Consider the following 144,179-nt stretch of genomic DNA (forward strand, 5'->3'; position numbering starts at 1 on the left):
AGCTAAACCGAGATATTTTAAATTTGGAATGAAGTATTGCGTGTATGATTATACGGTGTCATATGTACCTCCTAACAATTAACAGGAGCGTGGCAGTCAGACATTATTCTGGGTTGTGAAATACTGTAACAAACAACTGGGAAGATCCAGGGATGTTTTCCTAGCTGTTCCGTCAAATTTAGACGAACACGAATTTACAGCAGGTAAAGAAAGTTTCAAACATCGCAAATCGCAATAAAAACATTATATTCTACATTATGTACAAAACATAGTTAAGTGAAGTAGTCAGAGGGTTGTAGAGGTCTTTAAATTAGCGTGTCACATAGTATTCTTTGTGGTTTACAAAACCATGTTATCAGAATGTGGTTAACTATTTACATGCATTTTATGTCTTACTCTTATTGGTTGAAACGTGCCGTTTAAAAAAGAGTTGCTCAGTATTTTCCACTTCCTAAAAAAAGAAACGAGATTGTGATCAGACAAAAAAGGAAACGTGTCTAACTTCAGCTTTATTCTAGAAAATTGTCTAATAGTGGAAACAAGTGGAGCGGAGATTTAGTTCCTGAAATAATGTAACTTGAAACCTTTTTTAAAAGGATAAATGGACTGACTTAGTAACAGACTGAAAAAATCCAAATTTATGTTAGGTGAATGTAGGGCTTTGGAAAAAGAGAATCATTGTAACGGTATGTTGTACTAAAGTAGAATTTTATTTATTTATTATAATACAGAAGATGGTTTATATTTACACTGTTTCAGTAATAGTAGTCCTAAACAAAAAACGTAGTTTTTTCTAAAGGTTACGTTTGTTGACATATTAAAATATTCCTGCAAAACAACTTAATTGTTTATCTAAATGGGGAAGTAAACAACCCAATTTACTTAGCCGACTTAAATATCTGCTGTGCTTATTTCAAGTTTTAGTCACTTTAAAATGTTTATTTTTTCTCCTTTTAAAAATGGAGTAACTTTCTCTTAAGTAAAATGCTTTGAATATCAGCTGCCGTGTAAATTGAATATTGTATAACAATAATTATGTATCACGATGGCTAGACTGACGCTGTGTCTAGTAATAAAGTTGATTAGTAGACGCTGTTTTAATTAGATAAGGAGGGAAGTAAAGGAGGAGAATCGGGAACATGCTTGCTCATCCTTTGCCAGCAGAAGTGCGTGAGTCAGCACCCTACTACTTAACCACAGCAACGGTGTCGACCCACTATTTTGTTTTGTCGCATAGAATCCTGTGTTTTTTAAATAATGTGTGTATGATATATACACACACACAGTGGCTTGCAAAGTATTCAGACCCCTGACTAATTCTCTCATAGTACTGAATTACAAATGGTACATTGAAATTTCGTTCTGTTTGATATTTTATTTTTAAACACAAACTTCAATTATCAGTTATTGTAAGGTGACATTGGTTTTATGTTGGGAAAGATTTTTAAGAAAAATAAAAAACTGAAATATCTTGCGTGCATAAGTATTCAACCCCTGTGCTGTGGAAGCTCCCAGTTTGCACCGATGAAAAAAATTGCCCTAACGAGGACATAATTACCTTACCATTGGCCTCCACCTGTGAACCATTAAAGATGCTGTCACATTTTCTGGATGAAAACCCCACTGTTGAAGGATCATTGGTAAGGCTGTGAATCTGAAGGAAAATGAAGACCAAAGAGCATTCTACAGAAGTTAGAGATAAAGTAATACAAATGCATAGATTAGGGAAAGGGTACAAAATAATATCCAAGTGTTTGGATATCTCAGTGAGCACAGTTGGATCAATAATCAGGAAGTGGAAGCTGCATCACAACACCTAGGCATTGCCAAGAAAAGGCCGTCCCTCAAAACTCAGCGCTCAAACAAGGAGGAGACTTGTGAGAGAAGCCACAGAGAGGCCAGCAATCACTTTGAAGGAGCTACAGAGTTCAGTGGCTGGGAGTGGAGTAATGGTGCACCAGTCAACCATCTCAAGAGCTCTGCATAACACTGGCCTATATGGGAAGGTGGCAAGAAAGAAGCCATTACTCAAAAAGTACCATCTGAAAGCACGTCTGGAGTTTGCCAAAAAGCATGCGAGTGACCCAGCTGCGATGTGGGAAAAGGTTTTGTGGTCAGATGAGACCAAGATGGAGCTTTTTGGCCAAAACTCAAAGCGCTATGTGTGGCGCAAACCTAACACTGCCCATGCCTCAAGACACACCATCCCTACAGTGAAGTATGGTGGTGGCAGCATCATGCTGTGGGGATGCTTCTCATCAGCAGGGACTGGGTATCTTGTTGCAGTTGAAGGAAGAATGGATGGAGCAAAATACAGGGAAATACTACAAGAGAATCTGCTCCAGTCCGCTCTGAAGCTTGGGAGGAAATTCACCTTTCAGCAGGACAATGATCCCAAGCACAAGGCCAAAGCAAAAATTTAAATTTAAATTTAAATGTAAACGTATAACTGGTGACTGTCTTGTTTTATAAAACATCATCATTTCACATTTGTATCCCATTGTTACTGGGATGATAACTACCAAGCTTGGAGTTTGTTGGTTTGTTGGCAGCCATTTCGACATTAAAATTTATGGCAGAAACTTCTGCTTCGCAAACCTGATGTGGGTTTGGATGCTGATGATATATGCCAAGTGTCAGATCAATCGCTTCACCGGCTCCCAAGAAGAAAATTTCAAAAAGTTTTATCGAAACATGCGTCATGGCTCCAATTGCAAGGATGCAGCAGCAACATTTTTTCATCACCTGACAGCCAATGTATCCAGCTTGTTACCTGCCAAGTCAGAACCTGATCAGTCACACAGCTTTGAAGCAGCAGCAGCAGTTGAAAGTTTTGGGAAGAAAAAAAATTATAATTTAAAAAAAAAAAAAAACTTAACAATAACAATAGGCTTCGCTTCGCAGCATTTGGCTTGGAAGCCAAGTAATCATCCAAAAAAGGGTTAGCACTGTTTAGGTATTAGGTGGGTTGTTCAGTCTGTCTCTATCTGTGGAAAATATTAAAATTACAAATATTGCTTCCTGTAACAGACTGTTTGATTACTTGTCAGTTTAGTCAGAAAAACAGGTTTGTTCTGGATAACAAGGTATCCATGTAACTGGAAAAATGCTTATTTAACATAACATAAACACAACAAATAATGTGCTTCATTCATCATTTCAGTACATGTAAAACACAGAGGAGTTCCCATACAGCATGGTAACAATACACCATTCATACGGGACAGCTGCCAGTTACTATGTTGTGGTGTTATACTGTAGTTCAGATTTCAATGAGAGAGAAATTACTTTTAGGTAACAAATGAAATACTTCCAACTGGCACGTTCTTTTTGTATAAATTCATTTTGTTACTTGCAGTAAATCGTTTTAACAGATCATTCTGACTGTGTGCTGTCGGATTACTTTGAAATGCGTAGCCCCCGGTCCCATGTCGTTTTTTTCTTTTATTGGGTGGACCTGATGAGTATAGATTTTCCAATTCCGGTTGACTGACGTTGAATTAATCTCTTCTGCATATAATACATTTTGGGGTACTTTCAAATGTTTGCTTGATGGTTTCCATCAATTTAGATAATTAATAGAAATAGTAACAGAGGTTTATGTTTGGTAATCATTTTTTTGTAAAACAATGTGTTAAAGTGCAGATTATAGTTTTCTGAAATGTGTTTAATGTTATGCATGCATTTTATATGTATTCAACTCCATAAAAAAAAATCTTCACTCTTAGAATTAAATATCTTGCTTTTTTCTGTGCAGGTATCATAAGATTGATTTTTATAGGAAAACAAATATTTGACTTTTTTTCATTGCCAAAATGTAATACCTAATGCAAATGTTAATGGATCTGGAATTTAATTGTTCTAGCAGTCTTTTTTTTTTTTTTTTTTAAATGATTAAACAGCTTGACATTGTTTTGTGTTTTACACTTTTTGTTTCCTTAGGTGTTAAACAGAATGTCTTTAAATAATACCAGGGGTTCAGTTTACACCTACCAGTCTTCAGTCCACAGTTCACACATTCTTCTTTGCCTGAATGATCAAAGACAGCGTGATGTACTTTGTGACGTGACTATTGTGGTAGAAGACCGGAGGTTTCGTGCACACCGTTCTTTGGTTGCTGCCTGCAGTGATTATTTTCATTCAAGAGTTATAGGTCAATTGGAAGCTGGCCTTGTTATTACACTTCCTACAGAGGTAAGTCAAATCACTGGTTTCATTATTCATTGGTATAGGTTAAAAACAAACAGGGTTGGTACTTTTTCATTCCTAAGTTACATGTAGTCTTAGGCTGTGTTCACACTGGGTCCGATTAGAGGGTTTAATTTGCACTCGGTACAGTTCAGTATGTTTGGTATGAAGTGTGACAACAAATTCCACTTGGGTGATCTCGGTCCGTTTGGCAAACGCAGAGTCTGCTTTGCTTGCTAAATGTCAATGTAAGGATAGCCTACATGTTTTCAGGGTATTGGTGCAGCAAAAGTAAATCAGAACCAAGAAGCACCATTTCACTTTTAATTTGTAGTTAGGTGAAATGTAGGAAGAAAAAAGGCAATACCTGTCATACAGTAAGAGAACAAGTTGCCAAAGTAAGGTAAAAATGCCCTTTTTCTCCCAATGTATTTTCTTGCCCAGGCACTTTTATCCACACGCATGTATATTACAGGACAGCTGAGTTTAATGACAGTTGACTTGTTTTGCCAACATAAAGATATACTATGGAATGCTCTTATTGTGACCTCTGTCATTTATATTTAATGATTTATTTGTTTTAAGGTAAGGATAACGAAAGGTCGTGTGACGATTCATTATTGTTTTGCTAATTTGCATACATTTTGCATCATGTTCTGTATCATTTACGGCACTTTTGACAGAGCATGTGAAGATGTCAGTGCACAGACCGAAAGGAAAGTTTACTTCTAAATGTTTTTTTAAACCTCATTCGGTTTAGAAAAATGTCCTCGATCACACATGTGCTAGCAGGAGGAAGTTGAAGTGATCACATCAAGCGATCACGTACCATATTTGCAAAAAAGACACCACTGGGGGGGAAAAATAACACCACTCTATAGAAGGCAGTTCTCAAACCCTGCTACAATGTCAACACGAAATGTGCTGCATATGTGTAAAAAGTAGTTAAAAATTGGCTGAATGGCTCACTGCTTTTAAAACACAGTAACTGTGAGGTACACAGACATAAGAGAACATTATTGAATTTCTAAAATCTGATTTCTTGTAGGAAATCTGTGTGCTGACTGACCCTTACAAGTGCTTTTTACTGCATATTTTATTTTATCTTAATTTTTATCCAGAAAACACACGCTATTTTTTTTTTCTGAACAGATTTATAGAAATGTTTTAAAACTAGAAAATTTAAAGGTCACCAAAAAAGGACATTATTTTTTGACAACTGTTTGTTTTTCTTGGATGTGTATGCAAAAACAAATGAGGTGCGTCTCCAGAAGTCCACAAAATATAAGTCAATGTACAGTCGTATTTTTCAGACCACAAATACTGGTTAAGAACATGTATTTTAATATGTATTGCTCTTAAAATGCATTTCCCTGAATTTTTACCTTTTTTTGGTTCCAGAGTGCATATAAAATGACCAATTTTAACCCTTTGTAGTAAATTTATTCAGTGCTTGTCAGACGCGTCAGGTCCAACTTATTTTCACACATGCTGTTTGCTTATTTTTCCAGAGTAAAACAAGTTTAAAAGGCATTGAATCGCAAAAGGACACTGGTACTGTATCTCCAGCCAAGCCCCACCCCTTGTTCACTGTATTTTTTACATACCTCTTTATAGACGTGCATACTGATAAATCATCTCCTAATCACTTGTTTTATCACTAAACTCCTCAGTAATGTGATCCAAGCCATTATTTTATTACTAAAACAACTCAAAAAGCTCTTCGAATGTCAGTGATATTCTTTGAGCGCTGGATGCAGAAGCAGCTACCTCCTTTGTTTACGTCCGTGTTATCTCTGTAGTGCATGGGGCTATGACAGACGCCCCTTTTTTCCGGCTCCTATCGGTCTCACTCTGGTCAAACGGTTTTCTAAGCTTTTTCCGGAGAAAAAGCAACTAGAGACTTGTGCTGACAAGGTCCGACATCGTATTTAAAAGGGCAAATTGTAATTTCGGACCTAGTCCGATATAGGACCGCAAAGGGTTAAGGAATTGCTACTAATTTACTGTAGATATTTTAAATGATTGGTGAGAAAATGGAAAAATTCTATTTAATTATTTTGAAAGCCTTTCCTTAGCCCTACCTTAATTGAACATTTGCCTGCAAAAAATATCTGGTGTATGTGGCATTTGAAACTAGAACCTTCAGTTTGCAAGCGTGTTGTGTTACTGTCAGTGCAACACAATTGGATGAGAAAACAGGCAGTATTTTGAAAGATGAAGTCAGCCAGCTGAGATTAGCAGGACTGTTATATTGGATATTTTTGGACATTTTTTCGAGTCATCTTAATCATTCTGAGATTCTGATCTTTTTGAAAAATGTTGGTTTCCTGTCAGTGTAATGCTCATTGTGGTTCCTATTGGTGCAATAGCGTAACGCTATTTGTGGTCCCCACTAGTCAGAAAGGAATGTTAATTTCTGAGAATTAGCTAATGCTGAAGTATAGCCTATATATTTGGTGAAACATAAGTAAATGATTATTTATTTTTCACTATCAGATAAACACTGCAATTTAATACTGTATGAAATGAAAATATACACACACACACCACCAGGACTTGTTCAGTTTTATATTAGTAAAGATCTTTTTACATAAACGTCGTCATGCTTTCATATATTTTTACTTTCAAATTCAGGATATATTGGAATGACCCGGACAATTGCTTTGTTGCAGGACTGTTGTCTGTTCAGTTTCAGGAATTCTATGTAGTTTCAAATAAAACACCCTTATCAAACCCTTTAAGCCCTGATCACCTGCACTCCCACTGCCTATTGTTTTCGTTGTAGCATACGTTCAGATGCCGACATTTGTGCTTCAGCTTAACGTCTTTGCACAGCGCTGCTAAGATCGTATCAATTACAGATAAGTATTACAGATCACCACTTCAGCAGACCTGTGCTCTCTACAGCAGGTCACTGCACACTATTGACGGCATTCCATCATTTACTTCCATAGATTTCTGCTCTGTTCAGCAGGTCCCACCCTCTGTTAATCGCTCCTCACTACAGCAGATCTTAGCTCCCTGTTCAGATCTGCTCACTATTGCAGCATGCAAACGTTACTTTAATTTACTGTTTAAATCTGCAACGGTCCTCCTCCAGAGCTTCCAACGCTCCAGCTTTCCTTCAATACTCGGATCATGGCAGCCATTTCTGCAGTCAAGGCTAACGCTACTCTCAATCTAATCAATTATATATATATATATATATATATCTATATATATATATATATATATATATATATATATATATATATATATATATATATATAATATGACAATTATCCAAGGTGCTTGGCTTCCTCATCGATCTACACTGAACAAAACATATAAAGTGCTGGTCCCATGTTTCATGAGCTGAAATGAAAGATCCCACAAATTTTACATATGCACAAAAAGCTTATTTCTCTCAAATTTTGTGCACAAATTTGTTTACATCCCTGTTAGTGAGCATTTCTACTTTGCCAAGATAATCCATCCACCTGAAAGGTGTGGCATATCAAGAAGCTGATTTAAACAGCATGATCATTACATAGATGCATCTTGTGCTGGGAACAATATAAGGCCACTCTAAAATGTGCAGTTTTGTCACAATGTCTCAAGTTTTGAGGGAGCATGCAATTGGTATGCACACTCGGACCTCGCAAGTTTGCTGTCACAATGTCCGGAACGAGGCGACGGCGATATTCTTTGATTCATTTTCGCATGTGTGTGGTCAAATTTAAATGGCTGGGCACTTTTGACTGGGCACATGTTTTTTCACATTTTCAATGTCTTTTTGTTTGAGATACAACTAACATGATTCAGAAGTAAACATTTCGCTGGTAGTTTAATTCATATTCTCATGAAACAGGTACAGCAAAAAATAAAACATATCTTTGTGAACTACATTAGGGTTAAAAACATAAGAAGAACATAAGAAAGTTTACAAACGAGAGGAGGCCATTCGGCCCATCTTGCTCGTTTGGTTGTTAGTAGCTTATTGATCCCAAAATCTCATCAAGCAGCTTCTTGAAGGATCCCAGGGTGTCAGCTTCAACAACATTACTGGGGAGTTGATTCCAGACCCTCACAATTCTCTGTGTAAAAAAGTGTCTCCTATTTTCTGTTCTGAATGCCCCTTTTTCTAAACTCCATTTGTGACCCCTGGTCCTTGTTTCTTTTTTCAGGCTGAAAAAGTCCCTTGCGTCGACACTGTCAATACCTTTTAGAATTTTGAATGCTTGAATTAGGTCGCCACGTAGTCTTCTTTGTTCAAGACTGAACAGATTCAATTCTTTTAGCCTGTCTGCATATGACATGCCTTTTAAGCCCGGAATAATTCTGGTCGCTCTTCTTTGCACTCTTTCTAGAGCAGCAATATCTTTTTTATAGCGAGGTGACCAGAACTGCACACAATATTCAAGATGAGGTCTTACAAGTTCATTGTACAGTTTTAACATTACTTCCCTTGATTTAAATTCAACACTTTTCACAATGTATCCGAGTATCTTGTTAGCCTTTTTTATAGCTTCCCCACATTGCCTAGATGAAGACATTTCTGAGTCAACAAAAACTCCTAGGTCTTTTTCATAGATTCCTTCTCCAATTTCAATATCTCCCATATGATATTTATAATGTACATTTTTATTTCCTGCGTGCAGTACCTTACACTTTTCTCTATTAAATGTCATTTGCCATGTGTCTGCCCAGTTCTGAATCTTGTCTAGATCATTTTGAATGACCTTTGCTGCTGCAACAGTGTTTGCCACTCCTCCTACTTTTGTGTCGTCTGCAAATTTAACAAGTTTGCTTACTATACCAGAATCTAAATCATTAATGTAGATTAGGAATAGCAGAGGACCTAATACTGATCCCTGTGGTACACCGCTGGTTACCACACTCCATTCTGAGGTTTTTCCTCTAATCAGTACTTTCTGTTTTCTACATGTTAACCACTCCCTAATCCATGTACATGCATTTCCTTGAATCCCTACTGCGTTCAGTTTGAGAATTAATCTTTTGTGCGGGACTTTGTCAAAAGCTTTCTGGAAATCTAAATAAACCATGTCATATGCTTTGCAATTATCCATTATCGATGTTGCATCCTCAAAAAAATCAAGCAAGTTAGTTAGACACGATCTCCCTTTCCTAAAACCATGTTGACTGTCTCCCAGGACCCTGTTACCATATAGGTAATTTTCCATTTTGGATCTTATTATAGTTTCCATAAGTTTGCATATAATAGAAGTCAGGCTTACTGGTCTGTAGTTACCTGGTTCAGTTTTGTTTCCCTTTTTGTGGATTTTCCAGTCTGTTTGCGGTACCACCCCTGTGTCAAGAGACTGCTGCATGATCTTGGTTAGCGGTTTGTAAATTACTTCTTTCATTTCTTTGAGTACTACTGGGAGGATCTCATCCGGCCCAGGGGATTTGTTTATTTTAAGAGCTCCTAGTCCCTTTAACACTTCTGCCTCAGTTATGCTAAAGTTATTTAAAACTGGATAGGAACTGGATGACATGTGGGGCATGTTGTCAGTATCTTCCTTTGTAAAAACTTGTGAAAAGTAATCATTTAACATATTTGCTATTTTTTTTTCTTCCTCTACGATTTTGCCATTTGTATCTCTTAAACATTTAATCTCCTCTTTGAATGTTCTCTTGCTGTTGTAATATTGGAAAAACATTTTGGAATTGGTTTTAGCTCCCTTAGCAATGTTCATTTCTATTTCTCTCTTGGCCTTTCTAACTTCCTTTTTGACTTGCATTTGCAGTTCTGTGTACTCTTTCTGTGTACTTTCTTTTTGGTCCTTTTTTAATGCTCTGTAAAGTGCCTTTTTTCGCTGAATATTTTTTTTTAATTGATCTATTAAACCATTTTGGCAATTTAGTTTTACATTTAGATTTGTCTACTTTAGGGATATAATTGTTTTGCGCCTCTAGTACTACGTTTTTGAAGAACAACCATCCTTCTTCTGTGGGTGTTTTCTCTATTTTACTCCAATCTACTTCTGTTAGTCTCTGTTTCATACCTTCATAGTTTGCTTTTCTAAAATTGTAAACCTTAGCTTTAGTCTTTACTTTTGAGGATTTAAAAAACACTTCAAATGAGACCATGTTGTGGTCTGAGTTTGCCAGTGGTTCTCTGACCTCTGTTTTAGTTATTCTATCTTCGTTATTTGAAAAGACTAAATCAAGGCATGCCTCCCCTCTAGTGGGTGCCTTCACAAATTGTGTTAGGAAGCAGTCATTTGTCATTTCCACCATTTCTATTTCATCCTTCGTGCTACCCACCGGGTTTTCCCATTTTATTTGGGGGAAGTTGAAATCCCCCATTAGTATGGCTTCTCCTTTGCTACACACATTTCTAATGTCATTGTATAACAGATTATTGTGCTCACCGTCTGAATCTGGCGGTCTATAGCATGCTCCTATTATTATGCCTTTTGAATTTTTGTCTGTTATTCTGACCCATATTGATTCGGTTTTATTTTCTTTGTCCAGGTTTAACACCTGGGCTTCAAGACTGTTTCTTATGTATAGCGCTACCCCTCCTCCTCTTCTGTCCTGCCTGTCTTTCCTATACAGTGTATACCCACAAATATTATATTCGTCCCCATCACTCTCAGATAACCACGTTTCTGTAACACCTATCACATCATAGTTACCTGTTAGTGCAGTAGCTTCAAGTTCTAGAATTTTGTTTCTGATACTTCTAGCATTTAGATAAATACATTTAATGGTTGTCTTACCTGAGTTGTTGTTCTTGTTTTGATGCGGTCTCCCTTCTGTTTTTTTGTTGATTTCTCCCCCCTTCCTTTCTAGTTTAAATGCTTCCGAACCTGCTCGAGGATCTTTTCTCCAAGTAGACTAGTTCCCTTGTTATTTAAATGCAGTCCATCCCGTCTATACAGATAGTCCTCGTTGTAGAAAGTGGTCCAATGATCAAGATAGGTGAAGCCTTCCCGTGTGCACCACGTCTTCAGCCATTGGTTTTGATTTATTATTTCCAGCTGTCCATATGGTCCTTTGCAAGGTGCGGGTAGTATACCAGAAAATACCACAGTTTTGGTTTTCTCTTTTAATTTCCTTCCTAGCTCTCTGAATTTGTTTTGCAGGGATTTTGGTCTGTCTCTTCCAATGTTGTTTGTACCGATGTGGACGACTACTACCGGGTCGTCTCCTGTTCGTTCTAGGAGCCTGTCCACGTTCTCAGTGATGTGCTTGACCGAGGCTCCCGGAAGGCAGCACACTGTTGTAGTAAGGGGGTCCAAACTGCGAACTGAACTTGCTGTGTTTCTCAATATGGAGTCCCCAACAATCATGACCTCCCTTCTTTTTACTGTCTTGTCACCACTGTCAATAGGGTCCTGGATGTTGTTCCTTTCATTCTCTTGTTGTTGGTTCTGCTCATCAAAATTCTGAAGTGACTCAAATCTGTTGGTTGTTTTGATTTCTGGTGGTGTTTGACGAAGTTTCTTTTTTTCCCTGCTTCTGCCCACCTGAACCCAGCTGTTCTGACCTTCTATCTCCCTGGTGGCTTTCAGTCTGTTAGGGGTGATGCAGACTTCCATGAATTGTGGGTGTGCCAGTTCCTCAAGATCTTGTTGCTGTCTCACTTCTTCCAGCTCCATTTCTAGCATGCTTACTAGTTTATGCAAATCCGTGATCGCGCGGCACTTTACGCACACTTGGTTTAGCTCCGCTGGGTTTTCTTGGATTTCCCACATCAAGCAGGTGTCACAGATTACTGGCTTGAAGACCATGTTGAGGGTTTTTTTTTTTTTTTAAGTTTAGTTTCTTCTGCAGCCGTCAACCTGCTTTCAAACTGCTTCGAAACTGCTCTGTACTTTTCCACGCTGTACTTCTCCCACTCGCTGTCGCTGGGGCAACCAGACATCCCCTGATGTCCAGGTGTCATTTTAAAATTTTAAAAAGTGAGACGCGTTTCAAGTATGACTACCCCCCCCCCCCCCCCCCCCCCCCACCCACACACACACACACAAAAGGGGTGTATCATGCAGGATATTGTAAACATCTGGTTCACGCACCATATAATCAAACAGAGTTTACTTGAAAACTGCATTGTGAACACAAACAGACCAGGTCCTGAAAAAAATGGAAAAGGACCAAAAAAAGACAACTTTAGTTTGCATTCCAACGAGCCCTGTCCATTTGTTCGCAGATAAGTGTGAACAGCAAGCACATTGATTCAAACTAAACGAACCAGACTGAGTCCATTTGAAACGGATCCAGTGTGAATGCAGCCTTGCAGTAAATTACATAAATGCTACAGTGTATGGTAGAACCCAGTTATCTAAAGTGAAGGCAGTTTCTAAAGTTTGGGCTTTTAACAGGAAAAACTAAATATAAATATTGTTTGTTGTACTGCATGTGAAAACCATGTATGCAAAAATGTGAATACATGGATTCAAGCCTATAGTGTACTTTTTATTCAGCAAATAAAATATGATGCCCACTCTTAACACATGTGATACAGTTTGATTGTGGCTGCTTAGAGTAGGAGGAAAACACCTGTGAATGCTTTGGCTCATTATTTGTCTAATTGTGAGGGATCATTTATAAATTAAGACATTTTGTTTGGGTTAAGTCACTTGAAAATAGACACAGTCTTAGGTTTGGTGTTTCAGCAGGGGCATGCTAGGGTTTACTGATAGTGAAATATAGCTGGGTTGCAGAGGTAGGCATCTTTGCAGGACAAACCTTTATGGACACGTGGTCCTGTGAAGGCATATTGACAGACCCTAAATATGTTATATTAAATGATGTCATTTTCTGTAATCTACATTATTTGTAGTGGAATAAAAAGCAAAGTAATAGACTAAGCAGCATCACAGTTAGGTATTATGAATTAAAATGTATAGCCTACGAATCAAATGTAACTTTAAAATACCTATTAAACACTTCAGTTGAACAGAAATCTGCATGAAGGGGTCACAATAGCCAGTACGGTGTTCTCATTCATTCTTGTTGTGTTTTGATGTCCCTGGGTGGCACCTGAACTTGAGGCAGTACATTTGTAATGCAGTAAGGAATGTTCTCACAATTACGTTTTTTTTGTTTGTTTTTTTTTCCTCCATAGGTAACAGTAAAAGGATTCGAACCATTGCTTGAGTTTGCATATACTGCCAAACTTTTATTAATCAAAGAAAATGTTCTAGAGGTCTGTAGTTGTGCAGATATTTTGGGTTTCCACAACTTGGAAAAAACATGCTTTAATTTTATTATAGCAAAGTTGTTTGAAAGTAGGACAGACCCACAGGATAGTCCCAGAAAACTGTGCTGCAAAACAAAATGCTGGAAGTCAAAGTCCCAAGCCATCCAGGAAGATTCTTTAAGTTTAAACATAGATGATGTTGGAGTTGAATTCTTGGACAGTGTATCTCAAAGGAGCTTTGTTTCTGGACTGCTAGAATCGGAGAAAGATACAGTAATATACTCGAAATTAGCAGAAGTATCAGCAAGTTGCAGCCCAAACTGTTCTGAGAGAGACGCACAGGCAGGTTATTCATCTTTATGCCCCAAATACAGGAAATTTCAGCTTGCTTGTGGGAAAGATGGGTGCAACCCCTCGCTAGAGGATATTCAGACTCCGCAGTTTCTCCAAACAACACAATATGAAATCTGCAGCCTTACAGATGGAAACACTGATGAAGGAAAGGGAAATACCACCGGCAATATTGACACCGAATCAAAAATGGGAGAACATTGCGAGAGTGAAACTTGCCACCCTTTTGTCCCACATGTTTTGGAGGATCCTAGTGGTGTTTGTGCCTTGCAGCCCAGCTTAATTTGTAGTCAACCTCATGGGTCAACACCTAACACATCAGATCACTGCAGTTTAAATACACTTGAAATGTATGGTGTCACAGATTCTGTAGAAGGTAGTGCTCCAGAGAATGATGGTAATGAAAAAACTATAGAAACAGTCCTACCTGAGCCTTCATTCTCAAATTGTGGTGTCGAAGTTCAGGATGTTAACCAAACTGCCTGTACTGGAAGAAGTAGTGTCGAGAGAGAGGTCGCTGAACATCTAGCAAAGGGATTTTGGAGAGAACTTAACACCAGACAAGAAGGTTCTTTTGACACAGTGCCACGTCCTCTGCAGCAGTCATCCGAGAAAACTCCTGAGTGTCCTTGGTTATCAATAAGTATAAGTGAAATGTATGAACCTCAGTCTGATTTTGCTGCAGGCGCTACAGATTGCCCCTTCTTGAGCAAGCTTAATAGTGATGGTTGCTGTGAAAGGTTTGAGGAGCAGAGAACTGAATGCGACCAAGGATCGCAGCAGGAGAAAAGCCCTTGCATCTCTTCAGTCAACTCGGGAGACGAATCTGACTTTGACACAGAGGGAGACAGTGAGTCGTACACCAGAGAGCGAGCACGTGAGGTTAGTAACTTTGATATAAGCAAACTGTTTTGTATTATAATCTGCTATTCAATGGGAGTCTCCATCTCTGATAAGCATAATTATTTTTGTTTTACTTACTCAATGTGAAACTTGTTGCTGGTGCTGAGCAACAATTCTGTCAAGACATGGAGGTATCTTTGTTTTCATCAATGGCTGAAAATCCTGTTTTGCATAAGTAGGTTTTACTGAATGGGACTAACACTGTCAGTGCTGTAGAAGAAGCAGTGATGTATTCATTGGTACACTCGCATCAAAATGTCTCCAGCAGCTTTTCACTGTACTTGGTTCTGAGGGAGCTGTCTGATGAAATGTCAGTGAGCTCTTCTAACTGCTTTGATGGGACAGAGGGTGGCAGTTTAGCTTCAAAATAACACGTTCTCCAGGTTTATTTTTGGAGGACCCCTTGAAACCTCCTCAAGGCCCCCTAGGGGACTGTGGACCCCCAGTTGAGAACCCCCAAATTTTTGTACAGAATCAGAGCCTGTCCCATAGTGGCAGTGAGTTCCAAAGAGTAGGACCATATGAATAGAATCTTCGACCTCCCAGTGTAACACATGCAGTTCATGGAACAGCCAGCAGCCCAGCTCCTGAGGAGCGTAGCTGATGCCCATGCAATAAATCTCTCAAATCTGGACAGCCTTAAAGGGTCAGCAAGAGGAGCTTAACCCTTAGCAGTCCATTTCTTCAGCACCTGTCAGGCACGTCTGGTCCAATTTATTTTCATGTGTGCTATTTATTTTACACGTGCTGTTTTTAAAATAATTTTTTCAACAGTAAAACAGGTTTAAAAGGCACTGCATATGAAAAGGACACTCAGTACTGCATCTACAGCCAAGCCTCACCCCTTGTTCACTGTAGTTTTCACATACCTCTTCATAGTCGTGCATACTGATAAATCCTCTCCTGATCACTCGTTTTATCACCAAACTCCTCAATAATGTGATCCAAGTCTATTTTATTACTATAACATCTCAAAAAGCTCTGCAAATATCAGTGATATTCTCTGAGCGCTGGATGCGGAAGCAGCTATCTTCTTTGTTTATGTCTGTTGTCTTTTGTGGTGCAGGGGCTGTGTGTATTGCTCAGATACCCCCCCCCCCCCCCTTTTTTTTTTTTTTTTTTTTTTTTTTTTGCTTATTGTCTCCTATTGGTCTCACTCGGCCTTTCTCTGCCCTTTCCAGAGAAAAAACGACTAGAGACCTGTTCTTGGTGTCTTTGATGTCGGACATCGGACTGGAAAGGGAAAATTCTAATATTGGACCTGGTCCGACATAGGACCGCAAAGGGTGAAAATGACCTAATAAAAAAACGGAAGCCAGTGTAGTGATTTTAGGACAGGGGTAGTGTGTTGCATTTTATTTTTGCCTGTTAATATTCTTGCAGCAGCATTATGGACTAATTGTAACCTATGTACCAGTTTAGAAGATGACCCACACCACAGTGCTTTGCAATCATCAATTCAAGATGACCCACACCACAGTGCTTTGCAATCATCAATTCAAGATGACCCACACCACAGTGCTTTGCAATCATCAATTCAAGATGACCCACACCACAGTGCTTTGCAATCATCAATTCAAGATGACCCACACCACAGTGTTTTGAAATCATCAATTCAAGATGACCCACACCACAGTGCTTTGCAATCATCAATTCAAGATGACCCACACCACAGTGCTTTGCAATCATCAATTCAAGATGACCCACACCACAGTGCTTTGCAATCATCAATTCAAGATGACCCACACCACAGTGCTTTGCAATCATCAATTCAAGATGACCCACACCACAGTGTTTTGAAATCATCAATTCAAGATGACCCACACCACAGTGCTTTGCAATCATCAATTCAAGATGACCCACACCACAGTGTTTTGAAATCATCAATTCAAGATGACCCACACCACAGTGCTTTGCAATCATCAATTCAAGATAACCCACACCACAGTTCATTGCAATGATCAATTTCAGATGTTAGATAGGCATGAATCAGAATCTCAGTCTTTTTGTGAAAGGTAAAAATGGATTTTTGTAATATTATATAGGTGGTAAAAAGATGATTTAACCATGATGAGAGTTGAGCCTCAAAACTAAGTCTAAAATGACTCCCAAGTTTCCTACTGAGGTTGATACAACAATATAACGGCCACAGGACATCAAAGATCGTGATGTAGTCTGGTGTTGTTTAAGTGCCTACCAAAAGAAACTCTGTCTTTTTGGAGTGTAGCTTGAGGAAGTTGTTAGTCATCCAATCAGGCCAATAACCTAGATAGACAATTCCTTGGCCTGTGCACAAATGAATATTTGGAACGATTTATGGCAGTTGTAGATATAGAGAACCATGTAGAGAAAGTGAAGGGACCATCAGTACAACAGTCTTTGGAGGCAAATACTCCATTATGGGCCGTCAATTATCAGCATTTTCTGAAAGTGTACAAAGCGTGTGGGGAGGGGGGATGTCGTCGTGGTTAACACGGAAAATTATTAAATATTATATATATAATATGAATATCATTTATGAGTCAGTGTGGTGTTTTTTTTTTTTTTTTTTTTTTTTTAAATTGTGTGGTACTGAAGAAGGTTTTGTACTGATGTTTATTGTCAGCGATGTCACTTTCATCAAGTATAAAAAACAATATAAAAAAAAAAACCAACTCTTTTCCCGAGGACAACCTTGTGTAAAGTAAGTGTGTCGCGTGTCTCTCATTGATTAAATTTTCCGTTACCTCTCAGTTGTTCGAGTGATTACGAAGAACCACAAGACACATACAAAATTTTAAAATAAAATTACTTTATTTTTTTTTTTATTTATTTTTTTTTTACTGTGTGTAATCATCTGTTTTGTACTTAATTCAGTTTGCTGACTGTCAGGATGTAAGTGGTTGTCAGGCTGTGAGTGGTGCAGGAATGACGGGAAGTTCAGACAGAGGACTATGTACAACACTGTGACAACACACACACACACACACACACACACACACACACACATAATACAGTGACAAGGAAAACGGCAAATGCTCCCAGTGAAAAAGTGTTCCATGAAGTGTCCAGTGAAGTCTTCAGTGCTGTTTGCTGCTTGGTGTGATATCCAGGGTTTCAGCTGGCTTAGTTGGCTTCAGCTCCTGAGTATTCGCAGTCTACAAAAACACAACAATCCCAGCCTGATTATATTTTCAGCACATGGGCCATACTCTGTAGCTGCGTCCCCTTTGTATTGCCAAACTCCTCCCAACGGTCAGCACAGAGCCGTGCTTTATCCACTCACCATGCATGCCTCAGCTTATTCCAATACAGCTACGCCCTTTCACCAAGATCGCCGACTTCTGGCTCCGTCCTACCATCAAGTCAGCCCATCACTGTGAAGGCATACCCACCAACCTTATTTAGCACCGGTCCTAGTTGGGATTCATTATCTCCTGTTCACAGTATCCTAAGGTCTTTACAACCTTTTATTACTTGTGTGACATTTAACGTTAATATGTGTTGCATGTAATGGCATTGGTAATGGTTTTGCAGATTTAACAAATATTCAAATACTTGTCTGAATCTTGAGTGGATAACCAAACTTTGCAAATTCCATGTGCGTATTTTATTAAATCCTGTTACTAAGCACGTTTTTCCTCAAACGGCTTTCAGGTTGCTTTTGGGTCTGCTGCCCATGCCCGTTGCATCCCTTTCACTTGTTCTGTAGCTTCCCCCGGTTCACTCTTGTTTGAGACCTCAACTAACATTTTATTTTCTTTAGGTGCTGCTTAAATTTAGGTCTACACACTTAACTAACGGGCATGCCAGACTCAAACACTTTTGGACAAGCCCTTGCATTCAGAAGAGAGCTGCTGTCAGTGTCAGCGAATTCCTACACACATCCACTTTTTGATGTTTAAGGATATATTTTCCAAAAACTCACTATTTTTCACATTGTTTATTTGGGGATTTTACACTTAAGTTATTCATTATGTCTGTGTGCACGTCTGTGAAACTAATGTTGTTCTATTTTGTCAAAGAACAAAGCGGGAATACTTTTTTAAAAGGTAATTTTGTGGTGGTGTTTCAGTGTTTATTTTATTATTATTTATTTAATCTTCCTTGCTGGTTTATTTAATATCCGGTGCATTGTTTAATGTTGTACAGTAGTACACACGGACAACACCCAATAAGCTATGTTTGTAAAATAACTAACTCCCACTTTAAATTTTACTTTGCACACTCAAGCTATTGTATGTTTTGTTGAATTAAATTGTATGTGTTGTTTTTTTGGACTTTAGAAATTCTAAAAATCCTTGTTAAATGTACATTAAACCCCAGTCTGCTCACTTTCTGGATGGCAATCAGAGCCAGAAGCATTTTAATAGCACTTCCAGTTTTAGCCCCGCCTCTTAGTGATGTCGTTGGAGTGTGAGTAGTGTTTTCTGAGTACGATTACGAGGGCTGTGTTTTCTGCCCACCCCTAATCCCCTAATATTTCCTTGACTTTGTGTGTGTTTTATTCTTTCGAACTGTGTTTATTATTTGCGACTGTAAACCCATCGTTCGGAACAGTGCCGTACACATTGTGTATTATCTGGGATTATTATTTGCGGTTGCCAGATGGGATTAGAAAATAAACATTGTTTGGATCGTGAATTTTGTTTGTCTTCTGTTTTGTAATCACATCACCACTACACCTGCGTACTGCAAACCATTTTGCCACAAGTCCACATTAGCTAATCTTGAGTGCTGCATTCTGTTGTCTAAGATAACTTATTTTTGTATACAGATGTTTTTGACAAATAATGCTTTTTCAATAAATATTATTGGGACTAAAGTATGTATAGCATCAAAAAGTGAAATGAAGAAACACTTTAGAAAGTGACACGAAGCTAGCTTGAGAGCTGATTATTTAACCAGAAGCTTTTTTTTTTTTTTTTGTATAGTTGTTCAAAACAAGTTTTATCTGCTTTAATTCCCAGGTGAAACTGCCATTTTCAGTGGAAAAAATTGCATCATTGACAAGAAATGATTTCCAACAAATGGTAAAAAACCACAACCTAACTCAAGAACAACTGGACTTTATACATGATGTCCGACGGCGAAGCAAAAATCGAATCGCAGCCCAGCGATGTCGCAAAAGAAAACTGGACTGCATTCAGAATTTGGAGTATGAAATTGATAAACTGGTAAGTAATGAGGGACAGACCTGTTTCTTTACAAACATCACAAAATGTTGATGTGCTTCTGTTCTGTAATGTTGGTGCTGTTATGCATTGATTTTTATGACAAGAAGTTTGCCTAAAGTTATACTGTAATCTGTGTTTTTGAGGGTTTGCATCCACCACATTTAACAAATGAAAAACAAATATTCCCTTTTTTAAATCCATTTTTATTTGATGTTGTTTTTTTGCAAAAAGCTGTTTGCAAAAATGGAAATGCTGAATTTCCCCAAAACTGAAAAGGTGAAACAAATGCATCTCGCCCATTTATTATACAAGTATTAACTAAAAACAAATATTAAGCTCTGTGTGTTGTGTTAGCGCACTCTTGTTCACTCTGTACTCCAAAATTTAGTTCATACACTAGTGAAAACCTGCTGTACAGATGAAATACTTAATGTATCACAGGATCCACTTGATACAAGTTATGGATGGCTGTTATTATATTCCAATTATGTGTGTTTTTCAAGTTGCCTGTAATACATAGTTATACATTATTTAGTAGGAAATAATTTAAACATAAGCCAATATACTACGAATAATTAATTTAAAACTGGAAGGCTTTAAAAATGAACAACCCCTATCTGGTTGTAATAACTTTCTTATTACATTCTGCTTGCCAAGTGGTAGATATATTGTATATTGTTTTAATAAATAACTTTTAAACTGTTTTTGCAGAGAAATGAAAAGGACAAGTTAATGCATGAAAAAAACAATTTAAAGATGAGCAAGGTTGAGACATGGCAGAATCTCTCCAGTCTGTATCAGAAGGTATGTAGTGAGGCTGCACTTAGGCCTGAGCAACTCCAGGTACTTGTGAAGTATTCCTCCCTCGACTGTCCTCTTTCATTACTAATGGGCCAGAAAGAAAACACAAACAACCCAGAGCCTGGAGCTCAGACCTCACCTTCTACAGGCTTCTCAGCGGAGACTTCTATCATAGGACCTGCAGAAGAGACTGAAGTCTGTCAGTCAAGTCAAGAGTACACAGAAGGGAATTAACAAGAGCAAGTGGAAACTTTTCAGGTATTCCCAAGGACCGTAGAGAACACACCTTGTACTGAACATTGTTGCCAGAGTGTTACAACAGGTTTTTTTGTCAGGAAATGACAAGTAAGTGATCTGCTTCCATTTCTAGAAAAACACTGGCTCTAATTCCATGTATTTTATTTGATGTCTTACACTCTATCACTACTTTTCAACCATACCATATTGTATTTATTTCACATTATCCAACACAACAAGAAGGTGGTATTTACTAAAAAGTTAAATACTATAGCAATTTCTATAGAAATTACTGTTTATTCTAATAAGCAGTATATTTGAGTAAGTGATTATAACGTAGGACAATGAATCCATTCAAATAGTTAGTGCTTTTAGTGCTAATATTTATATATCTATATATATATATATATATATATATAGTATCTATATATATATATAATATATATATCTTTGGGATATATTTTTTTAAAAATATAAACCCGTGGTACAATCCATGGCAGCAGCAACCAAAATGGTTTTAGGTGTGTTTTTTTTTTTTTTTTAAATTTTTTTTTTTTTTTTTAAAATCCAAATGTCTTATATCTTTTTGTCAGGAAAAATTTAAAAAAATAAATATTAAACGTGCAACTTACGATGCATACAAAATGTTTTCGTACCCTTAAACAAATTAACCACGGTGCTTGAGAACAACGTAGGATCCCCTTAATATATTGGAAGGCGCTATGCGCTTTCACGGGTTAATCAAAGTTTTCAAACAGACACTAGTTCAGGAGGCCACAGCTGGATTTTTTTTTTAAGGCTTTCACAACACTTGTGAATCATCTTGGATTGCTTCTCTTTCCGGGGTTAATCCTGGGAACACATAGGTGGTGAATGCAATCCTGGGTGATTCTCCAGCATAAAGTGATCTAATAAAAGCCAGCTGTGACTTTGGCGGGGTAGAGGTTGATCACATTGACACCTTGGTATCTTAAGCAGTGTTTTTACCTCAGAATTGGTGCTTGTGGTGATTATTGTAGTGACACATACAGTTATGGGAAGCAAAAAAAGAGATCTGTGATTTTGTATAGTTTTTCATCATGATACTCTCCCGTGCTTTAACTGTAATTCTTAAGCTACTGATACTTGTACTCATTCTGTTACCCTCAGTTCTGCACCTCCTTAAGACTGCTGGCAGACCTATCATTAGAGATGCTCTTTTTGGTCTGCGCATGAGGACCATTTGATTTTAAACAAAAAGGAATATGTGTGGGGCGAGTGTTATGAGTCCGCTCATTTTGGTATTTCTCTGTACAGAGTATCAGTTCCTGTATCTTCTGTCTGTGGTGTACCGTTCTATTACTGTCTTAATACGTTTATGTATTAAAGTAGAACTTTAAAGTAGTACGTGATCTGACGTTGTAGGGAAACTGTCTTATTACTGTCTACTTAAACATTGGTGGACTTCTACTTATTGCCATGTATGATGCAGAATACTAAGAACCGAGTCACATAAACATGCAATTACTTATCAAATACAAAAAGGTTTTCTGGACACTTCTTGAAGACCTCTCATATAATTTCATATGATTACATACCTACCTCATTTAATTACATTTATAGGATGCATTTACTAATTTAGTTAGGAAAACTACTAAATAAGCAACAATTTTTTCAATAAATGTATGTGTCTGCTGCACCCGCTACAGGATATTGCCATTTGGAGTCTCTGGCCTTATCAAACTTATCTCTGCTAAGCACCGTAAAATGTAAGTGGTAAACAAACTGGGCAAATAAGTTAGAAACAACATAACCAGAGACATTTTTAAACATGAAAACCAGGGGAATAAAAACTACTGTATATAATAACGTCATGTCTGCTCATGTCGTGAAACAGTACTACACAGGGTGTTCTTTTATATTTACACCAGTAGATGGCAGATTGTTACCATGAAATAAAAGCATTTGTATCCCAGAAGAAAAAACTGCAAGCATGAATAAAATATTAAAAAATGTTGCCAATAAAACCATGAATTCAATAATAATCCAATCTAACGAAAGGAACAGAATTCTATTTAAATGTACCTTTAATTTTGAAAAAAATTATTCTACTTTATGAAAAAGACAGACAGTTTATATGAAAAAAAGTTTTCAAAAGGATGAAACACTTCTGATTACAGTACAAAGTTAAGTACCTGGACTAACAGGGTTAAGCTGTGCGATTAGCTTATTTTCATATTTACATATTCCCCCAAAGGAACAAGGCCGCAAGACCAAATTACGAATGTATGCGCCCAGCTCTGCCTACTTTTTGAAGCACAACACTGCCAGTTATGAATCTTTGTAGCTGGATCTTTCCATGCTAGTGGGGTACATTCTGCGCTAATGATATAACAGATAACGTATGTTTCGAATGTATAGATGTTCCTGTATAAGTCAGTGTATACATAGAATTGTTACCTTTTTTATGGATTTACTAAACTTACTATTACAGAAAAATATAATCTAAAAATATAGTTATGTATACAAATTGTCCAGCATTTTTTACAGTAGTAAATGGGACATTCTGGTGGAGTGATTTTCAGTTTAACATACAAAATCTTGTTTCTTTTGATGAATAATGGTTTATATGCAATAAAGTGGATAACTTTTTGTGTCTTTATTTTGATGTTTGTCGTCCACTTGTCAGTAAATAATCTGTCCTAAAAATGTAATTTAGTAGGTAACCATGTCTGTCAATGTTACATATGTTACCAGACAATTAATCATTTGCAGATATTAATGAATTTGGTATTAGTATCATGTAAAAGTCTGTCTTTAGACTCACGTTTTATAGTGCCGAGTTACATTGTGTATCCCTGTGTATTTTTATTACTAGTCAAACTTTTCAATTGCATTGTCTGTCCAAAACAAATAACGTATGTAACAATATTTAGATCCTGTCCATTTATTGAACAAATAGTTGAGATTCAAAAAGCCTCATGTATTACTTATACAGTAGGATGTGTGACATCATAAAACAAGGACTTAGTTTATCACATGGCACTAAGAAGCTGGAAGGTGTGTTGTCTAAGAATTTACATACATTATAAATGTTGTGTATGGGTCATAAACTCTAATTATGTTTTGATTCATAACTTGCCTGAAAATATGTGACATTTTCACCCCTTGCGGTTCCTATGTCGGAAAAAGATGAGAAAAGCTTTCAATGTCCGAGAAGCCAAAAAAAAAAAAAAAAAAAAAAACTGAGGCGGATCTAAGAAATACGCATAATCCCTTCACCACAGACATAAACAAACAAGATAGCTACTTCTGCACCCAGCGCTCAGAGAATATTGTGGACATTTGCCAAGCTTTTTGAGATGTAGTAAAATAGTGACTTGCGTAGCATTATTGAGCAGTTTAGTGATAAAACCAAGGAGTAGGTGATTTATCAGTATGCAGTAATAAGAAGAGATATGTGATCAATACAATGAACAGGGAGTAAGGCGGAGCTGGAGCTGCAGTACTGAGTGTCCTGTTGATATGCAGTGCCTTTTGAACCTTTTTTTGCTGTGAATAAAATTACTTTTAAACAGCGTGTGTAAAATAAACAGCTTGCATGAAAATAAATTAGACCTGATGTGCCTCACAGGCACTGAATAAATGGACCACAAAGGGTTAAGAGACATATTCATATTATTTTTTAGACCATTCTAATTCCCATGCTTGAGCTGTCATGGCTTCACTGATCACTTTGACAGACTTGCTGAAGTCTTGTATGTAACTAAGACAAACGCTATGTCTGTCCAAAGTTAGGAACGCAGTTTATTTATTTATAGCCATTTGGTGTTGTTTCAGAAGTGGGGGGCACCTCCCTAGTTAATCCAGCCAATCTATCAATTAACCTCCCAGCTGTGCTTTCTCGCCCTGCCATGTCAGATTTCTCTGACTTGCGTCTACAAATATTCAATGACGTTAAACATTTAATTCAACCCCTCGATGCTTCTGTTTCCACAGGCTCTGACTGCCTGGAAACAATTGATAACAGGATTACGTGTCTGGAACAAGCAGCCGCCCCTTCCCTGCGTCAGACCCTGCTGTGTCTGCAGCGACCTTCCCCACTGTCCAGCTGCCAATTTTCACGCTTATGACTGCCTCTGCATCTGGCTCCTCCTGCTTCAATGGGTCACTGACACACACTTATAATTAAACAAAATATTATTGAAGGTAAAGACTTTGGTCTGGTCTCAATCCTCATTTCTGCCTTTTGGATCATATGATAGTTGACTGCGGAGATGTATCTGTTACTCTTAAATCCCTGGGATCCCAGATTATTGTTCTCTTGCTAAATTCGTTCCTACGTTTTCTGTTCTCCGTCACGTTCTTCGCAAAGTTTACCTCCACCGCAGACAGGAGATGGACTCTTATTTAATATCATTGAGCTCTCTGCCAGATATGGGGCAACATATTTTTGGAATACCACAAAGCGTTTTCTGCCAAAGCAGCGTCCCGGTGGCTTTCATGTCAACGCTTGTGGTGTATATGCTTTCATCGCCCCGCCTGTCTCTCCCCCAAAGCAGCCTCCTCATTGGCTTCATCTCACTCCGCCCCTGCTCTCAACTCTCCTCACTTCAGGAACTGCCTTCCCTCCTGACTGTTCCTCCATTCAGCAATCAGATACTGAACTAAAGTCTTCCTTTTGCAATCTCCTCACATCCACACAAAGTTATATGGCCGCTGCCCTATATCATCCACCTGCTCCTCCTATGCAACTGTCTGGTCCATCATGAAGACGTTCTGCAAGCCAAATCGAACACCCCCACCCTTCAATTTACTTTTTTTTTTTTTCTGATTCACGCAAAAGACAAGTTGCACCTCTCCCTGGGAACTTTCAAATCTTATCGAGCTGGCATTCAATAACACTGTCGCGTCTCATATCTTGTCCCCATGCCTTAAGGGGATGGCGAAGAGTGACTCTCCTTCCCGTCTCCCCATAACTACTGATATTCTCTTGCATCTAATCTCGGTGATCCTAATTCACTGGCCCCTCCTTTCAGTTTTTCATCCCTGGGCCTTTGTTCCATCGCCTCTCCCTTCTCCCCGATTCACACAATCTCCTTTTTCTTCGTATTTCCAAAACAGACCAGCTTCTCCAGGGTGAATTTGTGTTCCTCTGTAAACTGAACTCGCTGCTTTGTCCTTATTCCTTCCTATCCCACTATCTTTCCTGCAGCAACCCCTCAAACCCTTCTGATTCTCTCTTTATCAATGCTAACAGTGACATAACACAAAACTATTTTTCTTCTACTCATTTCTAGAGCTGGTCTGCCCCCTCAATTCCATTACCCTCATTCCTTTCAAATAGTTGTGGCAACCTTGGCACCTAAAGTTATTGTTAAGCAGTTCCTTATCAAAAAAAAATGGGTTGCTTGTCTTCCACCGTCGTTGAATCTTACATTTATTTTTCACTTCCTGATATTTAATCAGCCCAACAGAATATTGATAGTATGCCCGGACTGGGGTTTTTACTCTCTGGTGAGATTGGCCCTTTTGATAATAATAAAAAAAGGTAATATTGATTGTCAACAATTGACTTATTTTCTTATTAACCTTTCTGTTTTGCATTGGTGGTGCAGATGCAGGGAGCTGGGGGTCCTATTTTGGGGGCAAGTGATGTTCATTTCCCAACCCCTAGAGAGGACCCCCAGCCATATCTATTTTAAAAATCTCTGTGTCATTCCAGGTTCCCTCTGGGGGCAGCACGCATGATCCCCAGACTTGAAGGCCGATCGGTTCGGTCTCACCTAAGAGAGGGCGATCCTGAGCCAGGAGGAAACCCTGTATTCTTTCCTAAACTTGCTTTTATCTATGCCTGTGTTCCTCTCTGGTCCCTTCTTCGCATGCTCATTTCCTTCTCTCTGTCAGAATTCCTGTTGCCCCATGCAGCTCTGTCTCAGCGGTCTGACCATACCAATCTCCCGAAGCATAGGCGTTCCTTGTTAATCGAGGTGACGACTTCTAGTCTTCTTAAATGTAGGGAAGTAACACTTGATTCCCAGCCTTGATTTGGTCTCACCTCTGTGAAGGCAGCTCTCCATGAGCCATGGGGAAAGCATGTCTTCTTCCTAAAGTCACACTCTCGTAATTCCTATTTCAAGTCGCAGGGCTTACTCTTCGAAGCCCTTGCTGGATAAATGCATTTATTAATATTAGGCTTAATGATACACATCTTGGTTTGTATTTTTTTATGGAGGGTTATATTTGTAACTGGGGAAAACTTAACTGTCTCTGTCTCCTGTTACATAAGTTGTAAGAACTGCAATAACTACCATCTCAAAATAACAATCATGCGTTATAACTAGACTTTAAACAAACAAACAATCAAGATTTTAGTTTATCAATTTTATCAATCAATCAATCAGTCAGACTTTATTTTAGATAGCAGCTTTCATAGTGGACCACCGTCACAAAGCGCTTTACAAGATAATGAGGAACAATGCATAATAAATTACAGTGAAATACAGGGCATATTACATTAAATACAAACAGTAAAAAACTATGGAAATACATTAAATACAGGCATGTTACATTAAATAAAAGTCTAGGATGTGAATTCTAAACATTGTGGATGCGTGTGGAATACAGAATCCTACAAGTAAGATATCAGGCTTTAAAGAGCATTAAAAGCAAGAGAGAACAAGTGGGTCTTGAGAGTTGATTTGAAGCGAGTGACTAGGGAGCTGCAAATATTGCGTGTAATTTCATATTATGTATTGTAATGTAGCTGATACCTTTATTTCCTGCCCTTGATCAAAATTAAAATAATTAGTTTAACCCATATTTATTATAAAACAGTAGACGCTTAAAACAATAAAATAATATTTCTAGTTCAGATTTGGGATTTTTTTCTGTCCATGTTACATACGTTTTTATAAAGTCATCATGGTGTTCCATCAGCACTGATGATGAAGTGCAGAAAACTGTTAAATACCGAAACAGACACTATATAGATTACTATGATTTGTTTTATTTTCCCTGTTTTTGATTTTTTTTTAATTTATTTTTTTAGTTTGTCTTTCTTTCTTTTTGTGCCACATTACCATGGAATGACCCAGCTAGTGTTCTGATAGATAGCCATCTGGACATTTTGACTGTGCTGAATAATTATAAATGACAATCCTGCATAAAATAACACTTTCTTTTTCAGGTATGTACCAGCTTTTTTATTTAAGTTTAAATGCAATAACTTTTTTTTTTTTGCATTACAATAATAATGTTGCTTTAATACAACTAACATTAGTGTTTCTGAACAGGCTGTGTTGTGTGTTAACCCTTACAGCCTGTTCTGTAATGCTAGTAAAAGACCTTTAATTCATTGTATCCAATAATAAATGTTTAAAAATCACTTCTTTTTTTTTTGTAATAAAGATCAATTTATTTTAGTGTGTTTTTTTTTTTTCAGCTACAGCATGGCAAACAAACAAATTGATTGTAGTACTTTTGAACATTGTGTATGTGTAAATAAAATTATGAATTCATTTCAACCATATTTGCCAGGATCTTCATAAAATGACTTGTTACATTTCTGTAAAGCTTTATTTTTTTAACATGATTTTAAACATGAACCTTTGTAATCAAATGTACACATCCTTCTGTACTATGAATTTAACCATACATTTATTAACATCAATAACTGTTAATATACTATGTTTTAACTATAATGTGAATAAATTAACTGTAACATAGTTAATGCTTGAGAGAGCACACAGCTTTTTAACTCTTTTTTGATATGCTGTTTAATGTGGAGTCTGAATAAATAATTGAAAGTAAAGTCTCTGAATGGTATTTTGTAATACTATCGCATGAGGTAGGGGGATAAAAACATGTTTAGGTAAACTTTAACAAGCTACATTATTTCTGCTGCTCCTGGCCTCAGCTATGTCTATCACGGCTGTCCCAGATTATTATATTGAATATGGGCTCCTACTTTTTACATTATTATTATTATTATCTGAGTAAAACAATATGCTGAATGTCATGTGGTTCACATCACTGTAAAGCTGATAATGCTAGTTATGGTTATTAATGTAAATGCTCTGAGGTGCTGTATCCAAGTGTGTTGCATTGGCAGTGCAGGTGCTCAGGGTCGTTGTGCTGGCTCTGGTCGCTTCGCCTCCCATAGTAGCCAAAATACAAAACAAAACAATGCAACGTTCCAGCTAGGTTACGTATCAGCGTAAGGGGCAGTACTCAGGTAGCTGCGTCCCCTTTGTACGGCCGAACTACTACCAACCTACCAACTAATGTTTTGTTAATATATTAAATTACATACAGCTTTGTAGTTTTCTATATACTTTGGCAAAAAATAAAAAAACTCACATTTTGAAATCTAACATGAAATGCTGTACTACTTTTATGGCTTCCTTTTGCAATATAATTTTGTAGTTTCTTTGATTACATGATGTTAAATAAAATATCTGAATTATGCTGATAGTTTTTTTTTTTTTTTTTTTTTTAAATCATGTCTCAATCCTAAAAATCTAGGTTATGTAAAACTTTTGGCCATAGCTGTTGTGGCACAGTGGGGGTGCTTGCCACTTCTCGAAAATAAACAAACAAAAGCTTAACTCTGTTAACTCTGAACTTTGTCAAGTTCTAGTTAATAAACAATGGATGGCTAAACCGTTTACCAGTATCCAAAACCCTACACTTAAACACATAAGTATTAGTAAAATTCCTGTGTATGAAGCACATTTAACATAACTGTATTCAAACTGAGTATTATTATTATTATTATTATTATTATGATGTTTCCAGTACTAAAAAAGATTACACAAGTCTACAGATCTGAAGGGACTAAATGTATGTGTAGTATATAGTATTTAAATATGTATTGTGCACTTAAAACTTTAACACTGTATATGTGATTTAAAAAAAAAAAAAAAAAAAAAAAAAATCATTACACGAAAAAGATCTGGGTGACCAGTTTTGGATTTTCTACCTGTGCCAACCTCTAATGTGTATATATAGTAATGTGCTATCACCCCCATTGGAGTAAACGGGGAAACAGGATTAGGGACCTCAGGGTGGGTCTACATTGACACACACACTAATGTGATTGGGTTAGGAAATGCCTATAGCACATTATGGGGGTCATGACTGACAAGTGGGGGTCTGTGGCAAAGTGTGTGTATTTTGTGTTGTGTGTTAATGTTGGGGTATAGTCATTGGTACACAGGATATAAATGGGTCTGTGTAACATGAGTGTTTAAAATGTATATTTGTATTTAGGCATGAGGATTGCACAGCACTTCACGGACAAGTGAAAAGTGATAATATGTGAGCACAGGGAATTGCACTTTATTAATTCACGTGCAGTTGTACCACGACTCCAATTGAATGATTGATTAGCAATCGAGTCTCGGTACAGCTGCATAAAAGCTGCATGTTTTCACTCACTCGGGGTTGTGTTCGGTGAGTGGAGACCGGGATTGGAGACAGAGGTTATAATAATAATAATAATAATAATAGTTAAAAATATCAGCTCACCGTGTTTCTTTAGTGTTAGTCCGTTTTGTTTGTCTCTTTAATTTGGCTAATGTGCCATGTCCTGTGTTTTTGTTTGTCTTGTAACCTTTTATTTTCTGTCTGTCTGTTCATTCATTAAATGCTGAGCAAGACCATTCGCTCAGCTTTACCAAGCTCCACCTCTCTTTGTTTATTTCCTGGTTCCTGTTTCTGATCTAACGTCCCCCACTCCAGCTATCTTTGTGACAGGGTCCCACTGGTGTTTTTCACAAGTTTAATTTTGGGTTATGACAGGAGGTTGACTCCTTAGTGAGTTGTATAAAGGATTGATTATATAGGCATGCTCGACAGGGCAGAGCTGAGCTGGTTGGAAGCTTTCTGGTACGCTGCTAAAGTAGGCCGGTACAGTGTAAATGTTGAGAACAATAAATACTTCTTTGTATCGGAGCAAACAGATGGCTCTTTGACAATATACTGGTGGGGTAAACCTTTGGCTGCGATTGCATAGATTATCCCTTTCATTACCTAAAATCACAGCAGTCCCTAGCAGCACACTGGGCATCATCACCCTTAGTATAGGTTAGTTAGGTACCAATTTCATTTGCATAACAGTCTTCATAGTGTCGGAATTTGGGTTTTGCGACTTCTCAACCTTACTGTCCATTTTTGATTTTTGCTCTGAAAGTGAAAGTTAAAACATCACCCCAAAAGCCCTCCCCCGATGGTCAGAACAGTTTGATATTCAGGGCCAGTATTGCCAAACATTGTAATAAATCAATTATGTAACAAGATTAATATTTGATTAACAACTCGATTTAGTTAATATTGAAACATTTTAATAGCTTCAAATTCGTCAGAAAAACATATTAATCATAGGCCTCAATTGTATTTCTAAATTTGTTATCAAGTACAAAAGTTAGTATGAAAACATTTCTATAAAAAATCTAAACTTAGCCCACAGTACAAATGCATTTAATGCATTAAAAAAAAAAAAAAACATTCTATGAATACACTTAACAAATGAATATCCCATTCAAATAGCAATACAGGGCCAATCTATATGCAGTCAAATATTAACATAACTCCATATAGGCAAGAAAGTTGTTGATACAGAGAAATGAAGAACACCTACATTTACTTAAAAAGGTGCAGATTTAATGAAACGTATGGATTAACACAGACAGATTATATTTCCGTACACACTCTACCCGAACAAAGGGGACCTTTTGCATTATTATTATTATTATTATTATTATTATTATTATTATTATTAGTGTATTTAAAGTACTGTGTTCTATGTGTGAGAACAGGACAGCTACAGTACATACTGTACATCCTCCAGAAAAAAAGTCTCAGCCTTACAAATCATTCAACCATGGCATTTTTACTGTAGAGGTTCATTGACAGATGACAGTATTTACAAACCTAATATTTTGTGGTGATCAATCATTTACATAGAAAAATATATCTCACTGATTTCACATGCATTGACCAGTGAAGGTTTATTGCATCCAATTGTTGGTGTATTAAGAGTCAGAATTAGTAATAAACTTAGCAAGTCAGTGTTTTTAAAAAGAATCAGTACTAAGGACAGACTGCTGCTACTGAAGATTATTAAAATTATGTTCAAATGAATACAAGTCTCTTCTGGAATATTATGCCACAGATTTACATACTTTACATTGTAAGTATCACCCCATCCATGTGACTGGCTGTCTGTTTCAGGATGTCTCTTGTTTCTTGGAAATAGAGATAACTGTTATCTAAATCTGCAAGAGGCTTAGCTGCACATCATCTTTTCAAGCTTTATTTGACAAGCACATATTTCTTTCATGTTTTATTACTGTTCCAGGGCATATTTTTGAAGCATATAGTATATATAATATATATATATATATATATATATATATATATATATATTATATATATATATATATATATATTCCAACTGACCTCTCAATTACTGAACTAGACCCTTAATTTAACTGAGAATTTGCTTAATAGGTGATTTAATTGTTTTCAGCTGTTAAACAGTTGCAGAGTTCAAGTTACTTATAAAATGTTATAGCTAATATGAAATCAGAAAACAATTAAACAGGTCTAATTAAGGAAATTATGATTTCAATTAAGAGTCAAATTGGTTCAATTTGTACGTAATTGAGAGCTTCGTTGGAATGAAAACCAGCAGACACAGGGGGTCCCCATGACCAGGGTGAGAAACATAGCTCTAGGGGATGTGGCCAATTTGTGGGCGAGGGGTGATGGTCTCCATTCATAAAAAAAATAACCAGTATTCTCTATCCAAGAATTTAAAATATGTACAAATTGAACCAATTTAACATCCTTTCAGGTCTTAATCAGTTGTATTTTTAATGATCCCTATAAAACCCGGAGGACCAAAGACTCAAAGACTCTGCCATTAACCTTACCTGTTGTTCACTGCATTACACAGGACACATGTTATAAATATATTTCTATTTTAAAATATGATCTTGCACCACACTAGGTTAAGCTCTCAGTTGCTTACCCTGCTTTCACGTAGTCTGTTACTGTTTCACGCCATCAACCATTTTACCTATGAATTTTCTTTGTGCCCCAATAATGTTAGTGGTTGCAACACATATTAGTCAATAAGGGAAGCAGCTAGTTAATGTCAGGAAAGAAGGGGTGGGAACCATTTCAATTCCAGGGTTCATCCCAGACATGTTCAATTGGATCGAGATCCAGAGATTGTGGTGGCCATGCAAGATGCTTGAAGTCTCTTTCACTCCTCAAACTATTCACACACAATTCTGGCTTGGGGGATGAGCGCATTATCTTCTCGAAGGTAGCCATCATCATCAGTGTACAAGTATAACATTATTAGCTGAAGTAAATTATTACAATTAGTCTTCCAGAGCAATCAAAGGACCAAGGATTTACCAGCAGAACATGCCCCTGACCAGCGCAATGCCAGATCCACTTGGGTAGGTTCTAATAAAGTGACCCTTTTTGCCTGTATTTGTCTAGATTTTTTGCATTACATGGCAAATGCACCTAAAACATATATGCTGTATAGATCAATAATTATCTTTTTATTCAATATTGGAATATTTGCTCCTTGATACTAAACCTGTATCTCCTTTCTAAGAGTACAATTTGCAGTAAAAAAATAATGCTACAAAATGTTAGCACATCTAACACATTTACAATAACATGGGTTTCTTTGTCATGGATGTACATAGGAGACCAACAAAGTACCATTATTTACGTGAGCAGTCTGTTTTTACCATGGGTGCAACCCTTTCTATCCCTGTATAAAGTGTGTGTTACAGAGCTGACGTGTGTGATGGTAGATATTGATTGAGATTTTGTGTGACAATTATGGGACTTCAGAAAGTCCATCCATTATGCAATTACTGGATTATCATGTTCACCTTAAATTGAAGGATATGTTACGTTGCACCACATTCTCCATAAAGATTTGAGATTGCTTCAATATCTTATTCTATATACCAGTCCAAAAAAGAATAACCAGAGCATCTTAAAAACCAGAAAAAAAAGAAAACAGAAAAGGAAGCAGCTGTGCAGGGTCAAAAGTTCTTAATCTTCTGAGCGATTCCTAGATTAAGGAGCTGCTCTGAGTTTTGATTAAGAATGCAGTGTTAAAAGATTAAAAAACACAAAACCAAATGAAGGCTGTTTAAATCCAATCCCAGAATTAATCAAACTACCAATAATTTAAGATGTCATTACAACATGGGATTAGTACAAAGCTCTCTTGAACTCTTAGCTGATGTTTCACAATGGTACTGTTCCCGCATGCCCTACTTTCACATGGAAATGGTATTTTACAGTCATTTTAACAATGAAATCTAGCCATCCTGCTTTAAGTGTGAGTGCGAAGAAAAAAAATCATTATGAAAATAACCCACAATTTTATTCAGTGCAACAGTGCTTGGAATTTTCAAGTGAAAATAAGAGCGCATTGTCTTACATTTTTTTGTAAGAAAGAATACTCAGCTGGTAAAAGCATGTGTGCAGGGGTTTGCAGGGTGAGATATCCTTATTGTGCAAAGTCGTCAGTCTTTGCTGGAGATTCCAGAGGAATCATCTCTGGCACCCGTGGCTTATGGAGGAAAAACTGGCAAGGACTGTTTCTCCTCATCTCTCCTCATGCTATAGTGGAATACTGGTCTAGCGCCTAGTGAGCTTGAGAGCACACTTTCAGGACAGACCTTTGGGCTCCAGAGGCCGGCAGCTTGCTGACATGCTCTCTCAAGTTCCTTTGTGTAAAGAATCAAATGGCTTAGTCATTGGATCAGGGTCACCCACTTACCTTTGTGTTGTTGCTACAATGAGCAAATGTAATTCAACATCCTAAATTGGAAAGTGATAAATAACTGGGCAAGAAACAAATGCTCTTCATTTTAATGTAGGTGCTGAAGACTGCCAGATTAGAGGCCAGCTATATAACACAGAAAGTAGTCGTGCGAAGGCAAGTACAGATATTGTGCTGCGTATTCTGGCTTTCTGGTGTAAATCATACCATGAGGTACGTTGACATCAGCTTCCTTGTTATAACTGCTGCATTATAAAGTGGCATACCGACTTTATAATCCTCTTTTATATTACTCTGCCATTTAATGTAAACAGACAATATTCCTTTTTCGTTGTTCCCTTGTCTCTTCTTCCTGTTGTAACTTCAGAGGGAAAGAAATCTGTTGGGATTTTAAGCCTTCTTTGAGAATACATGCTAGATTCTCAATATTGTTTTAGGCATGTAACAATGCATTTGGTTGCACCAGTATTCTCTGTAACAGATTCTGATTCCCCTGTATTCTTATGTGATTCATGAGTCCCACAATTTCAATGAAACAGGTCATGGCAGCATGTGCTGCAAGGAGATTCCCTCTGTCCACTAAAGAAAGCACAGGGTTCTCCAAATGAACCGTGTGGAAAAGGAAGGCTAGAGGTAGGACTAGCAGAGACAGGAGATGCAGTTCAGTGCTGGGGGAACACTTTTATATTCAAAATTAAATTAAATTAAATCAAATAAATAAAGCCTACACATAGACTTCACAAACAATATTCACCCAAGCTAAAGCTATTATGGTGAACAGTTGCAAAAACACAATTCCTGTGCTGAACCTCGGAGCTATTACACCACTGTCTTATACTTGTGGTCAAGCTAGGGTTGCCACCTTTTCCACAGACCAAACCCGGACATATTTCCATATTTCTCTGTCAGCCTAGGTCTATCAAAACTGCAGTATATCATAATACAGTTTAAATACCACCAGGTCTTAGTACAAATCAGTAATCATGCAGTATTGAGCTCTTGAAATTTCTAGCAATCGAACTTGCAAGCCAAATAGTAGCTATATCAAATGCTAATCTTATCTGAGACAAGTAGCTGTGGTGATGAGTAACACTGTAGTAAATCAATGCAATTTCTGAAGCAACGATCCTGTCCACCTGCCCCCCCCCCATCATAATAAATACAGTATTAACAAACGTTATTAATAGACGTTAAAAACTACGGCACTATCGATGGTGTTTCGGAAAAAAGAGACAGAATGAGTCAAAATGTACTCAAATTTGGTTTGGGTTTTTCATTGTTACTAATGGCTACCACAAAATATGCAATGTTTATACATACACGCATGCATATATGTGGTTTCATTACCATTATGTATTTTAAGACGATAGACATTTGCTAACTCTCAAATTTAAAACTTAGCTATGGGTCACTAACATAACACAGTGGAATGATCACAGTATCAGTTAGTTATTGTAGGGCAGTATTGCCACATTTGAAAACGTTAACAATGTAGTGTGTAAGGTATATTTGTATTTGGACTTGTTTAAATTGTAATAATAAGATACCTTGTTTTGAATTCAAGTCATGTAGAACCAAACTTTATCAAAATAATCAGACTAGACAACGTTTCTAGTGAATACAAAGGCACAGTTTTAATAAAAATAAAACGGAAAAATTAAAAGTGCAACAACTAAACTAAAATAATACAGAAAGGAAGAATTAACTAAACTAAACAGTACAGAAAATGAAATTTAAAAGACACCCCACTCCCTCTGGTTGATCAGCGATCCGGAACGCAATCTATGGGAGATTCCCTTAAGGTTACAACCACATTCCTGACAGCTATTTAAGACAGAGGTTAGTCTTAACAGGGGTATCATCAGTAACACAAATATTTACTTTTGTTAATATTTGTTAAACAAAGCATCGTTAAATCAGTCTCAATCACTCATGAATAGTTTTGGTTCAATTCTCACCCTTGAGAGATAAAGACACTCTTTGCGTCCAGACAGCTGGTCCGTGTCTTCAACAATACAGACGCTCGAAGACTCTTCTGTTGGCAAGGACAGGTCCAGGTTCAGGGGTCTGCCTTCCTCGTGTTTCGTCTCTGCTTCAGGGTATGAAAGAAACGTTTTTGCACAGAACTACAGTCATTAACTATTTAGGTATTCCACTGAAACAGGAATTTCTCCACCAATATGTGCACTCTTTGTCTGGTTATGTCTGGGATATTCCACCCCAAACTCCAGCACTGCTAGCTCAATAAATTGAATATATTTAAATTTATATTGACTTAAAATGTTCATATAACTCAGTAATCATGAAGATAAGCCATTTGTTCAGCAGTTAGTTTATGACTTTTTTTAAAAGCATTCTTTGTCAGTGAGGGATTTTGTGACCAGGAACCAAGTAGACCCAGAGAGTGCCCCAAAACCACCCCTGTATATTTCAATTCTTTTACTTTTTGGGGAGCACTGGATCAGCCTTCACGTGGCGCTCCCTGTCAGTACCTTGGTACTTTAAATTGATCCAACCCTGCTGACCGAATCCAATCAGTTTTGCATGGATCTCGGTCACTTGCGACATGTAAGCCATGACGTGGCAGGATCCTCCGACATTCAAGCCATTGGATTCGCACTCCGAGTTTTTCAACTCAACATCGAAGGCTTATCACCAGCCAGGCGCACACTGATCAGCAGTCTTGCTCATCAGCTCAAGATTGACATTGTCTGTCTACAAGAGACCACATTGCGTTTGAAGAGGCCAGTTGCTATGCCATTGACGGCTTTGAACTGCTGGGTCATGCAACTCACTCGAAGCACGGCCATGCAACGTACGTCCGCAGCGACGTCGCCGGTGCTCGGTTAATTTCATCGACCACTTTTTGCGACATCATCAAAGTTGGAGGTTTTCAAATTGCTAATGTTTACAAGCCTCCGAGTGCCAACTGGGACAGTCAAGTTCTACCGGTGCTTCGTCACCCTGCTATCTACGTGGGGGATTTCAACAGCCACCATTCAGACTGGGGATATGAGGATGTATCCAATGAAGGTGACAGCCTTGTTACTTGGGCTGCCAGAAACAACATTATCCTGTCATACGACCCAAAACAACCAGGTTCCTTCCACTCAGCCCGCTGGTCCAAAGACTACTCACCGGACTTATGTTGGGCAAGCACTGTGAATGGTCATTCCCAACCTATTGCCAGAATGATCCTCAGTGACTTTCCTCATTCCCAGCACAGATCATCAGTGATACATATTGGTCTGCGCCTACCAACAATCTGCAGCTCAAACAAGCTTCGTTGGAACTTCAGAAAGGCAGACTGGGAGAAGTTTAGTGAGATAGCCAACCACAGCATTCCAACGATTCCACTTCGCATCATTCCGGTTGAAGAGGCGTATAACAGCTTCCGTCAAGCAATCTTCAAAGCAGCAATGTCATCAGTTCCAAGAGGCCGAAGACCGGTGTACATCCCGTGCTTGGACGATGAATGTGAGGCTCTGTTGAAAGAATACAAAGATTCAGGAGACCCAGAGATTGCAGACCAATTGTTGGAATCATTGGATGCAGCCAGAACAGCGCGCTGGGAGGAATCGACAAGTAACCTCGATTTCACCCACTCAAGCAGGAAGGCATGGAACTTGATCCGCCGACTTGGTACATCCTAGAAACCTCCTTCATGTAGCCGCCCAGGAGTGACGGCAAACCAGGTAGCCACTCACCTGATAGAGGTTGGCAAAGCACCTCTCGAGACGAGACGTGTAAGGGTGGCGCCAAGGAATAGTGGTCAGGTCATAGTTAATGCAGTCACACCTGCTGAATTGGCAGAAGCTCTGAATAGAATGAAATCTGGAACCGCCATGGGCTATGACAACATCCCCCCAGAATTCCTGAAGCATTTAGGACCAAGGGTAAGGTCATGGCTGGCTGGGTTTCTAACATGTGTCCTGTCAGAGTGCCGCATGCCACGAGTTTGGCGATGCTCAAAAGTCATCGCTATCCTGCAACCGGGTAAGAACCCCCGCGTAGCAGCAAGTTACAGACCTATATCACTACTTTCAGTATGCTACAAGGTCCTGGAGTGGGTGATCCTTAAACGCATCACCCCAAACATTGAGCAGATCCTCCCAATTGAACAAGCAGGTTTCAGAGCAGGAAGAAGTAGTCCTGGCTCTAGCTACCTTCATCGAAAACGTCTTCCAGCGGAACTTTAAAACCGGCGCTGTTTTCCTGGATTTAACTGCAGCATACAACACTGTCTGGTGCACAGACCTCTTGTTAAAGCTGGCAAAATCCTTGCCAGCTTGGGTTCCAGATGTCGTGGAGTTCCTGCTGCGAGACCGGAGGATATGAGTACACATGGGTGAAGAAGTGAGCAGGTGGCGAATTCAGCAGAACGGTCTCCCACAAGGATCTGTTCTCACACCCACTCTCCTCAATGTGTATGTCTCGGACCTTCCTCGTACAAGATCCAGCAAGTTTATATATGCGGATGACATCTGCTGTGCCACTCAAGCCCAAGCTTTCGAAGAACTCGAAGAGCGTCTCAGCATCGATATGGCAATCTTATCCGACTACTACAAAAAGTGGCGATTCCAACCAAGCGTCCCAAAAACTGTCTCAGCAATTTTTCACCTGCACAATGCAAGTGCTTCACGGGAACTGAATGTAGTCCTAGATGGTAAACGGCTTAAGTGCGATCACTGCCTAATTTACCTCGGTGTTACCCTGGACCGTTCACTGACATTCCACAACCACCTGATAAAGACAGCCGCGAAAGTCCGCACACGAAACAACTTTCTGAGTATGTTGGCCGGCATATTGTGGGGAGCACGAACACCGGTTCTCCAGTCGACAGCCCTTGCTCTCTGCTACTCAACAGCTGAGTACTGTGCCCCAGTCTGGTGTCGCAGTTCACATGCAAAGAAAATTGACAATCAGCTGAACTCTGCAATGCGGACCATCTCCAACACTTTTCACTCAGCTCCGGTCCAGTGACTACCAGTGCTGAGCAACATCACACCTCCACACATTTGGCGCAAGGAAGCAGTGGTCAAAATCGTCAACAAGATCCAGGATAACCCGGCACTACCATTGCATGACTTTATCCTCCATCCACCAAAGGTGCGTCTGGAATCTAGACGGCCAGTCTGGCTGTCACTTCCTGACCCTGATTGGTCATCACCAACTCAGTGGCAAGAGGAGTGGTTCCAGAGCGACAACCGCAACCAATTCCTCATTGTCGACCCAACAGACTGTCCGCCCGGCTTTGACCTGCCAAGACAAGATTGGACTTTACTCATTCACTACCGTACTGGTCACAGTCGGTGTGCAGCATGTCTTTATGACTGGGGTCTCGTAGACAGCCCACACTGCTCATGTGGGCAGAAACAAACAATGCTTCACCTTGTGGAGGACTGCCCGCTGACAAGTTTCCCGGGTGGACTCCATGCTCTACACACAGCTGTTGATTCAGCAGTTGCTTGGCTGCGCAAGAACAGCACACACTAAAGAAGAATTTCATACACAGAATATTACATGCCTTTACGGAGAGGAGATGGAACAGCAGGATTACTGAATCAAAAGGTACATTTTTATTTGAAAGAAAAATAAACAAAATACTAAACAAAAGAAAACCTGCTCTCGGGCTCTAACTTCACTTTTTTTTTTTTTTTTTGGACAAAAATCGCCCTGACTATGGTGGCCTTTATATTTAGGAATAGGCCATGATTTTAACTCCTCTGCTTTACTAACTTGTGGTTTTATAACCCCTCCTACCACTATATATCCTAGATACTTGGCTTCGGTTAAACCTACAAAACATTTCCTGGGTTTTGCTTTAAGGCCCGCCTCTCTAAGCAATTGCAACACTTTTCTAACCTTGAGCAAGTGTTCCTCACACCCTTCAGAAAAGATGATGATGTCATCAATATAGGTGGATGTGTACTCACTGTGAGGTCATAGTACTTTGTCCATCAACCTGTATTGATATTAACCTCTGGAACTTTGAGAGAGAGGAATTTGCCAAAATCCTTTTGTGAGATCTATTGTAGTTAGGTATTTGGCGTTTCCTAGTCTTTCAATGAATTAGTTTACCTGAGACATTGAGTAGGAATTGAATTTGAAAACTAGGTTAACACTCGAACTACCGGAGCGGTCTTTTTGGCGCATCACGTTTTTTTTTTAAATGCATTTTTCTCCACTGATTTGGCAGCTAGGCACCTGTGCTTTTGACTTTTCCTAAATATGTATATTAAAACATCTCAAACCACCTCCAGACTCAAGGTTGCAGAAACTTATGGAGATATAATACGTTATACCTAGAACTACTGCAGCTGTCATTTTGACTGTCACAGGAAAAACAGTGGGTTTGGCTTAGTGCTGCTGAAATTGAGAGCTTCGTGCTTGTTTTGAATAGCTACAGGAGAAATTCTCAGACTTGATTTATCACAGCTATAAAAACACTTTTCTATTTAAAAATACTTATTTTCAAGTTAAAATAAGATCAATACAATGCAGGACTGCACAGGAAGTCTTAAATTACCACTGAATAGCTAACAGTCGAACTCAGTCAAAATAAAACGGTAAATAGAAAACACTTGTATAAAACAGTCAAACAAACAAATCTCGGTACTGTGCTGAATAACTGAAGTACATTCTGGGATGTTAGAAAACATGTTTCTATTTTCTGCAACTAATCTGTGTACTTCTTCTCTTTGTTCTATATTTAAATTAGGGCCTTGTGACAAAGATTGAATGATGTTTGGTGTTAGATCTCCCTCCCGACCTGAGAGGGTACTAGAAAAAGGGAGCACAATACCCTGGATTAAAAGGCATGACACTTTATTCCCTTGGGTAGATGGAAGTCGGCTGGCTAGAAAAGGGACTGAGCTACAGTACCCAAACTCAATGACCCGAACAGGAAACGGTGTGGTATCCGTGGATTGGAGAAGCGGATGCACTCGTTAACCAAGGGGTCATGAGCAAGGGTATAAAATAGAGGCATAGCAAAGTAATCTGTTCCTTTGTAAATGGTTAGAAAAACAACCTAAAATGACCCCCTACATTTAAAAGAAACCTTGAGTGTTCTTAGTCTGTCTTGTAAACGTTGTTTGTTTGTTTTATCTGTTTTCAAGATTACTAGCATGATCTGGAGTTGCATCCGCAGGCCAGCATTAAACTCGGACACCAGCACTTCACTTTCCCCTGTGAACTGTCTTTTCACCACAAGCACTTAATTCACGCACCGTAGGAACTGTGTGTGTGTCTTTGTGTTTTGTCTAGGTGATAAAACTGGACTGAAGTGATACATTCTGCTGTATTGCTTCCATCATTTTTTATTTACAAGTATTCACCATAAGGCTCTGGACATTGTAAACCTTTTCAATAAACACCCTTGCACCTGTGTGTAATTGTCTGTGTGATTTGTACCTGCACTGCACTCACCTGTATCTAACCACTTTGCCACAGGCCTATATTAACACTTTCTTTCTTTGTTCCTTCTTCTTGAACATATGCCCTAGTTCCAATGTTCGCTTCTGTTGACGCAGTATAGTCTACCCAGGGTTTAATAGATTTATGTGATAGATTTGGATCTCCTTACATCAGCCCGGCTCGTGCACCTTATAATTAACTGGACCCACAGCTACAATAATCTTGCATGGACCCTTCTATTGAGTGAAAAGTTTGCTAGTGGGTGTGGGTACTAATACCATAACTCAGTCTCCAGGATTAAAAGACGAGTCTTCATAGTTTTATTATAATGGTGCGCTTGTCTGTTTTGAACTTTCTCTAGATACTCTCAGACGATGGGAATATGGTAGATTATATAATACAGATGCAAGATACGCCTTTTTTCGGTTTGATCCTTGATCCATCAGGATCTCTTTAGGAATACCTACCCTCGAAAAAACTTGCACTAACTCTTTCACAATGGTTTTTGAGGCTATATTTCAAAGTGGAATTGCAGGATCTCGAGTAGCATTACCAAATATATTCATGTCCTTTGGCAGACCTAGAAAGGGGCCCTTCTAAGTCCATTGCAATTTGGCATGAGTTGTAAGTGGGGTTTGGCTCTTTAACATGTGGGACAGGACTTACAAAAATGTTCCAGTCTTTCTAATCCCTAGCGAATAAAATGCGACTCAACATTTTATCAGCGGCTAATGAGCTCCACATACAGATATTGACCCTCAGATATTCCAGCAACCACTATACTGCCACAGAAAATGGACACTTCGGACTAACTCTTCGTGGCAGTTGTCTCTCAACTAGGGCCACAAAAGTATCAATAGTAGTTGGATTGTTTTGGCCTATCCACTTCTTCAATGAGGCTGGCAGAGCCCTCATATAACAATGCATCATAATCAACTCCACAGTATGGAATCCATTATTGATCTCTGGTCCCAACCACCGTTGAGCTAAATATATTAAACATTTGTGATCATGGTGCTAGAGCTGGGTAAAAGTCCAGACATGGTAGTCGCACTGCCGTGGTCATCTTTTCATAGTTTTCAGTGTCCTTTGCTGGAAGGTCATGATAAGCCTTTTGAGCGTCCCCTTTTAAAAATGGTGCCAAGATCCCAGCCCACTTATCCCTGTTCCAGGCTTCTTGTGTTGCTGTCCTCTCGAAAGTTAACAGGAATGCTTCCATGTCATCTTCACATGACATTTTATTCAGGACCTGTGTGGACCGAACAGTATTTTGAGTTGTGTAGTGCAGACTTCCTTATGCCAAATATCTCATAATGGCCACTCTCTCTTACTGCACTTTCATGAATAAGGCTTAATGTTACCGGTTCGTCTCCTGTTAGGTGGCCATAGCTGAAACCAAGGCTTGAATCAGTGTGTCTGCCATATTGTCCATCTGGTTGTCTCGCTTGGGAAAGGTCGGGTACTGTAACTGTGATTAGGCTTCAGTTTGGCATCCCACTCTACCACCATGTATGAACTATGAGTTTTGTAATGGTTGTGGTCTGCCTTTGCAGAGAGGAGACAGAACAGCAGGATTACTGAATAAAAAGTTAAGTTTATATTTTAAAGCAAAATAAACAAAATAATAAACAAAATAAATCCTGCTCTCTGGGCTCTAACTTCACTTTTTTGGTCCCTAGCTAATTTTAAAAAACAATATTTTTGTAAAAAAAATAGGTAAAACTATATTTTTCCTTTATATACTGCAGAATGTAGTATTATGTAGTACAATTACTACAGCTGGCCAAAGTCCAGTATCTGGGTGGATGGTATGGTTCACAAGACCTCCGGGTTGATAGGGCTGTACACTCCAAGTCTGTCCATTGTATTCCCCTTCATGTCCTGGTAACTCTGTTGCTTTGTTTTTCCTTCCACAAGTAGATTGTCTGATGCTGTCACAGTAAGTTCACATGGTGGACTCTGTTCCTGGGCCTGCTACAAATGTTTTGTTGGCAGAAAACGTTTCTTAAATAAACAGTGGTTTTATTCTTTTGAGTTGTGCAATTATTTCTGTCTGCAGTGTCCCTTTCATTGTAGGTAAAATATCATAGTCCTTGCAGGCTCTTACAATCAGCCTTTCAACACAGTATAAAAGTAAAACATTTCTCTGAATGTAAGCAGAGTACAATGTATCTGTTAAATTAAATACAGCTAATAATGCCTTTTGCAAACGCAAACTAAACATAGGCAATGTGCTACTCCATGCAGCTTAAAACAAACACTAGACCCGATTGTTTACATATGCAACAGGAAGTCCAATGCTGCTGAGTCTGAGTAACACAGTCCATAAATTAACAGTCTTTCTTCCACGAAGAAGACTTGTTAAGTACACCTGCACCTTTTGTTTATGCGTGATATATTTTTAAATAACTCAAATGATAAAATATTATTGTACTCACACTAGCTCTTGTTCTATACATTCCAAAATCGCTCCAACGCGATGTATTTGAAATTGATACTGTTTTAATTCCAGTTGTTTAGTGATCCAAAGACAGGAAATGCTTAACTCTGTTCCAGTTGGATCCACTGATGTTTCTTCTATCTCTTAACATTTGACTCCACACACTAGGAATACCAAGCGGACTTAAAAAAAGATTTACTTTCAAACACAATCTTCTCTGTCCCTTCACTTGGTGGTTGAAGAAGAAACAAGTTCCTTTGGTAAGTATCATTTAGGCCAGTGCAGCAAAAACTTCTTTCGAGCTTCTACACCCAACTTGTCTTTCTGTACTGCTCCTTTTTTATAACTGCCTGCAGGTTAATTGGCTCCTCTACCTTCCTGGTTCTGAGTGGCTGTAGCAGGGGGAGATCTGTGATGACTTTGCTGGTGTGTTCACAGTGATGCAGGAAGAGGACAGCAGTTGTCCAACAACCGCCTGAGAGTTATGGCAGTGACATGGGGAGGTGGGAAAGTAGGTGTGTGGACTTTCCCTCCTCTCTGAATGGCTGGGAGGCAGGTCTTGGGGAGATTGTTAGCCTTATAAGATAATGCTCTGATGCTTCCTCAGGTCTGCACTTTTAGACGCGCCAAGAGTGTGGAAGCGCTGGTCCAGGACCAAGAACCAGCCGGGAGACAAACGACACTAAGTGTTTCACAGCGAGACAGTGAGGGTGGGGAATCCTTGGGCAGACCCTGGAATATTGTAGCCGAGCAGGCTAGTTAGCCGGCAGTGTAGGTTGGTGATCTGGGTCGCATGGGTAGCGGCGACCGGGATATCGCTGCCATGTGCAGCACCTTTTCTTTGTAGTTTTGTTACTGTTTTATTTTCCCTGTTTCTTTGTGCCTTCTATTTTTGAATTATTGTTTTGAAGCACCTGCGAGTGTGCCTGGACTGTTTACCATCGCTTGGTATTCCCGTGGTTCTGTTTACCATAGTTGGTAAGCAGACCACAGACCAACAGCGCCCTCTGCGGGCTAAAGAAACAAAAGCACCCCCGAAATAAAACTGGACATCTGTCTGTCTCCTGTCTCAGTGAATTACCCACCACTCTCTCACATGTGGTGTCAGAGGGGGATTCACTGGCATTGCCCAAGCAGTGCATCCACAGAAGGAGCAGACTAGCAATGGATGCCACCCAGTTTGCTGCTATGATGGACCTCCTGCGCCAGACTCTCACCGCTGCAGTGCAGGGCGCGGCTAGACCAGCAGGTCCAGACCCCCAGTTGCAACTCCCAACAAAAATGATGGCCGAGGATCGACCAGAAGCCTATTTAGAGGTGTTTGAGGCCATGGCGACCTCGGCTGGGTGGGATCCAGTGCAGTGGGCTAGCTACCTGCTGCCTCAGCTCACGGGAGAGGCGCAAGCAGCGGTGAGAATGCTGTCCCCGGAGTGTATGATGGATTACCCCACGTTGAAGACTGTCAATTATCCTTAATCGTGTGGGGGCCACACTGGAGGGCTACTGGAAAAAATTCCAGGAGGAGCAGTTTGCGGCAGGGGAGCACCCACGAGCCATTGCCCACTGCCTCAAAGATTACGCCCTGGGTTGGCTGAACCCGGAAGGGAACACCAAAGCCAGGGTGGTGGAGATTATTGTGGTGGAGCACTTCCTGGAGTGTCTAGCCTCGGGACCTCGGCTGTGTGTCCAGCGACAGGCACCGGATACTCTGGACCGGGCGGTCGAATTAGCCGAGCAGTACCGGGCAGTGGAGCCAACACCTGCGAGACTGCCTGGGAGGAATGCGACTACCGGATGGTCCCCTCAACTGGCCCCAGAGAGGGCGAAGGGACTGGGGGGAAGGGATAGTCCAGGATTTGGTCAGGGGGTGTTGGCTGGAGCTCCCGGCCTGGGAACTGGGGCAGGGTGGGGATACTTACGGGCTCCTGCAGTGTCGGACCGGGGTCTCGCGTGGACACCTTATCTGCGAGCCCCTTTTATGGCTCCAGTGTTCCCACCTGTTGCCAAAGCTTCGGGGAGAGAAACCAGCCCACCGAGGTGTTGGACGTGCAGGGAGGTGGGCCACCTCGCCCGGGACTGCCCTGTGATGGAGTGTGATCTCAGCCGACCAGGTAGGCACGTTCAATTACCTCAGTCACTTCAGCACAAGGGTTTTGTTATTCCTGTGACAGTGGATGGTGCAACAACCCAGGCTCTCCTGGATTCAGGGTGTGGTCAGTCTCTAGTACAGGATAGCCTAATCTCACCGGGGCACAAACGTATATTGGGACGGGTGCATATTAAATGTATTCAGGGGGATGTACGCTCCTATCCCAAGATCAATTTGAGAATGACTATTGGCAAGCAGGTGACGCAGGTGCAGGTAGGATTATGTCCTTAATTGCCAGTACCGGCAGTTCTAGGATGGGACTGTGAGCAGTTTAAAGATTGGTTGGCTGCCCTGACAGCCCCGTCCTCTTTATTGGCTAAGAAAGAGGAAGTAATTGGAGAGATTTTTCCCTTTCGTTATCCAGAATGGTTTTGCCATAAATTTAAACCCCGTAAAACTAAACAGGAGCACCGGATCACTAAGAATGAGGGCTGGCAATGGAGGGGGTCTGAGAAGTTTCAGGTGGGGGAGGTTGGTGAAGAGTCTGGGGGGAGGTCGCAGAGCCAGCGTGGGGGTCTGGCTCAGCTGCCTCTGCTCAGGACCGACCTGACCCCGAGTTGGAAGCCATGGGAGCTGATTTCTTAGCTCGCTCCCGTGACTTCCGACTCGAACAAGGGTGTGACGACATGCTGGGCAGGCTCTTTGACCAAGCAGCTGTGGTTAATGGTCGGGTGGTCGAGCCCAGATGCGCCGCCATGTACCCTCACTTTGAAATTGATCGAGACCTTCTGTACCGTGTTGATAAATTACCCCAGACCGGGGAAGTGCGTCATCAGTTGTTCATTCCTCAGCCCTTTAAGGAGGATTTGTTGCAGCTGGCTCACGCTATTCCCCTGTCTGGTCAATTGGGAAGGGATAAAACCAAAGCAAGGCTTGTGTCACTGTTCTTCTGGCTGGATGGCGACATCAAGCGGTTTTGTGAGCGTTGTGGGGAATGTCAGAAGGCCAGCCCTAGAGCCATTCCACGGGCCCAACTGGTGCCTTTGCCCCTAGTGGAAGCTCAGTTTGAGTGTATTGGGATGGACATAATTGGGCCACTGGAGAGGAGCGCGGCAGGATACACCCACCTACTTGTCATTCTGGATTACGCTACGCGTTATCCAGAGGCAATTCCCCTCCGATCTATGTCCGCTAAGTCTGTTGCCAATGAGCTTGTGAAGGTTTTCTCCCAGGTGGGGATTCCCAAGGAGATACTAACCAATCAAGGCACCAATTTTATGTCCAGGATAATCCACGGAATATGTAAGCTTTTGGGAATTAAGACCATTAGGACCTCGGTGTTTCATAGTCAGACAGACGGTCTGGTGGAACGCTTTAATAAGACCCTTAAGAACATGTTGTGCAGGTTCATTTGTAGTGATGTGCGTTACTGGGACCAGCTGATTCCTCCCCTTCTCTTTGCGATCAGGGAGGTACCCCAGGCTTCCACAGGGTTTTCACCATTCGAGCTGTTGTATGGGCGGAGACCCCGGGGCATGCTCTATCTGGTCAAAGAGATGTGGGAGGAGCAGCTGGACAATTCGACCAATACTGTTGGACCTGCGCAAACGTCTTGAGTCTGTTGGGAAATGGGCACACGACAATTTGCAGCAGGCACAGCACAGACAGGAGACATAGTACAACTGAGGAGCCTGGTTGCTCACATTTCAGCCGGGGGATAAGGTTCTTCTATTATTATCCAGTTTCTTTGCACGCCAGGTTTGGAAGGTGGACTATGAGATCTGCCAGCCGGAGCGACGGAGAGAAAGACACATTTACCAGATCAATCTCTTAAAGCCTTGGTTGCAACCAGGGGCGTTGCTAGTGGTGCACGCAGATGACATCACAGACCTGGGACCTGATCTTTCTGTGTTGGCAAGAAAAGGATTGGTACAGATTGCGGAGAATCTGACACCAACACAGAAATGTCAGGCGCACGGTCTGGTGGCGGAGTTTCCTGATGTGTTCTCTTCCATCCTGGGACATACTCGAATAGCCCATCATCACATTAATATTGAGCTAGAGGTGCTAGTTCGCCAGAGGCCGTACCGTATACCTAAATGTAAAAGACAGGTAATAAAAGTGGAAATTGACGAAATGCTGAGACTGGGGGTAATAGAAGAGTCCCAAAGTGACTGGAACAGTCCGGTAGTTTAAGTCGAAAAGCCGGATGGGTCTACTCGATTTTGCATTGATTTCAGATGAATCAATGAGAAATCGAAGTTTGACGCTTATCCGATGCCCCGGGACACTGGATTTAATGAAGGGGTACTGGCAGATACCTCTGACCCCAGAATCTGGAGAGAGGAGAACGTTTTCGACTCCCTTCGGGTTGTACCAATTTAGGACCATGCCCTTTGGGTTGCACGGAGCACCTGCCACTTTCCAGCTGATGATGGATCGCATCTTGCGGCTTTATCAGCAGTAGGCCACTGCTTACATAGATGACGTGGTTATCCACAGTGATGATTGGCCGAGTCATCTGTGTAAGGTGGCGGTGGTGCTACAATCCTTGTGGGAGACGGGGCTAACACTGCTAACCCAAAGAAGTGTGCCACTGGGAAGAGTGAGTCGGAGTATTTGGGGTATCGAGTAGGGTGGGGGGCCAGATCAGACCGCTGGTTGCTAAGGTGAAAGTCTTGGCTGACTGGCCGGTTCTTACAACCAAAAGAAAGATAGCAACGCCAGAATCACACAGTGGTACTTGGCCTTGCAGCCCTATGCCTTCAGGGTAGTCCACCGAGCAGGAAAGCTGCATCAAAACGCAGACTTTTTCTCTCGGGAAGGCATGGGGGTGTAGGATTTTTGAATGAACCGGTGGTGTCATTCTGAGGGGCAGGATATGTAGCAGGGGGAGATCTGTGCTGACTCTGCTGGCGTGTTCACAGTGCTGCAGGAAGAGGGCAGCAGTCGTCCAACAACCGCCTGTGAGTCATGGCAGTGACACAGGGAGGTGGGAAAGTGGGAGTGTGGACTTTCCCCCTCTCTGAATGGCTGGGAGGTGGGTCTTTGGGAGATTGTTAGCCTTATAATATAATACTTTCCTCAGGTCTGCCCTTTTAGACGCACCAAGAGTGCAGAAGCGCTGGTCCAGGACCGAGAACCAGTCGGGAGAAAAACGACACTAAGTGTTTCACAGCGAGACAGTGAGGGTGGGGAACTCTTGGGCAGACCCCGGAATATTGTAACCGAGCAGGCTAGCTAGCCGGCAGCATAGGTCGGTGATCCAGGTCGCACGGGCAGCGGCGACCTGGATATCGCTGCCAAGTGCAGCACCTTTTCTTTGTAGTTTTGTTACTGTTTTATTTTCCCTGTTTCTTTGTGCCTTCTATTTTTGAATTATTGTTTTGAAGCACCTGTGAGTGCGCCTGGACTGTTTACCATTGCTTGGTATTCCCGTGGTTCTGTTTACCATAGTTGGTAAGCAGACCACAGACCAACAGCGCCCTCTGCGGGCTAAAGAAACAAAAGCACCTCCGAAATAAAACCGGGCACCTGTGCGGTGTTGTCCAGTCCACCTGTCTGTCTCCTGTGTCAGTGAGTTACCCACCACCCTTCCACAGTGGCTTATGGTAGTTTTCTCTCTTTCTTGCTCTATTGTTCTGTGTAAAGGATTCATTATCTGAGGACATTTTATCACGAACCCCACACTCCTCATATCCTTTCCTCACCCCCATTTTTTAGTCAAGTCATATTTAAAAACCCCATGGTTTCCACCCCTCACAGGACATTATTACCACCTCTTTCCCACCAAAGTACAATCGAACTTGCAATTACAATTGTGCAACACTGCTCACAAGATGTATTCGTATAGATCTTTTCTATTATGCAGCAGTAAACAGTTGCTATTTCAAAGCAGTGACATATGGGGGGCAGGGATAATGAAAAACAAATCCTTTGCAATAATCTTGTAAAGCACACACAATCGTTACACTTCATTTACTAGACGATTGAGTGTGGTTCTTTCGATGTACTAGCAACATCTCTGAGTCCTTTGTAGGAGGCAGTTTATAATTACTACAAAAAAAGATTTATATAAAAAAATCGCTCAAGATGTCCTTTGAATGGTTCACTAGTTTTTCAGCTTTAAAAGTCTTCACATTGGTTCAACATGGAAAGCAGCATTGGTATGATATTAAAGATGTATATTATTAAAGACCACGGCAAGGTATGTTTCCTAGAGGCACTGCAAACATTTTTCTGTTGTTACATATAGGAGACCAAAATAGTGATCCATTTATTGTAAAAACTGTGACACACATTATGCAGAAATGTATACATTAAAACATGGCTTACAGTTTTTTTTAGCCAAGTCATATTTAAAAATAAAAATGCAAGTTTACTATAGCAAGACATTTGAGACATATAATGAATGGAATTGCGCAACCTGTAAGACTTATGAAATTATTTTGTAAGCTTCAATCACTTTATGCCTTCCTTATATTTTTTTGTACATTAACAGTAGGTTTCAATTTAATGAGGATTAAAAAAATCAACCCTAGAGCCCCAATGATACTTACTCCATCCATGTTTCTTTTATTGCATGTTGGATTTAAGGATGTTCTAGGAGCTGTTGAAGCTTCTTAGTGAGCTCTCTATCTTCTATGAAGATCTGCTGCATCTTAAGCAAATTACCAGCAAATATCTGTCCCTTTCATAAGATCCTCTTATTATTACAGATATTAAAAAAATGTCTTTATTGCTACTTGTTTAATATTACTGGGACTGCTTGCTATGAGAAACTGATGAATGGCTTGAAATTTCAAAAAGTTACAAATGATATACTGGCAGTTAGGTTTGTAGATTCATATCCCTATCTATTATTTTACAGTTTGGTTGATGTTTCCATCACAAATATGTAATACATACTAAAGTAAGTATTACATAATTATCAGAAGATAAATCTGTAGGGGAGGATTTTCAAACATCAGCGTTATTGTATCGAACTCGCAGTACAGTAATGACAGCTTCAGTAGCAAATGATTTTCAAACAGAATTTGTTAATAAAATCAATCAATAATGCTTTGAAATTGAGTCGATGAGGTCGTTATTGAACTAATTTCTTGTTAAAAAGCTTAATTGCCGCACATTACTTGCCATTTCAATTATTAGAATATGCTTGGTGTGTGGCCAGTAGGGTGCACTGTTGCGAGATGAGGAGAATAAGTCCCTGTCGGTTTCCCGTTCCCCACCCCGGGAGTGTCAAAGCCAATGTGACAACCCCTCGTTGTCCCCAACAAAGTTCGGCCTCTTTGCACAGCCTGGACACAAACTGGCCTCTTTGCACAGCCTGGACACAAACTGGTGCGGTCAAGGCTGTGTGACTCATCCTGCACTCCCCGCGGCAGCACTTTAACTGAATTAGCCACTCAGGGACATTCATATCTACTTTTCAATGTATTATTAAGCTATAAATAAATACATTTGATATGCCATTTGTGTTTGTAGTTATTGGTTCTACCATGTATGTAACATTACATTATATATTTATTAAGCTTTTAAAATTATGATAGAACTCCCTAACAAGGACGTATTGCAAATCACCGTAAGGAAACTTTATTGTAATAGTGTGATGTTTTTATACCAAGACTTCCTTATTTACTCTATTGTTTTTATTTGTATAATTCAAATAAAATCTGCAGTAAAGGTTAGTTGTCACATAATGTACATATTCAGAGTTCAGTTAGGCTACAGTTGCATTGATAATTTATTGGTAGTAACATTACACACGGTGCAAATAACGGAAAATCATTTTAACAATACGACAAACATTCCTTAAAGTTACAAATGGTTAAAGCAAGTGGACTTACTTACTTCATAATCTCAGGCTAAAATATTTTCATAACTACAAATATTGATTTTTCTAGGTATAGTCTTACAATACTGACCTACTAACATACTGTATTGGGTGTCTGAAATGATTAAACACAGTCGATTGTATCAAAATGTACGAGTCATGACTGGAGCCTGGGAAATTTGCACATACATTCCAGATGTTATAGGATGCATCACAAATCACCTAAATGTTTATTAAATGTTGTAACCCTCCCTGTTCACATGCATGGTGCTGTGGTGATTTGAGTGCAACGTGTGTGCAATCAATGGCTCCCATTACTCTGAGAAATCCAGCAATATCATAAAACTCCTTTTTAATATTTTGTAGCTGCTCCTGATTAAGTAGGATACTGATATAATTGTTAATCCTCTTTATCAAGTCACCCATGACCCTTTGAAATGACCCAGAGACATAGAAGGACAATGCTGCCAAGCAAACACCTTCATATGCAGGGGTACGGCACGGCCCCTTTTCACAGTCCTCCCGCAGAGTCTGACAGAGGTCGACAAAATGCCCCATCCAGACGCAGTCGAGTTTGTAGATCATCATCTGGTAAATCTAAGGCATAAACCCCGGTCCTGTACATCCTCTCTCTGTGTCATCTGCATCACAGCCGGGGTCTGTCAATCTCAGTCTCGCACTCAAGCTCTAAAATTACATTTGCTGCTACTGTGGCTGTAGCTGCTGCCACTCCTAGCAAATCCATACTGCAGTTTGTTTATTTTTATTTTTTTTAGTACCATCAAACTTAAATACTGTTTCAAGGTGAGTTATATACTTTTTCATTAATTAAAACCCTTCTTTTCTAAGTGCAAATTAACTCCTGATAAATGATGACAATTAACACATATTCCCTTTGAAATTTCCAAGCAAAAGAAATAGTTAAAAGAAGCACTGCTCGTTAAGATATTAGCATTATCTCGTAAATCAACATAGTTTCGGAAATCACATTAGCATGATTATGTAATAACGCAATATGCATAAAGACTGCTTGAAAATGCCAAAATCAATGTTACTTACTGATTTATTCATTGACACTGGAGTTATCAATTATGAACGTTATATAGGTACTTCATGAATATGGTAATAAGCATATGGTTATGAAATTAATACATGAAAGCAGAAGTGTAGTGTATTATTAATATGCAAAATTAGGGGTGCTTTACAAACTTAATTTGTGATAGATGCAACAATCTTGTTTGAATTTGCCCTACTCAACACTCTAAATCAGTAACACAACGTCACAATCTTCTAAACATCAATAGTGCCTTATATTTTATAAATTTGCTGTTTTTTTGACAGAAAACACACACTGGCTATTTGCTAAATTGTTTAGTCGAACTTTTCTACCTATTAACATTGGGTAAAGTTAGAAATAACGTTCAGAGACTGCTTAGAACAATGGACAGACAGAAAAACAAATATTCTACCACATAAGATTACTTACATTCCTAAATCTTTCATATTGCCATTTCAATCAAACCAACTAGATCACACTTCTGACATTGAATTGTGATATTGTGCTTGTTGCTTGGTTACCTGCTTTCAATAAGGTGGGAAAGCTTTTAAAATGTGTTTTACTGGACTACTCAGAGGAATTAACAAAAGTCTCTTATATAGCATACTTAATACAATAAAACTTTTAAAGGAAAATGAATCTGAACCATGTGGTAGAATGAGGTGACTGTCTGGATTTGTGGGTTGCAGCAGTTTTATGCCACACATGAGGAATGACTCGGGTAGTTATTTGGTGATTGTTCATTATTTATGGTTTAAGACTGGCATAAAACCATTTCCAATAAATTGTAGCATACATACAAACGTAGATCAATAGTCTCCATGCAAAAACTACTGTTCTTGAATGGATAGTTTCAGATAGCACATCAATTAATAAGTAATAAAAATAATATTAAATATTAACAGCTCATATCAATATTAACGTCAGCATAGGCTGAAAGTATGATTTCAGCAAACACATACCTAAATCAATTTATATGAAACAGTACAATATTTATTATCTACTAGTTAACTAGCAATATGGCACAGTTCAAAAGTCTAAATCATTTAGATGTAACTATGCTTGTGGCAGGATGGCATGCATGGTGACATCAGGCCAGAAGCAGGAGGAGACAGACACTGCAGGTATGGTGCAAAAAGGTGCTTGCTTGCACCGGTTTATAGCAAAATAAACAGGTTGAACAAAACAAACAAAACACAGGACACGGCACTGGTAGCCAAAACAAAGAGACAAACAAAAACCCCACCAGGACAGTGATATTTCTCAAAAACAGTATAATTGTAAATCTCAAAAAACTACTCACTTCTAAATCTTTTGTAGTCATCTTTGTATTACTTTAGTATAAATACATGTTAATTTGGATTCATATGTTGTTTTTTTCTGACTTTATGTGAACTAAAAGACACACATTTGCCCATTTTCCCATTGGAAATAGTGATATTTTGAAATATCACTGTCCTGGTCACAAAAACAAAGTTTGTGGGGAATAATAGCCATTTTCTATACTTTTGAGGCATAAGCAATTAGGAACTAACACTTACTACGCAGGAACAACAATTGTGTTACATAGTGTTATTAATATAATCAAAAATAATATAGGAAATGCACTTCCAAATATACTTAAAACAAAGAAATGTAGACATGCCATTGACATACATTTGCATGGTTTGAAGAAGCTCTTATTTAATTATCATATTTACACATTTATGTAATGGATTCAGCCAACTGAGTACTGACTAAGGACAATACAAAATGTGTCTGAGGGGATATCTTCGGGCTATGCAGTTTAACCCATTATATCCACATCAGAATATGTCTCTAAATAATGTATTGCTTGTGTGCAGGTCCAAATTTAATGAACCTGACTACTTATTGAATTGCAATGATTAATGTTAAATAAATACATACATATATCTATCAGTCCATCTTAACAAAGCCCAAGTTAAGCAATGCTCTAGCACAGCTGTTAAAACTAAGAATGCAGTAGATACATTTGTGCAGCAATTGAATAAAGCAACTGTTCAAATGAAAATGTGCCCTTACATCCTATAGCATCCCCTAACAGCAGAGTATGATCCTTTTTGTAAACTGCAGTTGGTCAGAGGAAACAATACATGCCATCAGAGCAGTAGAAAAGAAATGCACAACACAGAAACTGTTGTCTCTGTCCAGATGGCCCTATACAGTACACTATATCTCGTGCACAATGTCAATTGATGGGATGATGTTAGGTACAGTAAGTTAGCCCTGCTGGGAGAGGAAATAAAAAGGTTTAATAATTAGAATGCTGTCATATGTGGGAGTTCCAATGACCTCACTGAATTGCAAAAGAATACTGATGTTGCCTAGACAGGAAACTAGGATAACTGGATTATACAGTAGCTTCCATATTTTTTTCCTCAAATGAAAGCTAATCCAAATAAAAGAATAATCAATCCAATGCTCTCTCCAAAAAAAAAAGCTCCATCACTCCAAAAAGATTAGTTGATATAGAAGTGTCTATGAATGTCTAGCAACGGTGTCTAGGGATATCTGCCCTCTCACAACTGGAGGGAAAGTAAATGTGACCATTCTTGTCCTCTGGTGCACACAAAACTCAAAGTACAAAGAAAGGAGATTTGCAAAAGGCTGATTTAGCAAAATGTTTTTTTCTTTTCTTTTTTTTTTCTCATTTAAAGTAAAATTGGATTTCAAATTGATTACCACAGTCTTTTTGCATGATTACCCGCATTGGTCAACACAATTTATCTATGTATACAAGCAACCCTAAGAGCTGTAGAGCACAGCTGTAATCATGCTGCGTACACTCTGTTAAGATACTAATTAACCCTGTTCATTAGACATATGCATGCAGCAAAGCTTTTTTTGTAATACTAAACGTGTTCCTGCACTCACAGTTTTTCATATAAAGTACGGTACCCTGGGAGTTTAAACCTTTTAACAGATTTCCATAAAGACCATCATATTTCAATTAAATATATACACTTCTGTTGATGAAGCTAGTTTATCAACCACAAAATGATAACAAATAGCCTGGGCCATAATAATGAAATAGCCCCCTAATTGCTAATGTACTGATTAAATAACCTGGTACTTGTAGTTCTGTGCAACAAGTGCTATTTATGCCAAGCTGTTTTAATGTGATGTGGAATACTATCCAACGCTGGCCAAGATGATATACCCAAAAACCATTTATTAATTTCAAGAAATAACTAATAAGCAACAACCAAGAAAATGAACTACATGGAAGAATATTAATATCTGCAAAGAATAACTTTTTGTGCCAAAAAAAAAAAAAAAAAAAGTGGAGTTTACTGTTTTAACTGTAATGCATATTTGACTCATAATTCGAATGGTGTGTCCAGGACGGAGATTAACAAATATGAAGTGCAGGTCTCATATGTGCAGCCGGGTTTCGAGCAGACCTGTGGTGGACAGTTTTTTTGGTACTCACATGCGCATGAGGGGTACGCGTCGGCCCACTTCGTGGACAGCAAGTCAAAAAAACCATGAGTCGTTCAGTTTTTTTGGTACTCCACCGACGCGCAGCCGCAAAGTGGAAAAAAACCTGTGGTCAGTTTATGTCGGCCACCTCACGCATATGCGACAGCCGGGTGGAGCAGACCTGTGGTTCAGTTTTTTTGGTACCTCGTATGGACAGCAAACATGGAAAAAAAAACAGTTTTTTGAGTACTCGGGAAACATTTAAAAAATGTTAGATAATTTGAGTGACAATGAATACATACTTTTAAAATGTATGCATAGCGGTACACAATACATTTTTTAATACAAAATAAGCCTTCAAAAATAACTGATAAAATACAACCAATTCACCATAAACAAAGAAGCTGAAAATACTGAAAGCTTTGTATGTATCACTCAGTCTTGTACTGTAATATAACACTTGTTTCAAGATATCCTAAAAAAGGGATGTTATAAAAAAATTATACGGAAATGGTATAAAAGCAACAACTTGTATCTATGAAAAAATTATGGAAAAGATCCAAGTCAAACAATGAACAATAGGGCCCACACCTACAACAGGGCCTGGCCATGCTAAAGTGAAGTAGGGAACCAGGGGTAGAGCTGTGGTGGTGGTGCAGACTCGTGAGCTTCAGGATCCAGTGCAGGGAGGTCCAGACAGACTGGCAGGGTGTCCAGGAGCACGGGGCAAGGGGCCACACCTAGCAGCACTGCACTGGCTAGCAGGGGTGCCGGTCGGGGCTGTGGTGGAAGTGGACTCCTCACCTCCCTTTGCATCACTGTAGCCGTCGGCTGCAATGCCTCTTCTCCCTCTGGTTCTGCCTTGGAAGACCGCAGGGCTTCTTTCTCCTGCTCCCACTTGGTCTGTTCCCGCTCCTTTGTTTCCAACGGGGGCAAACCCAGCTCCCGTCAAATGATCTCCCCTTTATTCGGCAGTGCTTTTATCTTAGTTAACGAGTGAACCACTCCTCCAAATAACGGCGTTATTTGCCTTCAGTTGATTTTGTACCGTCTAGGCCACCCCTTTTCTAGATGACCAACTTCCACCTAACCCTGGGAATGAATTGTCTGGCCATCCAGTCCAGGGCACTCTGTTCCCTTTACACAGCGCCCTCACAGGTCAGGAGGGAGATTTATCACCAAGAATCATTCTATCTCTGTCACAGTATGTAGTTCAAGCCTTATGGTGAAATCTATTGTTGTGGCTTACATTTTACACTTTTAAATTTAAAAGATGCCCAAGAAAGGGTTGGACATCCTGCACTAACCACTAAGTGCACCACTGGAGCAGACATTTAAAAAAAAAAACAACTTTGAAACAGACTTCAAAGTTAGAAGTGTGAAAAGTCAAGATGTTAACAATGAAAAAACAAAATGGTCCTTGTGTTATTTGTGCATTTGTTGGAACAAGACTTTCAAGAGGATTACAAGAGATACAGAACTGTATGTCTGTCTTAGTAAGATGATGATTTTTAAAGTTGTCCCTTGAAAGTGATGCATTTTGACCCATGGAATGCTGTTAATCATAGCAAACAAACACTGGCCTACCCTATCCAGGCTTTCCACATTTGGAACATGCATTTCCTGGAAAGTATAATATGGTTGACTGTATAAATACACTAAAACACTAGAAAAAATCTTTCTATTCTGGGTGCCAAAAGTCATTGTAAACATAGCCATTGCAACATCATGAAAATATCCTTTTCGGATCTGAACAGCTGCATTAAACTGTCCAAAATATTGGATGTCAACAATATTTTACAACTGTCCTAATATCATTAATAGTGAATCCGATTTACAGGATTAGATCACAGCAAGTCTTTCTGATTTGCTATTGTCACAGGGGTGACTAAATTAAATTATTATGATTTCTATTTTATCACATATATTAAGCACTGATAATTGTTATTAATTTTGTTGCATATGATGGTTTGCACGATTTATTAATCTGTATTAGAGGAAGGTTTTTTTGCAGGCAGTGGGGTCAGCAACTATTGAAGGGCATCGTGGATACAAGAGAGAGAGGAAAGACAAAGAGGGAGAGAGGAGACTGTGCAAAGCATACGTCGAAAGCTGGCAAGCGAATTCTTAACACAAGAACCAGACTAGGGACGCCGCTGATGGAGTAAAGGGAAACGTGACTCCAGTTGATAAAGATAAGTAGTCGTGGTGTTATGGGGTGTGTACAAGGTAGCTTGATTCTCACCCAGAAAGGGGACTTTTTGTTATGTGCCATTGTTTTAGTGAGGGTCTTAATTAGTCTTTGTATTGTAATGGTTCTTAAACATATATGTTCTAATGTTTCAGTGACGATTTTAAATCGCCTGTGTAATTAGGTAGCTTCTTTTTACTTCCTATTTGTACTGCCAAGAAAAGGAAACTTAAGTGGGCTGAGTACTGCTGGTTTGTTGACATGAAGTGGGTCAATTCACATGATCTCAGACCATTAAAGGGCAAAAAAAAAAAATTCAATGACAATGAACGAGTTGTGTTGTGTTACAATCTAGCAACTTGCATAGGGCACAGCTGACTGGATTTAGAATAATTTGCAACCAATTATCTACAACACCCAGCTCTCAACCTATAGGGCATTATAAAGCACTGATGCTAACCTAGTGCACCAGCTCACTGAAGGGCCTCATCATCAAAGGGCCGGTAGTCTACACTGTGGTAGTCCACAAGACGACAGGCCAACATGGACCAGCTGCAAAATCCTCTATCCAAGCATAAAACTAAAGGCTCCAACCCCAAATCAAGTTTCCATACATTTCTTTCTTTTCTCTATTATTTAATTTACCTGTCTGTTTTTCCTCCCTCGAAACCCCCTTCTTCCATACCCATATCTACTTCCTTTCCTCTACTGCTCCCTCCCTGACTATCTTTTAATATTACTGTAATCCTCTCCTCTCATTCCTGATTCTCTTCCCTACCACTGCAAATCAAACTCTTCATCTTCCTGCCTCTCCCTCTTTCCTCTGCTACAAACCCCCTCCCCCCCAGTGCCCTCTGGAATTGTCGCTCAGCTTCCAACAAAGCTGACCATCTCTGCCTTTTCCTCCTACCTCTCTCTTGATTAGCTTTTTCTGAAACCTCGATCTCCCCTGACAACACTACTACGCCAGCTGCCCTTTCCTCTCTCTATGTCCTCTCTCACTCTCCTTGCCCCTCTGGATGAGATGAGGGGAACAGGACTTCTGTTCTTTTCTGCCCCCCTTGCTCTCTCCTCTCTCTCTGTTAGCACCTTTGAGTTTCATGCTGTTGAAATCACCTCCCCTTGTCACCTCCTCCTCATTGTTTTCTACCGCCCTCCTGGACCCTTTAATTACTTTCCTGATGAGCTTGACTTCGTCCTCTCCTCCATCCCTTCTCCCTCCATCCATGTTGTTCTATTAGGTGGCTTCAACATCCACCTCTATAACCCTAATCACTCTTCCCCTTCACTCCTTCATCTTCTGTCTCTCCTCCCTTCTTAGCCCTTACCCCCTCCTGCACCCTCCACCATCTCGTCTGATGACTCTGCCTCCTTCTCCTGTAAAATTGTAGACATCCGCAAACTCTTCACTCTCTCGACTCCTTCCCCACCCATACCCTGTCCTCCGCTCACTCACTCTGCAACCTCTACTATTCTACCCTTCTCCTCCTTTCATCCCTCTTGGACTCTCATCTCTGCTTCCTGCTCCAGAGCCATAAACCCACCATGTGGGCTCTGGACCCCCTCCCCCCTCACCTCTTCCAGGCTACTGCCCCTCCTCTACTCCCTTTTATTTCCTCTCTTATCAACATCAATCTGCTCTCTGGCTGTTTCCCCTCTGCCTTCAAACAAGTCTGCATCACCCCCATCTTAAGAAAACCATCCCTGGAGAACTACCGTCCTATCTCTCTCTTCCCGTTCCTCTCTTAAACCCCCCAGCGAGCAGTACACAAACTCTAAGATGAAATACTGTACTGCTATTATGGCTACCGGTAGACTTTTGCAATCATTTTATAGTTTCTTTGATTACATGATGTTAAATAAAAGATCTAAATTATGTTAATGTTTTTTATTATTATTATGTCTCAATCATAAAATTCTAGGTGATGCAAACCTGTTGGCCATAGCTGTAGAGCCATAATGGTAAGGAGAGAAGCATGACTCCAAACCTAGCAAGAGAGAACATGAGCACTGGGAATATACTTTTAAAAATCATATACATGCCATACACTTAAACCATGGTAAAATACCAAATAGTCGTGGAAATGTAAGTTTAACATGAAGGAGGCACTCCTTCGTCCAAGGCAGAAGCTGTGAGGTGTAGAATGGGAGGTGGCGAGGGTAAATAGATAAGAAATGGTCTGGATGTGCTTCCCTGCTTAAACGTTGTGACAAAGTGGCTGAGTGGATGCAGGTGCAGGGGTGATGCAGTGCGGTAATGAAACAAACAGAGAGGTTTAATCCAGTTTGGAAAATAATATTTTTATTGTTTTGTTTTTTTGTATCCAGGTCTAGTGACCGATAACAACACTAATAAACAATAATGGGTTTGCAGTCCCAAACAATAATAATAACCCAACAACGTATCCACCCCACAATTATACACACATGGTCACCAGTCCTGGGTGAGTGAACTAGTGCTCGTGGTGGGTGAAACAGGTTAAAGCTGTGACAGTAGAGGTGCTATTCCGGCTTTAGTGCTGGCCCTTGGATTGACAGCTCCGGAATTGTGTTAGCCGTCTAATGTGGTGTAACAAACAAGACGATTACACACAGACAAACAAATAAAAACACTCATGATACTGCTTTCTCATACAGGGGGTCTCTCACAATCCTCCTTAGTTTATATGCACAAACCAAAGCGAAGGAACAGATTACCATTCTCTGTCCCCTTTTATGCTGTCACAGATGACCCCTTGGTAAACAAGTGTAACTACCTCTCCAATCTGTGGCTTCCACGTCGTTTCCCTTCTGGGTCAATGCATTATTGCAACTGAGTCTTGCCTCCTTCCAGGCTGGCTGACTTCCCTTGAACCCTGGAAAAGAACTGTCAGACCCTAACCCGTCCAAAGAAGTGAATGTCCTAGAGTGGTCCAGTCAAAGCCCGGACTTGAATCCGATTGAGAATCCATGGCAAGACTTGAAGATTGCTGTCCACCAACGATCAACGTCCAACTTGACAGAGCTTGAACAATTTTGCCAAGAAGAATGGGCAAATATTGCATGATCCAGATGTGCAAACCTGGAAGAGACTTACCCCAAAAGACTCACAGCTGTAATTTCTACCAAAGGTGGTTCTACCAAGTATTGACTCACAGGGGTGAATACTTATCTGTATTGGTTGTGTAAATCAAACTGAAAAAAAATTCCATTTAAGTGCATCAAGATTTCAGGTTTTAACACACCGAACTGTGAAAATGTCCAAGGGGGGAGAATAGTTACTATAGGCACTTTATTACAGAGTGTTTCTCCACATCGTTGCTTGAAATTGTATCATTATATATGTAACAGAATTATCAGTTAGATACAGAGGTACAATGTTATATGAGTATCACAAAGTCTTTGCAGCCAAAGCAGCTTACATTCCAGCATCATACAACAGAGTAATCAACTGGGCTGCCTCTGATCCTGATCTATTCAACAGGGTTTTCGGAGGGCTAAGAGCAAATGCCTGCACAGTGTGTGCTTCTACAGCTCACTCTACATCCTTGTGTCCAAAAACTGCCATAGCATGCACCTCTACCAGAGCGATCGTTTCCACTCCACCTCGCTTCAGGAACAGATTATCGGCTCAATTTTTCGCTTGTTATTCATCCCACACATCAGCTCCACCTTCTTCCTGTAGGAATACAGATAAATATGCCCGCAACATCACGTTTGCTGGATCCAAGCAAATATGCAATAATTTCAATACATCTATCTGTTCTTCTAAATACTGCAGGAATTTACATATACAGTGGTTTGCAAAAGTATTCACTCCCCTGCAGTTTTCACATTGTTGGCTCTTGAGCGTATTCCACAAAGCTTTCAAATTAGATTTTACACGTAGAATCTACACAAACTACTCCACACTGATATAGTTAAAAAAATGCATATAGAATATAAATAAGTAAGATTTACAGAGAAAAACATATTCATCTCAGTTGCATAAGTATTGAACCCCTTTGCTTCTGCAGCCCTAAATCAGCTCGGGTGCAAATGGTTTGTTTGAAAGGTCACACAATTAGTGAAATTATTTCAGCCTGTGTGACTCAAAGTGGTTTAACTTGTAGATAATTTCCCTTGGGTAGGTAAAGACTTTCAAGCTGAAACTCACATAGTGATACAACAAAGCAACCATGAAGACCAGGGAGCTTTCGAAACAAGTCAGGGATGAAGTGGTAGAGAGGCACAAAGCAGGAGAAGGGTACAAACAAATTTCAAAAGCGCTGATTACTCTCTCAGCACAGTGAAGTCCATCATTAAAAAGTGGAAGATGCATCATACTACCCAGATCAGGTTACCCTCCCAAACTGAACAGCTGGGTAAGCAGGAAACTGGTTCGGGATGTCACTCTGAAGCCAACAGTGACCTTGAGAGATCTGCAAAGTTCTGTGTCTGAGATGGGAAGCAGTGTTCACACATCACAGTAAGCCGGTCCCTACACAAAGCTGGCCTGTATGGACGGGTGGCAAGAAAGATGCCATTGCTCCAAAAGCCTCATCTTAAGTGTATGGAGTTGGCAAAAAACATGTAAATGATACTGCAGACATGTGGAAAGAGGTTTTGTGGCCAGACGAGACAAAAATAACTTTTCTGTCTAAATTCCAAGCGTTACGTCTGGCGCAAGCCCAACACTGCACATCACCCAGTCAACACCATCTCAACTATCAAGCATGGTAGTGGTAGCATCATGTTATGGGGATGCTTCTTTTCAACAGGGACTGGGAAGATTGTCAGGATAGAGGGGAGAATGGATAGTGCAAAGTACAGGCGAATACTTGAGGAAAACCTGTTTTGAGTCAGCCAAGACTCAAACTGGTGATGAAATTCAATTTCAGCACGACAATGACCAGAATCACAAAGCCAAAGCCACACTGGTGTGATTGAACAAGAAGAGAATTAATGTTCTAGAGAAGCCCAGTGAAAGTCCTGACTTGAATCCAATCGAAAATCTACTTCTACCAAGTACTGACTTAACCCTTTGCCGCCGGACCATTCTTATTTTGGGCCTGAGAACCGAAAAAAATTCCCTGTCTTCCATGATGTCTCACAGCAATAATAAGCAGTGTAGTAATCAAATCAGTCTTTCTGAAGCTTGTTATTAAGTATATATAGGCCCTAGAAACAAAAAAACATGTTTCCCTCTATGTATTTTTAACGATACACTTCGAGAAAATCATGTACAGCAAATGCGATCGGCGGCGCCGACAAAGGCAGTGCAGACTTCTTATCTACAGCTGTTTTTGGAGGTACTTATCTCCTAAACTTGCAATTCAATAGGTATTTCGATTCAATATGTAATATTAAATGTATTTGTGTTTTATGGGTAAGTATGTACCAGCTTTGCACACAGTGCTGGAGTGATTTTGGCCCATTCTTCTTGGTAGATTTGCTCCAGGTTGTTCAGGTTGGTTGAACGACGCTTGTGGACTGCAATTTTCAAATAATGCCACAGATTCTTAATGGGATTGAGATCAGGACTTTGACTGGGTCACTGTAGGACATTCACCTTTTTGTTCTTGAGCCAATCCAATGTTGCTTTGGCTTTGTGATTAGGATCATTGTCCTGCTGAAAGGTACATTTCCTCCCATGCTTCAGAATCTGAAGCAGATTCTCTTGCAGTATTTTCCTGTATTTTGCTCCATCCATTCTTCCTTCAATTGTAACAAGATGCCCAGTCCCTGCTGATGAGAAGCATCCCCACAGCATGATGCTGCCACCACCATACTTCACTGTAGGGATGGTGTGTCTTGAGGCATGGGCAGTGTTAGGTTTGCGCCACACATAGCACTTTGAGTTTTGGCCAAAAAGCTCCATCTTGGTCTCATCTGACCACAAAACCTTTTCCCACATCGCAGCTGGGTCACTCGCATGCTTTCTGGCAAACTCCAGACGTGCTTTCAGATGGTACTTTTTGAATAACGGTTTCTTTCTTGCCACCCTCCCATACAGGCCAGTGTTATGCAGAGTTCTTGATATGGTTGACTGGTGCACCATTACTCCACTCTCGCCACTAAAATCTGTAGCTCCTTCAAAGTGATTGTTGGCCTCCCTGTGGCTTCTCTCACAAGTCTCCTTCTTGTTTGAGCGCTCCTTCGAGTTTTGAGGGACGGCCTTTTCTTGGCAGTGCCTGGGTGGTGTGATGCAGCTTCCACTTCCTGATTATTGATCCAACTGTGCTCACTGGGATATCCAAACACTTGGATATTATTTTGTACCCTTTCCCTAATCTATGCATTTGTATTACTTTATCTCTAACTTCTGTAGAATGCTCTTTGGTCTTCATTTTCCTTCAGATTCACAGCCTTACCAATGATCCTTCAACAGTGGGGTTTTTATCCAGAAAATGTGACAGCAACTTTAATGGTTCACAGGTGGAGGCCAATGGTAAGGTAATTGTGTCCCCGTTAGGGCAATTTCTTTCATCGGTGCAAACTGGGAGCTTCCACAGCACAGGGGTTGAATACTTATGCAAGCAAGATATTTCAGTTCTTTATTTTTCTTAAAAGTATTTCCCAACATAAAACTAATGTCACCTTACAATAATTGATTCTGAGTTTCAGTGTTTTAAAATAAAATATCAAACAGAACGAAATTTCAATGTACCATTTGTAATTCAGTAATATGAGAGAATTGGTCAGGGGTCTGAATACTTTTGCAAGGCACTGTGTGTGTGTGTGTGTGTGTGTGTATATATATATATATATATATATATATATATATATATATATATATATATATATATATATATATAAATAGATATATTTTCAAAAATATATTCCACACTTTTTTAGACAGGTGTTAAAAAAGTTTATTATCTGTACAATTATTTCAATATAAATACTTAATTGATATTACGTTATACTTACTTGTTTTCTTTTAGCTAAGTGAGTGTGACAAAAGAAATCGATGATAACCATATACCCCTGTTTGGTATAATTGTTTAATCATACACCTGACTATATGCCTACAAAATCCCTGACTTTGTGCAAGTGTACCTAGAAGAATTGATGCTGTTTTGAAGGCAAAGAGTGGTCACACCAAATATGGATTTGATTTAGATTTTTCTTCTGTTCACTCACTTTGCTTATATATATATATATATATATATATATATATATATATATATATATATATATATAAAATATATTCTTTTTTATTTATTTAGAGGACTTGGGAAAACTGACAAGTGCTGCTGTGTTTGACGATGACGGTACATTATTTGCTTACAATGACTGCAATAACTTGCATTTTAGATGCAAAATTGCTTTGTATTTACTTTGTATTACATGCATTGCTTTATCATCATATAGTTATTTTTTTTCTATCAGTGGTGTTTTTTTCTTCTGCTGAATATATACTTTTTCTTTATTTTTTACTTGCCGTGGTTGTAACATGTAATCTACGTTATTCTGCTTTACATAAAATAGCTTGTTTTCATACTTGTTTTTACTATTTGTGATTGTATTGAACTTTTTTTCTATAACGTTTGCATATAATAATATAGTAATATGATTAGTGTTCGCTGCATGCTTATTTATTTTACAGTGCATGCTGAAAATGAAGAGTGTGCTTTTCGTGTACTTTAGTAAATGACTAAATAAAAGACTTGAAAAAAGTACTTTTGGGGCATCTTTACATACAGACTATGGTATGGACAAACCCTTGTAGCTTGTCAATGGTAAAAAATATTTGAAAACTGTGTTTTTATTTGAAATCCTCATAAAATTTCACAACTGTAATATCCATATAATTTTTTTTCTATCTAACTTGGAAAGTGGTCGATATTAGCAAAAAAATAAATAAAAAGAACATTATTTTTAAATTTTTTTATGGGGCGTGGCTTACATATTTATTTTTTAATATTCCACTAGTTAACACATTATATCATTGTAAAAAGCTACTTCAGACCTTTCTATTAATATATTGGGTTTTAAATTCTGATTTAAGGTTACCAAACAACAAGCAATAAAACAAAACATGTTCATGTGCATGTCCAAATATGGGAATTCTGATTAGGCAGCAAAGGGTTAACCCTTTTATTACCCATTTATTCAGCGCCTGTCAGGTACGTCAGGTAGAATTTATTTTCACATGCACTGTTTATTTTACATGTGCTGTTTGAAATCTTTTTTTCAGAGTAAAACAGATTTAAAAGGCACTGCATGGCAAAACGACATCAGTATTGCATCTCCAGCCAAGCCCCACCCCTTGTTCACTGTATTTTTCACATACCTCTATCGACGTGCATACTGATAAATCCTCTCCTGATCGCTCGATTTATCACCAAACTCCTCAATAATGCGATCCAATTCATTATTTTATTATTATAACATCTCAAATAGCTCTGCAAATGTCTGTGATATTCTTTGAGCTCTGGATGCGAAAGCAGCTTTCTTCTTTGTTTGTGTTGGTGTTATTTCTGTGGTGCAGGGGCTATGTGCATTGCTCACATATGCTCATTTTACGTTTTTTTTTTTTTGACTTCGCCCCCTTTTTTTTCGGCTTCATTTGGCTCCTATCGGTCTCACTCGGCCATTGAAAGGTTTTCTCAGCTTATTCCAGAGAAAAACGACCAGAGACCTGTGCTTTACATTTTTTAGATAATGTTGGAGAGGGCCTGACTTCGGACTGTAAAGGGAAAATTGTAACGTCAGGACTGGTCTGACATAGGACCGCAAAGGGTTAAGGGTCTGAACACTTATGCAACCAGTGCATTTCATTTTGTACATTTTCTTTGCAAGTTTTGCTGACATTTAACTTCCTCCTCAAATAACAGTGTTCAGTTTAACCACTACAGCATTGAATAAAAAAAGTTTGTTTGAAAAACTGTGTACACATTATTTGTAATTCAACAAAATATGACATTATTGGTAGAGGGTGAATACTCTGCAAACCACTGTATGCAGTTACTGCTGCGATGCTCACTCTCAATCTGTCTGCCCAGCCACTCCTAAGAAATAACACTCATATCTACTTACAGTTTCTACTCCAGTAAACATCCCAGCCTTGACTGAAGCCCTCCAACATCACCCCGATCAGCTCTTCATAAATTACCTCATCGATGGTCTGCAGCACTGCTTTTCTACCTGCCTGACAAGAATCCCAACATCATCGTATAACCGCAATAACCTCCACTCGGCAACCACGGACTCTCAATCAGTCTGCACTCTTATTCAATCAGAGATGGACAAATGGTTCTTGGCAGGAACATTCTCAGCTCCCCCACCCCCTTTCCGTCTTTCAGAATGAACCCCATTGTCACCACCTGGAGTATATCAGGAAAAAAGACGCTAATCACTGATCTCTCCACACCACGAGGATGCTGTACCAGCAGCATAAATTCGCTCATACCCCACCAACAATTTTCTCTGCAATACATAAAAATTTCAGATGCCATTAGGTTAATCAAATCAGCAGGTCAGAGGTCCTGGCTAGCCAAAGCAAATATATCTGACGCCTTCAAAGTTATTCCCTTCCCTACGCCACCTGTTTGGAATCTGCTGGGAAGGAAAGTTTTATTTTGCCACACAACTCACCTTTGGCTGCCGCAGCAGCCCCAAGATATTTGATTCATTCTGCGAAGCTCTCTGCTGGTTACTTCCTGCTGCATCCCCATCTCTCCTTCATCAGACCCCCCAGCAGAAGCAATCACAAAATTGAGAACACTATTTTCTGAACTCTGTGTTCCTCTTTCTTAAGAGAAAACCATCGGCACAGTACACTCTCTGGAATTTCTGGGCATCACCTTGGACACCATTAAGTTTGAAGCCTGCCTTCCTCCTGAAAAACTGGACCATATTCGATACCTCATTAATCAATTCCAAATAGCAACTACCATCAGAAAACGTAAACTGTTATCCTTGCTCGGGCATTTCATCGTCCCTCAGGGTAGAACTTTCGTTTATACTGCTTGCTGAGACTACAGCTTGAAACAACTCATCTCCCTACACTACTTGCAACATCTGCTGACAGCGCAGGCAAGCAAAGATTGTAGTTGTCCTTCCTTTTTGATTCTGTGCTGGACTACAACTGTTTTGTGTACTTCTGGACTAATTCAAATTAGGTGCTGTGTTTAGTGTACCTGTGTTCCGCACGCACTCTTTGCTCCTCTATACTGCTCGCTGAGTTTGGGATTGACGGCTTCAGAAAAACTACAGTGCAGGAAAAGGCTGTGCATGTGCATGGCATGCAAAGTGCGGCGCGACAAGTGCAGCGCTTGTCTGTGACTTGGAAGCATTCTGCAGCCGCTCAGATTTCAGGATCAACTGAGCAGAGAACTAAAATGTTACGATTATCAGGTGAGTATTATAACAAATATAGAATATGGAGTGCAGCTCATATGAAATTTATATAGTTGTTGATCCATGTGGTCAGGTGCAGTGAATGAAGGAGGTCCACACAATCTTTCTCCCAAAACAGTCTGTGTGTTTTAATAATAACAAAAATAATAACAAAAATAACACCAGCACAAATAAGTCCACCCCTTTACCAGCAATGGTATTGGGGGTACACAGCAGCTTTTTTAATTAAAATGAAAAGTAACCAAAAACGGGACTTTGTCCATCCCCGCGTTCTCCGTGCACGCAGTGCTCTTGGTGCTGAGAAGCGTGGTGCCGTGAATGGTGCGGTGCGGTGCTGTGCTGTGCTGTGCAGTGCAGGGACGTGCTCTGTGTTTTGCCGGTCCGCGGCTCACTCCTTCTCTGCAACACAAAACACACGTAATCCAAAAAACAAACAAAGCAATACAAGCTCCGGCCGTCTATTTTCATTCTTTAGCATAAGCGGAGGTTTTGCCGTAGCTGCTCCCCTTTGTACCCAGAAAACTCCTCCCCGCAGTCACCGCGTTGCCAAGGTTTCCCTAATAGAGGGCTGCCCCGCAGCTGACTGCAATGGAATCATCCCGAGTACTTGCAGCTACGCGCACCTCCTAAAATGGTCACCTTCCGGTTTCCACCTACCACCGAGGTGGCAGCTCTAGGAGGCAGCTTACCTTCCCCCTTACACAGCGCCCTTTCTAATCGAGAGGGAGATTTACAGCATCAATCCTTTCTCTCTCTATCACAATCCATAACAATTTTTGGAAGTCTTTATTGTCAGAAATGTTCTCTTGTAAATACATTAATGCAGAAAGTCTCTGAAGTTGAAAATCAAATAGCAACACTCAATTTTATATATATATATATATATATATATATATATATATATATATATATATATATATATATATATATATATATAATATATATATATATATATACACACACACACACACATATACACAAGTGAGCAGTTTATAGAAAACAGTGTTAACTTTAGATATTGTAGGTGAGACCCCTAACTTATTGGTTTCAAATGCTCATGAGGAACCAAACTCATTATCAAACATTGCATGTCCTATTAGGGTTACATAGAGTGGATGTTAACATGAATAGACCATGAGTGACAGCTAGGAAAAGCCGTAAAACACCTAAAGATATTCAACAAATATCAAGTTCAAAGCAGCGAAAAACCTGACAATACAGAAAGCAATGTGGATGTTCTATTGGTAGGTGACGCTATAATTTGCTGTAGGAACAATTCAATAATTGATCATGTTAGAGTTTATATGGGACATTATTTCTCTTATATTTAATTGACGTGTTACAAAAATCAAGGATTTACTATGAACACACGTACATACACTAGACATAAGGAATGTTTAATCAATAGCAGTATTTTATTTAAGTACACAAATATTAAACAGAATTCAGAAAAGTCAGAAAGTAAACCTCTTTAGTCTCTGAGTACAAAACACAAGTCCAAAGCTCTCACTGCACTCATGCTGGCTAGCAGGTAACTGAAGCATGAAACCACCTGTCTCCTCACACACAAAGCAGCCACTGCAGCAGCTCATTCATTAACTGGCACTATTAAAACGATCTCTCACTCGTTTCTGAACCACATCCTCCTACTTCGCACCTCGAAGACAGATCAACTTCGTCAAGGCCGGTTCATACAACTGTCAAAGATGAACCCTCCTCTTTGCTTTCACAACTCCATGTCTAGGTACCTTGTTCGTAGAAAACCCCTCCTTCCATCAGAACCTCTGTTCATGAATTCTTCCTGTACAGTAGTATCAAGACATTGGTTCTCTTCCTATCTGGCCTCCCTGACCTCCAAAGCAGGCCTTCCGCCCCAGTTCTACACCCCGAATTCCTTCAGGATTGCGGCAGCAACATCAGCAACCAAGGCCAGAGTCAACTAACACTTCATACAGAGTCTGGGATGCTGGTCTTCATCAGCAGCCAACTTATATATCACTATGTAACACAATTTTTGTTCCTGGATAGTAAGTGTTATTTCCTAATTGCTTATGCCTCAAAAGTATAGAACATGGCTATTATTCCCCACAAACTTTGCTTTTGTGACCAGGACAGTGATATTTCAAAATATCACTATTTCCAATGGGAAAATGGGCAAATGTGTGTCTTTTCGTTCACATTAAAGTCAGAAAAAAACAACATATGAATCCAAATTAACATGTATTTATACTAAAGTAATACAAAAATGACTACAAAAGATTTAGAAGTGAGTTGTTTTTTGAGATTTACAATTATACTGTATTTACAGTATAATTGTAAATCTCGAAAAACTACTGTAAATACAATACTGTATTTACAGTATAATTGTAAATCTCGAAAAACTACTGTAAATACAATACTGTATTTACAGTATAATTGTAAATCTCAAAAAACAACTCACTTCTAAATCTTTTGTAGTCATTTTTGTATTACTTTAGTATAAATACATGTTAATTTGGATTCATATGTTGTTTTTTTCTGACTTTAATGTGAACGAAAAGACACACATTTGCCCATTTTCCCATTGGAAATAGTGATATTTTGAAATATCACTGTCCTGGTCACAAAAGCAAAGTTTGTGGGGAATAATAGCCATGTTCTATACTTTTGAGGCATAAGCAATTAGGAAATAACACTTACTACCCAGGAACAAAACATTTTTTTTTTTTTTTTTGTTACACAGTGTCACTTATCCATTTATGACATTTGCACAGCTCAACAAAGCATAGCTAGCTTGCCTGGAGTGGGGGCTATGTCTATGTCCACCAGAGGGTTCCTGCCACAAGGGGGTTGTTCCTCTCCACTGCACGAGAGATATAGGCATAGTTATACATACACATAATCAATACATCTATCTAACCCTGTTTTGTTGTCTCATGTTTTTTCTTATGCATTGGCACGTGGTCTCTTGTTCGTCGCACGGTTTTGGGGAACTTCTATGGAGCCGGAGGACCTTCTTTTCGGGGGGGGGGGCAAGTGCTCTCACTTCCCCGACCTCGGGTCAGGCTACATCACCTGTGCCTTCAGATAAGGGGGGTTCTCATTGTACAAGTCAGCGGGGACCCCCAGCCACACCTATCTTTCTGCAGCTTACGTGCTATTCCTTACTTCAAACACAAGCTCAGTTCTTTCTTCCTACTATCCACTCCGGACTTGACCTACTATGTGCTTAGAGCTCAATGTCACAACTAACCTTTCTATTTGTTAGCTCCTCTCAGATCCCTCAGGGACACTCTCTGCTTCTAACTTATTCTGTCCTTTATTTCAGGTTAGCATTCGCTACCTATTCCACCCTCGACGGATTAAGGTTTGCATTCGCTGTCTACTCTTTCCTCGAGGGACACTGTGCCAAGCTCCTTTTCATCGAACAAGACAACCCCTTTTACATGTTTTCTTTACTAACAATTATTTTCATAGCCCAGGCTACTGACCCATGAAATGACTACATGTGTGTGCTGTAAAACAAACAAATCTGAAATCAAACATATTTGTGTCAAATCCAACTACATTGGTTTTGTTATGGCCTTAAATACTTCCAACATTGCAATATGTTGAAAATGAAAATGTTACTTTATAAGCCCATTGCAATGTATGGAACCATTTGAATTATTCTCAGCATTGATACATATTAATAACAAACAATAAAGGAAACAGCTACTGTAAACAGTGTATTTCAAACATAGGTACAACACTAGCAAGTACAGGATATATACATGATGGGATGGGTGGGGTGTTATTCAAAAAGTTTTTTCTTTGACAATGCATTTAATTCAACATAACAAAACTCTTCTAGAAAGTTAAAATGGTGTAGAATACATCATGCTTTACCTGTGTATTCATAGGCAGCTTTAAACAAAATTTTACATTTAATACAAACACTGTTAAAAGGTGCTCCAGTAAAAGCGCTCCATGTGGAGTGCAGGATGTGCCCTATAGTCTGAGGATCGCAGGTTCTAGTCCAGGCTATGTCACAGCCAACCATAACCGGGAGTTCCTCGGGGGTGGCGCACAATTAGCCGAGCGCACAATTGGGAGGGCTTAGGTTGGCAGGTGAATCCAAGGCTCACTGTGCATCAGCGACCCCTGTGGTCGATAGGGCGCCTGTAGTTCTGCAGTGGAGCTGCTAGACACACTAAAATTGGGGAGAAAACTGGGGTAAAAAATTGGAGACAACTAAATTTATAAAAAAAAAAAAAAACACACTATTAAGGAGAAAGGAAGTTGATGCGATATTCCTTTATGCCGTGGTTTCTTTCCTCAGTACCCTTTTACGGTGGCACATTAGAATGCTTGTAAATCCTGTTTTCCCCTTGATTCTGGACCTTTTCTTTACAGTTGTGTGACACTTAAGTGAGACGCCAAGCTCCTCCATTACAGCACTAAAATAAATACACTGTCAAAAAGAACAGAATGTCATATACAGCTCTGGAAAAAATTAAGAGACCACTGCAAAATTATCAGTTTCTCTGGTTTTACTATTTATAGGTATGTGTTTGGGTAAAATTAACTTTTTTGTTTTATTCTATAAACTACTGACAACATTTCTTCCAAATTCCAAATAAAAATATTGTCATTTAGAGCATTTATTTGCAGAAAATGACAACTGGTCAAAATAACAAAAAAGATGCAGTGTTGTCAGACCTCGAATAATGCAAAGAAAATAAGTTCATATTCATTTTTAAACAACACAATACTAATGTTTTAACTTAGGAAGAGTTCAGAAATCAATATTTGGTGGAATAACCCTGATTTTCAAGCACAGCTTTCATGCATCTTGGCATGCTCTCCACCAGTCTTTCACATTGATGTTGGGTGACTTTACGCCACTCCTGGTGCAAAAATTCAAGCAGCTCGGCTTTGTTTGATGGCTTGTGACCATTCATCTTCCTCTTGATCACATTCCAGAGGTTTTCAATGGGGTTCAGGTCTGGAGATTGGGCAGGCCATGACAGGGTCTTGATCTGGTGGTCCTCCATCCACACCTTGATTGACCTGGCTGTGTGGCATGGAGCATTCTCCTGCTGGAAAAACCAATCCTCAGAGTTGGGGGAACATTGTCAGAGCAGAAGGAAGCAAGTTTTCTTCCAGGACAACCTTGTACTTAGCTTGATTCATGCCAAAGCTGCCCGATTCCAGCCTTGCTGAAGCACCCCCAGATCATCACCGATCCTACACCACCTTTCACAGTGGGTGCGAGACACTGTGGCTTGTAGGCCTCTCCAGGTCTCCGTCTAACCATTAGATGACCAGGTGTTGGGCAAAGCTGAAAATTGGACTCATCTGGGGGTGCTTCAGCAACAGACCTTAGAGGGTTACTTTCTGTAGTGTAAATTAGTACAGTATCTGGAATTTCAAACCTGGTTTCCACTCAGTTTATTCAAGTTTTTAGTTGCATTTTCTCCTGCAATCAATTTTTATGCCTGCAAAATTAACCACTTTGTAGTCTTAGTTTGAATTTTACATTGTTGCAAAAAGATGATAAACAAACCTCAAAATTGCTAGAAACCTGACTTTAAAAGCAATATTATTAGTAGTGTGTCAGTAATATAGAGATCCACCGTCACGAACAGCAGTTGCATGAAAAAGATCACCATTACCTACTTCCTCGGTAAATAAAATAACATATTTACAGTCAGGTGCTTCTACAAGTCTGATACTGACAATAACAGGTGCTTAAAAATCTCTATCTGTTTAGTTTGGATAAGTGGTTCTTAAGGTACACTTTCTAGTTTGTAAGTTTAAAATGCATGTCCAGTCCATAGGGGACAGTATCCCGGTTACTGGTAGTATCTTTTTCTTTATGGAAGATGACTACCAGATTGTTGTAGACTGCTGTAAAGACTAAAATGTTCCCAAAGAATTTTGTGAAGCAGCAGGGAAGTGCTTTTAAATATTCTTACATTATACATCATAATGTTTGCTGCAGAAAATGCCTCTGTGAATATTGGACTATATACATAACACAGGGGAGTTAGCCGAGTAAGAAAATACAGAACAACACACTGTTGAGAGTAACCCTTTAAGTGAAGTATATTTTAAAAACAGATGAATAAAAATATAACGCAGTTTTCACTAGTTAATACCAGTTAGGTAACCGATGTAATGTTACCTATATATTTGGAACAATTAGCATTAGAACTGATTTAAAATAAAATATAAACAGAGCAAAAGCAGCTTGACATACAAAATGGTTTCTGTATGGCAGCCTGCCCACAGACTAGCATCATTTTTAACATTAAGCCAGAATCAAAAAATAATGTGGCAGTCCTATGTGAGCCTTGTCTTTTTTATTGTAATATCAACTACATATCATCTACTGTGCAGGTCCCCAACCCTTGTCTTGATACAACATGTAACCCATCTGTAGAGTGTAGACACACCTCACACTTTTATGACTACACAGTGTGAATTGAATGCTGAGTTTGCATCCCCAGTTCTTCCCGGATTAGCTTCCCACACTCTAACTCCATGGATAAGACGGTTCCAGAGGTGGAATTGGAGGGATGTGTTTGCTTGCATTGCAATCCATAAAAGAAACAAAAGGCCTTGCATGCAGAATAAACAACAGAAAATGAGTCATAGCAAAATAAGAAAAAGAGAAACATGCATCATGTGTCACATACAAAAAGTAAATGAAAATACTAACAGAAAAAAATGCATTTCCAACATAGACATTCATGATATTACAAAGCAATAAGCTTACAAGCAAATGCCTTCATAAAATATCAAGGTAAAAGCTTTGCTTTAACTCAAGTACAGACGCAAATACACATTAGGGGTGTGCTGAAAATGTTGATTTGACTAAGAAAAACAAAATAAGAATCCTCTCACAAAATCTAGGCACCAGTTGGTGCCAAGTGCTAAGTAAAAACCTTATAGGTAAAGGCAATCAATTGTTTATAAAAAGACAACTGATTTTAGCCACTGTACGCAAGTTTTCTGCACATCCTTAATATATATTACTCACCACTTGACAACACAGTTAAATGCACTGAAATGTACATTTAATTTTAAGAGCTTGGAAATGTAAAAAACAGCATGGCTCCCAAAGAAAACCGTGGTTTGTGGCACAATACATATAAATCCAGAGAAGCATAAAACACAGAAACAGCTTTTATAGCTTTGAATCTACTTCAGGATTTAATGCGTTTGTTTAGTTCATTTCTGGTGATGCCATTTTCAGCCTTTTTAATAAAAAATAAATAGTGTTATAAAACAGTATGGGCAGCATTTTCAAAAAACTGTTATTGCATCAAGCTCATGGTATAGTAACGACGGCTTTAGTAACATGCGATTTTCAAACGAAATTTGTTAATAAAATTAATCCGCTAATGCTTTGAAATTGAGTCGATGAGGTCGTTCATAAACGCATTTCTCGTTAAAAAGCTTAATTGTCTCAGGTCACCTACATTACTTCCTGTGTCAATGACTAGATAAGGGGAACTTGTTAATCAAAATGCATGTTAACAAGATCAAGAAAAATGGATGGAAGTAGAATTCACTGTTATGGAAGCTACTGGCATACAGGGAGACAGCTCTCCCCACTGCGAGCAGCAGCCAAATGGAAATAAAAAATAACGGGAATATCGATTTTGTGTATAATTTGTAAACTTCATTTAAAATTGTGCATTTTGTCATACATTTATTTAGAACACTTCACATATAAAATGCTGTTTACGATTGTCTGGCTTGTGGGTATAACTCAAACAACATGGACTTAAAAATAAAAAAAATTAATTCATAATTAAATCCCACTAGTCATTTACCCTCATTCAGTGGACATTTTGCCACAGCGTATTACATACAACTCTTATTGTATATTTTTCAATCTTCTTTTGGTTAAAAAGAAAAAAAAAACATATGGATGGGGCTATGCAGGTCTGATTTGAATTTACTTGTGTATGTATTTTAGTTTGTACAATTGTAGGCTATAGATAAATACGTTTGAAATGTCATTTATGTTTGTAGTTGTTAGTTACTATACATGTATACCATGATTGTAAAACTTCATTATATATTTAAAAACTTTTAAAATTAAGATAGAACTCCCTAACACGGATGTATTGCAAATCCGCAATCACCTGTAAGGAAACTTCATTGTAATAGAATGCCCTTTTCTATACCAACATATCCTTATTTACTCTTAGGTTTTTATTTGCTATGCTACAGTTGCATTGGTTATTTCACGGTAGTAACATTACACTGGGTGCAAATAACAGTATATCACTTTAGCAATACAACAAACGTTCCGTAAAGTTACAAAAGGTTAAAACAACTAAGCGTTGTATAAGCGATATTAGTTCCATGTGGAAACACACTAGTCTGAATGACAAACGTGGTCTGTCTAATTGTCCATAAGGAAGGAACTTGTACCTGCTTTTACTCTGTGTAGTTGACATCTTTCACACATGTTGTATTTTGATGTATTATTATGATTAATGTTGCTTTAAAAAAAAGAAAGTCTGTGCTGTTTAAGTGATTGTGGGGAACAGCAAACCCAAGACAGAGTTGTTCTCATTTCCAGCTAATGAAGGGACCTGCCCACAATTATAGCAGCACTGTGTTATTTCAATATACATTCTCAAAATCTTAGATATAGCTCTCCAGCTCTCTAGCAGAATGTCCATTCTGCTAACATTGAGAATGTTAGCAGAATGGACATGTATCAAATAAACTAGCAAATCTGATTTGAATTTAAAAACTGTTAATGACACAAGTTCGACATTTAACAATGAAAGCGCACATGATGCATAATTTACTATATGGTGTAAGGTTCCATTATAATATTGTGGTTTCAACTCAGCCTGTAACTCTCTGCAGCTTGTGGCAGTGGAGCGGTATGTTTTTCATTCCATTTGTAGATTTTTTTGCTTGCCATTGTAACTGTGTCTGTTTGGGTGCTTTTGTTATTTCTGTATACCCCAAGGTGTCTGATAACAAAAACACCCAAACAGACAAGCAGTGTTACCAAGTCTCACGGGAAAAAAAAAAAAAAGCGACACTGCCTTTCAAAACAAGCCCAACCCTTTTCAGAGGCAGGGGAGTGGGGGTGTTTATACACATTCCATATTTTTTTTTAGTACTTCTACTTTTTCTTAGTTAAACTGTTGAGGATAGGATGATTCTAAAATTCTAATGACGTGCATATTCATTAACACCAGTCAATCACATAACCCACAACTCTCAAAAAATTTAAGTTACATTTTAAAAATACAAGCCCAATTGGCAACTGTGATGACAAGCAAAAATCTATAAACAGAAAAAAACAAACAAAAAAAACATATCGTTCCACTGCCATATCGAAATTGTGTCACTAACAGTTTAAATTCAAATTTTCCTCAGAAACAGTGTGACTGTTCACAGGGAATGTCTGAAATAACGCCAGACAATATTTCAACATCAGATTGTTCAGAAACTGATAGGGAGATGGAATTTGTGGCCGAATTTGACTTTCCTACTCAACAGCGTGTAGATGATTGTGCATGTGTTGTGTCAGGAAAAGAAAATGAAAACCAAATGATGAAAAAAATGCAATTTAATTTTTTTTTTAGATTGGATCATCCTCAAAGACCACATTCCAAAAGGAAATACATAGTTCCTGGATCTCATTTGCTAATTTATTTGATATGTGTCCATTCTGCTAACAGTCAGAATCAGCTGGAGCTATATCTAAGACTTTGGGGACGTATATTGAAATAACACAGTGCTGCTTTAAATGACCGTTCGCAAATCCAACTTTAGCCCTGCTCACTTGTCTCGCCCTAGATACTGTTGCTACATCGGACAAGCTACCAAGATAAAATGACAGCCATGCTAAGTTCAAGTGTTCGACTGCGAATTAAAACAAAATGTCACAGTGTCCTTTTCGAAAACTGACAAAAACTCAACCCGCAGTCGTCAAGAACGGGCTTCAGTACGCTGTTGAGGGGTACATCCATGCTGTCAAAATAGAAGGGAAGTCTCAGAGAGCATGGAAAACGAGGTAAGAGTATTCCCAAATGCATTACATAAAGCAGGGGTGTTAAAACATACAGCCTACAGTTAAAAGTTAATGTTTGTTGTGCTTTGCACTAATGCTTTTGTTTTTTCTTTTTTTCACTAATAACGTTACATTAACAAGCTAGTAATATCGCTATTGCAGCATTTTAAAATGAGTCTAAAATGTAGTCGTTTTTAGATGAACAAATATCTGTGAGTAACACGCAAAATAATAATAATTCTACATACATATACGCACGCAAAATAATAACACACAAGGGCAGTCAGAGTCTCCACAGGTAAACTCATTTTTGATCTTAACTTAATAGAGAACATAGAAAGAAAGTACTTGGTTGGAGTGTTTCCTGAATGACCATTCAGGAAAACGGTTGTCAGTTATATTGCTACAGTTGCTGGCAACAGCGGATTCATGTATTTATTTAGTATTCTAACAAATTAATCCTAATCTAATCTACATTCTGTGTATGCTGAACTTCCTTTTGTCAACATTTGGTTTAAACTGGTTTGTGTGAACTATTTACTTTTTGAATTCCATTATTGTCTCCACAGTTGTTTCCGGACAGTTTCTGAGATATATTTTTAATTATTAACTGTTACTACACTTTGACAATACAAGCCTTTGAAGACCGAGTCCACAACAACAGGTAAAGTGCAAAATTGTATTTTTATTTAAAAGATAAAACTCAATCGCAACAAACAAAGGGTACCTGTGTGTGATCTTACACAAATCTTTTTTTTCAAACGGATGCACTTTTCTTTCAAATCAATCTCATTATTATTATTATTATTATTATTATTATTATTATTATTAATAATAATAATAATTTCAAGATGTAATCCTTATTTTTATGTTTAAGTTAATAAGCTGTATGAAGGTCGTGTACAATTATATAAGTAAAGTGATGTTATTTCACTTTGTAGTCCCCCACTCAAACAATGCGATATTACTGTGTCATTTGTTAGTATAGCTAAAGTTAGAGATAAAACCCATTATACATTCACCGTTGCAATTTGCGAGTTCAAGTTATGTAACTACTGTAGAGTGATAAACTGAGGTTCTGCAAGTGTGGAGAAACGGGGACGGTAGGGGGCGTGGTAGTGTTGAACGGGTGGGTAGATCCCTCACTTCTAAATAAAGCACTACACCCCTGCCTGCAGGTTTAGTGAATGGAACCCCTTCCTGGTCCATATGTATTTGCATGGTGCTGCAGGGATTTGAGTGTAGCGTGTGGGCAATCGATGGCTCCCATTACTCTGAGAAATCCAGCAATACCATACATTTTTCTTTTAATATTTTGCAGCTGTTTATGATTAAGTTGGATACTGATATAGTTGTTAATCCTCTTCACCAAGTCACCGGTGGCCCTTTGAAATGACCCAGAGACAAAGAAGGACAATGCTGCCAAGCAAACGCATTCATATGCAGGTGTACGGCACGGCCCCTTTTCATAGGCAATTCAAGATCCTCCCAGGGGTCTGACAGGGGTCGACAAAATGCCCTATAAAGATGCAACTGAGTTTTTAGATCGTCACCTGGTAAATCTAAGGAATTAACCCCAGTCCTGTACCCCTCTCTCTGTATCATTGACACGGTAGCCGGGGTCTGTCACTCAGGCTCGAACTCAAGCTCTAAAATTACATTGGCTGTGACTGCTGCTGCAACTCCAAAAAAATTCATACTGTAGTTTGGTTATTTAATTTTTTTAACACCAAAAAACTCAAATACTGTTTCAAGGTGAGCTATATACTTTTTCGTTAATTAAAACCCTCCTTTTCCAAGTGCAAATTAACTCCTGATAAAAATTATGATAATTAACAGATTTCCTTTTAAATTCTGATACAACAAAATAGTCGCAAGAAGCACTGCTAGTTAAGATATTAACATTATTTCACAAATCAACAATTTCAGAAACCACATTGGCACGATTATTTAATAACTTAAGACATGAGGACCACCTGAAAATGCCAAAATCAATGCTACATACCAATTTGTTGATTAACTCTGGAATTTTAATTTACAACCTTTTGAAAATCCTGCCCTATGTGTTTAATGGATGCAATCAATTAGACACCAATTTTTGCATGACAAATTAAACATCCATATAGTGTATATTGTATTGCTGGCCTGATGACGTAATCTTTCTTCAAAAACATTATCCACTGAAATTTGACTGTACTGTTACACACAATATTATATGCATATTGTGCACAAATTTTACTGTTTTTATAGAAATAGGTTATTAATGTGATTACTGCCGTTTCATAAAGCCAGTGCAATTGAATGTTAGTATCTGTTGTGCCATGCACACTGGCCCACACTCACCTGTTCTATGTCATTATTTTTCCTGGATTTATATATAAACTCTCCAATGGCTACAAAGACAGAAAGCACAAGTCCTGCTGCAAGTACAATGAAAATCCCTCCAATGTTTTCCACTCCCAAAGCACTTGCTTCTTTACTGTCTTCTTCAGGGCAACCATTACCACGCCACCATTTCTCCTTCATCATATGCAATTTGCCTTCCTCTTGTAACTGCAGGATTGCAATAGTGACTTTATCCCTGTAAGGGGAACCTTATGAAGAAAGAAGAAACACATCTGAGATATTATGTAGTTTATTGTAGCTAGAATGCTTAATATTACTCATGTTTTCATCTCAGGTCCTGTCACTCCACACCAAATTGTTCTGAGTATTCGTACACCTTTACTGAATTGTTATCCCATTTTGTCCCTGGCCAAAATGTCACAGGATACGGGTTTGCAATGCCATTCTCTTTTTATAGTCCTCCACTATGTCACATAGTCTGTTTTAAGACATTTGTTAGGAAGAGCATTATATTAATATAAAAATAATTTGGGTATCCCCTCATAGACCTAACTTCATACCAGAGTTTAGTCATTACAACAGGTTCAGTACAGTGCTATACATAGACCCTGTCACAGAAGTACCCAAATGCTGTGCACTTGTCCAAGCAAAACTAATTCTGACAACTAATCCCTCACCTGGCCTGTAAGATTGGACTCTGTCTTAATGGAGTTAATTAACCAGGTGGCTTTAAAAACGCCAGTATTCCTCTAAACATCCCCACCAAAGATGTAAATACAAAATTAGAGCTGTCAGTATCATAAAAATGTAGATGTTTTCCTCCACAATATGTACAGTATACATGTAAATGTGACATGGACTGGTGCTACCTTATAGCCACAGATTACTCTCAAACTAAATTCTAAGGTAAAACTGAAATGAATGTCAAGTAGACAAACATTTTGGCTAGTGCCTTCAGTTTGCTATTGCTCTTCTCTAGTGTCATATACAGTACATACATGCACCTGAAATATATCCTAGGCACCTGGGATATGCAAGTGCTACTACATGTCAGTTTCTTTTGCGATTGTAAAAACTGTACAGGTTTGTACTGCTGTTATTTGCAGATTAGTATAAGAGTCCTTACCAATGGGTGTCCCCACTCCATAACCCTTTGAGTCAATAAGCCCTCCAATCTGTGTAAGGTTGCAGTTTCTCTGAGTGACAAACTCGAGGCTGGTAGACTCCATCAGCAGTGCATAGTCAGTAGTCAGTACTCGCTGAATTCCTTCATCATTATTTTTTACCAAGGCTGTCTGTTGTCTGCTACTCATAAAGGCCCACATTTTTTCAAACGTAGAAATTTTCGATTTCTAAAAGAAAGGAATAAATGTTGGAACAATGTGGATGACTTTAATTTCCAATCTGTGTGATAATGCCTAAAATGGATATGCAATGAAGCACACATTGGAAAAACAGAGTGACATAGTTTGACTAAAAAATAACAGGTAGGCAATAAACAACGCAGTAGAACAACCACAAGAAGTCGTCCTAAAAAAAAAAAAAAAAAAAAAAAGGGCGAAAGAGAGACATGAATAAATCATATCCTAGTAAACGGGCTGTGGGGGCGGAAGGATTTATCACAGAACTTGGCGCCGCCTCTTCGCTGTTACTTGATGTTGATGGTAAATATTCTTCACTTATGTCTTCACTGACACACTCGCCAACATCCGATTCAGTGGAAGAATTGTATGTATAGTGATTTACAGATGTATTCACCCCCCGCAACTTTTTCACATTTTGTTGGCACCCGAGCGTACTCCACAACGCTTTCATATTAGACTTTACAAGTAGAATCTACACAAACTACTCCACATTGATATAGTTAAAAAAAGCATATAGAATATAAAGAAGTAAGATTTACAGAGAAAAACAGATTAATCTCAGTTGCATAAGTATTCAACCCCTTTGCTACTACAGCCCTAAATCAGCTCAAGTGCAAACGGTTTGTTTGAAAGGTCACAAAATTAGTGAAATGGTTTCAGCCCCTGTGTACTCAAAGTGGTTTAACTTGTAGATAATTTCCCTCAGGTATATACATATTTTCAAGCTGCATCTCACATGGTGATCCAACAAAGCAACCATGTAGACCAAGGAGCTTTCGAAACAAGTCAGGGATAAAGTGGTAGAAAGTCATAGAGCAGGAGAAGTGTACAAGAACATTTCAAAGGCGCTGATTATCCCTCTCAGCACAGTGAAGTCTATCATTAAGAAGTGGAAGATGCATGACACCACCCAGAACTATCCAGATCAGGTCGCACTCCCAAACTGAGCAGTCAGGCAAGCAGGAAACTGGTTCAGGATGTCACTCTGAAGCCAACAATGACCTCATCTTAATGCACGTATGGAGTTTGCAAAAAAGCATGTAGATGATATTGCAGACAGCTTTTGTGGTCAGACAAGACAAAAATTGAACTTATCTGTCTAACTTCCAAGCGTTACGTTTAGTGCAAGCCCAAAACTGCACATCACCCAGTCAACACCATCCCAACTGTCAAGCATGGTGGTGGCAGCATCATGTTAAGATCAAGTGCATATTATGGCATTTCCCCCTAGGATAACTTTCATTCAATTAATTAAGGTACATTTTATATTTTAGTTTTAATAGTTTATTGTATCTTATTGTAATATTGTTTTTGTCTTGATATCATGTTGTATTTCTGTATTGTTGTGATATTTTTTTAATCTGTATTGTCTCCCCCATTTTCCTCTTCCCAAGGGGGGAAAAGAAGGAAATTAATAAAAATAAATGTTCACCAAAAAGGGATAGGGGTAATGCCATGTCCTGAGAGCTTGTACCTCATAAATTCGAACTCTGGAAACCCAAGCAGACATTTCTCCATATTGAGTCACGTGATGGGCAGATAGCTGATGGAACCTTGTAGTAGATGTGTATCGTGTTGACTGCATAGATCCACGCACCACAATGCAATCCAAGTAAATCAAAACGCCTGGTATGCCGGCCAGGGTAAGGGACAAGCAGCTGGGGTCGGAGCTGAGGCCAAATGGCACGTGTTTGGGTCTGAAAACCCCCATTTGTGTGACAAAAGGCAGCGCTGTCTCTGCTAACAGGTGCCAATGGAACATGTAAATAACCTTGTCACAGATCCAGTTTGCTGAAAACGGTAGAGCCATGGAAATGTATGGGAAGTTCTTCAGCCATTGGCAGGGGATATTTGTCTGGTACGATGACGTTGTTGACAGCATGTAGATCTAAACACACACACAGCTCCCCAGATTTTTTTCAGGCAAGGTCAGGTTTGAAATCCAAGGGGATGCATTAATGGATTCAATGATGTCGGTGTCCAAAAGGCGCTGCAGTTCTGCAGAGACTTGGTAACGGACAGTAAGAGGCACCTCCGTAAGGGTAGCTGGGTCAACTGTTGCCCCAAGCCTTCAAACAATGCAGGGAACACATGGTGCCAAGTGTTCGTGACATGTAGGACATCAGTACCACAGGAATCAGACAGACTGAAGAAGTTAAAGCTGTGAAATATGTCCAGTCCCATCAGGTTGGTACCAGTAACGGTAATGTAAAATATTGATGGGGCAGTAGTGTGGGCTATGTACTGTACTGGAAGGCAGATAGTGGCCAGAACTGTAATTTGGGTGTGGCTGTAACCCGAGAGAGAGACTGATGTATGTTGCAGGGGAAGGTGTTTCCTTATTTAGGAGAGAGACCTTGGCACCTGTGTCAATCAGAAGTGGAATCTGGATATACTTTACGTTGCAACCATGCGTTTTGAATGAAGTGGATGGCTGGGACACTGAATTAATTGCTACTGGTGATGAGGATGCAGTGCTGGGTGCGGTAGCAAGTGGGGGGGCTGCTGAAATGCCAAGCACTTGGTTGCAGGTTATCCTGTACTTTTTGTACTGGTACTTGGGCAGTAACTTCAAAAGATGGTGCAGTTGAGGTGCCTGATAGTTTACACACCCCTGCTAATGCAGCTTCTACTTGCTTTCTAATCTCCAATGCTTTCCCCAATCTTAAATCATCCGATTCCAATAACAAGCGCTCCCACAGTTGTACACAAGACATTTTTTCAACTGGTCCCTAATTAGCTCATCCTGTAGCCCTCCGAATTTGCAATGCTGTACTAACTCCCTCAGTAAAGATACAAACTGGCAAACTGACTGACTCACCTGTCCACTGCGCTTGTTGGTGAAACTAAAACCGATTGATGAGAATACTCTGTCAGGTGCTGAAATCCCCAGAAAGAACAGCAATAGTTGCTTCAAACATATCATCAGCCGGGTGAAAAAAATGTGCCGACCTTATGCTCCCAAGCAACGTAAGAGGATAGCTGGCTTCCGTGGGGCCAACCACATCTTGCAGATCCAGGGCTATTAAGTATGTTTCGAAAGATTCATATCACTGGCACTACAGAATTGGGGGTTCATCAGGTACAGGCAGGAACGGTGCAGTCAGAGGTAACGATAATTCAGCCATCCTTGTCGCCAAATGGTGAAACACAGAGTCAGTTGTAACTGTAAACTGTAACAGCACTTGATTGTTGTTTCTGAATGGTTATAGAGAGAGCATCTCTTAACCGTCTCTCTCTATTACCATTCAACTGGAAACACTAATGACCTGGCTCATGGCAGTGTCCTGAATCTCACGACAGCCTTAAAGGCATAGCTTCTATTTATTAACAGGGAAAACCTGAACATACCAATAACCCCACCTTACACTTTTGTTAGAAGCTACACATTATGTGGGGTCCAGATGGATTCCCATTACCTGTACCTCATGAAGTGAAGGGGACACTAAAACCACAGTGTTGTGGCAAAATATATGGGCTTAACTGGAAAAACTGAATAAAAAAAAAAACTATAAAAATGTGAGAATGTTGTTATGTTAATTATGTATATTACCTGATCGAGTGACGCCGACACTGATTATTATAATTTCTTGTTTGATGGACTGCCTCACACTGAATAGGCTGCAGCTAGTTCAAAATGCACAGCTAGCTCATACAAAGTCTACTTGTCACATTTCTCCCGTTTTAAGGTCACTACATTGTCTGCTAGTGAAGCACTGTATCGATTTTAAAACGTTGATCCTCACCTACAAGGTTATCCATAGTTTTGGTGCTACCTTGTGAGAGTTTCTTATTCCTTACAAACCTGTCCACACTTTGAGATTCACTAATACTGGGCTGGTAATTCCAAGAACTCGAGTAAAAACGTATCATGAAGGACATTTAGTTCTCAGGCTTCTAGTGACAGAGAGAGAAAGGATCCAAACTGTAAATCTCCCTCCCGACCAAAAAGGGCGCTGTGTAAGGATGGTGGTATGCTTCCTCCTAGATGGACTGCTTTGACGGTAAGCGGAAACCTGAAGGTGACCATATTAGGGGGAGCGTGTACTTGCATGTACCTGAAAGGACTCTATTGCAAGCAGCTGCGGGGTGGCCCTCTATTGGAGAAACCATGGGGACGGGTTTTTTGCAGAGAGGAGTTTCTGAGTACAAAGGGGAAGCAGCTACATCAGTACTCCCCCTTGCACTAAATTGACAGCCGGACTGAATATAAGTTTGTCATTGTCTGTCTTGTGTTTTGTGTCTTCTTTGTGGTTAAGGAGTGTCTATTATTTATCAGGACTGAAACCTGCTGTGTTTCTCCCCGATACGATAGTTGGTAGAGGGGCGGACTGTTGTTATCTTGTTGTAAAAATAAACACAGATATTTTTGGGAGAATCCTGTCTGGGCAATGGATTTATTACCACACCACTCACATCCTGTTCACACTCCTTTACACTGGAACCCACACCCAGATTATATGTTGATGATCTAACTGATGCACTTGGCCTTGTTAGATTTCAATATGTGAAAATAGAAAATGTTTACTGGTCACAAGTGTAAAAAAGTAATCTTACACAGTATCAACTGACCCACTTCACAGGCTGTTTAATAAAATGTGCAGTAAAATTAAACAAGAACCTGTCATGAAGATTAATCTGTGTCAGAAATGAATATGCAGTGCTGTATGTGCTGGAATTTGTGGGGGGGGGGGCTTTTTGCAACAAATCTGCATTGATACAAAAGGGGAAGGTAGTGCCTTGTAAATGTACAGCACAGGCATGCTTTTAACGCACACCAGCCTTTCAGGGACAAATGGAAATGCAATATGTGTGCGTTATTTTAGTGAATTTATAGCAAATATCACACATACACTTGTACAACAGTGGAAAAGGCCCAGAAAAAAATAAATAAATAAATAAAAAAGCTTTGACTAAACAAGCATAAAGAACAATACTGTACCTTAAAAAATGTCATGGTTGATCCATCTCTGACAGCCCCATATTCAATTTTTGTTTGTTTGGCTAGATCGTCTGCAGAATCAATTGGTGAATCCATTCTCTCAACAGTCAAGAAGGCAGCCAGGTTAGCAGTGTAGGATGATATGATTATTAAAGTAAAAAAACCACCAGATTCCACCAACAATTCGTGTGGAAAGTGCTTTGGGCATCAGTTCTGTTCCTGTTACAACAGCAGCAACAACAACCGGTTAGAGAATTAATGTACTCTGACATTTTAACAAAAGGACAGTGGCGAAAACTTACATTGAAACACACTAGTCTAAGCCATGTATGTTCACAGAGTAAAAATGAAATTGTTTGACACATATTGTACGAAAGCATACAAAATTAATACAGATGTAAATGACTATCTTGGCTATAACATAATATTAGGTCTCCAATTTATATTAAAAAAGTGACGTAAAATTGAACTGCAATTTATTTATTTATTTATTTAGTTTGGTTACTTTTATTACTTAGTTGAGTTATTAGATCACATTCAATCAAAAAAATCTAAATATAAGTTAATAAAAACTAAATCTATTTCAGCTATCTGTCTTCATCAGTGTACTGCAGTATTGGGCTGATAGCCTTTTAAAACAATTGCCTTTTGGAGAAAAAGTTTCTCTCAAATTCATTGTAGAAATCTTTAAACACTATCTTCTGGATCAGAAGATTTCATATCAGACAACTCTTCACTCAATAGGAAATCTTTTGAGCTGATCAGTGTTGTTTAGATCGGTCTTGTTATCAACATGCTAGATTGAAAATGTCCTGCTGTACAGTTTAAAAAAAAAATTACCTTCACAACTAGATCATAAAATGTTTGATCTAGTATCTCTATAAAAGACAACCAAATGTAAGTTTTGGATGAGACCAATCCTACAAAATTTGCTGCTGTTAATAGACTATGAGAATAATGGCTTTGGTTTGCTCTGTGAGTGTATTATTTTAATATACAGTATATTTTTTCAATGATATAACAGTACATCAATTTTAAAGTTAATCTTTAGTCTCCTTGTGAAGTTTTACAGAATGGTATTATGATAGCTAGGTATGATTTTGTAGCTAGATATATATATATATATATATATATATAATATATATATATCCTCTTGGATCATGTACAAGACATTAATAAAACAACTATATGAATAACCTCTGCATCATGTTATTTTAATGTTCATTTTCATGATTTATCAGTATGCACTATAAAAACTGATGTAAAAAATACAGCGAACAAGGGGTGAGGTATGGCTGTAGATGAGTGTCCTTTTGCAATTAAATGCTTTTTAAACCTGTTTTACTCTGAAAAAAAAATAAAAATTAAACAACGTGTGTAAAATAAACCGCGCTAGTGAAAATAAATTGGCCCTGACACGCCTGACAAGTGCTGAATAAATGGACTGCAAAGTGTTAAAGGCTTTATACTTCTGAAAAATGTTCATAATTGTAATACCTACTGGTATTATCCAAGTACTCGGCACACCCCTAATGTTAAATGGCTCTGGATTTAAATCATCATCTTTAATATTTGGTTATTTTTAACACAGTTACAGCAGAATTTCTTCATTTTTGAAATAATGTTTTAGTCTTTAATCTTCATCCATTTCTTAAAATGGAACATGCTTTCTTTATAAATGTTTAATTTACTATCAAGGTAGACAAGAAATGTATTTGTTGAATGTATAGATAAGGGAAAGCACACAACATAAAAATGGTCAAATATGGTATGTATGTATTCCTGTAATAGTAATACTGAAATGAAGCATGAAATGATAGCTCCTACTGTTTTTGCTTCTTTATAAAACACGGGTATATACACTGTTTTTAACATTTGCCAATTGTCCCTCAGTATGTAACCCTTGCAGATCTTAATTTTATGTCACACTTTAGATAAAGTGTGAAGAATGGTACATACTGCAAAAAATTAAATCAGAGACGATACTGATGCAAACGATGTTACAAACCCAAAATACACCATTTAATAGAACAATGTGCAACTAGCAAAAATCTGGGTCAGAGACAGTACTTGCTGGCGTCTCATTAGTGCCTTATGGCAGACATGACAGCCAAGCCTGATCCAGACTTTGCTCACGGTCTGTAGAAAAGAGAAAGTCTGATCACCACAATTAATTTTAAACAAAAAAGACTCCACATTCTACACAACACCACCACAAGATTTTCTAACACAAAATAAAGAAAACACAGCTACGGTTGAATGGGTTAGTATTAATTAGCTAATCTTTTCCTAAATTAGTTTCTAAAGAGATAAGACAGTGCACTTATGTTCACCAATAACCTGACTTTGTACATTTATCTGCTCACAAATGCTTATTGTGCTGTGCAAAGACAAGCAGAATCTGGTTGGGGCTGACTGTCATGTACCCAAGGTAGTGGTAACTAGCAGACACTGCATCCCACTGCTTACTGTGGATGGCGGTAAACTCCAGTCGGCAGGACATTTACCAGGAGCTATGGTCACAATCAGCTCTCAGAGCATTCACACATGAGCCAGCCACACAAACACACACCTGGCTGATATTATAAAACCTGATACAGCTGAATAGACTGGCTACGACTGGGTTTTACTGGGAACTTGTTTATAATGCGAACTACAGCACACACTAACAATGCAAGTAATGTGATTAGTGGTAATTTACAGTGGTAATTTCCTTTGCATATTCACATAGAAGTATGTTTAATAACAGAAATCAGTGAACTCTTGCAGGAGCGGAGAGTGGCAATACTGTTCTTAGAGTCTCTACACATTTTGGAAGACAGTAATTGTTGAGGATGACAATACATTGAAAACACATGGTATACCAAGTCATGCTTTTTCACTTCTAAAATGCCAACCTGGCTACAAAAAAAACATAACTGCAGTTCACATACTGTACTTGTGTTCCTGTGGATGTAATAACCACTGTTACACTGTACTGTACTTGTGTTCCTGTGGATGTAATAATCACTGTTACACCGTATACTGTACTGTACTTGTGTTCCTGTGGATGTAATAACCACTGTTACACTGTGCTGTACTTGTGTTCCTGTGGATGTAATAACCACTGTTACACTGTGCTGTACTTGTGTTCCTGTGGATGTAATAACCACTGTTACACTGTGCTGTACTTGTGTTCCTGTGGATGTAATAACCACTGTTACACTGTGCTGTACTTGTGTTCCTGTGGATGTAATAACCACTGTTACACTGTGCTGTACTTGTGTTCCTGTGGATGTAATAACCACTGTTACACTGTGCTGTACTTGTGTTCCTGTGGATGTAATAACCACTGTTACACTGTGCTGTACTTGTGTTCCTGTGGATGTAATAACCACTGTTACACTGTGCTGTACTTGTGTTCCTGTGGATGTAATAACCATTGTTACACCGTTCCATGTAACTGATGATTAGGAGCTTTCAGCTACATGTAAAGTTTGTGTTGACAGCACACAACTAATGGTACAAAGGAAAGAATATACATTTGTGTATTCACCTTATCAACCCTTCTAAATCAAAATGTGATTTAAGTCATAAATGGAATAAAACATTAAATGGCAATATTCTAATTGTACGAATATGTGTGTGTGTATAATATATATATGTCATTATTCAAATTTCAGTCCCAAAACACACTGGTCAAATTACCACATGCTGATACAGTTAATTTACAAAGGAAGCACTGGTCAGGTTTTACAGAAGACAGTATATTTAGTGAAGATGGAGTTTACCAGCACAGAAGATCTCAGCAGACTGTGGGATGTGTGCAATATTGATATGTGACCTGTGTACCTTGCTGCATGAGAGCTCCAACTCCAAACCAGAAACTATTTAGCAAAGTAAAATTGTTTTCCACCACGTCCGAGTCAGGGTTGCATGGGTGGGGGTTATACCACTCATAAGGTGTAAACCTGTGATAATTAACAAAAACAAAACTGTAAACATCATGTTAAAGCACAGGGCTCCAGCAAGGTTTATGAAAAACAAACTGAAATTATGTAGGAGAACAATGCAACAAAATAGGTCTATATCAAATCTTTTATTGAGTCCTTCACTGTGGTAAATTCATGGTTTATTTTTAGACAGCTGACTAACAGATACTTGGCCAATTAAATATCAGTTTTTCAGTTGATGTTTCAACCAAACCAGAAACGGTCTGCATTTACTTATATCAGGCACAATACTTTAATAGGTAATAGTTTAACCAATTAATTATATCTACATTTTGATTTGCAATAACATTCCAAGTTCCATTAACGGTAAATATTATTGTAATGCTTTTTATAGTATACATGTTCCAGGTCTCATAAGTGACTGAACTTAACCCAATGTAGTAGCAGAGACAGACACTATAACTAAACCAGTCCATGTTTAGAAGCCATCTTTTTTTTTTTCTAAAATGTAGTCGTTGCCAATGATTTTTTACCCTCGTTTTCTCCCCAATTTGGAATCGGCAACTGGGTTATTTTTAATCCCGGTTCAACGCCCCGGCTACTCAGGAAATGGAGGCTGAAAGACACATCCTCCAAAACGTGTTCCTGCCAAGCCGTCATTTTTCGCACTGCAGATCCATAGCGAAGTTACCAGACCTATAATGCCGGAGGACAACACAGACCTATGAGCCAGATGGAACTGTGGATTGCCCTGCCGTGGATTGCCCTCCCTACCCGGGCGGCGCTCTCCCAATTGTGCGCCGCCCCCTGGGAAGCCCCGGTCACGCTGTTTAGAAGCCATCTTAAGCTGGTCAACTAAGTATAACATTTAATTATTTCAACCAACCGACTAACAAAAACAGAATTTAAAATGTTTAGAAAAAGACTAGTTGATCAATTTGATTTTTTCATTACATGAAACCAATACTGATTACCTATGTTTTTCTGTCCTTCTCTTCACGTGCATGTCTACCGACATAAATGCTCCTGTTCCATGTACAGCAGAACCATAACGTTACAATACAATAGTCATAGGCCACTGCAGTTTACTTATGTTTATAGTACAATAGTAACTTGTCCCAGAAAAGTGTAATAGCAAGCCTTCTCTTTCCCAAAGAACTTTAACAGTGCCTTACCTTGCTATGACAAACAGCACACAGCTGACACCAAGGCAGGCCAGTAGAACATACATCCAGATATCAGGAGAGAGAGGATTTAAGAAGGAGAATACACCAGGGTTTGTGCCATTTGGTTTACGGTACAAAATACTGATCCCCAGGGTCAAGAAAGGCTTGGAAAAGTCAATCATCTTCTCCCTCACATAGGTTATGGTTAAAGGAGCCACAGCCAGGTCAGCTTTCTGTTAATTTAAGAGAATATATTATATATTATGTAATGAATGGCGATGCATTAGATATTAGATTTAATGTTAATATATCCTTATATTCTCATATTCTGTTTTTATTTGGAAGGGTTGCTTTTCCATTACAAATTAGTCCATGGACTGAGGTGGATATTGCGTATTGGTTATGCCATTATTCCCTGTTAATACAGTACAAAAACTACCATTGGTATGAGACTACAGCATACATATTAGTGAAAGTAAAGTCTATTAAATTGCACAAGAGGGAAATAGCTTCATCTTTACTTAAATAACTAGGGGTGTGCCGATACTCATATTTTCCGAGATACTGTAAAACAACAACATTTTGCGAGCAAGAAATGTTTGCTAATTTCGCGTTTATTAAATCTGCAAAGTTATACATCATACATGTGCCGTACACGTGAACATTTTCTGCAGCAAAAATTGACCGTGAAGGCCATTAGCGAAATGAAGCTGCTGCAAAAAAATCATGTTTTACGTATTTCCTTTAAGAAAGTTTAAGTTGTTAGGTATTAATTTAATGCAATAACATATGTTAATTACTTTACACAAAACCACATATATCCTGGATTGCTGTTGTTTACACAATCATTGAGTACCAATCAATAACAATCTGGCAGTGTGATTTATTATAAACCCTACTGTGACTAAACTGAACTAAAAACGAAAGCCACTTATAGTTTATGTGACTATTGGTCTTACTACTTTCCTTTATCCTTTGATAAACTCAATGACTAAAATGTTTTCTTAGAAATGTGTCTCACATCTGCAGTGAATTGATGTAATCTTTGATTAAAGTCGACAAAGCAAATTCAATAGAATAATCTTGCTGCACACCCTGTCGTGGGTTATTTCTTACATATACAATGAGTATGGAGCTTACTTACATGATCTATAAGTTCTCTGACCATTCCATTCCATTCACCCTTGTCATTCTGGGCTCCATATTTACCATCTGATACAAGATTCACCTCATAAGTAAAACCAAGAATATTTGAAAGCTCCTTCAGCAAATCCAGACAGTATCCCTCAAATCGGTCATTTCCATACAATGGTTTGTCTGATTTCTTATACATTACATATGGGTCTTCCTGTAAATAAATTATTATAGACTATCTATTAACAACAAGTTAACAAATTAAGAAAGCAAATTTTATTAATACTTATAGTAAATATTACATTTTCTGCCACACTTACCAGAATAGTAGTTACAATAAGTGTTCTATTTGCCATCGAGTCTGTAACATTAGTTGTTTTCTCTTTGTTGCTATCAGTCAGGTTAAGGCCACCATTTGAATTCCAAATTCCTATCTAAACAAAATATAATTTTATATTAAAAAATGAATATAAAACAAACACAAAAATGGTAAAAAAAATTCTCCCAATAAAAAAGACACAGGGTTCTATTATTTTGCTCAAGTCTATTAATTATTTTTTCTAATTTTACTAAAAGCAAACAATTGCGTGCAGTGTCATTCTCTTCAGCACAGAATGTGTTTACTGATGTTACTGGTGCCTCCACTTTAGCCCTCTGGAAATAATAACACTAGCAATGAAAAGGGATACACTTTTGCAATGTATTTTCTCTGAATGGCATATAAACAGAATTATTTAATCTTTTGAGTATAAAAGACCAGGCCTTTTCTCTTTGTACTTTCGTGTTTTATGTTTCATTCATTACCTGCTGCTACGGTCCTCTCTTTATGGAGAAACCTTTAATAAAATCACCACCAGGTGGTTTAAAACAAGGACTCACACTCATGCACAACTGTACGTTAACAGGGACTCACAATAGCTTTAACTGAGTCTGATCCCCTGGTAAATTAGTCCCTGGCGAGCATGTTTCAAAGGGTACCTTTGGGAAACGTAAGTAACAAAAGTCTGCTTTCCGACAAAAAACAGTGCACAGAAGGTAAAATGAATGTTATATGGAAAGTTATATGTAATCAGGAGTTGTTGTTTAAGTAATAACATCTAAGAACAAGACCTTCTCAAGATAGCCACAGTGGCTTGGAGTGAAACTGACAAGAAATTTTGTACAGTAAGTACGAAGAAAGAAACAGTAACAATGTACAACACATTTAGAGAGACAACAACTATCAGTGGTCTTTTAGAGTAGTACATGTAAGAGAGGAACACTGATGGATAAGATGCCTTACTAATACAGGACTGACATTGATGAAAACACAAAACACAACAGGGTTTGGCGACCAATTTTGTTGTGCTACAAACCTTTTTCCATACTTTATTTAGACGGTGAGTGGGATTACCAGCAAGCTTGTGAAACAGAAATAAAATACATATGAGAACAAAAGGAAGAAAAGAAGCATGTGTACAAAGCACACGTTTTAAGAAATCTTACTGTGTAAAGCTGTCACTTTCTACTATTATAGTCAATTCCTGAAGTACTTCACCATAACAAACCTATTATACATGTATATGAAGTTGCAGACTGACTACCACCCCCCAAAATCCCTTTGCAAATGAGATATGACATCTTGAGCATATCTTGCTGAACAGAAAATAAAATAAAGCACTGAATTAATGTTCACCTTTTCCATCCCTTCCTCATTAAGACTGATTATTTCCAAATCAAAATCTTTCCTCAGACCGTCTGATTTATTAATGGTGATATGTCCGGTCAATCCATCCCACTGTGCCTGAGTGAAAACAATAAAAAAAAAAAAATGTATCTAAAGACAATAGTAAGAAAATAAACATGTTATGACAAAACAATAATATAAATCTTAAATGCAACAGCTGACAATCATGCATTTTCCTATAGATCATATGCTGTACATGTACAATTAATCTAGGGGCTTGAAAGTGCTTAAAGTTGTTCCCTTTTAGTTTTCAAATTGTAATTTTTTTTTTTTTTTTTTTTTTTTTTTCGCTTTCAGAAAGTATGCAAATTACTTGGAAGCAAAAAGCATTGAGAATTCTGGCCACTGAATCTTTTCTCCCCATCTACTACGCATTGAATTGGTTCAATTGACTACCGTACTAAATTTTACTAGCTGTTAACTGCTTTAACATGACAACATTAAAAGCTTTTACTAAAGGGAAATAAATGTATATAAAAAATAAAAAAGATTTACAGCAACCTCTTACTTATTTTTTTGTACTATTGTAACTGCAGTTTCTAAATTACAGTTATTATAGTCACTAAAGGGGGTTGAATAAAACAGATTTAATAGAGAGCTGGTTAAAACAAATGCACAGCTATACGCAATGCTGTATGAACACAAAATAAATCCTGCTTTCCTATTGACCTCTATTTTTGCTTGAACAAATGTTTGAACTTCAATACATCACTTGCCTCTTTAAACAGGTTCAGACCAAGATTCATGAAGTGCCAAATGTTGCAACTTGTTAAATGACAGGTATGAAAATGTTTCAAACCCTTTTTTTTTTTTTTTTAATTAAATCGGCAACAGAAGATATTTTCCCACTATATTTGCCTATTCTCACATATATCTCTCTTTTATTGGGTGATTTTCAATAACCACATCAGACCTCTGTGCGGAGGAGTATGGGATACAAAGAGAGCACCGGCGCTATTTTATTTCTATATATTAGAGTTGTTTTGGTTTATGTTTATTTTGTCTCTGTTGAAACGTATGTAAAGTCTGTTTCACGTTATTGCTCACTTGTGGTAGCTTGTGACAAGGTACACCCCGCCCTTGTGTTTATATGTACTATTTTGCATTTGTGTTGTGTTATTATTTAAAATGTATGTATTTGGACACTTGTTTTAGGTCGGCAGGGAAGGGTTAATTACCTTCCCTGCCAAATCACTTCACTTGCAGAATGTGCCTGAGCCAATTTAATTATGATAAGCAAATCGAGCCCCGGCACAGCTGTATGAAAGAGCGGATCAGCCGCTCATCAGGGGTTGGTTGGTCAAAGGAGGAACGCAAGAGAGAGGGTATCCCGTCAATCTGTCACACACTTTTCATCACCAGCAATTCATCACCAACAGTGACAATTCATCACAGACAATAACTCACCGATTAAGGCCACAATATATCATAAAATCTGTGCTAAAAACAAAGAGCTATAATAAATCATAAATAACAGATACAGTACGTATTCACTTACAAATTACATAAATAAAACCCTTAATGTAGTAACTTTGACTAGTTCATGACCACTCAACTAACAAACAAACAAGCAAAAAAACAGAACAAAAACAACAAGTTTGCTTTTCAAACCTTTGCTTTTCAAACTACCTACAAGCGCTGTACTGGTCATTTTCACTTGTAGCGTTTTAAACAGCGGTGATTAATTCATTTGTCATTTGTTATTCTAATCAATACTCATTTTGATGAAGTTTAGACGGCAGCATCAGCAAAGCCTCCCTCTGTATGTACAGTACATCAACAATTTTATAAAATGTGCAGTTTTTAGACAACTACTTTCTTTTTTTTTTTAATCACATAAAGAGGGTGGGGTGGGAATATTTTACCAATTAGTAGGATGTGCTTTAAAAGCACTGCAACAAATTATATGCCTAAAACAACCTGGTTTGATGTTGTAACCTGTTACAGCTGCAAGACATAACTCCACATTTTTTTGGTGGGGGGGTGGGACAGAAAGTAAGGAATGTCCTACTTTGTTTGGGCAAAGCAATTTCTTTTATCAGAATGCAGTATTTTGCCCCTGCACCCCCTATAACATAGCTATCTATTTAGTATCATTAACATGTTTGCCTTCATATAACATAGCACACATTTTTATCTGGAGTAAAAGATTAATAAATATTTTCTAAAGTCTATTTGGTTCCAAATGAATTGCTCCTTGAACTAGCAGGTGTTTGGAAAACATCTTGACCACAGTACAAAAGAAAAGAGCTAAAGTACTTAAGCAGTTGCAATGGATTTCTTATCTAATACAGTGCTCACCCTTTATACCGCTATAATGGGGAGCCATAGTTACAAGACTGTGCTATTTGTGTTCCGCCTTATAACGAGTATAAAAGGGCCACTGTAATGGCATTACGGAGCAAATGGGAGCCACGACCCTACCGTGTTATAACTGATTCCACACTATAATGAGGCAAGTTATAATGGGTGAGCACTGTATTTATGTGCGACACGTTCAAATGCACAATGTTTTATGAACCCAAAATAATTCCTATTTTTCCTATTGACTTCTATTTTTGCTTGAATAAATGTTTGAGCGTCACAAAAATACATTACTTGCCTCTCTAAATAGGTTCATGAATCTTGGTCCGAAGCGCCAAGGTTTGTGTCTATGACACTGCAAAGAGCTGACTGTCATTTGGGAGGAACGCTGTGAAGCCATAGCTACCATGTACACAGCGTCATACATTAGGGCAGCTTCTGTCTGAAAAGCAAATTTCAAATGAAAACCATAGCTCTTATAACTACTCAATTTGCTTGTCAGTTAAGTCTAAAAATACTTTCAGCATGCTGTATTTGGGTAACTATGAAAAAAAGGTTAGCAAGAATTTTCCAGGTTTTGGGTGTTTAAAAACTTTTAATCACAACACAATAATTGGTTCAAACAGGACAAACTACTAAAGTTTAACGATTTAAATGAGCAGTACGTTTTTAAGATTCCATTATATAACACATCATCATAAAACAATCACACACTGTTTCAACATAGACACTGGTACCAATGTGGTTCACTGGCTTGGCAGAGGGTAGAGGCCAAGGTTCAGATCATCAGATCATAATAGCTCTAGCACTCTGATCTTCACTTATTTGGACTCAAGAGTCGTCATAGTGATGGGTTCTCGGGTCCAGGAAGTGGACATGGTTAAATCGGTGTCATACAATACTTGTCATGTTTTCACAAAGTAATTTAATGATTATTTAACAAAGACATTCAATGAAGGCCTACTTGCATTTTTTACATAGAAAAATTAAGTAATAAATATTAGGCTTTTTAACTAAATTAAAATTGTACAACTAAATGTTAAAAGGACTTGTTAACGACAGGTACGAAAATGTTTTCAAACCCTTTTTATTATCGGCAATATGATGATGGGTAATTTTTTGGGACGGAGGTACACCAAAGTAGTTAAGGGAAATGACAATTAGTATTTCCTGTGTCAAGTAAATTCTTGAAATTGTAAACAGGTGCCCTTTTTATCTATGATATTTGCCAATTCTTACTTACTGTCATAATGCCATCTAATAAGCCAGTTTTAGGTTTGGGAGGTGCTTGGAGACGTTCCATCGACCACTTATCTACAACTGAAGCCACATGTGCATTATCGATGTTGAGGAGTCGAAATCCAGTAATGTTGACTCCACTGTATCGGTAGGGTTCAAGATCCAAAGCAAACAGGTCCTGTATAACATAAAAACACAGTATAAATATATATGGCATAATGTCTGTTTGCAATACAATCTTACTGTAGAACAAAAAACTAATGAGGCAAGATTGTAAACTATTGTGAAAGCTATTTGACTTGTTTCTTGATAGTGGTTTTTTAAAGCTAAATTCCTTCTACTCCAATTACTTCTAAAGAAGTCATTTGAAAGGGGTTACACAACAGTGCATGTCATTTCAGTTTTATTTTTTGTTTTTACAATGACCACAATGCTATGGCAACTGTCTAATCTGTATAATAGAATGAACAAAATATCATAAATGTGTTATAAAAAGTGGTTAAAATTATGGTTTAAGATCCGCCACAAAATCCAGGACACGCCATTTTTATATATTACTGCAGGTGCAGAGTGTGTTCACGTGCACAGCATGCACAAAATAGTTACAAATGTATATTAACATGTGTAAGGCCGCATGTTAGCTGCACTATAAAAGGGAAGGCGCATGTGCGTTTCGGGATTCTTGTGGTTCGGTGTTCTGAGGGCGTTCTGTGTGTAACTGCTTGTCTAGGCTCACTTATTTCCGGACCCACAAGACATAACAGCCATAAAATAAGACAATTAAACTAACTTCAATGGTGCAGCATTGCCATACCACCCATTGCTCAGCTGGATCCAGGTTAGGCTTTCAGCATAGATACTGACAGTAAAAATGGCAGAGGTAAGGACATTCATTTTAAAACCCGAACAACAATACCGTTGACAAGGAAAAGGGCCATTAAACAATGATACGGGGAGCAGTGAAAATCTATACTCAATTACATTTTCACTTTGGCAACAGGGAAACACAGAGATGCCTGTATGTTTGTTTTAATTACAGTATATCTTGAGAATCGCTCATTCACTTATAATGAAACCTAGTATGGACATTTATTAGCACAAGAGCTTGGGGCAATCCAAAGCTTTGGCATTGGGAGTTACTTTTGCATGAGTTTTGGCCTCTGATTAGCTGGGTTAATTAAGGCTTCAGAACCATTTGCCCATGTTTCAAAATAGCACTGAAACAGATTTTAAAAGTTAAGTGTAAAAAGTTGTAAGGATGTTAAGAAAAAATTACAGGTACATTATTTAAACAGTTGTAGCAGCACGTGGGGAGTATAACGCTATATTTTTTTGAAACCCCGCTACTTACTCTTTAACTTTGGTTCAAATTAATAACACGGAACAACATTGTCTTATGTTAAATAACTCATTGTATGGTGATACACACTTCTTGAAAACGTGGCGATTACTAAAATAACTTATTTTGAAACATTTCTAAGCTGTAAAAAAAAAACTGTAAACACTGCAATTAACAAAATATTGAAGTGGTAGCTCTTAACACAGGCTGCTGTGTGACGGAAACTATGTCTTAATATAAATCTGTTTATAATTTCAATTCCTATATGGCTGGATCGTGTGGGGTGAGGGAATTTTCTTAAATTCCTTTTGACCGAGATATTAATGGTTAAAAATCGAAGTGTAATAATCATATCATGTAATAACCATAAATCATGCCGCTATAATGTTAAAGTAAAGGAAGGGAGTTTATAGAAACCATTAAGTGTTTTATTTAAAATCGCTATAACATTTTAACAAATGAGGACATTGTTTAAATGTTGTTAATTAATTTGATGTACCGTAAAAATCGTTGTATAGGGCTGTGACAGGGTCTTCCTCGGGTCACACGTGTGGGTAGCCGCTGTTCAAGCATACAGAGAGATAGAGGTGGTGTTGAAACGCCGGCACAGGCGCGCAGGATTTATTAACAAAAACAGAAAACGAAAGTAAAATAAAGGCGGTCATGTCACGTTACCAGCGATGGTAACACACAGAGGACAAATACAGCAAACTGTACAAAAAATGCAAAATAAAACACAATACCCCAAACTATAACTCAAAAGGTGCCGTGCAAACGGCAGGCCTTGCAGCAGCCCCGATCACAGCGATCGCCATGTTTTTATACTGACTCTCCGCCCACGCCCACCAGCCTGCTGGAACAGCTGATTGCTTTCAGCTGCTGCTCCACGCAGACGGATAATCGTCCCCAGAGGAGCGCCACAGCAGATAAGCAATTAAATCAATATTAACAATCAACACAAACAAACATAATGACAGTGAGAGCGGGGAACCCTTGGGCAGACCCCGGCGTATTGTAAAAGAGCAGGCTAGTTAGCCGGCAGTGTAGGACAGTGATCCGGGTCGCACGGGTAGCGGCGACTGGGAAATAGCTGTCAAGTGCAGCACCTTTTTTCTTTGTAGTTTTGTTACCGTTTTATTTTCCCTGTTTCTTTGTGCCTTCTGTTTTATTGTTTCGAAACACCTGCAAGGACGCCGGTATTGTGTACCATCGCTTGGTATTCCCGTGGCTCTGTTTACCATCGTTGGTAAGCGGACCACGGACCCACAGCGCCATCTGCGGGCGAAAAGAAAAAGAGCACCCCGAAATAAAACTGGGCACCTGTCTGTCTCCTGTGTCAATGAATTACCCACCACCCTTCCACACAGTACTACTTGCATCAATTAAAAAAGCAAAAAAACAATACCATCTAATAACCAGTAAACAAAACATCAAGTGTTGCATACGGTGCACTACAATTGCATTACATTTCCAGCTGTACAAACACATTTGTTTTGTTAATCAGAACCAGATACATACTTCACAAGTGTACCCCTATTGTGTTAATAGTGAATCTGTATAGCTGTGACTGAGGTCAGTCAAGAGTCTGAAAGCTTGTGTTTAACATTCAAAATGACTAAGGGTAAATTGAGTTGTTGACAGTTAAGTTTGAAAATCAACTTATACAACTTGTTTTTTACTGAATATGGCCCGTCTCTGTTTCTGTGGTTGTCTTCAAAACATGTCAAAGCAGCTGTGTGTACAAATGACTACATGGTGTAGCAGGCAGAGAGAGAGAACACTGAACACTGTTATATGAGGAGGAAGTTAAAAGTCAGCAAAACTTGCAAAGAAATGTACAAAATGAAATGCACTGGTTGCATAAGTGTTCAGACCCTTAACCCTTTGCGGTCCTATGTCAGACCAGGTCTGACATTACAATTTTCCCTTTCCAGTCCGATGTCGCACCCTGTCCGACATCATCAAAAAGACTTAGAAGCACAGGTCTCTAGTCGTTTTTACTCATGAAAAAGCAGAGAAAACCTTTCAATTGCTGAGTGAGAAAAAGTGCTTATCTGAGCAATACAGTAGCCCCATACACCACAGAGATAAAACAGACACAAACAAAGGAAATAGCTGCTTCTGCATCCAGCGCTCCAAGAATATCACAGACATTTGCATGGCTTTTTGAGATGTTATAATAATAAAATAATGACTTGGATCTCATTATTGAGGAGTTTGGTTATAAAACGAGTGATCAGGAGAGGATTTATCAGTATGCACATTTATAGAGGTATGAGAAAAATACAGCAAACAAGGAATGGGATTTGGCTGGAGATGTAGTTCTGAGTGTCCTTTTGTCATGCACTGCCTTTTAAACCTGTTTTAAACAATGTATGTGAAAATAAATTGGACCGGACGCGCCTAACAAGCGCTGAATAAATTGACTGCCTGGTCTGTCCTGTTCCATCTCAGCACCTTGTGCAGGACAGGGGGGTGCTGTTATGCCAAATGACCGACAGGAAGGTACCACATTTTGCCTAGTCAACTTGTGGAACATTTGCAGGCTCTGCTGTAGCGCCTTGATGTGACTGCACACAAACATGTTCACATAGTCTGCATATGCAGACACCTTAACTGCACCATGGGACAGTGAGGAGGACACTGCCCAGCCAACCAGCCTGCCCCTCAGCAGGTGCAGCCCATTGTTGATCTCTCCTTCAACAGGCTGCCCAGCAGGTGTCTCTGCTTCCTCAGGGTTTGTAGGGTCTGCTCCTGGTGGTCTGTGTCCAGGCTGCTCTCCAACTAGAACATTTTAACTCTCACACAGCTGCGTTCAGTGACTCGGTTGAGTTGAGTGTGTACTGCTGGCAAAAGTTTTTAATCTGCATTTTGGTGAGGTCCCACCACTGCCTCATATTTTTATAGTGTGTTTTTTCTTATTCTTATTTATTTATTCAGATGAGTGTGAGACATCTAGAAGCGGTCTAACCTTGCTCTATATATTTGTTGTGAGCCACAATGAGACCGGGTGTATTGTCTTGCATTAGGTTGCAGTCACCTCCAGACATCAACCAGGCCACTGAACTGAAAAAACTGCAGCTAATTCACTCGAGGATTGGGGATTGGGTTCCTCATTGTTTTATCCATGTTAAAATCAATGGTGCAGTTAAAATCTCTCCCACTACCACATCATCATTATCAATACTTAAGACCTTGGTTTAGTTTGGTAAAAAATAAGATTAATTCCCTCCTCTTATTTGGTGCATAAATATAATAATAAAAACATATACAGCGTCACTTAACCTTGCCCACACTTTTAATAACCTCCCCTTTTCAATCTCTTGAATGCCTAAAATCGTTGTTCCTAGGACGGGCTTAAATAATATTGCCACTCCTGCTCTACCCCTTGATCCTGCCAGCCATGCCGCCTCATTCTCCCTGTCTGAGTGCGTCTCCTATAGTAACGCTACCCCTGCCCGCTTTTGCTCTAAAAACTCACACAGCTGCGTTCATTCACGATAGAAGAAATAAAAATGAACTTTTCCATAATGGCTAAAAAAAACCAACAGAGTAAAACAAGCGACGATACAAAACTTACTGTATCCATTTTAAACTTAACATTTAGCAACATTACCAATCTTTTTCTTAATCACTCGAACATATTTCTTAAGACCATTTTTTGATGGTAAAATTTTTCTAATGTTGCTTTTCGTGTGACGATGTGCACCGAGTGAAGCAATAAATCGCAAATCTGGGAAGATGTTTTCAAATTCAATCCCTCTTTTTCATTTTGTATTCTGAACTGTGTAATTTGTTCAAGGGAAAAAAAAAAAACGGATTTACCACCGTTAGCAGGTTGTATCAGGATGTCAGAGATGAGTGAGGAGTCAGACAGTTCCCCTCCATTTCCCCTTCTCCGTCCTCGCTGTCTGCTCCGCCGTCCCCAGCTGTCATCTCCTACGCGGCCCTCTCCCCCTCTACAGCTCCGCTCTCTTTCCAGCACAAACACAGCCACTACCTGTGCTTCTGTCTGCTGGGATTCAGAGAGAGAACAGCGCTGCACAGTGCCGTTCCAGAGCCCGTCTCCATGCCGCTCCCCTCTCCCTCCATGTCAGGAGGGACAGACGCCCCTGCCCAAGACAGGATCCCCTCCAGCACAGGATCGGGGCTCTGCTCCATTCCCTGCTCGCTGTTAGGCTGATCTGCAGCTTCTTTATTTTTTCTTTTTAGTTACCAATTTTATATTACCGTTAGCATTTTCAGTATTTTTTTTTGGTGAAAGACCGCAACTGAATCTCTTCAGCCTCGGCTGTGGTGTCGGCAGCTCAATCACATTCAGCCCCCCCCCCCCCGGCCTCTGCTGACTATGGCTGCCACATGCGACGGGGAAGCCAACTCATCCTCCTGCTCACCCCCAACCTCCCCAGCCTTCTCCCTGCCATCAGTACCTGCTCCTGCCTTGCCTCACTGACACTCAGTACTGCATCTCCAGCCAAGCCCCACCCCTTGTTCACTGTATTTTTCACATAACTCTTCACAGTCATGCATACTGATAAATCCTCTCCTGATCACTCGTTTTATCACCAAACTCCTCAATAATGCGATCCAAGACATTATTTTATTACTATAACATCTCAAAAAGCTCTGAAAATGTCTGTGATATTCTTTGAGCACTGGATGTGGAAGCAGCTACCTTCTTTGTTTGTGTCCATGTTATCTCTGTGGTGCAGGGGCTATGTGTATTGTTCAGATCCTGACCTTTTTTTTCCCCCCACCTCATTCAGCTCCTATCGGTCTCACTCGGCAGTGTTACAAGATGACGAATATAAAAATATTCACTGTCACACCCTAAAGGCAGCTACCCATCAGACGAGATGCGGCAAACGGAACTGTGCAGCGATGTGTCAAAATGAATAAAACATACTTTTGATAAGTATCTTTCACATCACAGGCAACACAACAGGTGATGCGGCACCAGCGCGGCGTGAAATAAATAGTATTGAATCCAATTATTTCCAATATGACGTGCTGCAACTAGGGCATTGAGCAATCAGAGAACCGCTTCAATGCACGTGGTCCTGCAGCATGAAGCAGTATCCAAAAATGACAGAGGAAACAATAATACTTACCGTTGAAAAAATACCCAGAGCTTTATGACAAAAAGCATCACAATTATAAAGATATAGATTTATGAAATAATATATCCATTTCAAAGAAACTGGATAAGCCTGGTGTGTGTGATATATTGGCATATGTGTTAAAATACCATCAGAGAAGACACTTGTAATTTCCACTTTGATGTTGACGAATATGTACCAGTCTTGATCACAGTTTTGTCAACAGCAATTTGTAGCAGTTGTATAGATCTGGCAGTTGTCAAGCCTCTCGCATCGCCTCCTTGTCTCTTCTGGTGTGCATGGTCAAGTCGCTGCGAAAGTCTCTTGTCAGTAATTACAACATTGCATCAGGTCTGGTGTGTGAAGACTATAAGTCAGCTTCTCTGTCCTCATTCTTTGTTGTAAACATGTCTATTTTTTCTAGCATTCGCTGTGTTAGTTCTGTCTACGTAGGCTTATCAAAGCCTCCGCATTTAAAGTTGTCAGTGTTTTGATTTGCTGTGGAGAGGGGCTCCTGCAGAAATAATGTTGCCTTGTTTTATTTTATTTTATTTTATTTTTTGGTGCTGGTGAAATAATTATTTTCGTTGCCTCAGCCACGATATTTTCACCTTCTATTATCATTTTTCCATTCTTTAATTATCCAAGTTCTCTGTATATGTTCCATTTTAAAAGTAGTCAATTTCTTGTGCTGTAAAACACATTATCACACAGCAAAATTAAAGGCTCTGTACACTGAAAGCATGCCTGTTTGTCTGCCACTGAACTGGGTGACATATCCCTCTCTCAGAAATGAAATAGTGCTGATCGTGGGTGGTGTTAAGTTGCAGTTCACGACTGCTCTGAACAACTTAAATAATCAAGAACACTAAAGCAAAACTTAAATAGCAATTATAAATAATGTAGATTTATTTTAACATTTTGAAAAATCGAAGATAGCATCAACTGTAATTACATTACTGCTTGGGCAAACACATTGAAAAGGATACTTTTTCTAGACCTGTTTTAAATAAGAACTTTTATAACAATAAACAACATCTGTTTGTATTACTTTATTTACAAGGTGGGCATAAAAAAGAAAATATTCTACAATGTACTGCTTTTCAGGTAAGCATTTAAATATTTAGGCACATTTGTTGTATAATAATTTTGAATGTGACAATGCTATTTTTTCTGCTTTAATAAACATGTTTAAATCGTAAAATACTTATTTTTAGAATCAAATGCTGTGAAATAAGTCTTTTTTTTTTCTTTATAAATCAGTAACATAATGCCTTACCAGTGTGGTGAAAAAGTAGTGATAGTATTCGGTCATCATCCCCATGGAAAGGATCTACAAATAGACAACAAGCAATGAATATAAACTCTCTAAAATACAACAGAACAGTATGGAGTTGGGCCTGGTCTCCCTATATACTTACAGTCTGGGCTGATAAGACAGAGAGAGGCAACACATATAGTTTTACTTCTCTCCATCTACAAGCTGCATTTGTTTGACTTCCCAGACCAAGTCTAATTAATGCACATTTGCACTGTGTGCTGTGCTCTGCCTTTGAATTTTAAGTATGCCTAATTGTAAATCTACATAATGTTAACAATGCCTGTAATTTCACTCCTGCCTGAGTCAACGTCCCCCACACACTTTTGCCTCAATGACACCTTTACAGCCCCTGGGCATTGACTCTGCAGAATTCGGTACTATGGATAGTGTTTGCTTAAAGGGCTTTGAATTACTGCTGCATTGTATTGAGCTGTTTTTTGTCAAGAAAATGTAAATGTACACTGCAGTTTGTAGTTTACCATAATTTTTAGAATATAACACATATTAGAAAATGATTGAGTGCGAACAGCCAGTCAGCTTCGAGATCTAGCAGGCTGCTATTTTGCATAGGTGCCCGCTGGGATGTTGAAGTGCTTAACTGTGAATTATACTTTAAAATCAATCCGTGCACAGTTCTGGCTTTTCCCCTTAACATTCTAATATACAACTAATCTGATAACATAAAAACCTACTTAAACATACTTCTGACGCTGGTCTAGAGACAAGGGAAATCATGGATGTGACAGGACACCGTAATGAAGGCTCAATTCGCAGCTACTGGACAGCAAATCAACAAAGACACGGATGGTTTACATTTCTGTCGTTGGCTGGATCCAAACAATGCCCTCCCTCAAAACCAGCCAGTCAAACTGCCAACCCTGTTTCAGTTCTTTCCGCACCAGCTAATCCACTCCCTGCCAGCTTGCATGACGCCCCGCCTCCAAGTTTTGAGTCTGACTCAAAACTACACAGACTATTCAACAATTGTACATGGCCAGATAAATTACAATAACAGAGTAAGATCGCAATAAATGAATATGTTAGCAATAATAACACAGTGTAACAAATTTATTTATTTATTTTTTTTTGTTCCTGGGTAGTAAGTGTTATTTCCTAATTGCTTATGCCTCAAAAGTATAGAAAATATCACTATTTCCAATGGGAAAACAGGAAAATGTGTGTCTTTTTGTTCACATAAAGTCAGAAAAAAACAACATATGAATCCAAATTAACATGTATTTATACTAAAGTAATACAAAAATGACTACAAAAGATTTAGAAGTGAGTAGTTTTTCAAGATTTACGATTATACTGTATTTAGTAGTTTAGGAGTGTTACCTGGCAAAATATCCGAAGTTCAAAGGTAAATATAGGGTTTAAATTTTTTTTTTTAAAAGAGAAAATAAATAAATAAATAAAGCTATAGTTCCTCTCAATGCGGGCTCTACCGTGTGGTAGAGGACCTTGACTTTCTTTAACACCCTTGCCCACGGCTCGGGATGCATAACTCCAGTCACAGTCATCTACCACATGTTAGAGTCTGCATCGATGGGCTCTTTTGCTTAATTGTTCCAAGCCATCTGTTATCCTACATAAAGGGCTTGATTCTCAAACTATTCTTTGAGCTCTTAAGTGAAATACAGTGGTTTGCAGAAGTATTCACCCCCTGCAAAGTTTTCACATTTTGTTGGCACCCGAGCGTACTCCACAACGCTTTCATATTCGACTTTACAAGTAGAATCTACACAAACTACTCCACATTGATATACTTTAAAAATGCATATAGAATATAATCAGTAAGATTTACAGAGATTAATCAGAATAAAATACAGCAGCCTAAATGCAGCCTCAAATCAGCTCAGGTGCAACTGATTTGTTTGAAAGTTCACACAATTAGTGAAATGGTTTCAGCCTGTGTGTACTCAAAGTGGTTAAACTTGCAGATAATTTCCCTCAGATACATAAAGACTTTCAAGCTGCAACCCACACAGTGATCCAACAAAGCAAGCATGAAGACCAAGGAGCTTTTAAAACAAGTCAGGGATAAAGTGGTAGAGAGGCACAGAGCAGGACAAGAGTACAAGAAAATTTAAAGGGCGCTGATTATCCCTCTCAGCACAGTGAAGTCCATCTTTAAGAAGTAAGCTACATCATACCAAGACTCTGAAACTGGGGAGGAAATTCACATTTCAGCAGGTCAATGACCCAAAGCACAAAGCCAAAGCCACACTGGAGTGATTGAACAAGAAGAGAATTAATGTTCTTGAGTGGCCCAGTCAAAGTCCTGACTTGAATACAATCCATATGGCGAGACTTGGAAGATTGCAGTCCATCGACGATGATCCCCAACAAACTTACCAGAACTGGAGAAATTTTCCCGTAAAGAATGGGGAAAAATTTCACCATCCTACTGTGCAATTCTAGCAGAGACCTATCCAGGTGCTTCTACCAAGTACTGACTTAAGTTGCTGAATACTTATGCAACCAGTAAATTTAATTTTGTACATTTTCTTTGCAAGTTTTGCTGACATTTAACCTCCTCCTCATATAACAGTGTTCAGTTTAACCACTACAGCTTAGAATAAAAAAGTTTGTTTGAAAAACTGTGCTTCCTTATTTTGTAATTAAACAAAATGTGACATTATTGGCATGGGGTGAATACTTCTGCAAACCACTGTATGTAACAAGCAGTGTTTCACATTTCATTTACCAGGAATTCTCAAACTTTATAAATTTGTATTAATTCCAGTGTAAGTCAATGTAATATAAACATATCTTTGCAAATCCCCTCTATTCTTACCTTGGGTCCCTTAACACAGCTTCCTGCACTGCTCTGATCTTTAGTGCCATAATATTTTAATATATTATAAAAAAGACTGCTCCCCTTTGTCTTTTCTAAATTGAGCTCTTACAATAACAAATTCATCTACCAGAAAAAAAGATTCCTACGCGAAGTGCATGCAAGTAAAGACTCATACCAATTGACAAAAACAGTTACTGCCACTCACCTGCTTAAGAACCTCTGCGGTTGTTTGGTGTGTGCAGTCGAATATTACAAAGAACTCCTTGCCCTTCTTCATCTCTTTCAATAGAGGTCTGGCATCCTTACTCATTGTGGGGAGTTGCCGGATTTTAATTTTGATATTATATCTGGATGGTGCTTTGATAAGCTCCTGCAGACGAATTAACCCTAAAAGATAAAATCCAAACAAAGCCTCACGTCTTTTCAGTTTACATATAGTAGGCCTAATTGAAAAACCTTTAAGTTATTTTCCAATAACTTTTTTTTTTTAACAAAATGTCCATGAATGTTGTTGTTTACTGGAATGTATTGTTTTAAACAAGCATGTGAACATTTCATGAATCAAACTTCATGAAATATGTATTCATAGCAACTTGTAACATTATTTAAATTTAAATCTTTGTGAATGGGGCCCAGTTAGAGCGCTGCATTGCATTGGGTATCCTCGGATGACCCACAAAAGTGGGTCGGAATGTTTGAATCACCAAAAATGTTTTCTGTCCTTTCAGCGTACTCGTCTGTAACCCTTTCCCAAATAACATATTAGAATGTAAATGTACCGGTACTTCCCTCCGATTAGGGAGGAGTCAGCTGACTAAGCAGTGTTCTCTGTTTGTACTGCCGCTTGTTTGATACGTCGTAAGATACTTATCACGTCTGCTTGGCGATACAAAAACGTCTGTGGATGAGGTTAATAATATTATTACGTAGTGGATAATACTTTGAGAGGTAAATCAGAATTATTTTGGACTCCTAGCGAAAGACAGTAATGTCACATCTCCGTGAAAGCACAGGTGTGGCTCCTGTTCAACTGGTGGCATGAAAGTAATATACACGTATTTATAGTAAAGTAAGTAGATAGGTAATATGTTACAATGTTAAAATATATCCAGACCACTAGAGTGCGTTACCACGCTGTCTAGCCTAAACTTAATCTGTGGAGAATGGTAGACATATCTGTGTGTGAATGTGACAGCGTGAGAGAGTCAGTCAACATAGATAAAGGGCAAACACTTGCGGGTTTGGGTCGGGTTGCAGGTCATATTAAAGCGGGTCGGGGTCGTGGGCAAGATGGTGCTGCAGCGGGTTGCGGGTTCGGTCTTAAATCTGACCCGCACAGGACTTTAAGCTCAGTCTTTCTCAATTACAATGATCAACATTCCTGTAAAGAATATAAATGTTCAGCTACTTTGTCTTTGATTTTATAATTATTAGGTATTCGTAACACTAGAATATTCAGAATGCTCTGTATACATGCAGGGGAAATTCTCTTATTCGTTACGTATTCCACGTTTACATGGTAAACTGAATATTCCTTTTATGCTATGAACACATGGGCACCTTGCTTCCCACTGCAAACCAAAAGAGCGCTGATTGTAGCAGAATAGTTTGTACATTGTAAAGTACTGCCGGTGTGGACGTATATTTCGGTTATTTGTTTTTTCACATAAGGAATCTGATATTTTGAGATTGTGGATGCTTGTGGAATTCAGTGCAACGCGTTCACGCAGACATGCCCGCTTATTAATATATATTTTAATACATATTTAAAATAAATATTTTAAAAATATTATTTTGCAGGTATAATTTATGTCCGTGCATAGTTGAAATCACTACTATATAAATGAAAATCTCTCGTGCTCTCTGCTAACACAACCGTTGGGCTTTTAAACAAGGTCGAATTCGACACAGAATTCGTGGAAATTCTTTAAAATTCACGGTATCATGGGTAACGTATGGTATTTTGCAGAATGTGCACGGAATTATAAAATAAATTACGTGTACAGATTATTATTATTATTATTATTATTATTATTATTATTATTATTATTATTATTATAATTAAAAAAAAAACAGCAAATATACAGTTAAATGCACAGACCTCAACATTAACATCAAAGTTACTCAAGCACTTTACAACAGCTTGTGAAACAGTGTTATAAATAATTCACAGCCTGTAGGTAAAGTGTATTTGCAAGGACAGCTTTCAGTTCTAGTACGTCACCATGTAGGAATTGCAAAACAAATAAAATGTGTAACCCATACTGATCTTGGGCATCAGTTGACTCGTCAGTGACCACTGACAAGCAACCAGACTGTTTTACCAATTCTATGATGATCTGCTTGTGATACTCGGCAACTTTAGGTAAGTATTCACGTCTCAGCTGGGCTGATGAAGGAATCGTCCACCATTTGCTACTCTGTCTACAGAATTTCCGTGACTTTTGGTTGTCCAATTTTTCAAAAGGGATATTTGCCCAAACAAACGCCTCTGTCAGGTCAAAATTTAATAAGTCGACTTTTGGAATATGGAAGTCACCGTTTTTTGTTTCTTTGCAAGTACAGCTGTCGCAGTATGCTCTGCATTTCTGCCTTTCTCTTTTCGGTAAATCTCAACAGACGAGTTTTGATAGTGATCTACCTAGCGTTGCAGGACATACAGAAATAGAGCTTACCTCCGTCACTGTGTAAAACTCCTTCTGGATACTGCTTTACATAATCTGCTGCAGACTAATTTTTAGCCTTTTTTAGAGACATCCATTTTCTTGTTTACAATGTGTAGTATTTTAATTTCCCCCATTAGATTGATCATATGACAATCACTGCACAGCACACGTAGGCACATAGCAGAGCTGTACAGTTTTGTTAATGTGATTTTTTTGTATGAAATACAAAATTATGAAATTTTTATTTCTTAAGAATATTGTAAAAATCGCAGTATAGTAACAATTTAACGATTTCCGCGCAGCCCGCGAAATCGCGATTTTCACAGGGCCTTGCTTATAAGAAAGTATAAAAAAAACTAAATTAAAAAATACATTTGTAACATACCTGTGCCGTCTTCATATACCACTGTAACTGTTTTCCATTTGTAATATTGCACAATGTCCAAAATAGCTCTGCTGATGGAAACATAATCTGGGTAGAGATTGATGTAAAATGTGTCTTTGTTATCCACTGCAGGATGTTTCCACCGGGTCTGGATATGTGGAACTTCTAATGCATTACAGATAGACTGCACTGCACTTACAGATGAGCTGTGAGATGGACCAAACACAGCAGCTACACCCAGAGCAAGCTGGTCACAAGCTTAAGAAAAAAGGGGAGAAAGGATTAAAAGCATTAAAATCTATATTATATAATACATCAGTTTCTAATCATGGCTTACATTATCAAGCATGTATCCCGTAAAACATAATTAATTAATTAAAATTAAACTCAAAACCATTAATTGTAATGTATATTGAAAACATATTCTTAAAAGTATACAATTTAAATAACTAGGGGTGTGCTGTTAGTAATTTCCTTTAAGAAGTTGGCAGGTATTAAATGGAATAATCGCTACACAATTATTGAGTACCAATCAATAACAATCATACAGTGTAGTTTAATATATAACCTGTTGTGATCAAATTAACTAAAAGTACTCATATTTTAACTGTGATATTTTAACCTTTTATCCTTTTGATATGCGTGTCTCACCTGTGCAGTGGATTGTTGGATGGTAGTCCTGGGCAAGAGGTAACCTCTGATTACACCTGACTAAGAAATACACTTCCCAGTGTGCACAGAGGCAGCTCCTAAGTTAGGTCTATGGAAAAGCCACCTCTATGTGAAGATTCAGTACCGTTTGCTAGTTTTGCAATATATTGTCAGTTTATGCCCTGAGTATGGCAGTAAAAGTGTCAGAGCCCCAATTCAGAACTGAATTAAGTATGATGGTACGACAAGGCATTGTGATGTGCTTTAATAATGACGAGGGACATTATGAAACACAAGTACCTCTAACCCCATGACAGAAAGAGGAAGAATTCAAACTGTAAATCACCCTCCCGACCAGAAAAGGCGCTGTGTAAGGTTGTTGGTATGCTTCCTCCTAGATGGACTGCCTTGACGGTATGTGGAAACCGGAAGGTGACCATATAGGAGGGGCACGTAGTTGCAAGTACCTGGAAAAACTCCACTGCAATCAGCTGCGGGGCTGACTTCTATTGGAGAAACCATGGCGATGGGTTGTTTGCAGGGAGGAGTTTTGGGGTACAAAGGGGAAGCAGCTTTGTTAGCACTGGGCCTTACACTGATAACGAAATCCAGCCGGAGCCTTGTTTTGTTATTGTTTGTGTTTTGACAGAGGATTAAGAGTCAGGAGCTGTAGCCACGGAGCCAGCACTATACATGTAGCACGTCCCTCACAGCACAGCACCAACACTCCCCACGATCACCACTAGACCTTCACTTGCATTTGTTTATTGCACCACTCACCATCCTGTTAACACCCCCATTGTGATATCTCAGAATTTGATTATAAAACAGTTAATTGCTAATTACTAACCTAGTAATTAGGCATTTATATTTGATAATGATTTTCAGTGGTTTGTCTTTCCAAGTGTTCAGATGAGCAGTGCTGTGTGTGTGTGTGAGAGAGACAGTAGTAAACTGAAGTACTTGACATGAAAGAACAGAACTATATATATATATATATATATATATATATATATATATATATATATATATATATATATATATATTATATATAATATATAATATATCAATAGTAATAAACTATGCATTCAATGTTTAATAGATACAATGTTTACTAAATATTTTATATTGACTTTGAATATTACAATTCTTATATGTGTTAAGGACAACTTGGATGCTTGTTTATTAATGTTGCTCAAAATGCTGTCCATTACTTGGATGTTACTGAAAAAGAACTGTGTAGATGAAGGAGTTATCTGCTGGTGTTGAGTCAGCTGTTGATGAGTTAGCTGCTACTGTTGAGTTAGCTGCCCTTACCAGTAGGGATATAGGACCGTGTGTTTGTTTCTTCATAGCTTGCTTGCTTCTGATAGATGCCTCATTTCTTCTGTGAACCCCCCCACCCCCCCCCCCCCCCCCCCCCAGGAAAAAGACAGCTAGAAATTTCTCAAAAAGCAGCAGAAAATGCTATAAAAAAAAGAAGTGTACAGAAGTGTGCAGTAAATGGTGGGCTGACAAAAGTGGATGGAAGTATAGTGCGGCAGCGGAACTGCTAGAGGAGCCAGAGGAAAGACGTGAATCAGATATTGGAAATGTACAACAGCAGCAAATATAAGGTACTGAATCATGTATTGTAAACCTGGTACCCAGTCAGTCACCTTTATGTGATTTTTATGATCCAGCTACTTGACCTGACTTCTGTACCAAAGAGCTAAGGGTTGAAATCATGAAACATAAACCTGTGCAGCTAAAGAAACTGACGCTGAATTCCCCAAAAATCACACATGATTTGTACTCATTTTTGGAACAAAATTTCAAATTAGATTTATTTTAGGTTGAGGTTTTTTGGGTTTTTTTTTCACACTCTTGCACCAGGGCCCAGTAAATACTACCACCGGCCCTGCAATGGCTTCAGTGAGTACCACACATGAGAGTTGCACAGCGGATGTAAATAAGAGCAGGGGAGTTTTTAGGCATTTACGATATGCATTTGTGTAGTAAAATTACAGAACAGAGGGGATTATTAAATTCCACATACCTCATTCCAGTTTTTTTTGTTTGTTTTCAATTGTTTTTTTCATTGAATGTTAGCATTGCATATCTTTTTCCTGACTCTCTGTTTTTATTTTAAAGTCATGTGTTGTCCAGTACATGCTTGCTTTATTGTAATGGGAGTGGTGGACAGAGTCCTAATTTTCTTAAATTTCCTCATCTCCTTCTTGTTTTTGTTTTCTTGTTAGCGAATCAGTATTTCATTATCAATATTTTGTAATCAGCAGGGCCAATAACTAATTACAGGGATACTTGACCAAATCTCACAGAAAACTGCAAGGGGTGGGGAGGTATGGTATTGAGGGGCAAACTGTAATGCTATAATCATAATTTAAGTACAGGAATAAAAACAGAAAAATAAAAAAAATACTGTTGAGTTTAATATTTCATGGAGTTCTGTCTGAAGGATAGTAAAGAATGTGGAACAAAATAATCATGTAATCATAAAATAATCATTTTAATACTTTATCATTTGCATAGGAACAACAGACATACACCACACAAGCTCAGCAATAGTAAGACTAAATAAAGGAAAGCGGAAAGGAGAAGGACAGAAACAGGAGAATATAAATAATAATTAAATGGTGGAGTCGAGGGAGAGCGTGTCACAGTAAAAAATGAAGGGCTGCCATATTGTATAAAACTTTTGAGTAGATCCACGCATGGTATATTTTATTTTCTCCAGCATCAGGAAATCCATGACCTCTTATCTATTGAATGTGGGATAGTGGAGCAGCCATCTTCCAATGAAATAGGACAACATCGTCTTGCCAACAGGGAGACAAAGGGCTGAGCATCTGTCAGAGGTTGCGATACATTAATATCTCAAATATTTTTCCATAAGTTTATTTGCTTTAATGCTGCTGCCTTCCATTCAGAATGATATTTCATGGGCACTTCAATGGTGTGCTTGCAAATGCAAAACAGCTGTCCCCCATCGTCATGCAGTTTAACTCGATCAGAGGCACGGATGAAATAGGAGAGGTGACACAACTTGTCTTCATCACAGGATATGCAAAGACTTTGGATGAAGAAATGTTTGCATTGTACAGCTATGGCCAAAGTGTTTTCATCTCCCAAGAATTTTAAGATTGAGACATCATTTAGATATTTTATTCATCTTCATGTACTCAAAGAAACCACTAAATGATATTGCAAAAGTCTACCGGGAGCCATAATAGCAGTACTTGGTATTTGCAATACATTCCATTGTGTTTTAAGATTTCCTTAGTCTTCTCAGGCATGGACTCAATGAGGCACTGAAGGGTCGAATTATCCTTTAGATTCCTCCATGCAGCTCTTACACTTGATTCCAGTTCATTTCGATTGCATGGTTGACTTTTCCTCATTTCCTGCTCTGTCAGACCCCAAACATTCTCCATAGGATTGAGATCTGGCAAATTTCCAGGCCAAAATTGAAGTGGCATGATACGGTTGTCTTACGACCATGTTTTCACTTGTTTGGCTCAAAGTCAAGGGGCTGAATTACAAATACGAGATACAGTACTGGGATTTTACTTTTAAGCTTTTTACCATGTGCAATACTGGAGACTTCACACCCTTGACAACTGAGTAAATAAGCAATATTTACAATGTATGATTTACTTTAGTATTGTATCTAGAAACTGAAGTATTTCGATCTTTGCAGATGCTAAAACAATAATTAAAGTGGATTATGTATGGGATTAATAATGGTAAGTGTTGAATTGGTAAAAGCACCTTTTTTAGAGTGCCGTTAGGTACAAGAAACTGTGGATTATTTTCTTACTGATAATTGATTCCTTGTTCGATAACAAGATTTAATTGAGTGTTCATTTGGTAATTTTATTTGTTTTTCGCTACTTAAAATGTTTGTCTCTCACATTGCGAGGATGTTTTCATGAGTTTCTCAGAGTTTTCATGCATAATTTATGGACATTTACAGAGTGATGACGAATGTGATATTGCTCCTGAACCTGCCCAAAAGATATGTGAAATACAAATTGGAAGGGGTTGTTTATGTGGAAATTAATTTTGTGGTAGAATATGGGATAAAATTGTAGAAGAGAGATGGCTAGGACCCCAAATAGTTTGCAGTCTTTTACCATGGAATGTAAGGTAGGATTTAAAAAAATGTAGTTGATAATAAAAAAGAAATGTAGTTCTTGCTGTTTAAACAAACAAAAATTAAAAACAACATCTCCCAGAATGCCATAGCCATCCAAGAACAGAGATTGATCTGTTAAACTTTAACACTTGTTTCGTAATAATACAAGCCATGCAGGTATAAAAAAGGATAGGTTTCAAAAGACAGTAGCTGTATGTTGGAAGGTAAAGGATCTGTGTATATAACGGAATATGTTGTATGTTCAATCTGTGATTTGTGAATAATATATTTAAAGCCAGTAAACTGGATTAGCATCTGACTGAAAATTAGGGATCCTGTTAAGTTTAGTCAGCGCTCCAAAACAGGAGCTAGGATTTATTTGTGTTGTGTATTGTTTGTTAAAAGAACACTGTGCAACAAGTAAATAAACAAAAGGTACCATCCTGTTTAAACCTATCTTTTATTGGTGCTTTATCCACCAAAGAGAACCCAGAACTGTGTTCAAAGCTATACTGTAAATAAAAGATTTTGTGACATCACATAAATGTTTTAAGTTTGGGAGACCAATCACGTCATCATGGGATGTCCACAAGCAGCACACCTGGAGCACAGCAAACGTAGCTTAACAGAAGGGCTGTATTTATATTGTTTAATATTGCATTATTATATTTTATATATATTTTATATATATAAAAATGTAATTAATAATTGGCAGTTTGTGGAGGGTGTTGGTTTTCTCAGATTCCACACTTAAATTGGAGATGAGGCTCCAGCCGCAGTGATATTGTTACATTTTTCAATGGGTGGAAAAAGATGGACCAATCAGAGCATAATCCCTGTCTGTCATTTTATAACTGACTTTGATTGATACTATATTGTAAAGGTGAGAAAGGCATTTTTTCTTGTGAAAATAATTTAGGCTTGTTTGATTCCATTTAATATTTGCCAACAAAAATCTTCTTAAAAGGAAATTACTCAGGTGATATAAGTATCTGCACACCTCTAGAAATCACACCATATTAATGTGTCATTTAGAATGGAATAATTATGTAAATGATTTCCTTGCACGTGTAAAACAAATGCCCTCACTATACATACACTGGAACAAAGCAAATTTTCCAAAATTCTTACCTCTTCTTGAGGCTTCAAAACTATCAAAGAGGTTAATTCTCTGGATGTCATAGGTTAATGTGGTATTTGACATTAATGTCCTGTTTCTGTTTATATTGGTGACAGCAAATTTGAAGGCCATTTCTTCAAGACTTATAGGCTCATTCTCCAAGGTTTCAAAAATGCCGCCTGTAAAAACAGAAACGAGTAAACGTAAAACAATCAAGTACATGGATAGGTATACTGTTGATAAAAATAATAGCATGTTGCCTCAGTCACTGTAAAAGCTCATAAAGTTGAGGTTTGGGAAACAAAATTTGACCCTCAAGATTATTGATTTGCATCCTCAATTTCTGATGTTTTTTCATTATAGTTTAAAATGTATTTATTTTTCAGAATTTCCCTATGTTGAGTTGTAAATGTTATAACTTTTTAGTATTGCCCAATTAGGTAGCAATCAAAATGAAAGTACTGCCTAAATTGTTATACCTCTTCCAATGTATCCCAGTCTTTTATCATTAAATCATTTTTTACCTCCCTAGATAAAATTGTTTCTGCTTTTATCTGGAACAAACAGCCTCCCTGTATCTGCAAGGCACTGCTTCAGTGACCTCAAGTGCTACGAGGTATGGCCCTACCCAATTTTCAATACTGTCACCGGTCAGCCAAAATACGAATTATGTCCTACCGGCGACTTTCCCAGCGGGGACCCAAAGCCCCATCTTGGTTACCCATGGAGGCTTCGTCTTGCCATGCATCATCCTTACCAGCCCTTTTATGCTCCCCCTCCCTCTGTATATGTCTATCTCCAAGTTTACAATCACCCCCACAGTCTGTCAGTCACTTAGAATTTGGAAACAGTGCAGACTGGTCTTTAACTTTTATGTTCTCTAGCCGTCATAGGTAAAAACCATTTGTTCCCTCCCTCTTTGGAAGACGGGCATTCAATATTTGGCATAATTGGGGTATCACCTCCCTTAATGATCTTTATATCAATAACAATTTTGCTTCATTTGATCAGCTTGTACAAAAATATAATATACAGTTCCTCATACTCACTTTTTTTCACGACAAAATGTCTCAATCCCCCTTACATCCACCTAAATCCCCTGTGAACTCTAGTCTCAAAGTAAGCCCCACTGCAAGGGTGCTATTGGCAGAAAATATTCAAAACTCTCTGCTCTCCATTCTGATTCCCTAGTGTCCTTGAAAGGCCTGTGGGAACAGGACTATGAACATAGTCTTCTTGATGCAGATTGGGGCGCTATCCTGAGGCGGGCCCACTCTTCCTCAGCATGTACTTGGCATGGACTAATTCAATTTAAAATTCTGCATCGCCTCCATTGGTCTAAAGTTAGGTTGTCCAATGTTAAGCCAGATTTGGACCCAACCTGTCCACACACCATACAGAGAATGTCAGAAGCAACTACAACGGGATATTTGCATGCTTGCTTTGCACAAATGAGAGCACTCTGTTTTAGTAAGGAAGCAAATACTGTCTACTTTGGTTTATTTAATGTTTAACCTGTTAAACCCCCAGCCTCCCACAGGCAATGGAGGGCTAATGCCTTAAATAAATCACATTATCTTCCATACTATAGACAGCACAGGCATGGTTCAGGGCTTGAATTCAAGGTAACCCCCTGGCCATTAGGACTCAGATTCGTACCACACTGGAAGGAGATATCCAGAAAAAAACAAAACAAAACATAAAAAACAAGAAACGCTTTTCATTTGTTTATATTCTATCGTCATTTTTTCACCTTGTAGCACAGCTTCCCCAACATGTCTACTACACTGGGCAAACATTTGAAACTGATTGAATAAAAGGATCAAATTCTACATTAGTTTTTACAAAGCTAGGCCCAAGGGTCCCCAAACCTCTCCAAAAATGAATATTGTGTAAATAATTATGGCCAGTCATACACTAGTTTCTTGAGCAAGTTCTAAAAGGGAGGTTACCTTCTGGCACCTCACATGCTATACATTGCTACATGAATTAGATTTTGTAATCCTCTTTACTTATTTGTCCAATATTTCATTCAAAAGGTGGCCTTTTTGGAGAGCTTTGGGGTGCCCAAAATGTACCCATGATGAATATGCATAACAAATACTCTCAGTTCATATGCCACAACTGTCAGGCACATTGCTGTCACATAACTGTGTGTTTGTGCTGGAGAATGTTGCTACTGAGATTTTTTTGTAGCTCTGAATTTTCAGTACCTGACTGTATTTTTGTTACTCACTTGCTTGAAAGTATGTAAATGTCAAGAAGCAAAATAATGAGATATTTTTTTTATTTTAAATAAAATGGTTACACTCATTCAAGCACTGTTGACAGGTGAACATATGTTAATTACTGGATAAAGACGTCTGCTAAATGTCTAAATAATAATAATAATAATAATAATAATAATAATAATAATAATAATAATAATAATAGTAATAGATTGCAGACACCTTTGCTGCTCTAAAGGACTAGGGACAGTCCATGTTGCAATGCCTTGGCTCAGCACAGCAGTGACACCCAAGCTATTACTTTGGCTGCGGCTGGTCTTGCTGCTCTTGTCTGCGACTGTGCTTTCCCATTTTTCTTACCTTGTTTCTCCCACCAAAAAAAAAAAAAAAAAAAAGAATTATATATACTTTTTTTTTTTTTTTTTGAATTTCTTAATAAAATGCAGTCCTGACTGCAGCATTGACTATCCACAAAGGACACCATATGTGGCAGAGATGGCAGCAGAGGTAACATTAGACCAGGGAATTCAAAACACAGGTAACTGCGGGGCGAAACTGAGGCGAAACAGCCATTCGACCTTCCAAAAATAAACAGAATTTGTTTACAGCCATGGAAAAACAAAACAATCATGTAAGCTGCTGCAGCCACCGCTGGAGGACCCGGCCAACCTCTTCCCTTGGTGTTCCTGGTGCTGGAAGGAGGACCATCGTTGGCGGTCCTGCCCAGATGTGCCACCGGCAAACTAGTGTGGCCGGTGTGAGGAGGACGGCCACAACTGGGCAGGATGCCCCTAGAACCAGGCCCAGGAGGAGGTGCAGGATTCACCCCGGACATCAGGGGCCACCCCACTACCTCCAGCACCACCACCTTCAGCTATGGCCCAAGGATGCCTGCCTTGCACCGCCCAAGGATGCCTGCCTTGCACTGCCCAGGGATGCCATGCCTGCTCCGCTCAGGGATGACACATTTGCATCGTCTGAGGTTGCCTGCTGCTCCGCATCACTTGGAACTGCTGGTGTCTCCTTTTTGTTTTCTAGGGTTGTCGAGGGAGCCGGGCTGCCGTCGCTGCCTCCGCCACTAGAGGGAGCCGGGCCGCCGTCGCTGCCTCCGCCACTAGAGGGAGCCGGGCCGCTGACACCGTACTACCTTGGAGATCCGGGGCCCCCTCAACCCCGCCCACCACCACCCACCATAACAGCCCACCCAAGGGACATAATTGGACTCTTGGGGGGGGGGGGGGGGGGGTTGGCCGATTGTGGCCGGTGTACGTTGTACATGGGGGGAGATTTTTTAAATTGGCAGGGATGGGGTTAATTTCCCCTACCTGCCTGGGTTTATTATGTTCAGGTGGCTGGGGTTGATTAGTTGATTAACTTAATTAACGATCAATCAGTGCCCAGCCACCTGACATAAAAGGAGGCCTCTGCTTCTCATTTGGGAGGAGGGAGCTGAGGAAGCAGGTTGGTGTTTGTGGTTTTTGTGATTTGTGAATTCTACATCCAGTGAAGGCATTGCCCAGCCTGGAAACCATTATTTTTGTAAGTTTGTTTTTTGTACTGTTTTTTTTTGTGTTTAAATCCCTTTATTTTGCCCTTGTGCACTTTTATTTTGTGTTATTTATAATAAAATAGTTATTATTTTGAACTTCAGACTGTCTCTGGGCCTCTATCCACTCGCCAGCCTGCCACTGGGGGACACTCCGCCACATAGATCAATTAAAAAAAAAAAAAAAAAAAAAAAAAAAAATTCCGCGAATGGCACTTTACAGAGCATTTAAAAGAGAACAAAAACAAAAGCACACAGAAAGAGTACTTGGAATTGCAAACGCAAGTCAAAAAGGAAGTTATAAAGGCCAACAGAGAACTAGAAATAAGGGGGTTAAAATCAACTCCAAAAAGTTTTTTCCAATAGTATAACTGCATGAGAACTTTCAAAAGAGGAGGTTCAATGTCTAAGAATACAAATGTCAAAATCAGCAAACATATTAAAAAATATTAAGTTTTTACAAAGCAGGATACAGACAACATGCCCCACATGTCAACCTGTTCCTAAACAGCTTTAAATAACTTTAGCATAACCGAGGCAGAAGTGTTAAAGGGACTAGCTCTTAAAATAAGCAAATACCCTAGGCTGGATGAGGTCCTCCCAATAGTACTCAAAGACATGAAAGAAGTTATTTACAAAGTGCTAACCAAGATCATGCAGCAGTCTCTTGACACAGGGGTTGTACCGACAGACTGGATAATTGAAAACGTAATACAGATCCACAAAAAGGGAGACAAAACTGAACCAGGTAACTACAGACCAATAAGCCTGAGTTATATTCTATGTAAACTAATGGAAACTATAATAAGAACCAAAATGGAAAATGACCTACATGGTAACAGTATCCAGGGAGACAATCAGCATGGTTTTAGGAAAACGAGATTGTGTCTAACTAACCTGTTTGACTTTTTTTGAGGATTCAACATCGACAATGGATAATTGCAAAGCACATGACATGGTATTTAGATTTCCAGATAGCTTTTGACAAAGTCCCGCATTAAACATTAATTTTAATTCTCAAACTGAACGCAGTTGGGATTCAATGAAATGCATGCACATGGATTAGGGAGTAGGGATGACTTTTTTTTGCGATAGTACGATATATCGTTTTTATCGTATTAACATTTTTTTAATTATTCGATATCCATAGAAAACGATAGTCACATACCTCAACAAACTTGACTGGTAGCAGAACAAATGCATTTTTTTATTAACAAGATGCAATGCGTGATGCTGCAGCTGTCGGTGAATTAAAAACAAACAAAAAAACTTTTTGTAAACTTCTGTCTAGTTTATATAGCTTACATTCCAAAGTACTGTAATCTGTTTGGAATAAATATTTTAGTAACACTCCTGTTAAAATTGTTAAACTTGCTTTAGGCTTGCTGTGAATGTGGTGTTTTGTTTTTCTTTTCCTCTTGACGCTACCAAGGCGTAATTACCCCTCACATTCAATTGTTGTGCACAAGCTTTTACTGAACTGCAATGATATTAAATTAATAACGCCGCGGGAAGAGGAATGCACCGGTATGGTGCAATAATCGATATTTACTAGAACGATTATATTTTGTGTTCCCAATGAATCGATCAACTGACAGGCTTTACTGACAATCCTAGTGTGTACTTTCACTGCAAAACAGAATATAGCAAGAAAATATAGTACCGTAGGATGTACATCCATCCGCAGAATGTGGCAAAAGCACAACAACAAAGCAGGAACAACTTCAAACAGACCCTTCCGCACTTAGGACCCGGTGGAGTTAAAAAACGTCAGCAGTAAATAAGCAAAGTAACTTTAATAACATACTTCTTTCCCAGTGCGGCGTCCTCCCTATACTGTCCTCCGTTCCACCCTTGCAGTACATAATTTCAACACGTTAATTAAAATGTGCATGTTATAGGCTGTTATGCCACTAGAAAAACAGGCTACCTCAGTTAAAGGTATTGAAATGTGTTTTCTTAAATTTATAAATGAAATAACGACAACAAAGGAATAAAAAAAGGAATATGCAAAAAGAACATCATGCCCATACTGCTCTATTCCACACTTACAGGTTGTATAGTACAAAATAATTTATTTATTTTGCAGACTATTTGAAAAAGAATGGAGAATAGTTAGCAGTAGGTGTGTAAAGCAAGTACTTTAAATGTATTGAAAGAAATACAGATGCTTCATATTTTGTAATTAGGTACTGTTTTAAGTACATTTTTAAGTAAATAAAATGTGTAAAGCAGGAGGAAAAAAAGCTTGCAGTCCCATTTTGACAGACTTAAATGAAGCTATTTTTTTGCAATTAATGATGGTGTAACAGGGAGAGATCTGTGCTGACTCTGCTGGCGTGTTCACGGGCTGCAGGAAGAGGGCGGCAGTCGCCCAACAACCATGTGAGTCATGGCAGTGACACGGGGAGGTGGGAAAGTGTGAGTGTGGACTTTCCCCCTCTCTGAATGGCCGAGAGGCGGGTCTTGGGTGATTGTCGGTCCTATAAAGTAACGCTCTGTTGTTTCCTCAGCTCTGCCAACTTAGACGCGCTAAGGGTGCGGACACTTTGATTCAGGACCGGGAATCAGCGAGACAGAGAGAGAGAGCGGGGAACCCTTGGGCAGACCCCGGCGTATTGTGAAAGAGCAGGCGAGATAGCCGAGAGAGTAGGACGGTGATCCGGGTCGTGCGGGTAGCGGCGACCGGGATAACGCTGCCGAGTGCAGCACCTTTTATTTGTAGTTTTATTACTGTTTTATTTTCCCTTGTTCTTTTCGCCTTTTGTTTTCATTATTATTTCTTTGAGCACCTGCGAGTGCATTTGCAGGTCGTGTACCAGCTGTGGTATTTCCGTGGTGCTGTCTATCATCGTTGATAGGCAGCCCACGGTCAACAGTGCCCTCTACCGGAGAAAAAAAAAAAATACAAGGAAAGAAAAAAGAGCCGGCCTAAAATAAAACTGGGCACCTGTGTGGTGTTTCCAAGTACACCTGTCTGTCTCCTGGTCAGTGAATTACCCACACCCCTTCCACACGTGGTGTCAGAAGTGGGATTCACTGGCACTGCCCCAAGCAGTGCAGCTATAGAAGGAGCAGACGAGCCATGGATGCTACCCAGTTTGCTGCGATGATGGACCTCCTGCGCCAGACGCTCACCGCAGCAGTGCAGGGGGCGGCAAAACCCGCAGCTCCAGATCCCCAGTTGCAACGCCCCACAAAAATGACGGCCGAGGATCGACCTGACGCCTATTTGGAGGTGTTTGAAGCTATGGCGACCTCGGCCGGGTGGGATCCAGCCCGGTGGGCTAGTTACCTGCTTCCTCAGCTCACGGGGGAGGCGCAAGCAGCAGCGAGAACGCTGTCCCCGGAACGGATGATGGATTACCCCACGCTGAAAACCGTCATCCTTAATCGCGTGGGGGCCACACCGGAGGGGTATCGGAAGAAATTCCGAGAGGAGCAGTTTGCGGTAGGGGAGCACCCACGAGCCATCGCCCACCGTCTGAAGGATTACGCACTGGGTTGGTTGAACCCGGAGCTGAACACCAAAGCCAGGGTGGTGGAGATGATCGTGGTGGAGCGCTTCCTGGAATGTCTAGCCCCGGAACCTCGGCTGTGGGTCCAGCGGCAGGCACCAGACACGCTGGACCGGGCGGTCGAACTTGCCGAGCGGTACCAGGCAGCAGAACCAACGCCCGCGAAACTGCCCGGGAGGAGTGCGGCTACTGGATCGTCCCCTCAACTGGCCCCGGAAAGGGCGAAGGGACTGGGGGGAAGGGGTAGTCCAGGATTTGGTCGGGGGGTGTCGGCGGGAGCTCCCGGCCCGGGTACTGGGGCAGGGTGGGGATACCCACGGGCTGCTGCAGTGTCGGACCGGGGTCTCGCGCGGACGCCTTATCGGCGGGCCCCTTTTATGGCTCCAGTGTTTTCCCCTCTTTCCAAAACTTCGGGGAGAGAAACCAGCCCACCGAGGTGTTGGACGTGCAGGGAGGTGGGCCACCTCTCCCGGGACTGCCCCGTGATGGAGTGTGACCTCAGCCGACCAGGTAAGCACGTTCAATTACCTCAGTCGCTTCAGCACACGGGTTTTGTTATTCCTGTGACAGTGGATGGTACAAAAACCCAGGCTCTCCTGGATTCAGGGTGTGGTCAGTCTCTAGTACAGGAGAGCCTAATCTCACCGGGGCATAAACGTATATTGGGACGGGTGCATATTAAATGTATTCATGGGGATGTCCGCTCCTATCCCAAGATCAATGTGTGTATGACTATTGGCCAGCAGGTGACGCAGGTGCAGGTAGGATTATGTCCTCGATTGCCGGTACCAGTAGTTCTGGGACGGGACTGTGAGCAGTTTAAAGATTGGTTGGCTGCTCTGACAGCCCCGTCTTCTTTATTGGCTAAGAAAGAGGAAGTAATTGGAGAGATTTTTCCCTTTCGCGATCCAGAATGGTTTTGCCATAGATTTAAACCCCGTAAAACTAAACGGGAGCGTCGGATCGCTAAGAATGAGGGCTGGCAATGGAGGGAGTCGGAGAAGTTTCAGGTGGGGGCGGTTGGTGAAGAGTCCGGGGGGGAGGTCGCGGAGCCAGCGCAGGGGTCTGGCTCGGCTGCCTCTGCTCGGGACCGACCTGACCCCGAGTTGGAAGCCATGGGAGCTGATTTCTTAGCTCGCTCCCGTGACTTCCGACTCGAGCAAGGGCGTGACGACGTGCTGGGCAGGCTCTTTGACCAAGCAGCGGTGGTTAATGGTCGGGTGGTCGAGCCCAGACGCGCCGCCACGTACCCCCACTTTGAAATTGATCGAGACCTACTGTACCGTGTTGATAAATTACCCCAGACCGGTGAAGTGCGTCATCAGTTGCTCATTCCTCAGCCCTTTAAGGAGGATTTGTTGCAGCTGGCTCACGCTATTCCCCTGTCTGGTCATTTGGGAAGGGATAAAACTAAAGCAAGGCTTGTGTCACGGTTCTTCTGGCTGGGGCTGGATGGCGATGTTAAGCGGTTTTGTGAGCGTTGTGGGGAATGTCAGAAGGCCAGCCCTAGAGCCGTTCCACGAGCCCCACTGGTGCCTTTGCCCCTAGTGGAAGCTCCGTTTGAGCGTATTGGGATGGACATAGTTGGGCCACTAGAAAGGAGTGCGGCAGGATACACCCACCTACTTGTCATTCTGGATTACGCTACGCGTTATCCAGAGGCAATTCCCCTCCGATCTATGTCCGCTAAGTCTGTTGCCAACGAGCTTGTGAAGGTTTTCTCCCGGGTGGGGATTCCCAAGGAGATACTAACCGATCAAGGCACCAATTTTATGTCCCGGCTAATCCGCGGAACATGTAAGCTTTTGGGAATTAAGACCATTAGGACCTCTGTGTTTCATCCTCAGACAGACGGTTTGGTGGAACGCTTTAATAAGACCCTTAAGAACATGTTGCGCAGATTTATTCGTAGTGATGTGCGTTACTGGGACCAGCTGATTCCTCCCCTTCTCTTTGCGATCAGAGAGGTTCCCCAGGCTTCCACGGGGTTTTCACCATTCGAGCTGTTGTATGGGCGGAGACCCCGGGGCGTGCTCGATCTGGTCAGAGAGATGTGGGAGGAGCAGCAGGACAATTCGACCAATACAGTCCGGTATGTGTTGGACCTGCGCAAACGTCTTGAGTCTGTGGGGAAATGGGCGCATGACAATTTGCAGCAGGCGCAGCACAGACAGGAGACACAATATAACCGAGGAGCCCGGTTGCGCACATTTCAGCCGGGGGATAAGGTACTTCTTTTATTACCCAGTTCTGAGTCGAAACTCTTGGCTAAGTGGCAAGGACCCTTTGAGGTTACACGCCAGGTTGGGAAGGTGGACTATGAGATCTGCCAGCCGGAGCGACGGACAGAGAAACACATTTACCATATCAATCTTTTAAAGCCTTGGTTACAGCCAGAGGCGTTGTTAGTGGCGCATGCAGATGACGTCACGGACCTGGGACCTGATCTTTCTGTGTTGGCAAGAAAAGGATCGGTACAGATTGCTGAGAATCTGACACCAACGCAGAAATGTCAGGCTCACGGTCTGGTGGCGGAGTTTCCTGACGTGTTCTCTTCAGTCCCGGGGCAGACTCGAGTAGCCCATCATCACATTGATATTGAGCCGGGGGCGCTAGTTCGCCAGAGGCCGTACCGTATACCTGAGCGTAAAAGACAGGTAATAAAAGCGGAAATTGACGAAATGCTGAGACTGGGGGTAATAGAAGAGTCCCAAAGTGACTGGAACAGTCCGATCGTTTTAGTCGATAAGCCAGACGGGTCAACTCGATTTTGCATTGATTTCAGACGAATCAATGAGAAATCGAAATTTGACGCTTATCCGATGCCCCGAGTAGATGAGTTGCTGGAGCGTCTAGGCACGGCTCATTTTATGACGACACTGGATTTAACGAAGGGGTACTGGCAGATACCCCTGACTCCGGAATCTAGAGAGAGGACGGCGTTTTCGACTCCCTTCGGGTTGTACCAATTCAGGACCATGCCCTTTGGGTTGCACGGAGCCCCCGCCACTTTCCAGCGGATGATGGATCGCATCTTGCGGCCCCATCAGCAGTACGCCGCTGCTTACATAGATGACGTGGTTATCCACAGTGAGGATTGGCCGAGTCATCTGTGTAAGGTAGCGGCGGTGCTGCAATCCTTGCGGGAGGCGGGGCTCACTGCTAACCCAAAGAAGTGTGCCATTGGGAAGAGTGAGTCGGAGTATTTGGGGTATCGAGTAGGGGGCGGCCAGATCAGACCGCTAGTTGCTAAGGTGAAAGCCTTGGCTGACTGGCCGGTTCCTACAACCAAAACCCAGGTGCGCTCTTTCTTGGGACTAGCGGGCTATTATAGAAAGTTCATCCCGAGTTTCGCTACGCTCGCTGCTCCCTTGACAGACCTCACCCGGAAGGCTGCCCCAAATACGGTTCAGTGGACGGAGTCGTGCCAGAGGGCCTTTCTCGCCTTGAAGCGGAGGCTGTGTAGTAAGCCAGTACTATGCAGCCCGGATTTTGGTAAGAGGTTCACCCTGCAGACGGATGCGTCAGAGACAGGTCTCGGGGCAGTGTTGTCTCAGGAGGTTCGGGGAAGCGAGCACCCAGTCCTGTATATCAGCAGGAAGCTCCTTCCCCGCGAGAAAAATTATAGCACCATCGAGAAGGAGTGTCTCGCGGTAAAATGGGCAGTCGAGTCACTCCGGTACTACCTCCTGGGGCGACACTTCACCCTGGTTACAGATCATGCCCCCTTAGCATGGCTTCACCGGATGAAAGATAGCAATGCCAGAATCACACGGTGGTACTTGGCCTTGCAGCCCTATGCCTTCAGGGTAGTCCACCGAGCAGGAAAGCTGCATCAAAACGCAGACTTTTTCTCTCGGGAAGGCATGGGGGTGTAAGATTTTCGAATGAACCGGTGGTGTCATTCTGAGGGGAAGGATATGTAACAGGGAGAGATCTGTGCTGACTCTGCTGGCGTGTTCACGGGCTGCAGGAAGAGGGCGGCAGTCGCCCAACAACCGCCTGTGAGTCATGGCAGTGACACGGGGAGGTGGGAAAGTGTGAGTGTGGACTTTCCCCCTCTCTGAATGGCCGAGAGGCGGGTCTTGGGTGATTGTCGGTCCTATAAAATAACGCTCTGTTGTTTCCTCAGGTCTGCCCACTTAGACGCGCTAAGGGTGCGGACACTTTGATTCAGGACCGGGAATCAGCGAGACAGAGAGAGAGAGCGGGGAACCCTTGGGCAGACCCCGGCGTATTGTGAAAGAGCAGGCGAGATAGCCGAGAGAGTAGGACGGTGATCCGGGTCGTGCGGGTAGCGGCGACCGGGATAACGCTGCCGAGTGCAGCACCTTTTATTTGTAGTTTTATTACTGTTTTATTTTCCCTTGTTCTTTTCGCCTTTTGTTTTCATTATTATTTCTTTGAGCACCTGCGAGTGCATTTGCAGGTCGTGTACCAGCTGTGGTATTTCCGTGGTGCTGTCTATCATCGTTGATAGGCAGCCCACGGTCAACAGTGCCCTCTACCGGAGAAAAAAAAAAAAATACAAGGAAAGAAAAAAGAGCCGGCCTAAAATAAAACTGGGCACCTGTGTGGTGTTTCCCAAATACACCTGTCTGTCTCCTTGTCAGTGAATTACCCACACCCCTTCCACAGATGGTAATAAGAACAATTTCATTAAGATTATTTTTCTGCCACCTGTGTGCTAGTAATTTTCTTCATTTTTGCTAGAATCTTGCTCTTTTTTAAAGTCTGTAGCTTCCTTGTGTTGCAGACCATATCCCAGAGAAAAAAAAAAACTTTTCTTTTTATTCAGTTAAAGTAATTGAAAAATAACCGCTACTGTCGTGATAATCTCTGTATCATGAAAGAGTGGGCTCTCAACTATTCGTATCGTGGAAATCTGCTATCGTTTCATCCCTATTAGGGAGTGGTTAACATGTAAAAAACAGAAAGTACTGATTAGAGGAGAAACCTCAAAATGGAGCGCGGTAACCAGTGGTGTACCACAGGGATCAGTATTAGGTCCTCTACTATTGATAATCTACATTAATGACCTCATCAAGAGAAGTAATGTTAAAACTTTACAATGCATTAGTAAGACCTCATCTAGAATACTGTGTTCAGTTCTGGTCACCTCGCTACAAAAAGGATATTGCTGCTCCAGAAAGAGTGCAAAAAAGAGCGAACAGAATTATTCTGGGTTTAAAAAGTCATGTCAAATGCAGACAGTCTTGATAAAAGAAGACTACGCAACGATCTGAGTCAAGCATTCAAAATTCTAAAAGGTATTGACAATGGGGCAATTTACAAGCAAAAACTGAAAAGCGTGACAACAGATCTCTCGCGCTTTCATGGTCATGACAGTTCTGCTTCCATGTTTACATGAGAGTTTATTTTAGAGAGAATTTAGTCATCCAAATGCAAACGACCTCATTAATAATACAATAATGGGAGGGTTTATGTAAATATCACCAAACGCGCTGAAAAGAGATGCTGCACGATAATGGATATTGATATATTGATATGAGGTTTTACGCGCTAGGCACAGAGGAAGAGAAGGTTACCCCCCATCTGTCTAGAATGCAAAGGGCTTGCAGTTAAAACGGTTCCTGCTGCCAAGAAGAAGAAAATAATAATATAGATTTCCATGTTTTACAATTGCAGCATATTTTAGCTTAGAAAAGTAAATGATGACTGGCTTAATTAATGGGGCTGGAATTTCACAGGACGTCTGGGAGGATGAGGATTCCAGCAAATGGTCCGATGCCACTGCCACTGGCCGATCACCCATTAACCGGTGCATTTCCTCCCAGAACCGAAACTGGGACATCAAGCTTTGACTGGAGGACTGCAGGCGTTGTCTCTCCTGCAGGTACAGATATTTCAGTTTCTTGAATTTATCTCATGCCTGCAGGAGCGTTCTGTTTATACCAAGTTCAGCCAGAGCACCGGTAATACTGGTGAAAATGGTGGCATTTCTTTGGCGAGTTCGAGACAGTTTATCCATTACCACCAGGTCCGCAATAATTTGGAGCAGGGAACGAGTTTCCTCATCCATTCAGCGGGCCTGGTGTTACGTGTTGTCAGAAGGGGTGGAAGCTTGAAACATCCTGTGGGAAAAAAGCTACATTATTAAGAACATAAGAACATAAGAAAGTTTACAAACGAAAGGAGGCCATTCGGCCCATCTTGCTCGTTTGGTTGTTAGTAGCTTATTGATCCCAAAATCTCATCAAGCAGCTTCTTGAAGGATCCCAGGGTTGTCAGCTTCAACAACATTACTGGGGAGTTGATTCCAAACCCTCACAATTCCCTACGTAAAAAAATGCCTCCTATTTTCTGCACTGAATGCCCCTTTGTCTAATCTTCACTTGTGACCCCTGGTCCTTGGTTTCTTTTATCAGGTCAAAAAGTCCCTTGGGTCGACATTGTCAATATCAGAAATCTTAACCACTTACCACTTAATCCAGCGGCGCGCATTAGGTCGCCGCGCAGTCTTCTTTGTTCAAGACTGAACAGATTCAATTCTTTTAGCCGGTCTGCGTATGACATGCCTTTTAAGCCCGGACTATTTCTGGTCGCTCTTCTTTGCACTCTTTCTACAGCATGTGTGACAAAGTGCCCGCCCATGTGTATATTATCTGTTATGTGTTGAGTGTGGTGTGTTTAAATGTTGGTGTATAGTCATTGGTACACAGGATATAAACGGGTCTGTGTAACACGAGTGTTTAAAATGTATATTTGTATTTAGGCACGAGGATTGAACAGCACTTCACGTGCAAGTAAAATGTAGTAATATGTGAGCACGGGGAATTGCACTTATTAATTCACGTGCTGGGAAAGTGAATAATTAATTGGTAATTGAATCCCAGCACAACAGTATATATAGATGCACGTTTCACATACTCGGGGTTGGGTGTTCGGTGAGTGGAGAACGGGATTGGAGACGGAGGAAATAATAAGTAGTAATAATAAGTTGTACGTCATTAAGGATTATTTTCAGTACCATTATTATTTGACAGTCACAGACAGTGCGTAACGTGTCAATCACACGTCTGTTCGTCCACTGTTTTGTTTGTCTATTTATTTTGGCGTAATGTGCCGTGTCCTGTGTTTTTCGTGTTTGTTAAACCTTTTATTTTGTATTAAACCGGCGCCAACAGGCGTCTTCATCACTTCATTTCATCCGTCCTGTGTTTTGTGTATTGCATTACCTTTCCTGGTTCTGACGCCGCCCACTTCGGCCGTCTCTGTGACACGTGGTGTCCTGCGTGGGATTTAACAGCGCCTCCAAGCGTCAGACCAGGAGAGGTTTTTTTTGTGTGGGAGAAAAAAAAAAAAAAAAAGGGGGCGTCTTTGGATTACAAAAAAAAAAAAAAAGAAAGAAATGGGGAGAAGCAGGAAAGAGGATAAAGAGGTGAGGGACAGGGAGGAGGAGTGCCGCCTAAGGGCCAGACATCCCCGGCGATGTAACCAGTCCTTGCCGGGGTGCCTCCTCTGCAACCAGGACCATCTCTTTGCCAATTGTCCCTTCCGCTGCCCCTACCAGGAGGGAGAGGAGGAACTGCCGCAGGAGAGGAAGGTGAGGAGGTGGCAGAGAAGAAGAAGAGGAAGGCAGAGGTCCCACCACTGTCTCCACAGCAGCACCAGTCCCCTGCAAGGGAGGAAGAGCCGCACCAGTCCCCTGCAAGTGAAGGAGAGCCGCACCAGTCCCCTGCCAAGGGTAGAGTACACTCCGCTCCCACCTCCACCACCAGGAGACTACACGCCGCTCCTACCTCCACCGGCAGGAGCAGAGCAGCAGGAGCTGCCTCTGCCTCCGCCACCTCCACCGGCAGGCGCAGAGCAGCAGGAGCTGCCTCTGCCTCCGCCACCTCCACCGGCAGGCGCAGAGCAGCAGGAGCTGCCTCTGCCTCCGCCACCTCCACCGGCAGGGGCAGAGCAGCAGGAGCTGCCTCTGCCTCCGCCACCTCCACTGGCAGGAGCAGAGCAGCAGGAGCTGCCTCTGCCTCCGCCACCTCCACCGGCAGGCGCAGAGCAGCAGGAGCTGCCTCTGCCTCCGCCACCTCCACCAGGCAGGAGCAGAGCAGCAGGAGCTGCCTCTGCCTCCGCCACCTCCACCGGCAGGAGCAGAGCAGCAGGAGCTGCCTCTGCCTCCGCCACCTCCACCGGCAGGGGCAGAGCAGCAGGAGCTGCCTCTGCCTCCGCCACCTCCACCGGCAGGCGCAGAGCAGCAGGAGCTGCCTCTGCCTCCGCCACCTCCACCGGCAGGAGCAGAGCAGCAGGAGCTGCCTCTGCCTCCGCCACCTCCACCGGCAGGAGCAGAGCAGCAGGAGCTGCCTCTGCCTCCGCCACCTCCACCGGCAGGAGCAGAGCAGCAGGAGCTGCCTGCTGCCGCCACCGCCACCAGCAGAGGGTGAATGCCTGCTGGGTCCCTGTCCACCAGCAGAGGGTGAATGCCTGCTGGGTCCCTGTCCACCAGCAGAGGGTGAATGCCTGCTGGTATCACTTCCCCCACCAGCAGAGGGTGAATGCCTGCTGGGTCCCTGTCCACCAGCAGAGGGTGAATGCCTGCTGGGTCCCTGTCCACCAGCAGAGGGTGAATGCCTGCTGGGTCCCTGTCCACCAGCAGAGGGTGAATGCCTGCTGGTATCACTGTCCCCCACCGGCAGAGGGTGAATGCCTGCTGGGTCCCTGTCCACCAGCAGAGGGTGAATGCCTGCTGGGTCCCTGTCCACCAGCAGAGGGTGAATGCCTGCTGGTATCACTTCCCCCACCAGCAGAGGGTGAATGCCTGCTGGTATCACTTCCCCCACCAGCAGAGGGTGAATGCCTGCTGGTATCACTTCCCCCACCATCAGAGGAGAGGAGCTGGAGCTTCCTCTGCCTCCACCTCCATCAGGGGGAGAGGAGCAGGAGCTGCCTCTCCCTGCACCAGAAGGGCCAGGACTAGATGCTGGCGGTCCTCAGCAGCCCTTGCATAGGCTGCTGAGGGAAGCACGGGGAAGAACCTCCCGGCTGCAGTGGCCGAAAAGAGGGCCAACACCCGCACCCCAGCTTGTCCTGACTGCCAGCCTCGCTTCGCCCAAGGATGCCAGCCTCGCTTCGCCCAAGGATGCCAGCCTCGCTTCGCCCAAGGATGCCAGCCTCGCTTCGCCCAAGGATGCCAGCCTCGCTTCGCCCAAGGATGCCAGCCTCGCTTCGCCCAAGGATGCCAGCCTCGCTTCGCCCAAGGATGCCAGCCTCGCTTCGCCCAAGGATGCCAGCCTCGCTTCGCCCAAGGATGCCAGCCTCGCATCGCCCAGGATGGTTGCCCGCCGCTCTGCATCGCCTGGGGTTGCCCGCCGCTCTGCATCGCCTGGGGTTGCCCGCCGCTCTGCATCGCCTGGGGTTGCCCGCCGCTCTGCATCGCCTGGGGTTGCCCGCCGCTCTGCATCGCCTGGGGTTGCCCGCCGCTCTGCATCGCCTGGGGTTGCCCGCCGCTCTGCATCGCCTGGGGTTGCCCGCCGCTCTGCATCGCCTGGGGTTGCCCGCCGCTCCGCATCACAGCCGGAAGTACTGTGGCCGGAACCCCACGAAGGGGAGCTGCCGGCCACGAAGAAGGGGGAGGAGGTCTGGAGACCGCCAACCCCAGCAGCAGTTTCGCTGCCAGAGGAGGGGGAGGAGGTCTGGAGACCGCCAACCCCAGCAGCAGTTTCGCTGCCAGAGGAGGAGGGGGAGGAGGTCTGGAGACCGCCAACCCCAGCAGCAGTTTCGCTGCCAGAGGAGGGGGGGGAGGAGGTCTGGAGACCGCCAACCCCAGCAGCAGTTTCGCTGCCGGAGGAGGGGGAGGAGGTCTGGAGACCGCCAACCCCAGCAGCAGTTTCGCTGCCGGAGGAGGGGGAGGAGGTCTGGAGACCGCCAACCCCAGCAGCAGTTTCTCCGCCGGAGATCGTGGGGGAGGTCCGGAGACCTGCTCCCTCTGCAGTTTCTTCCCTGCAGGAAGAACGGTGGTTGAAGCCCCACCAAGGGGAGCTGCCGGCGCCGAAGGAGGGGGAAGGTCAGGAGACCACACCCCAAGCAGCCTTTCCGCTGCTAGGACTACCCTGGCAGGAGAATGCTACCCTGCTGACAGCATTACGACCTGTGGGCCCCTGGAAGCCTCTGGTCCTGGCCAAGGACTTTGGGCGGGACTTTTGGGCTTTTAAGGGGGGAGGTGGCCATTGAGGCCATGTGTGCTTTGCACAGGAGGGGGTATATGTAACAAAGTGCCCGCCCCTGTGTATATTTTCTGTTATGTGTTGCGTGTGGTGTGTTTAAATGTTGGTGTATAGACATTGGTACACGGGATATAAACGGGTCTGTGTAACACGAGTGTTTAAAAATGTATATGTGTATTTAGGCACGAGGATTGCACAGCACTTCACGTGCAAGTAAAATGTAATAATATGTGAGCACGGGGAATTGCACTTTATTAATTCACGTGCTGGGATTCAAGTGAATAATTAATTGGTAATTGAATCCCAGCACAATAGTATATATAGATGCACGTTGTCACATACTCGCGGTTGGGTGTTCGGTGAGCGGAGAACGGGATTGGAGACGGAGGAAATAAGTAAAGTAATAATAATAACAAAGTATCCGCTCACCGTGTTTGTCAGTGTCTGTCCGTGCACCGTTTTGTTAAGTTTAGTCTGTTTTTGTTTGTCTATTTATTTTGGCGTAGAGTGCCGTGTCCTGTGTTTTTCGTGTTTGTTAAACCTTTTATTTTGTATTAAACCGGCGCCAACAGGCGTCTTCATCACTTCATTTCATCCGTCCTGTGTTTTGTGTATTTCATTACTTTTCCTGGTTCTGACGCCGCCCACTTCGGCCGTCTCTGTGACAAGCGCATCAATATCTTTTTTGTAGCGAGGTGACCAGAACTGAACACAATATTCAAGGTGAGGTCTTAGTAGTGCATTGTACAGTTTTAACGTTACTTCCCTTGATTTAAATTCAACACTTTTCACAATGTATCCGAGCATCTTGTTAGCCTTTTTTACAGCTTCCCCCACATTGTCTAGATGAAGACATTTCTGAGTCAACAAAAACTCCTAGGTCTTTTTCATAGATTCCTTCTCCAATTTCAGTATCTCCCATATGATATTTATAATGTACATTTTTATTTCCTGCGTGCAGTACCTTACACTTTTCTCTATTAAATGTCATTTGCCATGTGTCTGCCCAGTTCTGAATCTTGTCTAGATCATTTTGAATGACCTTTGCTGCTGCAACAGTGTTTGCCACTCCTCCTACTTTTGTGTCGTCTGCAAATTTAACAAGTTTGCTTACTATACCAGAATCTAAATCATTAATGTAGATTAGGAATAGCAGAGGACCTAATACTGATCCCTGTGGTACACCACTGGTTACCACACTCCATTCTGAGGTTTTTCCTCTAATCAGTACTTTCTGTTTTCTACATGTTAACCACTCCCTAATCCATGTACATGTGTTTCCTTGAATCCCAACTGCGTTCAGTTTGAGAATTAATCTTTTGTGCGGGACTTTGTCAAAAGCTTTTTGGAAATCTAAATAAACCATGTCATATGCTTTGCAATTATCCATTATCGATGTTGCATCCTCAAAAAAATCAAGCAAGTTAGTTCGACACGATCTCCCTTTCCTAAAACCATGTTGACTGTCTCCCAGGACCCTGTTACAATATAGGTAATTTTCCATTTTGGATCTTATTATAGTTTCCATAAGTTTGCATATAATAGAAGTCAGGCTTACTGGTCTGTAGTTACCTGGTTCAGTTTTGTTTCCCTTTTTGTGGATCGGTATTACGTTTGCAATTTTCCAGTCTGTCGGTACCACCCCTGTGTCAAGACTGCTGCATGATCTTGGTTAGCGGTTTGTAAATTACTTCTTTCATTTCTTTGAGTACTATTGGGAGGATCTCATCCGGCCCAGAGGATTTGTTTATTTTAAGAGCTCCTAGTCCCTTTAACACTTCTGCCTCGGTTATGCTAAAGTTATTTAAAACTGGATAGGAACTGGATGACATGTGGGGCACGTTGTCCATAGCTTCCTTTGTAAAAACTTGTGAAAAGTAATCATTTAATATATTTGCTATTTTTTTTCTTCATCTACGATTTTGCCATTTGTATCTCTTAAACATTTAACCTCCTTGTGGAAAGGGTGTGGGTAATTCACTGACCAGGAGACAGACAGGTGTACTTGGAAACACCACACAGGTGCCCAGTTTTATTTTAGACCGGTTCTTATTTTTCTCCAGCAGAGGGCACTGTTGACCATGGGCTGCCTATCAACGATGATAGACAGCACCACGGAAATACCACAGCTGGTACGTGAACAGCAAGTGCGCTCGCAGGTACTCAAAGAAATAATAATGAAAACAGAAGGCGAAAAGAACAAGGGAAAATAAAACAGTAATAAAACTACAAATAAAAGGTGCTGCACTCGGCAGCGTTATCCCGGTCGCCGCTACCCGTACGACCCGGATTACCGTCCTATTCTGTCGGCTATCTAGCCTACTCTTTTACAATACGTCGGGGTCTGCCCAAGGGTTCCCCGCTCTCTCTGTCTCGCTGTGAATCTTCTTTTCTCCGGGCTGATTCCCGGTCGTGAATCAAAGCTTCCGCACTCTTGGCGTGTCTAAGTGGGCAGACCTGAGGAAACAGCAGAGCGTTATTTTATAGGACCAATAATCACCCAAGACCCACCTCTCAGCCATTCAGAGAGGGGGAAAGTCCACATACCCACTTTCCCACCTCCCCGTGTCACTGCCATGACTCACAGGCGGTTGTTGGGCGACTGCCGCCCTCTTCCTGCAGCCCGTGAACACGCCAGCAGAGTCAGTACAGATCTCTCCCTGTTACATATCCTTCCCCTCAGAATGACACCACCGGTTCATTCGAAAATCTTACACCCCCATGCCTTCCCGAGAGAAAAAGTCTGCGTTTTGATGCAGCTTTCCTGCTCGGTGGACTACCCTGAAGGCATAGGGCTGCAAGGCCAAGTACCACCGTGTGATTCTGGCGTTGCTATCTTTCATCCGGTGAAGCCATGCTAAGGGGGCATGATCCGTAACCAGGGTGAAGTGTCGCCCCAGGAGGTAGTACCGGAGTGACTCGACTGCCCATTTTACCGCGAGTCACTCCTTCTCGATGGTGCTATAATTTTTCTTGCGGGGAAGGAGCTTCCTGCTGATATACAGGACCATCATCCGCTGGAAAGTGGCGGGGGCTCCGTGCAACCCAAAGGGCATGGTCCTGAATTGGTACAACCCAAAGGGAGTCGAAAACGCCGTCCTCTCTCTAGATTCCGGGGTCAGGGGCATCTGCCAATAACCCTACGTTAAATCCAGTGTCGTCATAAAATGAGCCGTGCCTTTAGACGCTCCAGCAACTCATCTACTCGGGGCATTGGATAAGCGTCAAATTTCGATTTCTCATTGATTGGTCTGAAATCAATGCAAAATCGAGTTGACCCGTCTGGCTTATCGACTAAAACGACTGGACTGTTCCAGTCACTTTGGGACTCTTCTATTACCCCCAGTCTCAGCATTTCGTCAATTTCCGCTTTTATTACCTGTCTTTTATGCTCAGGTATACGGTACGGCCTCTGGCGAACTAGCGCCCCCAGCTCAATATCAGTGTGATGATGGGCTACTCGAGTCTGCCCCGGGACGGAAGAGAACACGTCAGGAAACTCCGCCACCAGACCGTGAGCCTGACATTTCTGCGTTGGTGTCAGATTCTCCACAATCTGTACCGATCCTTTTCTTGCCAACACAGAAAGATCAGGTCCCAGGTCCGTGACGTCATCTGCATGCGCCACTAACAACACCTCTGGTTGTAACCAAGACTTTAAGAGATTGATATTGTAAATGTGTTTCTCTGTCCGTCGCTCCGGCTGGCAGATCTCATAGTCCACCTTCCCAACCTGGCGTGTATCCTCAAAGGGTCCTTGCCACTTAGCCAAGAGTTTAGACTCAGAACTGGGTAATAACAAAAGTACCTTATCCCCCGGCTGAAATGTGCGCAACCGGGCTCCTCGGTTATATTGTGTCTCCTGTCTGAGCTGCGCCTGCTGCAAATTGTCATGCGCCCATTTCCCAACAGACTCAAGACGTTTGCGCAGGTCCAACACATACTGGACGGTATTGGTCAAATTGTCCTGCTGCTCCTCCCACATCTCTCTGACCAGGTCGAGCACACCCCGGGGTCTCCGCCCATACAGCAGCTCGAATGGTGAAAACCCCGTAGAAGCCTGGGGAACCTCACTGATCGCAAAGAGAAGAGGGGGAATCAGCTGGTCCCAGTAACGCACATCACTACGAATAAATCTGCGCAACATGTTCTTAAGGGTCTTATTAAAGCGTTCCACCAAACCGTCGGTCTGAGGATGAAACACAGAGGTCCTAATGGTCTTAATTCCCAAAAGCTTACATGTTCCGCGGATTAGCCGGGATATAAAATTGGTGCCTTGACCGGTTAGTATCTCTTTGGGAATCCCCACCCGGGAGAAAACCTTCACAAGCTTGTTGGCAACAGACTTAGCGGACATAGATCGGAGGGGAATTGCCTCTGGATAACGCGTAGCGTAATCCAGAATGACAAGTAGGTGGGTGTATCCTGCCGCACTCCTTTCTAGTGGCCCAACTATGTCCATCCCAATACGCTCAAACGGAGCTTCCACTAGGGGCAAAGGCACCAGAGGGGCTCGTGGAACGGCTCTAGGGCTGGCCTTCTGACATTCCCCACAACGCTCACAAAACTGCTTAACATCGCCATCCAGCCCCAGCCAGAAGAACCGTGACACAAGCCTTGCTTTAGTTTTATCCCTTCCCAAATGACCAGACAGGGGAATAGCGTGAGCCAGCTGCAACAAATCCTCCTTAAAGGGCTGAGGAATGAGCAACTGATGACGCACTTCACCGGTCTGGGGTAATTTATCAACACGGTACAGTAGGTCTCGATCAATTTCAAAGTGGGGGTACGTGGCGGCGCGTCTGGGCTCGACCACCCGACCATTAACCACCGCTGCTTGGTCAAAGAGCCTGCCCAGCACGTCGTCACGCCCTTGCTCGAGTCGGAAGTCACGGGAGCGAGCTAAGAAATCAGCTCCCATGGCTTCCAACTCGGGGTCAGGTCGGTCCCGAGCAGAGGCAGCCGAGCCAGACCCCTGCGCTGGCTCCGCGACCTCCCCCCCGGACTCTTCACCAACCGCCCCCACCTGAAACTTCTCCGACTCCCTCCATTGCCAGCCCTCATTCTTAGCGATCCGACGCTCCCATTTAGTTTTACGGGGTTTAAATCTATGGCAAAACCATTCTGGATCGCGAAAGGGAAAAATCTCTCCAATTACTTCCTCTTTCTTAGCCAATAAAGAAGACGGGGCTGTCAGAGCAGCCAACCAATCTTTAAACTGCTCACAGTCCCGCCCCAGAACTACTGGTACCGGCAATCGAGGACATAATCCTACCTGCACCTGCGTCACCTGCTGGCCAATAGTCATACACACATTTATCTTGGGATAGGAGCGGACATCCCCATGAATACATTTAATATGCACCCGTCCCAATATACGTTTATGCCCCGGTGAGATTAGGCTCTCCTGTACTAGAGACTGACCACACCCTGAGTCCAGGAGAGCCTGGGTTTTTGTACCATCTACTGTCACAGGAATAACAAAACCCGTGTGCTGAAGCGACCGAGGTAATTGAACGTGCCTACCTGGTCGGCTGAGGTCACACTCCATCACGGGGCAGTCCCGGGAGAGGTGGCCCACCTCCCTGCACGTCCAACACCTCGGTGGGCTGGTTTCTCTCCCCGAAGTTTTGGAAAGAGGAGAAAACACTGGAGTCATAAAAGGGGCCCGCTGATAAGGCGTCTGCGCGAGACCCCGGTCCGACACTGCAGCAGCCCGTGGGTATCCCCACCCTGCCCCAGTACCCGGGCCGGGAGCTCCCACCGACACCCCCCGACCAAATCCTGGACTACCCCTTCCCCCCAGTCCCTTTGCCCTTTCCGGGGCCAGTTGAGGGGACGATCCAGTAGCCACACTCCTCCCGGGCAGTTTCGCAGGCGTTGGCTCCACTGCCTGGTACTGCTTGGCAAGTTCGACCACCCGGTCCAGCGTGTCTGGCGCCTGCCGCTGGACCCACAGCCGAGGTCCCGAGGCTAGACACTCCAGGAAGCGCTCCACCACGATCATCTCCACCACCCTGGCTTTGGTGTTTAGATCTGGATTCAACCAACCCATGGCGTAATCCTTCAGCCAGTGGGCGATGGTTCGTGGGTGCTCCCCTACCGCAAATTGCTCCTCCCGGAATTTCTTCCGGTAGCCCTCCGGTGTGGCTCCCACACGATTTAGGATGGCTGCCTTCAGCCGGGGGTAATCCAACATATGCTCCAGGGACAGCGTCCTCGCAGCTGTTTGAGCCTCCCCGGTGAGTTGGGGCAACACATAGCTTGCCCACTGGGCTTGGGGCCACCCGGCCGAGATCGCCATAGCCTCGAACACCTCCAAGTAGGCGTTCGGTCGATCCTCGGCCGTCATTTTGGTGGGTCTCTGGATGGAGTGGTCTGGAGCTGCAGGTCTAGCCGCCCCCTGCACTGCCGCGGTGAGCGTCTGGCGCAGGAGGTCCATCATTGCGGCAAAGTCGCATCCATCGCTAGTCTGCTCCTTCTATAGCTGCACTGCTTGGGGCAGTGCCAGTGAATCCCACTTCTGACACCACGTGTGGAAGGGGTGTGGGTAATTCACTGACCAGGAGACAGACAGGTATACTTGGAAACACCACACAGGTGCCCAGTTTTATTTTAGACCGGTTCTTCTTTTTCTCCGGCAGAGGGCACTGTTGACCGTGGGCTGCCTATCAACGATGATACACAGCACCACGAAAATACCACAGCTGGTACACGAACAGCAAATGCACTCGCAGGTGCTCAAAGAAATAATAATGAAAACTGAAGGCGAAAAGAACAAGGGAAAATAACACAGTAATAAAACTACAAATAAAAGGTGCTGCACTCGACAGCGTTATCCCGGTCACCGCTACCCGCACGACCCGGATCACCGTCCTATTCTATTGGCTATCTAGCCTACTCTTTTACAATACGCCGGGGTCTGCCCAGGGGTTCCCCGCTCTCTCTGTCTCGCTGTGAATCTTTCTTTTCTCCCGGCTGATTCCCGGTCCTGAATCAAAGCTTCCGCACTCTTTGCGCGTCTAAGTGGGCAGACCTGAGGAAACAGCAGAGCGTTATTTTATAGAACCAACAATCTCCCAAGACCCGCCTCTCAGCCATTCAGAGAGGGGGAAAGTCCACATACCCACTTTCCCACCTCCCCGTGTCACTGCCATGACTCACAGGCGGTTGTTGGGCGACTGCCGCCCTCTTCCTGCAGCCCGTGAACACGCCAGCAGAGTCAGTACAGATCTCTCCCTGTTACACTCCTCTTTGAACGTTCTCTTGCTGTTGTAATATTGGAAAAACATTTTGGAATTGGTTTTAGCCCCCTTAGCAATGTTCATTTCTATTTCTCTCTTGGCCTTTCTAACTTCCTTTTTGACTTGTGTTTGCAGTTCCGTGTACTCTTTCTGTGCACTTTCTTTTTGGTCCTTTTTTAATGCTCTGTAAAGTGCCTTTTTTCGCTGAATATTTTTTTTAATTGATCTATTAAACCATTTTGGCCTTTAGTTTTACATTTAGATTTGTCTACTTTAGGGATGTAATTGTTTTGCGCCTCTAGTACTACATTTTTGAAGAACAACCATCCTTCTTCTGTGGGTGTTTTCACTATTTTACTCC

At 40.5% G+C, this 144,179-nt stretch overlaps 2 protein-coding genes across 7 annotated transcripts in view; one reads left to right on the forward strand and one right to left on the reverse strand.

Annotated features, from left to right (window-relative positions):
- The window catches only part of LOC121320408 (transcription regulator protein BACH1-like), a 21,550-nt gene extending 392 nt beyond the window's left edge, over positions 1-21,158 (forward strand). The window contains exons 2-5 of one of the 6 annotated variants that reach the window (XM_041258704.1): positions 3,943-4,194; positions 13,271-14,578; positions 19,549-19,755; positions 20,467-21,157. In XM_041258704.1, coding sequence (XP_041114638.1) covers positions 3,943-4,194; positions 13,271-14,578; positions 19,549-19,755; positions 20,467-20,790 — 2,091 coding nt within the window. In that variant the 3' untranslated portion in view covers positions 20,791-21,157. Of the gene's footprint in view, positions 1-3,942; positions 4,195-13,270; positions 14,579-15,780; positions 17,050-19,548; positions 19,756-20,466 lie in introns of those variants that run through there. The other 5 variants (XM_041258705.1, XM_041258707.1, XM_041258706.1 and 2 more) reach the window with 5 other exon arrangements.
- A 52,436-nt stretch (positions 21,159-73,594) lies between these two features.
- LOC121320409 (glutamate receptor ionotropic, kainate 1-like) lies at positions 73,595-119,281 on the reverse strand. Its single transcript, XM_041258710.1, is given in 16 exon segments — positions 73,595-73,837; positions 81,767-82,017; positions 82,896-83,121; positions 88,076-88,237; positions 88,239-88,294; positions 91,907-92,025; positions 93,183-93,406; positions 94,318-94,521; positions 94,628-94,741; positions 95,983-96,090; positions 98,636-98,779; positions 99,581-99,754; positions 107,294-107,347; positions 110,344-110,525; positions 113,190-113,447; positions 119,110-119,281. Coding segments are annotated over 16 exon segments (2,553 nt in total). The 5' UTR covers positions 119,231-119,281; the 3' UTR covers positions 73,595-73,681.
- Positions 119,282-144,179: the final 24,898 nt, after the last annotated feature.

This window comes from Polyodon spathula, chromosome 9 (assembly GCF_017654505.1).
Source record: "Polyodon spathula isolate WHYD16114869_AA chromosome 9, ASM1765450v1, whole genome shotgun sequence".
NCBI lineage: Eukaryota > Metazoa > Chordata > Actinopteri > Acipenseriformes > Polyodontidae > Polyodon > Polyodon spathula.